Here is a 144,179-nt window from a genome sequence, read left to right on the forward strand (position 1 = left end):
CAAGATTGTGGAATCGTGGCAAAATTTGAACAGTCTAGTCGACGGCGGTCCTCTAATGTAGATCCTGTGGTGGTGGAACTCACTTACTTCGGCACGCTTCAAGAGATTTTGAGAATAGATTATAGAGGATTTTTTGTCAACTTGTTCGATGTGCAATGGTTCCAGATAAACATGGAGGTCGCAACGTTACTGTGCGCAGAGGAGAGTCTGGTTTCCTTGAGGTGGATTCAACTAAAAAATGGACCGACCTAAGAGACACTTTCGTACTACCCGAGCATTGTGAACAAGTAAGTCTGTAAATATTTAACATCAAGCTGCTTAAGTAGTTATGTGCTTGGAAGCGCTCATGTAAGTTATGTGGCTCTGGCATGTGATATTTCATCCTACAAAGTCTGCATCAAACTGGTGGTACGTCATAGAGGTAGCCCCTCGTAGTGCATGGACATATGAGGGCTACCTTGTGCCAATCACAACGCCATCAATGGAGGAGATCGGAGAAGATGCTTAGTCAGAAGCCACTGAGGTGGTGCCAGATGAGCATCAAGCTGCTACTTCCTATGGGGTGCATGCAAAGGATCTACAAAATGAAACGGAGGACATCTGCATAAACAGAGAGCTCTATATATACATAGGGAGTTATGCTGAGTTGTGCGAGGATGAGAGAAAGACCTCTTAAAGCCATAAACATTGTATTTGAACAATTTTGCTCCGTTTTATAATATATATTGTATTCACGTGGCTTTTTGTCCATTTTTGTCTATATGCTACACTTGAGAAATTTAAATTGTGTTTAATCGTCATTGCTTCCACTCCAGGTATGCTCCTTCCCTCTCCTCCCCCTCATGTTCCCTTCCCCTCTTTCTCTCTCTCTCTCTCTCTCTCTCTCTCTCTCTCTCTCTCTCTCTCTCTCTCTCTCTCTCTCTCTCTCTCTCTCTCTCTCTCTCTCTCTCTCTCTCTCTCTCTCAATTTCGGCTAGCTCCTACGGTTTCAACGGTTGCGTGTAAGGGTCCTGCAACAAACACAACACTCCATTAAGAACTTACAGATGTACAATCATATACAAATACTTCAATGCGAGAGTATTCTACAGAGAGGGAGCTGGAAACTCCCGATGCAGCGTAGCAATAGCATAATCCTTGGAGGCTTTATCCTGAGCCCTCCAAGAGATCATGACAGTGTGTAGGAAAACCTGTCTACACAAGTGTCGCATGTGGCCCATCACCTGCTTCCCCTCAGGGGTCATAATCCTTCGGCGTAGTCTGAGCAGTCTCACAAGCAGGTGATCTGTCTCTGCTCATAGATGCTGCAATAGAAAATAAGTTTATTTTATGACCAGAATGTCTTGTCACAGCTACATATAAAAGGCATGTTGTTCAAGACATAGCTTTTACAAGATACGTAGAATGCACACGGGAGACAAATTCACAAGAACTTCACAGGAATCTCTCTACACAGAAATCCCTCCCCCTTTATGTGTCCTCTCTCTCTCTCTCTCTCTCTCTCTCTCTCTCCAGGAATCCCTCTCCCTATCATCTATAGTATAGATTATAACTTGTCCATGTTTTCTTCTCCATTCAATATTAAGATTAAATGTTTGTGTGTTTAATGCAGGTATGGATGATGATGAGTTTCTTTCTTCTTTGTCACCCTAGTAGAGAAGGTGGTATGAGGAGCGTCATCGCTATGGAGCACCATCACATCGTTCTACTCCTTCAGCGTCTCTCTCTCTGTTTTGGAGCATTCAGCGCACTCCGAAACTTCGGTGTTGACAAGACGATCTTCACACTCGTGTAGGCACTGACGCTCTAGTGGTGGCGACGGTGGTTGATGTGGGGATGCCATTGCTAATGCCTTGACACCGCCTCGTGTTCAACGAGGCTCCTTACCTTTCCCTTCTCTGCCCGCTCCCACACCAGTCAAGGCATCGTCATCTACGTCAGGTTTTGCGCGGCTATCAACCGTTCTTGGCTACACACCACTAGCTACTCCTCCGGGAGTCACCCCAGTAGACACTCCTCGCTTCGGGGCCCAGAATCCAATGGAGATATCTGACATCCGTACCCCCATCGAGACGCTACTAGAGACACCACTCGAGACACCTAGGTTCACGCATCACAGGCGAGAGGGCTTGCCGTTCTCGGTCGACGTCAGCAACGGCATCATCTTGGATGTCGAAGGCAATAGGTGATCCCGTGCATGCGTGGTCTTTGCTCTCAGGTGTTTCGACACTACATACTAAACACCTGGAGTGAAGTGTCAAGTGAATTAAAAGACAGAGTCATCAACATGTTGCATGACGAGTTTCTCGTATCAAATCGGGATGAGCACTTCAATGAAGACCCGATGAAGGTTCGAATGCGCGAATACTGCAAGCACAAGCGTTCTGAAGTACAAAAAGCAGTAAAGCATGGGTGGAACATACCAGATTGGCTGGTCAAAGAAGATTGGAAGAATGCGAAGCGAGCATCATGCAAAAATTCTCACAAGTGGAAGCAACAAAAAGAGGCAGCCAAAGCGCGAGTAGAGGCAGGGAGCTCGCACCACTTGGGGAGCGGTGGTTGGGCATCATTTGAGGCCAATTTTGTAAGTGTTTTTGCATTGCTATTTAAGTTTGGTAGTTATGTCTATTTGTACTTTTAAATTTTAACATAATGGATTCTTTGTATGTTTTGAACAGTGGTCGATGATAGGACGTGACCCCACACCGTACGAGCGCGAGTACGCAGGCAGAAAGGGCTTAAACGCCCTAATGGACATTCGTAGTTCTTGCGGCGGTATGGTTAGTATTTCACTTTACTCTTTTACATTTGTTGTATTTTAATGATAAGCTAAGAAAATAGATTGTTTTGTAATTATATGTTAATACTTACAGAAAGTCTTATTGTTTTTTTCTGCATAATCCGACAGATACGCCGCTTGGATGCGATGAGACGTTTAATTAGACGACGTCAGTCTAGCCGTAGCTAGATAGCATTAGTTTTCTTTTGTCATAGCATGTATAATGAGATGACGTGTATACATCTTTTTGTAACTATTAAAAAACCATGTATTTTCTCAATAATAACAATTGTGTTGCAACTATTTCATTTGCAAAGCTTAACAATCAAGTGATTTGCCTATGATGTGCATAATTGTCATTGATTTACTTTCGTCAATTTACTTTTGTCCAATTACTTTTGTCAGTTTTGTATCTTTGTTTTGCAAACAATACTATGCATGATGGAGTTAATGGTTATATTGTCTTGTAGGTGACTACTTTCGGTCTATACCTTGCACTTTCTTTCAAAGGTGAATATATGCTTATCTTGGATTCATTTAGGTATACTTTATTCTGGAAACATTCAATATGGTTGATAGGTGTTGCCTTGCCACCCAATTTTTTTCTCTCTCGGGTGTCACTATAAGAGTCTCTATATAAGGTTCTGCAACATCGCTATAAGCGTCTCTACAGAAGGATTGCAGTCGTTGCAATAAACGTCGCTATATGCGTCGGTTATTGCGATGACTATAGCAATGTTTTCGTACAGATGGTCTTAGCGACGCCGGGAGTATAAAAACCCAATGTATTTTCGTCGCTAAAAGCGTTAGAAGTACACATAACTGTTGGGGTATAAAGCCCAATGTGGTCGCCCAGGTAAGTGGGCGGGCCGCCAGGTATGTACACATATTCTTTTGTAAAAACCTAATAAGAACTCACTATGCTCTACACATTACAGTAGAGCGAGTTCACCGTATCGTCGTGCTCTTCTTCTCACACTCTCTCTCGCGTCGCACTTCCGCTCGTACTCCTTCAACTGGTATCAGAGCTCAGATCGAGGCTCGGGGCAGCACTGCAGGAGGCTAGAGTCACCAGCTCAGATTGGAGTGAAATTCGATAGGCGAAGACACGGCCCCAAACCTCGTGGGGCAGTTCGAAGGGCTAGGTGTGCTCAGATTTTCATTCTGAGGTCATCTCGGTCACCGTTCGGCTTTGACAAAGGTCTGCGCAGGCCATTTTCGACTACGTGGTCTCGGCGGGTGCAGATCCGACTCTGCAAATTTGGGGTTTTCGGCCTACGACTGCAGGTGCGGAGGATATCGACACTCCCAGAGTGTTGATTTGTGGCTGTCTACACATCGAAGGACGGCTCACAGTTCTTGGAGGCGTGTCACATACGACACGGGCGCATCTACACACAGACCGTAGGCGACATCCACTAGTTCATCAGGTAGCTTGTGTTTGCTGCTTGATATTCCAGATTTCATCCTGACATTGCAGGTACTTCCACATGGGATGTATTGTCAGAGATGATGTATGTCTGTTGAGGGTTTGCTGGCTGTGAGTCACACAGCAAACAAGCGCCGCAGCGGTTACATCATACAGTGGGAAATTTGTGGATGTATGACTTTGTGGGAAGTCTATGTACTGTCAGATTTACTGCAGCCTTTGTTGAGGGTCGAGTGAGGTTTTATTGAGCTGGGGGATTCTCGAATGTTGAGATCCTTTCGGTGATACAGGTCTTGGAGCGATCCCTCAAGCACCCCTAGATAGGCAGCTAGGATGTAATGACTGTGAGTTAGACAGTTGGGATTGCATCTTTGCTTTACTGCCGTTGAGGCATTGTCGCAGTCTATGCTTACAGGATAGTGACAGGACAGTCAGAGACAGTACAGGTGCAAGACAGGTTTACCCGCAGCTTACAGTGTCAGAGAGACAGTGTTTTTTGAGCTATTTTTTGGTCTGTTTTTGAGTACACCAAAGCCATTTTACAAAGGAGACTCTGCCGAAATTTATGCAGAATCTGAAGCTTTCTTGGTTCATTTGACAGGTTGATATTGGTTCAGAGGTCAGTTTACAGGGGAAACTCTGCGGAATTTTTCCCAGGAAAGTAAACCACTGTGAAGCGTAGCTATGGCTGGATCACAGGACACTGCTCTTTACAATATCAAGAAGCTGGATGGAACCAATTTCCCATTGTGGAAGAAGCAGATTTGGCACGTGTTGGTACAAAAGAAGCAGATAAAACCTATAAAGCTCAAAGGGATAAAACCAGAAGATATGGACGAAGATGAATGGAGCGAAATGGATGAATTGGCACTTTCTACCATTATGCTGACTTTGGCAGAAAACGTTTACTTCAATGTAGCAGACGAGATGTCGGCTTATCAAGCATGGTTAAAGCTGAGTGATCTTTATGAGAAGCAGAGTGCAGCTTCACAGGTATACTGGCTTAAGAAGCTTGTTAACTTGAAGATGAAAGAAGGGACACCTATGTCCAATCATCTGAATGAATTCGACACAATCTATAGTCAGTTGTCAGCTCAAGGTGTCAAGTTTGATGAACCTGTTAGAGCTATGTTCCTGTTGATCACATTGCCGAAAAGTTGGGACACTTTTCGCACAGCTTTGAGTAATTCTACACCTCCAGATGGTTTGAACATAGCAGGTGTAGAAGGAAGTCTGCTTACTGAAGAAACCAATAGAAAGACAGTGGACAAAGGCAAAGGAACAGCCTTAGTTGTCAGGGGAAGGACCAAAGAAAAGTACAAAGGTGGAAAGAGGAATCAGTCTCCTAGCAAGTCCCGCAGTGCTAAAGGCAAGAGTGACATAGAATGCTACCATTGTGGCAAGAAGGGTCACATGAAAAGAGACTGCAGAGAATGGAAAGCAGAAAAAGGCAAAGAGAAAGCTGAAGACCATGGTGAGAAGAACAAGTCCTCAGTGAAGATTCAAGAAATAAATGTGACAAACACTGTTGCAGAGGATGACAGTCTAGTGTCAGGAGACATCTACTTCTTGAAGAATACAATGGACTCAGCTCTTCTTACAGCATCTGATGGAAATGCACTGAGTGACTGGATTATAGACTCAGGGGCATCACTTCATGTGTCTCCAAACAAGGAGTGGTTTACCTCTTATGTGACCACTAAAGATCATGTTCGGCTAGGCAATGGGCAGACATGTGAGATCTTAGGTGTTGGAGATGTTCAATTGAAGTTTCAGAATGGCTCTTCTTTCACGCTGAAGAATGTGAGACATGTTCCCGCAATTACAAAGAGCTTGATCAGCACAGGTTTACTTGATGATGCTGGCTACGTCACCACTTTTGGACAGAACATGTGGAAGATATCCAAGGGTTCTATGACGGTAGCACATGGAGTAAAGTCTGGAGGACTTTACATGATTTATGTATCAAATGTCTCTAAAAATGTAATCAATGTAACCGAGCAGCCGAATGTTTCTTTGTGGCATAGCCGGTTAGGACATATGTCCAAGAAGGGAATGGAAATCTTGTCTCGTTCTGGTTATTTGCCTGGCTTTTCATTTAATGATTTTGAATTATGTGAACATTGTTTGTATGGTAAGCAAACACAGCAGCCACATAAGCATAGAAGCAGTAGAAGAGATACACAGTTGGCACTTGTTCATAGTGATTTGTGTGGACCTATGCCTAACCTATCTCTAGGGGGAGCTTCTTACTTTATGACATTTATAGATGATTACTCGAGGAAAGTATGGGTTTACTTTCTCAAGCATAAGGATGAAGCGTTTAGTGTTTTCAAAACGTTTGTGACACTTGTGGAGAATCAGAGTGGCAAGAAGCTTAAATGCTTACGCACTGACAATGGTGGAGAGTATGTTTCAAAGGCCTTTCAGGACTTTTGTGAGTCAAAAGGTATAAAACGTGAACTTACTGCTCCTTACAATCCTCCTCAAAATGGTGTTGCTGAGAGGATGAATAGGACCATACAAGAGAAGGTCAGAAGTATGTTGTCTAATGCACAGCTGCCAAATGGTTTTTGGGCTGAAGCTGTATCAACAACTGTTCATCTTGTAAATAGATCTCCTAGCAAGGTTTTGCAGAAGGATTCAGTGCCAGAGATGGTATGGTCAGGCAAAATGCCCTCATACAAGCATCTCAGAGTCTTTGGCTGTGAGGCATATACTCACGTTCCAAAGGAATTTAGGAACAAACTTGAGCCAAAGAGTAGAAAGTGCATCTTTCTGGATGGTAATTCTGGTGAGATGGGGTACAGACTTTGGGATCCCGAATCCAGAAAGGTTGTCCGCAGCAATGATGTTCACTTTAATGAATCCAAATATCATTCTAAACCAGAGAGGGTTGAGGAGATTAGAAGAGTTGTCTTCCAAGAAGATGGACCTGCACGTGCAAGACAAAATGTCAGGGCTCAAGAGGAGCAAGGACAGGATAGATTGGAACCACAGGTTGTGGCTGAGCCTGAGCCACCTATTGTGCGTAGATCTGGACGTGTCACGCGACCTCCTGATAGGTTTGTTCCATCTATGAACTATGTCATGTTGACTGATTGCAATGAGCCTTCATGTTACAAGGAAGCAGTGAAAATGAAGGACTCCGGGAATTGGCAATTGGCCATGCAGTCAGAGATGACAGCTCTGCATAAAAACCAGACATGGAAGCTAGTTAAATTACCACGGGGCAAAAATGCTCTACCTTGTAAATGGGTTTACAGGTATAAGATCACCGCTCATGATAGTCAGCCAAAGTACAAAGCAAGGCTTGTTGCCAAGGGCTTTAAGCAAGAACAAGGCATTGACTTTGATGAAGTCTTCTCTCCGGTGGTCAAGATGACTACATTGAGATGCTTTCTTGCATTGGTTGCCATATTAGATTTGGTGTTGCACCAAATGGATGTCAAGAAAGCGTTCTTGCATGGTGATTTAGATGTGGAAATTTACATGCAGCAGCCAAAAGGGTTTGTTGAGAAAGGCAAGGAAGATTGGGTATGCCAGTTGTTAAAGAGTCTTTATGGCTTAAAACAATCACCGAGGGCATGGTACCATAAATTCCACAAGTTTATGCTTTCTCAAGGCTACAAACGTAGTGAGTTCGATCACTGTCTATATACAAAGAAGGCTAAGGATGGCAGCTGGGTGATCCTTATTTTGTATGTGGATGACATGTTGATTGCTGGCAAGCACTTGGAAGAAATTTCAGCTTTGAAGTCAAAGATGGCAAAATCGTTTGACATGAAAGACATGGGTGAGGCAAGTCATATACTTGGTATGCGCATTGAGAGAGACAGATCAAGGAAGTTTATTTGGTTATCTCAAACAGAGTATATTGACAAGGTTTTGCAACGTTTCAATATGGAGAAGGGAAAGGCATTGAGTGTTCCATTGCCACCATATGTGAAACTTAGCAAACAAGATTGTCCTGTGTCTGAGGAAGAACAAGCTGAAATGGATAAGATTCCATATGCGTCTGCAGTGGGTAGTTTGATGTATGCAATGATTGCTACTCGCCCAGACATTGCATTTGCAGTGGGAGTAGTAAGTCGATACATGTCAAACCCAGGCAAGAAACATTGGGAGGTAGTGAAAGGAATATTGAGATACCTGAAAGCTACAAAGAGTATGCGTATATGCTATGGGAGTCAGGAGCTAAGTGTAAAGGGTTTTACAGACTCAGATTATGCAGGTGACTTAGACAACCGAAGGTCTACGTCAGGGTATGTCTTTACATTGGCTGGTGGAGCAGTATCATGGCGTTCTAGATTACAAGATTGTGTTACTCAGTCTACTACAGAGGCTGAATATGTTGCAGCATCAGAGGCATGCAAAGAATCAATTTGGCTTATTCGACTAGTAACAGATTTGGGAATCAAAGAAGAGATGCCTATGTTATATTGTGATAGTCAAAGTGCTATACAATTGGCTCGCAATCCAATTTATCACTCAAAGACAAAGCATGTGGATGTGAAGTATCATTTCATCAAGGAAATGCTCGAGGATAAGCAACTTCAGCTTGTCAAAGTTCACACCACAGAAAATCCTGCTGATCTACTTACAAAAGGACTTCCCTCAAAGAGCTTTGCGCATTTTCGCAAGTAGTTAGGTGTAGGGTAGTACATCACTTCTGTACATCTCTTGTATATTAGCTTGTATAGTAGCTTTTCTCACACTTAAAGTACCACATTGGACTTTAAGTGGGAGGTTGTTGGGGTATAAAGCCCAATGTGGTCGCCCAGGTAAGTGGGCGGGCCGCCAGGTATGTACACATATTCTTTTGTAAAAACCTAATAAGAACTCACTATGCTCTACACATTACAGTAGAGCGAGTTCACCATATCGTCGTGCTCTTCTTCTCGCACTCTCTCTCGCATCGCACTTCCGCTCGTACTCCTTCAATAACCTCTTATAGTGGTGGCCACGTGGTCTGCCACTTGGCCATTGGACGTCGCGTGGTCCAAGGGCCACACGTCGCCCAATGGCCCTTGGCGCATGGGCACGTGCTCATGCGCCAAGGGGCCACACGCCACCGCGGGGCAGCGTATGGCCCATGCATGCCACGCAGTGTGGAGTGTGTGACACACGCACGTGCACGTGCGTATGTGTGTTGTGTCACACACACGCGCACGTGTGTGTGTTTTATGTCAACGACACAACACACACACACATGCGCATCCGCATATGCGTCACACACATCACACACACACATATCCATGACACACACACACACTTGAATTATTATAATTAAAAAAAAACTTAAAAAATATATTTTTTATTTGAAACTTTATAAAGAGCTTGTCACATTTGTTTTTCAAGTTCTCCCATCTTTACTTCTCTACTTAAGCTCATTTCTCTCCATCCTTCCATCTCTACTTCTCTATCTTAAATTCATTTCTTTAATCAAGGTTTCACTTGATCTCACTTTCTTTCTCTCAAGCTCTTAACTTTTAATCTTTTTTTCTCGTTGAAGTTCTCAATTTCTCATAAGCCATAACTTTCTCTATTTCTTTAGCTACATTATGAGGACAAGAAATAAATTAAAAAACAATGGTGTCGTAGATGAAGTTTATGCTACTACGTCAAAGAAGTCCCTCCACAATGCACTCAAGAAAGCGAACAATCTCAAGCCGTAAGCTCTCTAGATCGGATTGTGTCCGTCGTAATTGGTGTGGGTGGAACAACGCAATCAAGTGGAGAATTGAGCCATCGTGTGAAAATTGCTATCACAACTCAAGACACAAGAAATGAAGTGTTTGAAAATGTGACCAACAAGCATATTTCTTTGGGTTGGGTGGATTCTCATAGAGCTCCCTATGATGGCAAACTTTCGCGCTTACCTCTATGTCGACTTCTTTCGAACCCCGCCATCCGCACGCATAATGACCATGTGGTGGATTTGCAACTCCTCATTGCAAATAAAAGCTACCAACCAACCATGGCAATATTTATTGTAAGTGAGCGGATTCCTGGGGACGATCATAAATAAATCTCTCGTTGTGGTCACACTTCAAGAGATCTTGCGATGTCATATGACTTGGACGAAGAGCTTCGTCTAATCCCCGAGCTTAGTCACATGGTCGAGAGGTACTTTGTGGTTTGGGATGGAAATCACAGATTGGAGGCATGGATGCGGTGGATAAACGAGAACGACATCCCCATTGAGGAGGCACCACGGGTAGAGTGCATGCTTGTTGAATTTCAACCCCATGAGACAACGGAGTTTCTATTGGTTTTGGAATGATAAACAAGTAAATCCAGCTGTTTCTTGCGAATGTAAATGCATCTTATTGTTTTTGACAATGTGTATTACATCTAAACAGGGCCACAAGGGTTTCAATTACTCACACCACTACGCATGATAGATTCATGATGAGAAAGCTAGGGCTAGTGGACCTAACTTCACTCTTGCAAAAATTTTCGGAAAGAGCGTGACTGGCAGCAGAGAGGGCTTTGAACTTTAGGGGTCCAAAAAAATCAAAGTGGCTAAAATTACCAATGGGTGTCCTTGCTCAACTCATTTGGAAGGTATGCTTTAAAGCAATGCTAAATGAGCATGTGATTTGATTATGATTTCTTATTATATATGTTTTGATTGTGTCCTTTGCAAATGATAGGAAGAGTTCGATGCTATGTACAACAGTAAAATTGAAGGGTTACCATCAAAAGCGAGCTTAGACTACGACTTGGAACCTAACGCATACAAGCAAAGTATCGTTTTTGTGCTATCTCAAACAAAACAGTATTTCACGCGCAAAGGACTTGAGATAACAACAATTGCAAATCCAAAAAATGGTGATGACTTTTTTAAAAAATGTATATTATTTACAGGCTAGGGTGAGAAGACCACCAAAATGACACCATCTAGAGTGGCAGAGGTTGCGCGAGCACTCATTAGCCCCCAAGAGTAAGTAAATGTTTGTAAGTCATTTGATATCTTTCTCTTTTGATTATGTCTCAATGAAAAAGAAGACTCCCTTTTTCCTATGCTAGGAAGTGCCGCTTAATCGACTTGCTCCAAGGTGGGGATGCAACCTTGAAAGAGAATGGCATAGGGTTGACAGAGAAGGCATGGATCCAATGGCTTCGCTATCACGTGTATTGGTGGCAACTGGAAAGGTGGATCAAGTGATTATGTCCTTGAATCTGTATGTTGGTGATCTAACTTGTGTCCTTTTATTTGCTGCAGTAGAGTGCTTGAGATGGCCGAGAAAATGGAGGGCGAGAATCAACATGTTGCAGACCTACACCAGAAGGCTGAAGAGAGGCATGGTTGCACACTTGCACACACATTGCAAAAATACAGACGGAACCACTTTAGCAAAGCCTTCAAGAAGTGGAGTGCACGGCTCAAGTCCACACAAGATCCCAAAGAGCAACCCCACTTCGCTTGGACGGCACGACGCATGTTCTACAGGTTGGATATCTTTGCTAAACACATTACGTATGTTTTGTAGCACACACTAATCTTGTCATGGTGGCACAAAACATTATTTATTGTCTTGTAGATGGTGGAGAGATGCTCTAATCTTCCTCATTCCCGAGCACCCCAGTGATGCATGGCGCATGTCGGAGAGAGAGGAGATAGGCTTATATCCGGCCGCATGGATAGATGAGTTGCGGCCAAAGGGAGTGTGGGGAAAGTGTCCTTGGTGGCTGGATTACCCGGATAAGGAGTACCCACCCGAAGAGGAAGCGCTTTACATATGTATCGTGCTGTGTAGATTTTGCCTTTGCCATGCAATACGACATGGGTACATTAACCTTCATTTTTAAATTAATAGCGGAGCATAATGCTTCACGGAAGAAATCCTTTGTGATAGAGGATGCACTCTCTCTGAACAAAACAAAGAAACGGCCCTCAAAGAAAGACCCAAAGATTGGCTCCACATCAGTCCTGCAAGCCTCCTTGGCTGACCGGCAACGTGGAAGAGAAGGACGAGAGATATGGCCTCCAGTGGTAGTGAGAGCGAGCATGTAGTTGAGGAGCATTCTATAGAGGTCAATGATAGTGCTCAGAGCCTTGGTGCTATGAGCCACAATGTACCAACACTTTCCTTCAATCCGAGACCAGAAGGGGGCACCTAGGAGTCACGTCCATCTTAACCATAACAAGGCAGGCCTGCAGAGGACCTATCAAACATGGCCAGAGTGGTCGGAGAAAACCCTCCAGGTATGTGAAAATGGTTAATGTTGAGTTGTTCTCTTTAGCATTGCATGCAATATAAATTTTATCTTATGTTGGACATACATATATGCTTGTAGAGCCACTCCACCTTGCAGTGCATGCTAGTGTCAAGTGTTTGGCAAAAGCTATTCCTGCGTCCCTCATAAGGGCATGCCCAAGCAGCCAAGCAAATCTAAAGGTAAAGGGTAGGCAAAGGATAGTGGATATAGATGGTTTTTTGGGCCAGTATTCCTTACCAAGGTGTCCATCAAAGGTGGCTAGTCAAAGTGTGCAAAGTGCAAAAATGGAAATGCCAAAGATGGCCCTCACTGTGATGTACGAGCCGATCTAGACGGCTTCTCAATCAGAGCTATGGAGTGCAAGTTATGGCGGTTTGAAGTTTAAGGTGGTTTGTAGATCCTAGCTGGGGATGGGTTAGTAGATGGTTGGTTGGAGTGGAAGTGAATGCAAGAGCCGGAAGTGCTTGTCTTGTGTACATGACGGCCAAGTTACGAGCAGTTGAAGTTTCACCAAGGGCCAATTATGTTCTAGTTTAACCACCTCGGTAGGCATGCCATCAAGGAGATTTTGAAACTTTTCTAGGGTTTTTATGGATACTATGCAACATGATAAGGCCAAAAAAAGTTACAGGGCATCAATCAAAGTTCGAAGTGCGGAGATACTGAAGATAGAAGTTGGCAGGCAATCGCGGCGGTGTGGGACCATATGGTTTTTTCTCTTTTGTGGTGCATCATTCGAGGAAAACGGGAGGTTGGAAAACGGCAAAGCCACAAGGATATTGAGTTTCACTATGGCCTTGCGGCTTGGGCATCAGACCAATGAGCAAAAAACTAGAGAGGGTTGAAGAGGCACTCAAAAGAAGTTTTTTATGTAAGCAAAGGGAGTTTTTTTGAGCTTTATGGAGGTGGGTGGCCACGATGATGCCATTTGGCAATGAGGATGATCCCACATGGGGAATGCACGTCCAGGAGCTCACATTAGTTATATTGGAGTGGTGACAACTTCATAAGGCACAAGAGAAGAGGGAGGGAGCTCCCATTCAGTGTGGCTATGGAGGGCGACCCTGCGCGTGCTGCTCGGCTTTCATGGGTGCCCTTTTGCATGACAGGCGATGATGTGCGGCGGCAGTAGCCGTTGGTTGGTGGTGGCCTCTTGGCGGCGGTTTGACTTGCGCCCGTTGGGATGGTTCCCACAAGGCCCAAGGGGCTCATCCTTTATAAATGAGGACAAGTGTGAACAAGAGGCTTGTGGCGCCCACGGCTTAAGTGGGGGTCCCTCCTGTGTAGAGTACCATGCAAGATGAGCCGAAAAGCGCCAGTTTACGTGCGAGAATGCTAAAAAAATGGCAAGGGTCCGATAAAAAAAGTGATTGCTAAAAGCAACTACTTGCCCCAATAAAAAGGATGTTTTTGTGCAGTTTGGAGGAGTTCTTTTTTGCGACAGCAAGGGCTTCAAGAACGGAGAAGAGAAGCTGGACGAGCGTGTGGAGGAGAACTTGGCAGTGCATGTTGTAAGTTGACTTTGGAAGAATCAAGCTAGCCCTTCCCACTTTTGACTGTCAATTCCAGATTCTGCTTGTTCTCTCTATTGTCTCTCGCTTCTTGTGGTTGGTGCGGTGTTTGTGCATTTTCCCCGTGCCTTTCTTTCGTGTGGTGGGGAGGGAGAGAGGGAGGAGATTTGCGTGGTGGTTGTGTGTGCAATTGAAGCAATGTGTGTGTTGTGTGGGTCTCAGATTCTCTAAAGTGCATGTGAGTTTGTTGGTAATCAATTTAAAGAGTGTGTGGTGAAAAATTACATGGTCTTCGAAGTGATATTGAGTGGATTGGGGTGTTGCGACCATCTTGGTCTATAGAGAGGCGTTTTGATTGTGTTCTGGGTGTGTCAACATTCCCCCTTTCCATCGTTGATAAACCAAACAAAAGAAGATTGTTTTTGTTTTTGGTAGCAATACAAGTATTCTTGCTTGTAAGATACAAAGGTATGCCTTCAGGAAAACCCATGACTTGGGTCACTAAGCTCGAATGCTCAACTGATCGGGCTAGCTCCCGTCGACAGTATGTGGGCATCATTGTGGGTTTAGGGTTCATCAAGGGGTATCTTTATATGTGGACACTATCAATTATTTTACATAGTATGTTGGCAAAATCGCGGATTTGGGGTTCAGTAAGGTGTATCTTAGAAGATACCTAGTTGGTGATCGAATTGGAAAATGTGATTAAGTGCTAGGTGGTGATACAAAGTAGGCAGGGGATGGAAGAGCCAATGTTGGTGACCGGTGATAGATAGCGACACACAAGGGGGGGAGGGGTAGCAAGGATTTGTTTCAATGCTTATGGCTTTTTGCATGGAGCATGCAGCTGCTCACAGTGCCGTGGACTACACAAACGGTCCCATATGGTGGGTGAGATCCTATGCTTGAATCGAAGGTGTTGCATGGACTTCAATTTTGAAAGGTGATATGAGAACTTGTATCAAGTGGAATCTTCACAAGTGGAATCTGTGAAGATGGAATCTGTGAAGATTCCACCTAATAAAAAGGGAAATGAGCTAGTGTATGTGTCAAAAATGTTGGGGCAAAGAGTTTATTAGAGGGAATATAGAAAGATAACGTCTTGCAAACCAAAGAAATCGTTACCTTATACGTGGTAGTGATGCGCGTGAATACACTTAGGACCGTTGTGGCATTTTTTTCCTCACTAAGAGGTTTTTCCCCCGTACATTATATATACGCCCATCACTCTAGGGTTATCTTATCTTAATATTTGCACACTAAGAAAAAGACTCTGTATTGTGTGCCTTGCACTTCTTCATCTTCTCCAAGCCATGTGTGCATCCCTACAAACCTAATTCCAACAATTTTTTATTGCATGAAAGAAGCGCACACTCCCCCCGCCCCCCCCCAAACTTCCCTTTCTTCCCCGACCCCTTATTAATGGACCTCTTCCAAGACCTTTGTCTATATTGACCCCTTATTAATGGACCTCAACTCATGGTTAGGGTATCCTACACAGCGAAGTGAAACGATAAGTTCATGGTGGGTTCAAATTGGGTACTGCTTTCTACCTGGTTGTTGACATTTGGCCGCATTCATTCCAAAATGAACTTCGCATCACAATGCCATTTACAAGGGATGTTAAGGTGGCCAAGCGGATGTTGTGCCATTCTTCCAGCCGAGTGTGAACCAGGCCGCAGACACGCAAGATTCAATTTTGGTTTAACGTCAGTGCGGGCGCGCGCCTTCGCGCTCTCTCTCTCTCTCTCTCTCTCTCTCTCTCTCACACACACACACACACACACACACACACACACACACACACACAGAAAATGGGGGAGCAGAATGCTTTGATATATAGCTTCGTAGCGAGAAGTGGCATCATTCTAGCAGAGCAGATCGCTTCTAGCAAGAAGAATGTACCTGCAGGCAACTTCAAGGCTATTTCAGAGCAGGCTCTCCGCAGTCTGCCGCCTGTAAATGGCAAGTCGACATTTTCTCACGATGGCCTTGTCTTCAATTTCCTCGTCGATGACGGTTTGAGTGAGTTCTCCTTTCTCCTGATGTCATGATATTAGGTTTTGCGCAATTCGTTCTCTGCCATTCATGGGTAGCAATCTGTCAAGGTTGAAGCGACTTTTGCAGTCTTGTTTGCTAACCGTTCATATGAAGAGACTTAATGGTGAAAATGTAGTAGCAAGCTTTTGTAGGTGTCATGTTGAAGTCTGGACATATGATTTAATGTTGAAGAAAAGGAACAAACTACAAAGCGGTGCCAGTGTCTATGTGCCCCTTTTTATAGGGGCCCCAAATATGGAAAGCACTCTCCATGTGTTGAGAACCGTCGCTTTTGTCATGCCATCTCCCTCTTCATAGAGGACAGGTCATGCGTGGTCACATTTCAACACCACCAATCCAACAGAGCTGTTGGGTGGCCTTAATGTAGAGTTTGTTTAGCCCCACCTTTTCACAAACTTGTTGTATCCAGCATGCAGTTCAATACTCATATTCATCCACAGAGTAATGCAGGTTTTGCTGCTCTTCATGTTAGAATGACCATTGTTGGGGAATGCACAAAGCATAAAGGTGTTCATAGCTTACAAGATAAAACACCCAAATCTGAAAATTTGCCCATTCCCAGCCATTCCGGGCCAACCATTTTGATATCAGATGCCTATCTGGAACGTTTGGCTGTTCCAGGTCATGATTCATGAACACCCCCCCCCCCCCCCCCCCCCCCCCCCGCCCGCCCCTCTCAACACCATTTGGGCCCTCGAAACACCGTTTGGGTGTTCTATGCCAAGGGGTGGCGTTCCCCGGTAACACTGTTGCTTCTTGAGTCCTCAAGTGCTTTGCTAGTCATGGTGAAAATTGAAAGTCTGGAAGTACATTTGGATTATTCCATTATTTAGGAAAAACTGAGTTCAGTATGGATAATCTTGTTGCAGATCTTTACTAGCATATTACAAAGTGTCCCTTTAGGTATCATCTTTGAAATTGGGCTCATAACAAGCCACTTATTTATCCTGTGTATGTGAGGAGCTTGAAGTTTGTCACATGCTAATAATTTGTCTACCTCATGAGGTATGGGTGTAAGTGTTCAAATTCCATTTCATATCATGAAAGTGAGTGAAATTTCATGCATATGCCCTATAAATGGTATTAACCGTAGTAGCCATGTGCTGTAGATAATGAATAAGATCAAGGTAACCTGTCCCATGGTCAACACTCTGTGATAGGTTTTAGAGTAAGGGTATTCGAGTCCTAGGAAATAATGGATTGCCTCTGTTTGATTGGCCATAGATAATCCTACTTCTAACAATGGACTTGTCTGCCAATCCTTAGTTTTTTCACCTTAGCTTTGTTTACCCAAAGAATCTTGAGGGTTTTTTTCACCTTTGGTGGTATCTTGCAATCTTTCTTCGGCCGTGTTTTGTAAGTGGCATATCCCGTGTAAATTGTAATACAAAAGGCTTTGTAAAAGTGCTTCTTCTTTGAATAAAACATGTGGTCATCGGAGTTCGAACTCTCAGAAGAGGATGAATCCTTGTCAAAAGTGTCAGAAAAATGTCAAGATCTGCGGTATGGTCTGCTCTAATACCACTGTAATAGACTTGGACACCCCAGCTCGAGAATCTTGCACGACACAGAGAGAGAATCACTTTAAAATACTTCACACTAAATCACAATTCAGTCAGAGGTGGTTCACATGTGGTAAAATGAAAAATGCTTATGCTGGAATAATTGTACTGTGCAAGAGAGGGTATGCAACTATGACTTGCTTGGGCATGCACGTCCTGCCAGAGGCTCACAAAGTGTAAGGTGCAGCGGAAGTGAATGTTGATAGTGCTCAGGATGAATGCTCCGAATTGTGCTCAAGGGTTCCTTTTACTTACGGAAGGGAGAGCCTTTCGTTCTTCTTAGAGAGAGAGTACAAGTGCAATGATCACAAACAAAGTGAATGCTACTGTGAATGAGTGCTGAGAAAGAGAGAGAGTGTCACGTGACACATCCAACCCTATGTGTCCGTGGACAAAGCTACAACATGATTAGGGTTCAGTCAGTCTAGATTAGAAGTGATCTGGCACTTTTTGTGAGTCTATTCGTAGACCGTGCATGCCCAGTCACTTAGTGTAGATGCATATCGTCTGGTTGCACATAGCATGATCATCAGTATTCCCATCAAAATCCATAAGATTCCATCATGGGAATTTTCCAGTGCATTTAGCCTATTTTACCTATTTTTGACATTTTTCACTTATTATTTTTAAGTGACTTTTGTTGGAAAGTAGGTAGGGCAATTTTGCTAAGTTTGTATATAAGCAAACTAGAGCTAGCACTATTTGGCAGAAGAGGCAGCAGGAGCACATGCTCAACAGGCATCTTCTCAGTAGAACCCCAGCAGAACAGACCTAGCGTTTTTGCTCCACAGCAACAGCCTAACGTTTTTGGACCAGATCAGCCAGCGATTTGCACTTGCAGATTCCGACAGCAGCAGCAGGACATCAGATCAGCCTAGCGTTTGCATTTGCAAGACAAACAGCGTCAGAATTGCAGATTTTCAGCCCTAGCGTTTTTGGTTTGCAGATCAGCCCCGGCGTTTTGCAGATTTACCGCGATGGAACATCAAGGAACATCAGCGTTTTCAGTTTTCAGCAGTTAGTACCCGCAGATAAAGTCCCGAACCTCGCAGATCTCACCTTCTTGCAGCAATTCCTTGCCGCATGGTCAGTTTCCGCAAGGTTTACAGTTTCCGCATTTGCGTTTTCAGCGCATCGTCGTCATCAACATCGTCACCGACATAGAGTCAGAATTCAACAGATAGAAGATTTGCAGATTTCAGCCCATAGCGTTTTTGGACAGCAGATAAAAGATTGCAGATTTCAGCCCTTAGGTCGTCGTCGTCATCACCGTCGTCGTCATCGACATAGCCTAGACTTGCATCAGTCTCATGCATACCATTTGTACGAGATTGTGCAATCATAAGTAGACCACTCTCGCCGACGAGAGTGGGGCCTTCGGAGGAGGGTTTTACAACGTCTCTGGTGTCGTATCTCTCTTCTCTCTCTATCTCTCAGTCTCATACACTTGCACGCACAGTGTCCATTCACTTTGTTTGTGATCATAGCATTCTCTCATTAAGAACAGAAGGCTCTCCCTTTCATAAGAACAAAAGGAACCTTGAGCACAGTTCGTAGCACTCATCTTGAGCAAAGCGCAAACATTCATTCCGCTGCACCTAACACACACACACACACACACACACACACACACACACACACACACAGAGAGAGAGAGAGAGAGAGAGAGAGAGAGAGAGAGAGAGAGAGAGAGAGAGAGAGAGAGAGAGAGAGAGAGAGAGAGAGAGAGAGAGAGATGAAATGTTATATTAACGTCTTCAAAAGGCCAGAGTGACCTATGAGACCAAACTGATACAAAAGTGGTGAGTCTGTTACAATGTCTGAAAAGTGTGAAAGTGTGAAAATAAATGCGAAAAACTAAATACAAAGTATTAGATAAACTTCTTAGGAGCATTCTGGGTGTCTGGATAGAATGCTTCTAATCCTTTGTTGTAGTCTCCTCCGGTGAAGTGTGCTTTTGCATCTCGGTCGTGGTCGTCTCGATTTCTTAAGCTCAATCGCCCTGTCGATGAGGGTGCCTTTGGTATGAATGTGGGTACTCCTTTGTGCTCGCTGCTGGCCTCTTGCTTCTCCTTCCATTCCTGCTTCTCTCGATCCGAAGAAATCTATGATCTGCCTCTGAGGCTGTAGTGCTCTTTGTCTTCTCATTAGATTATCCTTGTGCTGATGTAGTTCCAGTAGGTACAGGCCTAAGCACCTTTGATCTTGGTATTGCATGAGTCTATCTAGAGGTCCAAAGCCTTCTTTAAATAGGCAATGGAAACGCCCACGTATCTCATAGTATACGGTGCAGTGGCATATGTAGTGTAATTTTGTCTCTGGCTCCATTCCGCATAACTTGCAAATTCTGCTCTCAGGTGGGATTCCCCTAAATCTGCCAAATTCAATTTCCAGCTGGTGTGAGGATGTACGAATCTGACCAATAGCACATCTCAAACCATGAGACAGGTGGGTATCCATGTAGCTCGGGCGAATCACAAAACCACCTTCAGATAGCTGTAGGAAGTTTTCTTTGTAGTCTGCCATCTTCGTGCCCAATTCTTGTGTAGGGTTTACCCATGTCCTCTTAGTGTCCAACTGTATAAGATCGTGGCGGATGATTTTATTAATCTCCGTTCGTGTGATTGCCAGTGATGGAGCCTCAAGAGAGTATTGGAAGGGGGGTAATCTTTCCATACTGAACCCATTTCTCTGAAACCACGAGGACAGTTGCGCATACAATCATGATTTATCTCCTTTCATTGCTAATTGTTGAGAGGATTCGAGGGCCAATCTAGTATATCGGCAATTATTTGTATCCCATAAACCATGTATAAAGGACACTGATCTGGTAAGAGCTTCAATTTCTATCGGAGGGGCAGCTAGTTCCGCTCGGGTAATCGCGTGTGGTACGGAGGCCTTGGCTCTAATCATTCGGGAAATCATAGATACCAAAGGTCTCTCCATTGACTTCCAATTATCCTGATCCACAGATGGTCCCCAAATCTGGACCCCATAAAAAGCATAGTCAAAGCCACCACAGTATCAAAGAGTCAAAGTTTTGTTCGTGGTTCCTGAAACTACACTTGTGAACACATCCTCTCCAACCCTCCCAAGGCCGCAGAGGCTCTGGACAATCTAGCATCCGCTGCTTTCTTAAGAGTAAACTTCGGTCCTGTAAATACCACACCAAGGTATGTGTATGCATCTGTGTACTCTACTGTATCCTGGCCATATGCAAATGTAGGTGCCGATCTCCTAACCGACTGCGGTGTGGTGTTAAACACCATAACTTTGGTTTTACCCAAATTTACCGACAGTCTGTTGTCCTCCGCGAATTTATGTAATGCATCTAACTGCCTCTGCATTCCATCTGGTGATTCTGCTATCAATACAATATCATCTGCATACAACAACAAAGGGATCCATGACCCTGCAAGTTGAGCACCTCTGTCACCCTCTCTATCAATGTAATCTGATACCTCATCTATATACATACCAAATAAAGTAGGGGACAGTGGGCATCCCTGCTTCACTCCAACGGTGGAATGAACAGTGTCGGAATCCCCTCTGGAGTACGTACATAACCAGTTACTGACTTGTATAAGGCCATGATCCCCAGATAATCTCTTTGGGGACCCCTAACTCTTGCATTGTGAGCAGCAATCTGGCCCTTGGTACTGTATCAAAAGGTTTCCGAAAATCCACAAAGCAACAATACATCCTTCTCCCGCTTGCTCTTCCTTCCTCAATAATGGCTCTGAGCGTAAGAATGTGATCTAAAGTGGAATAACCCCTCTTGAATCCAGCTTGTCCTGTTGCCCTTATGCCTTCATTCTTTGCCCATCTACTCAATTTTTGTTCCAGAATGGATGCGTACAGTCGGGTCAATGTGTGACCCACCATAATGGTACGGTAGTTCCCGGGTATCATAGGATCCCTTGACTTGAAAATAGGTACGATAGTAGATAATTTCCAAGATTCAGGTAATCCTTCACACATGACCCGATTAAACAGACGAGCAAGGACTTCTGAAAGTAGATCCCTTGCATGGATCAGATGTTCTGCTACTAAACCCTCATGATCATATGCTCTTCTTGTCTTCATCTTATCAATGGCTTTTTCCACCATTTCCGCAGTAAAGAAAGTACTAGTAGAGCAGGGCATGGCTCTAGCGGATCTGGTAAGTCCAGATACCGTATATAATGCTGTTACATATTGACCCCAAATCTAGGAGAAGTAATTGTCGGAGGTGATGAGTGCTCGTGAAATAAACGCTAGGCCTGATGTGAGTCCTGACTCAAGAAGAGCTGATATAAATCCTTCTCCAGTTTGGCTAAAAATGCCCTTTTCTTGCGACGTACTATACGCCGAAGAGCAATCCGAGACTGCTTATATGTGATGATCCCAAGTGTAAGCTCTTTCTGGACCTGGGTTCTCGTCTCTCTGCATTCCTCGTCGTACCAATTGTTTTGAGGCATGTTCCCAGATCCTCTCTTCTGATCAGGCTGAGTATGTGGGTATGCCTCTTGTGCTGCTCCATGTAGTATCTCTGTTAGCTGAGAAGTAATCTCCTCTACAGTATATACTGGCTCGGCTGCCCATATCCTATTATAGATCTGTTCCACATAGACTGAATCAGTCTCTGGCGTGAAAGTATATCTTGTGTGTGTCTTCTTCCTTTGTACTTGAGAGGCATTGTATTGGAAGGAGATTGATAGGGTCAAGAGAGCATGATCCACTGCAATCCCAACCGGTCTGGGTCCCACCTTAAAGTCCTTGATACTAGAAATAAAGCTTGGTGAAGTCATGACATAATCCAGTGTACTGGCCCCATGCTTGTGCGGGAAGCATGTGAATCCCCCAGATAAAGGGAAATTCTCTAGACCATTAAGTATGGCCAAACCATGTGTAGTTGCCATCTCTATGAGATGTCTCCCATATTCAGTGTGTTCTTTATCCTGTGAGTTTCTAGTAAGCCCCTCCTGTGATAAATCCACTTCTCTGAGCATTTCCTCAGAAGTATCATAGAATACTGCTTGAGAGTTGGCCGTTCTGGCATTAAAGTCTCCTAAGAGAACGATGTCTCCATCTCTAGAGAACTCCCATATGTCATTATTCAATATGGAGAAAGGGGACTGTCCTTTAGGTGAGGAGTAGACTGATGTACTCGGAGGGAAGTAGCATATAGCGATATATAGAAATCTACCTGTCTCGGCTCTCATTCTCACCCACATATACCTTGCTTGTTCATCTTTCCTGATAATCTGTAGTAGTGGTCTCAGCTCGTCTTTAAATAAGACTGCTACTCCTCCTGAACCCCGGCTACCTCATAGAGATCTCTTGTCTAGTCGACCAGCTGTTTCCCATAAATACCCCTTCACATGTGGCATAAGCTGTCCCTGTATCTGGTGTGTCTCTGAGTAGAAAACTATGTCTCTGTCCCTAAAGTTGTCTTCAAAGGCACCTATATCTAGCCTATATGATCCATTACAATTCCACGCCGCTATTTGGAGCGTCGCCCCATAGGTCTCGCACCGTCATGATGAGCGCTTTTCCAGAACCACTACTTTCCCTCCTCTATAAAAGGCGATTTTCCCCTTTTCTCTTGCTGCCCTGATCTCTGGCATCAACTCTTGCATGTGTGCCACTTGTGCCAATGTAAGGTCATCTCCCAGGAAAATACCGGTTTTCTTAAGAGTTGGCCTCTTCTTTAGAAATTCTTTCCTTATTTCTATATTCGGAAAGCGGAGAATAAGTGCCCTATCCTTTACGTTTCCCTTCTCGTTGATTCCTTTCTTGCCCACTCTCCATGCACTTGTGTGAGTAGGCTCTGTGATGCCCATGCGTTGTAGCAGTTCCCTCACTTCTTCATCTACATTCTCTTTGTCTTTGACTCCTGTGACCCGCACATGCAGAGCCCGATTCTTCCTTTTCTGCTCTTCTTCAATGGTCATATTAATAATGGTGGAGGTAGGTGTGGTCTTAGGCATCTGGGCCTTCCCTTTCTTCGCATCCTCAATCCATTTCTCTGCTTCATCAACCTTTTCTTGTGTCTTAACAAGACGTTCCGCCCATGAAGATGCCGTTTTCGATTTCTGTTCCTCTCCTTCCCGTAGAGCTTTCATCTGATCCTTCATGTTCTCGAGCTCCTTCAACAGCGAAGGTTGGTCGTCTCCCTTCTCCTTAGTTGCGGATTTGCAAGCCGCAAGTTCTCTTTTTAGCTCCTCGATTATTGCATCTTTTTCCCCCATGTGCTTTTCCATATTTGTTCTCCATGCTTCAAAACTTGCTACTGCCTCATCGAGTTTCTTTTGCATAATGCATTCTGTTACATTTACTTCGGCCTTGATTAGGTTTCGTAATTCCGTTTTCACGATCTGAATTTCCTCATTCTGTATCCCCCGGATCTCTCTCCTTAGTTCTCTCATCATGTCTCCATACATGGAGTTTCTGTAGATCTCAGCGTTCGCGTGCATTTCCTTCCTGATGTCATCTCTCATATAGTTTAGTTTTGATTTGAGCATCACCTGGACCTTCTCCATCAGTAGCTCATCATGTATCCTAGAGGTTTTCCCGACTCGTAAGGATCCTGGTGATAGTACAGTATCTCTGTTTCTCTGTTTGAAAGTAGTCGTCGTTTTTTTGGGGGTGGTGTAGCTATCTACACCCGGGCCTTCTCCTTCGGTAGGCGGATCCATCGAACCCGAGCCACAAATGTGGGGTAGGGTACTAGGGTACTAGGGTGAGGGACTGAGAGTAAGGCATTTTAAAAGCTTAAAAACCTTTAAACTTTAAAAGTTTATTTCAAAGCTTAAAGGCCTTTAAACTTTAAGGCTTAAAATCTCTTTTAACTTAAAATTTCCTTAAGGCTTAAAATGAAATAGCGTAGGAGATATTGACTTCCTATGTGTAGAACAACTGGGGCGTGCGTAGGTCTGCCGGACGTGCTACGCGTAGAACAGCGCGGGACTCTCTGCACACACACACACACACACACACACACACACACACACACACACAGAGAGAGAGAGAGAGAGAGAGAGAGAGAGAGAGAGAGAGAGAGAGAGAGAGAGAGAGAGAGAGAGAGAGAGAGAGAGAGATATTTTATTATCGTCCTCGGAGGTCAAATATGACCTATGGGACCAAAGTTACATGTGATGTAGTATGTGTATGCTGATGAGTGACTCTCGATGCTCCAAAATTGTAGTGATGAGAGTCGCAATGGAGAGCCCACACTTTGGCTGGGAGAGGAAAGTGTGTAGGTCTAAGTTATGGCTGAAAATGTGAGAGAAGCAAGTTCGGATGTGATCAAAAGCTGAGCACTCTAGTAGTGTGTGGTACTCAGACTCTCAAACTTACAGTGAGCATAATGTGCACAATCGATTTGACTCTTCTCCATTGTCCCAACGCCCTATCTCGCATCGAAGGAAATGGGAGCTAAGCCGAATTGCTGCGATAGTGCGTATCGCGGACAAGGGAATAGGCTCAAGCATGTAAGTGTGAGTACGGTTTCCTCTCTCAGCGAAGAACATGGTTTTGTAGTTGGGGGCAATATAGGTGGTGTAATGTATGAAGCGTGACCCACCGGATTTCTCCCAAGCTGTAATACATTGGCATTGTAGAAAAGCTTCATTCACTTGAGAGTCAATTGAAGCATCATGTAGCAAGTGTAATGCATCCCATCTCCCAAACTACTTCTTTATGTCTTGCATCCATCCCGTGCTCAAGATCTTGCTTTTATGCGTCTTTTGGACTTTTTTGCTTGCTTCCCATGCAATTGTAGGAAGTCGATGTGAGGGGTTTTGATGCATCTTTATCATGTACTCCACAACCCTTTCCATGCCCATAACCTCAATTGGAAGAGATCCCGACTCAAGAAGTAGGAGCATATATGGTGTTTGTGTCTTAACTTGGAGAAAGTTTGTAAGAAAACGCTTTTGGACATTCTCAAATTCTTTCCAAGTAGACTTTGAGATGGTCCCGCCCCACACTTCAACTCCATAAAGAAGAACCGGTGTCACCAATGCATCAAAAAGATACTTCTTGAGAACCCAACACTTGATGTTTCCCGCATTACACATGTTCTCAAATGCATAATATGCTCTCTTTCCCGCTTCCAAACGACGCATAGCACATTCATGCCACTTGTGATTGGATGGAACCTCAAGGCCAAGGTACTTAAAGCTCTCAACAACTTCAAGTGTCTCGTTGTTGTACACAATGCATGGCTTCTCCTTATGGTTGGTTTTCACAAGCATAACCTTTGTTTTGGATTCATTTACAATTAGCCCACTATGCAAGCAAAAGTTCTCAAGGACAACCATAAGCTTTTGTGCATCTTCTAAAGTGTGTGCTAGAAGCACTACATCATCCGCATACAACAAAAGCATGATTACCGCATTGCAAATAGTGACCTCTTCAATGCCTTCTTCTTGCATAAAGTCAAGTACCATTTGTTCCAATTGATCGATGCATAGACCAAAGAGAGTTGGTGACAATGGACATCCTTGTTTAACCCCAATAGTGCTTACAAAAATTTCTCTTCCCATGCGCAATTGACAAATCACCTTCTCATAGATTCGAGAAACCGCAAGCATAAACTCACTTGGCACTTGGAGTTCTTCCATCCTTCTCCACAAATTGTTACGTGGAATCATATCAAAGGCTTTCTTAAAGTCCACAAAACAACAATACAATCGCTTGCCTTTCAACCGACTTTCCTCCATGAGAACACGAAGAGTGACAAGATGATCAATGGTGCTATGGCATTGACGAAAACCCGCTTGTCCCTTTGCACGCTTGTCATTCTCTTCAGCCCAATCACTCAATTTCATCTCCATTATGCACCCAAACAACTTTGCCATAAGAGACCCAATCATTATAGTCCGGTAGTTGCTTACATTCTTTACATCCCCTCCTTTATGCAAAGGCTTAACCCAATTAGTACTCCAATCAAAAGGCATACCATGTTGAAGTGCAAGGTTGAACATATCACACATTCACTCATGGGTAAAATCTCCCGTCCATTTGATCATCTCCGGCTTGATACCTTGAAGATCTCCCGCTTTGCGAGTGGCCAACTTTTCAAGCCCACCGCAGACATCCTCAATAGTAAAAAAAGACGGCATACATGGGAGTGAACCATAAAATGGCATTTTTTCAGTATTTGCTTGCTCATATAATTGCCTACAATGTGTGTACATATCCACTATTCTCAAGTTACCAAAATTCTCAATCCGCTTGCCTCTCAAGTTTCTCCAAAATCTTCCACATGCATGTGCCTTTTCTTGGACTTGAAATTCTTGTTGCTTTACTTCCCATCTTCTTCTCTTCTTTTGAATCAATGCCTTGTATGTATGCAAATGACTTTGATAGTTGTCTTTGTCCATAGTTGCATCAAGCTTTATCAAGGACTTTCGAGCATCTTGACATTCTTTATCAAACCACCTTTTGCGTGATCTATCTTTGTTGATACCATGGAGATGCTTTATGGCAAAGCATTCTTCCGCACAAAAACAAATAGCTTTCATGAAAGCTTCCCATTTAGTTTTCAATGGTGCATCACATTGAAGCTTTGTCATCCATAATTTTTGCTCAACCATTTCAATGTACATTGGTGCCCGTTTGAAATCCATACATAGTGATAACTTCTCTTTCCTTTGGCTGAGATTATCATGTTTAGTTGCTTCTCCACATGAAAGGTCAATACATAAGGTGCGATGGTCGGATTCCGGGGTCCATTGACCAAACATAAAACTCTTTATGCGATACATGATGGCTTCAGAGAGTAGCATATAGTCAATCACACTATCCCCATTATGTCTCCTACATGTAAATCCATTGGTTCCACTCCACAAAGATACACCATTGGCAATGAGCATACCCGTGCTATTACACATGTGTAAAAGTAACTTTCCATAGTGATCCGGCTCTTTCTTATCCATTGAAGTACGATCATACAAGTGAACTTCCTCCAACTCCCTTGAAATGTATGGCATATCAAATTGTTGAGTATCATGTTGCAATGTTTTTGTGCGAGCATTCATATCCCCAAATACAATAACATCACCTTCACCTTTGAAATAAGCAATGTCCTCTTCCAAATCAGAAAATGGTTGATCTCTATCCATGCAAGCATAAAAGGGAGAATCATGATGAGGAATGTAGCAACCGGCTACAAAAATGGGTGCTCTTTTTGGTGTCATAATTTTCAGCTATACATAACGTTTGTACTTGTCATCTTTCACAATTGATACAAAATCTTCCAATCCTTTCTTAACCATACATGCTAACCCTCCTTGTCCTCTTCGTTGCTTGAGATTCTTTGACCACATCAATGAATGTACATTGTAATCCTCCAAGCCGTTAATCCTTTGTGTATCATGCTCCCAAGTTTCAACAAGAAGTACAACATCGGCTTTGCTTGTTAGTTCATCAATGCCAACCCCCGCATTCCATGGGTATCCATTACAATTCCAAAAGCATATTTTCAATTGTAACTCGGTCTCATAGGTCACGCATCCCTATGTGCTTGAGAGACTTGCCTCCTTCTTGGACACATTTTCTTCATGAAAGATCCCCTTGTTTTTATTATTCTTTTCCTCATATGCCTTGCGACGCATATTTTGTTGCTTAATAGTGCGATCTTCACATACAAAACATTTTGTATCGCTCAAATAGATCCAACTATTATCAAGGATAATCTTTCGCTTGGTCTCATCCGGTATGGTGCATACAATTGGCCGTTCTCCCGAGCGAGGAGCTCCTTGCTTCCCCACTCTATGTGCTCCATAGACCATAACTCCGGACATGACAAAGTGGGTTTTGAAGAAATCTTCAATAACAATGGCAAGAGAAGAAGGTGTCTCTAACTTCTCTTCGGGAATTCCACGAATAACAATGTTCTTGGAACGTCGCTTCCGTTCCTTCAACTCCTCCACATCCACATTCTCAACATTCTTTGTTTGAACCATAGCTTGCATGAGTGAGGAATTAGAAACCACATTGACTTCCTACGTGTAGAACAACTGGGGCGTGCGTAGGTCTGCCGGACGTGCTACGCGTAGAACAGCGCGGGACTCTGTGCACAGAGAGAGAGAGAGAGAGAGAGAGAGAGAGAGAGAGAGAGAGAGAGAGAGAGAGAGAGAGAGAGAGAGAGAGAGAGAGAGAGAGAGAGAGAGAGAGTCGCCTACAGGTCCTCGAAACCCTAATCAGTCGAACCTCACCTTGTGTATGTGCACGTGTGCGACCTGCTAAGCAAACCCGTCCACCTTCGAACCCTAAGCATCTGCCTCTGCCTGCTAACGAAGTCGTGTTGCCTTGCAGCTGCTGTGCGTGCGCTTCAGGAGATTGTCGCCTTGCTCAGTGCAGCCCACGCTGCTGCGTGCCCACCTTGTGAAGCTTCAAGGCCACCCCAAGACCTGCTCGCGACAGCCCACAGCAGCCACGAATTGAAACCGGCCCGTAGGGCGGTAGGCGTTGGCTTTCACCCGAAATTCTTTATTTTATACACACACACAGAGCACTTTGCAAAGAGAACCTGCGACGGGAGTTAACACTTCAACTCACACACGGCTCGGAAGCTAGAATGCTCCGAGCAGACGCCGACAACCTGTAGGCCCCAAAATTGGCGCCCCTTTCGGTATTTCTTTATTCTTTAGGAGGGTAAATTACAAGGTAAGGTCCTGGGAATCCTTCACGTGTATCCACCTAGATACCATTTGATTTGGCCAAATTTCGGCAGCATAACAGCCCCAAAACTTGCGCGAAACCAATTCCCCTGCTGGAACTCGCTTGCACTGTCATATACCCTCTGATTCCTGTCCAAAAACAGTAAATTCAGCACGCTGTATTTATTGGTTTTTGCCCTGTTTTCAGCCCCAAACAGTCCCCTAACTGTTCTTTGCCAGTGGGGCACGATTCCCAATGATCCTGGCGTCCGTATGGCTGAAAAACAGTGAATTTACAACGCATACACAGCGCTGATTTTGCACCTGTACGGTGAGGTTATGACCCTCACCAGTGCCTGCTTTGGAGCAGCAGTTAGCTACCCCTGTTCCTGCTCAAGGAGGCTCTTGCCTCAGCACAAAAGCATGAACCCACACAACTGTACATCAGTCAAATGAGTAGCCCTCTTGTGGGGCATCACATAACTGCACGTAGGGGAGAGAGAGAGCAGTGTGTAGTGTGCAGGGCATCACTCCTAGCACCACACTGTACATGAGAGGGAAAGAAAGCACTCCATAGCTCTTAACCTGTGACAGGTTGCAAATGAGGCCTCTCCCAGCATAAAAATCAGCGCCCATTTTTCTGCAAGAGGAAAGTTCACCAAAATGTGACACTTGGCGCATTTTCAAGCATTTTCCCGTTTCGGGTTCGCCGCTTAAAAATATCCCAACCGACGCGTCAGTTGACTTCGCGGCAGAGTTATAAAGTGTTCCCCTAGTCATACCGGAGGTAATGACGCGAACACATTTCGTGGCCCAAAATAGCAGTTCCCTAAATTTTAGGAGATGCTTCCGTTGGGCTCCCACTGGTCTTCTGACCATCTATCCTCATTGGGACCGCATCCAAAAATGCAATGTGGCCCAACTGTCGGATACTTTTTGTTGGAAGTCCCACCTTGACTTTACGCCTTAATTGAGTTCACTTCCTAGTATCCACCAACTTGCTAAGTGCGACGGGGGGACCTATATGATCTTGCTCTGAGCCTAGACATCTTCTTACCATACGAATTCCAGTGCCGACCACTTCCCGTCTGCGGGTGAATCTACCGTTCACATTGGCCATACAATGTCCGACCGTTTGCTACTTCAAGAAGAGGGTCTTAAACAAATAAAATAAACCCCATTGAAAAGAAACCAACAACCAAGGTTAGCAGTTGCCACATCTCTGTGACATGGTTAATAACTGCCACGTCCTCGTGACATACCCCCCTCTTGAAATCGCAAACGTCCTCGATTGCATACCATAAATACACGCCACTGATGATCTTGTGCTATTAACACTCTTTTATCATCGCATGTATCCGCAAGAAAGGTCGTAACATACATAGATACAAATGACTTAATGAGGCCTTCATACTTTTGCCATTTCCATCTATGGCACTGAATTCATATGTACATTTGATGTACTAGCTCTATCATTACCCCTCCTTTGCACACGTTGGGTTGGGGCATAAGTAGGCTGTAACCCAAAGGCTTCAAGGTAGAGCTGCAATACATTTGGTGACTCTGACAGTTCATGCTCTTCCATCCACTTTGCATCCATAGGCGGATAGTTCTTGAACTTCACCAAATAACGTCTTGCAACTTGTCCTTTAACTTTTCTGTCCTTATGTGCCAAAACTTGCTCAGGTACCAGGATCTCATCAAGTTCCTCAACTTCTGGCTGATCCTCAACTGGCATATCTTCTGGCACATCACCCACGAAGGGTCTTAGAAGACTCACGTGAAACGCATTATGAATCTTCCACGCATCAGGCAATTTCAGCCTGTAAGCCACATCGCTGATCTTGTCAAGCACTTGAAAAGGCCCATAGTAACGCATGCTGAGCTTAGGAAACAGCCGTTCCTTACCCTTCATCTTCTTTAACCTTGCCTTTTCGAACCTTAAAAGAACCCAATCACCAGGTGATAGTAGCAATTCACGACGGTGACGATCAGCAGCCTTTTTCTGTTTTGCCTGAGTCTTCTCCAAGGCAACTTTAATCTTCTCATACATCTCATCCAAGTTCTCAACATATCGATCTGCCTCAAAGATCTTGTCCTTTGTATGCAAAATGGGAGGAACCTTTTTGCCGCCTTCAACAATTTCAAAAGGTGCTTTGTCAGTAGACGAATGCACCGTATTATTGTACGCATACTCAAGCATAGGCAAATACTGTTCCCACTTGCCCTTATTATCTGACACATAGCATTTCAGCAGATCTAAGACAGTAGAATTGGCCTCTTCTGACTGTCCATCAGTTTGTGGATGAAACGAAGACGAGAACTTGAGCGTAGTACCCATGTTCTCAAACAATCCTCTCCAGAACAAACTGGTCATGCGAGGATCACGATCACTGATAATCGATTGTGGCATACCATGGTACTTAAACACATTGTACACGAACAAGCGTGCCATCTGATCAGATTTTATCTTCTTCCTGACAGGGATAAAATGGGCCTGCTTGCTGAACCTGCAGATAATGGTCCATATACCATCATTCCCTGTTGGTGTCCTTGGAAGATCAAAGATAAAGTCCATAGCAATGCTTTCCCATGGCTTATCCGGAATCGGCAGTGGTTGTAACAACCCTGGTGCCTTTTGCCTGTCAAACTTGACCTTTTGGCAAACTATGCATGCTCGCACAAAGGCATCCACATCTCTCCTCAAGGTAGGCCAATAGAAGAACGTCTCTACCGCTTTAACTGTTGCATCAATGCCACGATGCCCTGCATACGGTGGGACATGACTCTCTTCCATGACCTTATGTCGCAGTGGCCTAGTGACACAAAGTCTGCCATGCATCATCATAAAACCATCTCTGAGGAGGTAGTGCTCGTGATGTTGCCCCTCTTGTAACTGTTCAAAGATCCTTGCAAAATCTTCATCAGCAATATACTGTTCCTTCATGTCATCTAACTCATGATGATAAGGAATTGACACAGCTGAAATTTGTGGCTTTCTTGATAACGCATCAGCCACAACATTCTTCTTGCCTTCCACATGCATAATCTGGAAGTGGAACATGGAAAGAATGTTTGCCCATCGCATATGCTTTTCGGATAACTTTGACTGTGTCAAGAAGTATCGCAAGGTCTGATGATCTGTTTGGACAACAAAATCAGCACCTAAGAGGTAGTGCTTCCAGCTAGAAAGCGCATGAATCACGGCCAAGAGCTCTTTCTCATAGACTTGCATAGTCCTCTCTGGCCCTTGCAAAATTCGGCTTTCATAGGCTACTACCCGTCCATCTTGCATTAGCACTGCTCCGATGCTACTGCCACACGCGTCACACTGGACCACAAATGACTTCCTGAGATCTGGCAAAACAATAACTGGATCTGAAGTCAACTTTTCCTTTAAGAGACTAAAAGCTGAAATCTCTTTTTGGGTCCATCTGAAAGTGACCTCTTTCTTTTGCAATGCGTGAAGAGGCAATGCTATCTCTGCAAAATTTCTGATAAACCTTCTATAGTAGGAACACAATCCCAAGAAGCTTCTGACATCGTGCACAGTCTTCAAGTCTGGCCATGTCTTGATAGCTTCGACCTTTGCGGGATCCATTCTTACACCATCCTTTGAGACTATGTGGCCCAGAAAGTGGATCTCTTCAAGGAAGAATTCACTTTTCTTAGGATTGACAAGCAACCTGTGACTACGCAGCTCTTCAAACACAATGGTCAAGTGACGCCTATGCTCCTCTTCATTCTTCGAATACACAATCATGTCATCGAAGAATGTTCCAACAAACTGTTGATGCGAGCGGAAAATCCGGTCCATCATTCTGTTGAACGTGGCAGGAGCATTTGTTAGCCCAAACGGCATCACTAGAAACTCATAAAGACCAAATGTCGTTCTAAACGCAGTCTTGTGCACATCCTCTGGGCTTATACGAATCTGATGGTACCCACTCTTCAGGTCTATCCTGCTGAAAATTGTAGCACCCTCTAAACGATCGAGAATATCATCAATGCGAGGAATAGGAAACCTATTCTTGATGGTATTCTTATTCAACGCACGGTAATCAATACACATGCGCCATGAGCCGTCCTTCTTCTGCACTAGGAGCACTGGGGAGCAAAAGGGTGAAGAACTAGGCTGAATCAGCCCCTTCTCTAATAACTCCTCAACCTGGCCCATAATCTCTTTCTGCTGCGCCGCACTAACCCTATAGGGAGGTCTATTTGGTGGGCTACACCCTGGCACCAAATCTATCCGATGGTCCTCAGGTCTCTCTGGCGGTAATTGCGACGGTAATGAATCAGAAAAACAGTCACTAAACTTTTGCAAAAATGCTGACCTTTCTTTATCTAACACAGATAAATTTGACTGATCCCTATCTGAGACATCACGTGCAAAAATCAAGTACACAGAAAGATGATTCTTTATTACAGAAGTGATAGCAGAAGCAGATACAATAGGGATTGACTCTCCTTTAAGCTTTACATCCAAGATGTGAGTTTTGCCCCTATGCTGTACAGTGATCTTTTTGTTGTAGGCATCCAAGACTCCATGCACTCGGAACATCCACGGGATCCCCAACAAGGCGTCACAACCTTCCAGCGGCATGATGTAAAACTCTTCAGTGTCCACATACGACTGAATATGCAGACGCAGTTTTCCAATGATGGGAGTAGCACACTCTGAGTGGCCAGGACATGCCAACCCTGCCTCTGCTGTGTATCCCATCTCTTCAGCTTTGATGCCGAGCTTCATAGCTAACTCTGGTGAGATAAAGTTGGCTTTGGCACCTGGATCAAAGAAGATGAGTGCCGTCTGATCCCTAACTTTACCCCATGCCCTGCATAACTCACTGGCATCTGTGCTGGGCCTGTCACCCACCATGTCTGGCACTAAACCTGCCGTGGGTTTAGGCTTCTTGCCTTTCTGGTCTTCTTTATCCTCTGAGTCAGCTGGCCTTTTCCTTTGTGGACAATGGATAGAAATATGACCAGGCTGCTCGCATATAAAGCATTTGTTTTCAGCCATTAGGACCTTCTTTTCCTCGAGCGACTTGCGCACAAAAGGCTTCCTTTTTTGTTTCTTTGCCTGCGCTCCAGAAGTCCCAGCTGAATCCTTATCTTTGGTGGCCTGTTCTGACCCCTGTGACGCATCAGGAGCCGTCTTCACAAAGGGCTTCTTCGCTGAATTTTTCTTTTGCTGCCCTCCTTTATCACTGCTCGGAAATCCACTGTCCTCTCCTTTCAACAGGGCAAGACCAGTGTTCGCAACTTCCATAAGCTGAGTAAGGGTAGCCACTCTATTCTTTGTACAGTAATCGCGAAGCCCTTTAGGCAACCCACAACAATACTTCTCTATCTGCTCTGTCAGTGGCACAAATCTGTAGGAGGTCACTGAGAGTAATGCTTTACAAAACCTCCTATTGTACTCCAGCAAGCTCTTGCACGAAGCTGCCGTAAGCTGGTGCCAATCTGTCAAGACATCGGCTTCAAATTCATTTGATAGCCAAGCAGATGCAAACATTTGCTTGAAGTAAACCCAAGTGGCGGGTGCCTGTCCTTGCATTAACAATGTCGTCCACCAGGTAAGCGCATTGTCCTTTAAGAAAGTGGCAGCTTTCCTGACCTTCGAGGCCTCTGTAAAATTCCCTCCCGCATAAGTTGTATCAAACTGCTGGAGGAAAGTGAGTGCCTTTGTCTTGTCCTCGAAACCACTGAAGGTACTGAACTTTACTGCTGCACCACCCTCTTTGTAAGCCTTCGGCTTCTCTAGTGCCCCCAAGTTGTCATACGGGATGGTCTGCAACATGGGCACTGTAGTAGGCATGATCGGCACGTGTTGGCCATTCACATTTTGCGTCAGAGGTGCGATATCTGGCTGCTGTCCAGAAAAACCAGCCATGCCAAAATGACCCTGTGGCACCTCAAACTGGCCCTGGTTGCCGTGGAAACCTTGCTGCATGCCGATAATACCATACATGGGGTTTGGTATGATGCCTTGCATACCCCCGAACACTGTTCCTGGCATGTACGGCTGACTTCCAGACGCATAACCAGCCATACTTTGGAACACTGATCCACCCCCGAAATACCCAGGATGTACCGTGGGTGGTGGAAAAACTGAGTGCATAGCCTGGTATCTAGCTCCCTGTCCATTCAAGACAGCATGCTGGCTCTGAAAGGTGGCGGGCTGAACTGGCATAACCTGTGGAATAGGCGTTCTAGCCACCTGTTCAAGCACGGGAGGAACCTGCTTTGGAGCCCCTGACTCCGCAACATGCGAGTGTTCCCTTTCCTCTTGCGCCTCATGAAGTACCTGGGCTTGAGCTTCAACAAGCTCCGTACGCGGCGTAGGTTGCCTATTTTGATGTTGCACTGGTGGCGCTTGCAAGAATTCCATAAACCTCGGATTCTGCACCAGCTGCGAAAAGACATTCACCGCGGCAACTAACTGAGTCTTAAACGCATCATCCTCGAGTTGCCCTGTCATAAAGCCCTGTACTACTGGAGGGACATTCACGTTGACAGGAGGTACAGACTGACGTGGCCGTGAGCTCTCGCCAATCTCAAAAACCATAGGAATCTCCTGCCTGTCCTATGGAGAGGAACCCTCTTCCATAATTCCCTTCCCCTTGTCGGCCATAGTGTAATCCCCGCGTTCTTGCACTGTGTGTCTTTACCCTGAACAATCCAGGCTCACTCTTTGAGGAAAAAGTGATTGATGTCCCGGCAATGGAACCATGAAACCGGCCCGTAGGGCGGTAGGCGTTGGCTTTCACCCGAAATTCTTTATTTTATACACACACACAGAGCACTTTGCAAAGAGAACCTGCGACGGGAGTTAACACTTCAACTCACACACGGCTCGGAAGCTAGAATGCTCCGAGCAGACGCCGACAACCTGTAGGCCCCAAAATTGGCGCCCCTTTCGGTATTTCTTTATTCTTTAGGAGGGTAAATTACAAGGTAAGGTCCTGGGAATCCTTCACGTGTATCCACCTAGATACCATTTGATTTGGCCAAATTTCGGCAGCATAACAGCCCCAAAACTTGCGCGAAACCAATTCCCCTGCTGGAACTCGCTTGCACTGTCATATACCCTCTGATTCCTGTCCAAAAACAGTAAATTCAGCACGCTGTATTTATTGGTTTTTGCCCTGTTTTCAGCCCCAAACAGTCCCCTAACTGTCCTTTGCCAGTGGGGCACGATTCCCAATGATCCTGGCGTCCGTATGGCTGAAAAACAGTGAATTTACAGCGCATACACAGCGCTGATTTTGCACCTGTACGGTGAGGTTATGACCCTCACCAGTGCCTGCTTTGGAGCAGCAGTTAGCTACCCCTGTTCCTGCTCAAGGAGGCTCTTGCCTCAGCACAAAAGCATGAACCCACACAACTGTACATCAGTCAAATGAGTAGCCCTCTTGTGGGGCATCACATAACTGCACGTAGGGGAGAGAGAGAGCAGTGTGTAGTGTGCAGGGCATCACTCCTAGCACCACACTGTACATGAGAGGGAAAAAAAGCACTCCATAGCTCTTAACCTGTGACAGGTTGCAAATGAGGCCTCTCCCAGCATAAAAATCAGCGCCCATTTTTCTGCAAGAGGAAAGTTCACCAAAATGTGACACTTGGCGCATTTTCAAGCATTTTCCCGTTTCGGGTTCGCCGCTTAAAAATATCCCAACCGACGCGTCAGTTGACTTCGCGGCAGAGTTATAAAGTGTTCCCCTAGTCATACCGGAGGTAATGACGCGAACACATTTCGTGGCCCAAAATAGCAGTTCCCTAAATTTTAGGAGATGCTTCCGTTGGGCTCCCACTGGTCTTCTGACCATCTATCCTCATTGGGACCGCATCCAAAAATGCAATGTGGCCCAACTGTCGGACACTTTTTGTTGGAAGTCCCACCTTGACTTTACGCCTTAATTGAGTTCACTTCCTAGTATCCACCAACTTGCTAAGTGCGACGGGGGGACCTATATGATCTTGCTCTGAGCCTAGACATCTTCTTACCATACGAATTCCAGTGCCGACCACTTCCCGTCTGCGGGTGAATCTACCGTTCACATTGGCCATACAATGTCCGACCGTTTGCTACTTCAAGAAGAGGGTCTTAAACAAATAAAATAAACCCCATTGGAAAGAAACCAACAACCAAGGTTAGCAGTTGCCACATCTCTGTGACATGGTTAATAACTGCCACGTCCTCGTGACACGAACCCTGCTCTTGCTCTTTTGAGAGAGAGAGAGAGAGAGAGAGAGAGAGAGAGAGAGAGAGAGAGAGAGAGAGAGAGAGAGAGAGAGAGAGAGAGAGAGAGAGAGAGAGAGAGAGAAAGTAAATGAAATGTAATATTAACGTCTTCAACATGCCAAAATGACCTATGAGACCAAAAGGTTACATGTGGTGAATCTAATACCAGGTCTGGGTACAAAAAGTACAAAGAACTGATCTTCAAGTCGGGAGATCCTATGCTTCTCGAGAATTACCGAACCATCATGGTTGGTCACACACTGGCTAGGCTATATGCATCAATTCTTGAGCATGAGCTGAGTGGATGGGCAGAGAGAGAGGGCATACGGGTAGCAGGACAAGCAGGGTTCAAGAGAGGTTTCTCCACTCTTGACCAGATTTTGACACTCAGAGCCATTATTGAGGAGGGTAGACACCATGGCAGGAGGATATATTATAGCTTTGTGGATTTTCGCAAGGCCTTTGATATAGTGACACAAGCCAGACTCATACGCAGATTGCAAGACATGAGGGTGCCCACAAAGTTGATATGGGGAATCTTAGCTTTATACAGGACAGTGGTAGGACAGGTACGCACTACTGAGGGCATGTCCGACATGGTTCACTCTACCATTGGGGTGAAGCAGGGTTGTCCCCTATCTCTGACTCTCTTTGGGATAAATGTAGATGAGTTTTTAGATTATGTACATACAGAGGGTGATAGAGGTGCCCAGCTAGCAGGGACATGGATTCCGTTGCTATTATATGCTGATGATATTGTGCTGATCTCCAATTCTCCAGAGGGGATGCAACATCATTTGGATGCATTGCATGGATTTGCACGGGACAGTGAATTGTCAGTGAACCTTGGTAAGACCAAGGTAATGGTGTTTAATACCACGACGCAGTGGGTAAGGAGGTCCGCTCCCACTTTTACATATGGTCGAGACTGTGGAGTATGCAGATACATACACTTATCTTGGGGTGGTTTTCAGTGGTCTAGTATTTTCCTGAGGCGTGCAACAGATACGCGATTGACCAAAGCCTATGCAGCATTGGGGAGACTCGAGAGGATATGTTCGCAGGTTCAGTTCCAAGAACCTCAGATAAAGCTTTGGCTCTTTGACACTTTGGTCACTTTGGCCATGCTGTACGGAGTGGAGATATGGGGCCCCTCAATTGATCATCATAGCAGAGCTGGCAGTACCGATGGATGGAGATGTATGGAGAAGCCCTTGGTGTCTATGATTTCTCGGATGATTAGGGCCAAGGCCTCAATACCACATGACATTGGTAGGGCGGAGCTCGCTGCTCCTCCATTGGTAGTGAGCACTCACTCGATCAGTTTCATTTATGCATAGCACTTGGGCTCTCCCTAGGTTGAATGGTGATGCCGAAGCTATGTACAATATATATATGATGTATTGATTGACTTATTTGCATTGATTCTTAATGAATCCAGATGTCGGGAGGCTCTATGTGTCAAGTTGTTTGGTTTTGTCTTATGTAGATTATGAGATCTAGTTTTTGCTCCACTTGTGTGTTATTTATGCAAATCTTGTTAAAATGTTTGCTTTTAATGGAGTTGTCGATATATCTTTGAATTTTTCTGTGGTTGGCTACTCTCAATTGGGTGTGCCCCCGCCGTTTCCTGGTCCTGTAGGTTGCCGTTTCATGTTTTGATATGCAGGTTGACGTTTCCAGTTTGGAAATGTTTCGTGTAATACAGCTATAACGGGTCACCACTCGAGCAAGTCAGTTCAATCTCCCCATGGGCAATAAAACGCCCCAAGTACCCCAGCAAGCCTATCAATACACTCAGTCCTGTAGTGTTTTTGCTAGCAGAACCTCATCATATCCCTAGCATTTTCAGCCATGTTACTAGATTAGCCCTAGTGACATTAGAATTCAGCGCAAGCATCTGTTAAGCCAGCGTTTTCAGATTCGAGCCCTTCATCTTCATTGTCATTAGCATTTTCGACATTAGCCATAGTAGATCAGCCCATAGCCTCATCAGTCTGCAGATCCAGATCAAGATTTTGCATTTTTAGCCCTTAGCCTCGCAAATCCAGCAACATCTCATCAATATCTCAGCATCTAGGACATTGTATTAGCATTTGTGCAATCTAAAGCAAATACCTCTCTAGCGATAGGGAGGAGGGGGGTTTGGGACCCCATTTGATGTTAGTCTTCTTCTCTCTCTATCACTCACAGAACCTTCACTCACAGTATCATTCTCTCTTGACTCTCTAGTCTATTGCACATCTTTCTCATGAAGTAAAAGGAAGTCTCTCATGAAGGAAAGGAACCTTGAGTACGCAATGAGCACTCATCTTGAATTATCACCATAAATCACTTCTGTTGCACATAACAAGAATAAGAAGAAAATAGTGGAGAAGGATACTAGAGGCCCATAAGGCTCTGGGGAGAAGTGGAAGGTGCAATAGAAAAGGTGAATCGGATGATGATCAAGTTTGCAACCGCAAACAAACCTCCTCTCGAGTATGGGCAGCCACCAGATCTTAGATCTACTACGACATATCTTCTCTGTTTAGCCTCGGAACAATGGCATCTCACCACAAAGGCCTTGTACAACACAACTTGCGAACACGCGATCAATAGGGGAGGGGAGAGAGTGGAAGAGGTAGCACTATTGGTAGAGAGAGAGAGAGCTTGCAGATGAAAAACGAGAGAGAGAGAGAGAGAGAGAGAGAGAGAGAGAGAGAGAGAGAGAGAGAGAGAGAGAGAGAGAGAGAGAGAGAAGGCTAGAGAGGAAAGAAAACGCTAGAGAGAGAGAGAGTACTCTCCAATGCCGACAATCTGTTATAACAACACATCAAAAAATACAAGGGGGTTGGTAGCTCCTTTATAGGGACCACCCATTGTTGACCTACATACTTCCAGATATCCCATGACCCAATTATAAGTGGGTACCTTTTAAAAATGCCTCATCATGTGTGAAATTGATAATAAATTGGCCAAGGGACTAGATTTGGTCTCCGGTTGGGCATGAAAGGAAAAAACACAGATAACTAGAGATTCCGACGCTTGGAAACCCTAGATATAGAGGTCGTGCCTCATGCCATCCTATTGGATTGAACCATTGAGAAGGTGCGTCTACCTCAAATACGGTCAGAGGCAACCACAAAACAATCCTCACTCCCTCAACTACTCTTGGAAGATACTAGAGCCACCATCGGACATATGTAACTCTAACACTCCCTCTCAGATGGGGAACCAATCCAATGGAGCTGGCATGAAGGGATTATGTTGCCTTTGGTAGAGGTTTGGTGAAGATACTAACAGGGTTATTTGAGGTAGGATAGTACTCAAGTCGAATGGTACTATTTAGGGTCTTCTCATGAATAAAATGAAATTGTATCTCTATATGCTTGGTTCGGGCATGAAAAACCGGGCTCCTCGTAGTGGCTATAGAACTTTGGCTGGTAGAGTAAATCATGGTTGTCTGTTGTGGCAGGCCGATCGCCAAAAGCAACCTCCATAACCACACGGACTCACATGTAGCATTGTAAACAATCTGATACTTGGCGCCTCGGTGATCGCCACAAGCGATAGCAGGTCAGCCCATAGCCTTGTCGTCGCAGTTGCAGATCCCAGCGAGAATTCCTAGCGTTTTACATTTTCAGCCTTCAACCTTGCAAATCCAAGCATCTACCACAAGATCCCAACAACATCTCAACATCTAGGACTATTGTATCAGCATTTGTGCAATCTAAAGCAAATACCTCTCTAGCGATAGAGAGAGGGGCCCTTGGAGGGGGTTTGGGACCCCATCTGATGTTAGTCTCTTCTCTTTGTCTCTGTTTCTTCTCTCTGTCTCTCTCTATCACTCACAGAACCTTCATTCACAGCATCATTCTCTCTTTTCTTTCTAGTCTTTGCACATCTCTCATGAAGTAAAAGGAACTCTCCCATTCAGTAAAAGGAACCTTGAGTAGACACTGAGCACTCATCCTGAGCATTCAACATCAATCACTTTCGTTGCACATCACAATGCTATTAAAAATGCTAGGTGCGTTGAGGGTTGGAAATGCTACTGTGGTGCTAAGGCCCATGGGTAGTGAGTGTACTGATGCAAAAGGGTGACCCTCAGGATCATTTATATTGTCTATCAGGCTAGGTCGAGCAGTAGCCCGAGATATCCCACGACTTTTTATTATGCTAGGCACTTATTAATAAGGTAAACTTATTGATAAGAGGTGCTTCACATGCTAATAACCCACCTAGGCTAGATACTAATGACTAAATGCGACTACTTTTCAATGCCTAGACCTAGCAGACACGAGCGGTGATTGTGTGCAATCAAAAGGTATGCAACTAACTAAAGTGCCTGGACATGCACGCCCTATGTACTTTATTTAGCTGCATACCCTTTGATTTTTTCGTCACCGTCTTTATGTGTTTCCCTTTCCCTTTCCCACAGGCATGCCGGATTGTACGATGTACATGATTCACTCACGGATGAGCATGGATATATGCAGATCACTCTCGAAAAGTAAAAAAGTATGCTTTCAAGGAATTCACGTTGTTTCCCGACTGCCCGTTTTGTCAATCGCTTTTACACATTTCTTCCTTGGCATGACAGTCTCAGAAAGAGCACGAGCAAGATTATCCATCAAGCATCGGCATTTCGGTTTGATTTGCCACAGTTGATAGGTTTAGGTTGAAAAGTCTAGTTTCGATCCCACTTTTTGCGTGTGCTTGGTGAACTGTTTGGCACTCCGTCACTTTGTTCAGCTGCATTGCATGCACAGTCATTTAGGAAGAATAGTATTTTTCCAGTTACTCTACATGGAATGGGTATGTTTATGGTTTTGTGTTAGAAATGGTTTCAGGAATTTTCCTCCTCGGAGATTCTTGAAGAAGCTGGACCCACGACCATAGACGAAGTTGGAGCATTGAAGCCACAACAAATCATTTTGTGTCGCTTCGCCACAACACCAAAGAAGAAAGCATTGCAGACCTTCATGAAGTTCAAGTATCGCACGACCCACGCATTAAAGTGAGCCGGCGAAGAGTTCTTCGCAAGATTCTAGGAGTTGTTGGCGCACTCCCTCGACGCCATACAACTTGGTACCAATACCTCACTTTAAAAAGGAGGGGATGTCACGTGCACATTTAACCTTATGTGCATGTGGACAAGCTATCCCAGTTCTAGGATTCAAGTTAGCCTAGGAAGTGTTCTGGCACCTTTGTGAGCCTGTGCTCAGGCCGTGCATGTCCAGGCACTTAAGAGTAGTTGCATATCCTCTCATTGCACAACCCAGTACCACCCAATTTCATTGTCCAAGGCAGTACACCCAAATTTCCATGGCATTTTGGGACAGTTCAGTTGCAGGCAATTTATTATTTATTTATTATGTATGCCATTTTTCCAAGGTCGTGGGCTGTTGGGGAGCATGCTCGACTCAGCCTGTAGCAAGTATATAAGCAGAGGAGAGGGCCCTTATTCCCAAGAGAAGAGACAGGAGCATCAAGCTTGCAATGTTCTCTCCTCAGCAAGACGGCACAAGACCTTGCGTTTTCAGCCAACAAGGACAGCTAGTGTTTTGGATCATCTAGCGTTAGTAGTTGTAGGTCAGCCGAACGCTTTCTCCAACAGATCCACCTAGTGTTTGTAGTTTCCCATCTCCAGATTCAGCGTTTTCAGTTTTCAACCCTTAGCCATTGCAGACTAACCCCTTAGCTTCGCAGATCTCACCTACCCATAGCAGATCCTCGTCGCACTGTCGGATTAGCCAGCGTTTCCAGATTCAGCCCGCTTTCCGCAGATTTCAGCATCTGCGTTTTCAGCATATCGTCATCGCGTTGTCGCTATCGCCGTCCTTGCCGACACAGTGTTAGTATTTAGCAAAGAGTTAGCGTTTTCAGAAACTCAGCAGATCAGCCCTAGCGTTTTCAATTTTCAGCCCGCGTCCTTGTCGTCGTCATCATTGTTGTCAACACAAGTCCATTGCATCTAGACCGTTGTACCAGATTTGTGCAATTTATAGCATAGACCTCTCTCGCCATAGAGAGAAGGGCCCTTGGAAGAGGGTTTGAGAACCATCTGGTGTCGTATTTCTCTCTCTCTCTCTCTCTCTCTCTCATAGGTCACTTTGGCCTTTTGAAGACGTTAATATAACATTTCATTTCATTTCTCATTCTGAACACTTCCGTTCACAGTAACATTCACTTTGTTTGTGATCATTGCACTCTCTCTCTAAGAACGGGAGGCTCTGCCTTCCGTAAGTAAAAGGAACCCTTGAGCACAGCTCATAGCACTCATCTTGAGCAATATCAACATACACTTCCGCTGCACCTTACATGTATCATCATCCGACTTTAGAGGATGAGGCCTAGCAGTGGAGAATGTGGTGCCAGATGCTTACCCAACAATGACAACAGTTCGAGGTTTTGTTGGAGTGTAGACTACTCCTATCTCCATGTTCTCTCTTCACCAATGGTAATTTGACCCTACAAATTTGGTCACTTCGATATACTTTTGTAACCTTGTGAGTACCATTTGTGGGACACGTTTGAAATATCTTATGGGCCGTAGTCTTGATATTCTACAATAGATTTGTTGAGATCCTTTGGATGACAGGTTTGCACACAGTGTTGACAGTTGGTGGAAACATCTAATTCCTACTTTCGCAGTAAGCAACATTTGGAGGCTTTTCTCATCCATCCCTTTGGAGAGCTCCAACCTTGGGGCAACCCATCTCGATCTTCGTGGGCATGTTGCAGGTCCCTTTACTCTCACCTTGAGTATTGGTGTTATGTTGTGTATTGGATATTGATTGTACAATTGAGTAGTGGGTATAAGGAAGCAAGTTACATCAGTGGGAGTATATATGCTCTTTCGAGTCTGTTTGAAGTTTGGCATATTGTATTGGACCATCTCCACAAGATTTATCTTGACAAATGCCAAGGAGTGACGGACATATGGCTTGATTTTATCCTTCGAGACCTTGATGGTTTCGTTGGCAAACACGATCCTCAGGTGACGACCCTTCAGGTCTTCCCATTCTTATCAGTTTGAGTTTATAGATGGTGCGATCCTCTTTGGGTCTCTAGTTCATGAGATTCAGGTTTTTCTATTCAACTATAGAGGGAGCAACTTTACTTCAAGATGTCTTAGATTTCTTTATGGTGGTACTGATTCTCTTTTCCCAGGATTGAGCAGAAGAGGGCTTCCTATCTTTTGAGGGGGCTCTCAGCTTCACCGCTAGAGCTTTCAGTGACAATGGTTGCTCTATTCTGATGTGGGGTTGAGTCAGTTGTTACCTCATACCGTACTTTTGAGAATACTTCTCTTTAAGAGGAAGCTTCTAAATTATTATTTTGAGTTGACTACCGGTGTTCCATTCAACGGAGTACCATACACGGTGTCTTTTGGTCCTTGGTTTCTTTGCCCGTTGTTTGCAGCTTTGGATGGTGTACTTTAGCCCATAGTGCAGTTAGTATCATGGCCGATGTTTTGGTGGTTGCTTGGTCTTTCCGATTTGTGGTGTGATGGTTGCTCTTCCTAGTGCATCCGAGTTGTAGTTCTTATGTTTTTTCTTCCAAAATGATTCTCGGAGACTGTATCCTTCAATACCATCTACTTCCCTTATCCATAGATTGACATGGAGTTTTGTATAGGTGGATAGTGGTTCTTCTTGGACTAGGTGTAATCACTTCCGGCGAGGGATCGCATGGAAACACAGAGATTATTGCAATCTACATACTTCGCAACACGTCTAGTACTTTAAATCAACTTGAATAACTGAGAGAGAAGAGGACACGACCCGGCGGAGTTCCGAGCCAAGAAGCATTTGCCTCAAAGATTAGCTCCCCTTTCGATATTTCTTTATTATTGACTTGCAAAGGTACAATTCCCGTTGGGTCAAGATCTTCCAGCTTTGCCTCTAGATGCCTGAAAGAATGGCCCTATGAGCACTTATGAAGAGTACTTGGGATGCTAAAAGTAGAGCCCCAAAAGCTACTGTCCTGAAACCATCTTATCCCACAAACGTGTGCGTCTAAAAACTAGCGCAAAAAAATCAGCGCCGAAAAACGTGGAAATCCGTACGACTGCCGGGTGGCAACTGTCAGCACGAAATCCGAAAATATGCCACGTCAGCTTGTCAGTGCAAATTCCGAAATGATATGCCACGTCAATAGTCAGTGCGATATTTGGCCTGTCCGTATAGTATCTGCCATGTCATCAATTGTTTACGCAAGGTCTCCTGCTTAGTTTTATTATAGGCCCCATTGGACGGGGTCCTATAAGTTGGTAAAAACTTTTGCTTTGTCTTCTTCTTCTAGATTTTAGGCCTCTCGACCGGGATTTGCAAAACATAGTCAAGTTAGCTCGGTACCCGCAAGTCACATAGTTATCCTAGTATCATGCAGATGACTTCATATGCAATTACTACACAAAGAATTCCGGCTTTGACCAAGAGATTGACATGGACCACCTTTCTAGAAAGAGTGAATCTGGGACGGGCCAAACGAACGCATTAGACTAATGCGTCTATGACCTCGACGCAGAAACCCTACCTTAAAACGTGTCACACTAGGAGCCAGTTACTGTTAGCTTGAGCATTTTAAAGTGAGGAGATGGTCTTCATGATTTTCGTAGATGTGGTTCTAGGTTCATGTATATTTCCTTTTGGAGTCGCCTACCTTGGGTGATCTAGTTGCATAGGTAGAGATTGTTGAAGAGATCACAGTTATCCATGGTCTGATTGTTCTCCCTTCAATGTGGGATGTGGAGTCAGCTTGGATGTCAGTTTTCGCGGACTACTTCTTTTGGTTAAATGTACAACAGATAGAATTGACAGTCTATTTGGTCGCTTTCTATAGCACCTTGTTCATCTCTTGTAGAGCTCGGGTGTAGGATTGCTTGATCTTGCCGTATTAGCTACAGTCTCAGTATTGATGTGTGTGCCTTTCAGTTGAATGTATGTTACTGATTCACTATAAGAGTGGGGTGATATTCTCTCGGAAAGCATTCCAAATGAAGAAGATGAGTAGCTATTTTCACTCTCAGTTTCGATAGAGGTTCTCCAGATATTGTTTGTGGTTATTCATGTCACATGGTGGTTGCAGTTCTTTGTTTCTTTGTCATCAGATGCTTGATTTGTGAGTAGTGTCGCTTGTTCGCACTCTTGAACTTCTTGTAGCAGCTTGGGGATTGTTGCATGTGGTATGTGAGTGGAGGTACAGATTTCCGACTTTTTCTTGGGGGGTGGAGTATTTATGAGCTGGGAAATAATCCATATACTAGCAGTTTATGCAAGGCTACACTTGGCAAGGAAATTCCTGACATGAGAAAATTGTCTCACTTTGGTTGGGCACAACCACAAAACAATCCTCACTTCCTATCACCTGTCCCTAGGAGATATTAAGACCAATTCGATGAATCCAAAGAGATGCCAAAACTCTAATAAGGTTTGCACAAAGTATCGGTAGGTGGCAGAAACATCCAATTCCCAATTTTGCAATTAGGAATGTATGGAGGCTCTTGTGTATATCTTTGGAGAGCTACAACCTTGGGGTAGCCCATTCCGATCTTCATGGGCACATTGTAGTTCTCCTAGATAGGTACTTTACTCCCAGTGTGAGTAGTAATATTATGTTGTGTATTGAGTGTTGATTGCATAGTTGTATGTGTACAATTTCCGAAGCACAAGCGGAAAGGAGAAAGCTTTGACAAAGATTCTAAGGAAGCAAGGTACAACTGCGGGAGTATATGTGGTTTGAGCTTGTACAGCGTTTGGCCTACTGTGTTGGATTATTGCTGCAGATTTGATTATGATACATGCCAAGGAGTGGTGGACGTATGGTTTGATCTAAGGGAATTTGCTTGAGCAGCTAGGTCTTGGGGCACCAAGAAGGCTTCTTTGGCAAACATAATCCTTAGGTGACAACCTTCAAGGTGTTTCATTTCTTAGCACGTTGAGTTTACCTATGGTGTGATTCTTTATGAATCAAGCTCCCTGAGACTCAAGTTGTGCTGTTCAACTATGGAGAAAGCAACTCTACTCCAGGTTGTCTCAAACAACCCCTTATTTGGTACTTATTCTTTATTCTCAGGATCGAGCAAGAGGGGGTGCTTCCTATCTTGAGAGGGGGTATCTTGGCTCTAGGTTTTGAAGCTTCTAATATCAGTGGTTGTTCCATTCCAACTTTGGGATGAGGCAATGGTCACCTTTAGTGTACTTATGAAGATACACCTCTTCAAGGGGAGGCTTTCTGTGCTCCATTTAGTGGAGTATCTTGCATGGAGTTGTCTCATCCTTGGTTTCCTTGCCTGCTTCTTGCACATCTTTTGGATGGTGTGCTTTATACCATAGTGCAAGTATCATGGCGGATGTCTTCTTGAGCAATTTTGACAGATGTACTACTGAGCCACTTTGGCGGATGCTCGGTCTTTTGGATTTCTTGTGTGACAGTTGCTCTTCCCAGTGCATCTAAGTAGTCATTCGTATGCTTTTCTTCCAATTTTGGTTCCAAGATCTGCAAGTATACCTTATAAGAGTCACCTATCTTGGGTGATCCAGTTGCATAGATAGAGATTGAAGAGAGTTTTGACAGGTATCCATGGTCAGGCGTTTGGATGTTCTCTCTATTGAGGGAGACATGGATCTAGCTTGGGAGTTAGTTTCTGCGCCCTACTGCTCGATTTTGTGGTTCCATGTACTTTGGACATAATTGACACCGGACAATCTATCTATCTTATGGCTTTCCATAGCCCCTTGTTCTCCTCTTGCATGGTTTGGGTGCAAGGGTGTCTCAATCTTGTTGTATTAGATGTAGCCTTGATATTCATTTTGTGCACTTTTCTCTTTAATGCATATTCTTGATTCACTCTGAGAGAGGTGATATCTGCTGGGAAGGTATTTGAGACATAGAAAGATCATAGAAGTTTTTCACTCGCAGTTCTGATGGATGTAGTTTGCAATTCACGTCATGACTGCTAGTTTTAGCAATTCGTTATTGACCTTTTTCATCAGAAAATTGCTATCTCAATAGCCTTGGTTGTCCGCATTATTTGCACGTTTTGTAGCGGCTTGGAGATTCTGGCATGAGGTAAGTGACAAGAGGTGTAGATTTTGAACGCTTTCTTGGAGGTTGGAGTATTTGAGAGTTGGGAGATGATCTGGATACTTGTAGTTTATACCTTTATCTAACTTTTGATGCTATCTCTTGGAGAAGTTAGAGGTAGTTTTTCATCTTGGATCATGTTTAGCCATGTCAAAGGCCGGGTTTTGGCTCTTGCCATGGCCATGTAGGCTCTTGCAAATTTGGGATATGTTATCTCAGCCTCTCTTTTTTTCCCTCTGGTCCTAGTAGACTGTTGTGTCCTTTCCCAATATTTAGCCACATTTATTCCATGTCGTGGGCTGGGAGTGTGGGTCGTGTAGCATCTCTAGAGGTGTATATATATAGGACAGGGGAATCTTCACACTCTTATAATTTTCTCATACAATTCCGATTTGAGTAAACTCCAACTTTATCAAATAGGACTATGGGCTCCATGTATTTATTTAAAGAGATTCTTTTGTGATTGAAAGGTGTTTTTGTAACAATATCTCTAAGTTGACTTTTTTCATAAATTTAATTTTCTTCTCTTATATGCAAGCAATGGCAATGTAACCTCTTAGAGATCTTTTTCATCAACAAACTGTACAAATGTTATGGAAGATGATACTAAATCTCTAAAGATTGGAGATCCCATTCATTTACGAGGGATGGTATACGAGCAAAATAAAAATTTTCACAAAAGATAGTATACAAGCAAGGTGAGGATTTAAGTGCACTAGTAATACAAAATGTAAAATATGAATTTTCCGATTAGAAAAGGAGAATTTGAAGAAGAAAATTAAAATGCAAAACGCACACTTTATGCAACTTGAGAATGAAGTTAAAGAATGTAGATGCACTTTTATGGATGGATGCTCTCAAAGAACGATGAGCAAAGTTAAGTATGATTGTGGTCTATTTGATAAAAGAAGAAAGCATTGAACACAATAAAACACGATGCAGGTAAAACGGAGAATGCATGCACGTCCAAGTAATAGGCTAAACTACGTAGTGGAAATGTGATATAGAACTTGTCTATAATGTTTGAAGCAAAGGTGCAAACAATATGGATGTGGAAGAATTGAAGAAGCGTAAATGACACTTCAAAAATGTTGTGATTTGTAGGACAAGTGAAGGAAACTTTGATATATACTCTTCTTTTCAATTGCTATTGAGGACTTCTTGAAAGGACACTTATATATATAAGGGATTACTCTATATGGTGTACATAGACTGGATAAACTTGGAGTGTAATGCTCATAAGAAAAACCCATGGTATACACTATGATTGATAAAATAATACGTATGATCATTTTTGATAACATATGGAGCTATCTTAAGGACATGATATTTTGTATATGAAGAATGTACTTTTATGCAAAAAAAAAAGCTTGTCGCAAAACCCATGAGGCTTGGAAAAGAAACTTAGGGAGTTATTCAATGATGTCAAAACACCTGGCAAAGAGTATACCACAACAATCAAATATGGATATAGAAGAGGTCATGTGTCTCTAATTGTGAAATGTGGTCGGCTCTTCATGAGGTACTTTTACATCTTTCGATGACTCTCTGAGTTTCTTGTTCAGAATCGCATATTCTTTCGATTAGTATTTTGTTGCATAAGAGTGTTATCTTCATGTACAAAACATCTTGTGCTTTTAAGATAAATCCAATTGTTATCAAGAATGATCGTACATTTGATTTTGTTAGTCATAGTGCATACAATTGGTCTTTCCTTTGAGCATGGTGCTTCTGGTTTACCTAGTCTATGTGCACTATTTATAGTGATTTTAGAAATATCAAAGTGTGTTTTGAAGAAGTCTTGAATAGCAATTTCAAGAGACGGAGGTGTTTTGGACTCCCCTTTAGCTATCCCATGAATGGGAATATTCTAGGAACTTCTTTCAAGCTCTTTCAATTCTCCTACATCTACGTCGTGTGCATCCTTTTCTTGAGTCATAGCGTGTATGATAGATAAGTTTGATACGATATGTCCATTATATATTTTAATCCATGACTTGACCACACATCTATTTTTTGTTTCACTTACATCATGTTTCATTTTATCAATGTTTTTCTCTTGTACTACATGGAGCATGATCATGCTCAACTTTACTCATTCGGTCTTTGAGAACATTCATCCATAAGAGTGTGTATACATCTTTTAACTCTATTCTCAAGGTGCATCAAACGTGCATTTTATAGCTCAAGTATCTTCTTAAAATCTTTATTCTCTAGTAGAACTCGTATAGTTACATTTTTCATTGTAAGTGCACATAAATCTTCGACTTGCTTATTTATGGTCTTTGATAAAAGGACTAATCATTGCAAAATAATTGCTTTCATTGAAGATGTACATGAGTTTGAGTCTCCAATCTTTTGAGATTTAGTATCTATTTTTCACAATATATACAGACTTTGTTAATGAGAAGATTCTTTACAAGTTGTCGTTGCCATTGCTTGCATAAAGATTAGAAAACAGAAATTGTGACAAAATTGTTCATGAAAGTTTTTATAGAAACACCTTCTATCCCTCATTTAAAAACAAAAATATAAGCTTGTAGAGATCGTTGTTTTGAAGCCGAAGTTTTTTCAAATTGGTGTCCCTATGAGGAAGTTGTGTGTGTGTGTGTGTGTGAGAGAGAGAGAGAGAGAGAGAGAGAGAGAGAGAGAGAGAGAGAGAGAGAGAGAGAGAGAGAGAGAGTAGTCGACATGTATCTTGAAAAGACGGGTATTGTAGTGAAGGGTGGCTTGTATCCATTCATAGACACATGGAGAAATTTCCAGGGCATGTTTTATTATGCTTCTGTTTTGGCATGGATTTCCAAAGTAGCTAGGATGGCTAAAGGTAGCTTTTGGCATTTTAGGGAGAGATTCACTAGAACAAGTAATAAAGTTCAAACGACTCACAAAAGCAAAATATTGAGCTCGTAATGGAAGCAAAACATGAAGAAGTGAACATTGATTCACGTTGCCATGAATATCGGCCGGGTAGCAAAAGCTAGGCAATTGTTTGGTTACTTTGGCGGCAAAAGAAAAAAAGAAAAAGAGCAGGCAACATAGGCTTGGAGTTTATACATTACATCACACATTGTGCCCAATTACAAAAGAATGTTTTTCTTTGAGAGAGAAGATCTTATCACCCAAACATGCGTGAGTCTATCTTCTTATCCGTAATCCGCACCATAGCAGCGATCTAGCTTACCTCACACTCCCTATGATGTGAGACGGAGCGTTGGACAAGTACAAAGGCCAAGGTACATGAAAGTTTCTATTACTTCAAGTGGCTCTTGTTAATACAGAGTGTATGGTTTCTCCTTGTTAGGAGTTTTCACAAGCATAACCTTTGTCTTTAAGGCATTTTCCATCAGACCACTATGCAAGCAAAAGTTCTCAAGGATGGCCATGTGCTTTTGGACATCTGCTTGAGTATGAGTCAAAAAGCACTACATCATTTGCATATAGCATAAGCATAATCAGAATTGATGGATGCTATGCAATCGTGCAAGGGAAGGAATGGGGAGAAGGGGGAAGGGGATGCAGGGAGGCAAACCTTGGGTGGAGCATGAGAGAGTAATTCCTCTCTCCTCCTTATTTGCTATTATGAGCAAATAATAGGTAATGGGCGGGCGATCCTGGCCACGGGCCTGAAACCCAACAATCTCCCACTTGAAGGCCAACGTGGCCCAAGTGGCTAAAGAATGTAGGGGCTACTATGATAACCACACAGCTTCCTTACTGGAACTAGAAATTGCAACATACTCTCTGTCACAAAGTGATGATGTGGCTACCGACAACAAAAATCCTAATTTTTGCCAGAAACCCTAAAATTCTTGCAAACCCTAATTTATGCAAGAAATCCTAATTTTTGGAAACCCTAACCTTAACTGCTGGTTGAAACACTAAATGTGGTGGAAATCCTAAGTTTGGTGGCTGAAGTGCAACGTGGCCAGCAATATGGATTTCCGGGATTTGCGGTGCAATTTACGGAGATGGAAAAGCAGCCAGCCAATGACGCTACTTTTTTTGCTTTTCTCCACGCATAATATGTTGTGAGAGAGAGAGAAGGATACTTGCTTTATTTTATTAAAGCCACATAGAGAGAGTTTGTGAGAGAGAGCACTTGCTTTTGAACTGGAAGCTTTTGGGGCTTTGCTTTTGGGCATCCCTTGTAAACAAATAAATAAACGGTTTAGGGCTCACTCTGCAGAGCATCTGGACGCAAAGTCTGAGAGTGAAACCCTAACCGCTCTTTGTACTTTGACATTGATTTAATACATAAAGAAATACCGAAAGGGGAGCCAGTCTTTGGGGCCAATATCTCTAGGCATGGAACTCCGCCGGGCCAGTGCAAATCTATTGTGATCCGTGAATTGTTTTGAAGTGGTTATTTGGTGCTGTCGCGATTGATTCTTGACTTGGAGTGTCCAAGTCTGTTACAGTGGTATCAGAGCACGGCCAATTTCTCTTCTACGGGAAATCCGATCCCCAATTTTTTTTCCGCGGCACCTATGGCTTCACGCAAGGATCAGTCGACTCCTATGCATCTGGAGATGCGGGCAAGGATCACAACGAGGATTCCGGCAGAGAGTATGGCCTGCCTCCGCCTACTCAGGCGGAGCGACAAGAGATGGAGCGTCGTCAATTGACCGGCGATGCAACAAAGATGATGCTCAATTTTGCGAAGGACCCAAAATTTGCAAAGTATATGAGCGAGACTTCTTTTCAAGAAGTGCATGAGCAGTGGTAGAAAACCACTACACCACCCCCGAAACCCGCTCTCAAGAAACCTTTTGCTCACAAGAAATATCCAGAGAAGGAATTAGAAGAGGTGGTTGATGCACGGATTGCTCAGCTTTTTGACGCGCAAAGGAAAGCCCAAAAGCACGGCAAAAGGCAGAAGAAAAGCACTGACTTCCCGGGTTATTTGGGTCGTGAGTCGGCATTTGACAAAGCAAAGAAACAGAAGAAGCGTGTTCACTTTGAAGGAGTACCCAGTTCTTCTAGCTCTTTAGATTCGAGCGAAGAAGACGGAAAAGGTAAAAAGCAAAGCAAGAAACAACGCTTCGGAAAGGGCAAGAAAACGCAAAGAAGGCTAAATCTCGCCCAGAGACTGACTGTTCTACAGAGGACTCCTCTACATACGACTTAGATTCCGATGACGGAAACTTTTATGCGAACAAGAAGAATTTTTATAAAGCCAACCAGTATGACTTTCTGGAAGATAAAAGCAAGAAAGTCCGAGAGTTTAAGGAAGGTGGACACTCGATTAAATTTGATACTTTTTCAGGATACTGAGATGCTTCGAAGGCTTTGTCTTTTATACAACAGTTTGGCATCGCTTTCTCGGAAGGATGCTACTTAGAGCACTCCAAGATTTGGAGAGTTGCCTCTTACTTTAAGGGGAATGCTCGTACTTGGTGGTCCACGCTTTTTTCTAAACAAGACTGCGCCAGTTAAATGGCTGAAATTTAAGAAGCTTTTTATTTCTTCTTGGTTGACGCAAGAGTATGAACGAGATATACGAGCTGCTTGGAACCATCTTTTAATGACCAAGAAAGATACAATCAATGCTTACTGTGAAAGATTCTAGAGCTCTTTTCTACCCGCCTCTTCATTCAAGAAGATCTTGTTTAGAGAACAGATTGAGCGGTTTACCTTGGGTCTACCTACAGAGATCCGAGATTACTGCTTGGAGCAGAAGTCACAGGAGTTGATGAGTCATGCGAAGTGGGGCTTCGCCATTCACTCTGGCAGTCTGACCTACCCCACAGATGAGGCCATGACACAACGAGCTGAACAGACTTCTGGGAATGAAAGTAGAAAGAAAAAGAGCAACCCAAAGAAAAAGGATGCACGACCCAAGCTTACTCCTCAGGAGCGGGCTCGATTCATCAAGGAGGGGAAGTGCTTTGGATGCGAGGCGCTGGGGAACATGGATATATCTCCGCAAAGTGCCCTAAAAAGGCACAGAAAGAACAGAATGATAAGGACGACGACAGGCCTGAGAGTTTGAGAGCAGCAAAGGAACGTGGACGAAAAGGCAAGATGAAAACATGACTGGTTCCAGATTGTGTGGGTACCGATCCCGACACCATGGACGAGAGTATAGAACTTTGCCGAGCTTGGAGCAAACTGAAAGATCAAGAGGCCCTGATCTTCTTTGATGGAGGAGCCAAGGCCAACTTCATTTCACCGGAATTGGCGGTGCAACTCGAGATCACTCCCGATCGGATGGGACCACTTGTTGCAGAGGCAGTTCTAGCGGCACCTGGTAGGGACGTAGCCATTACACCTACATTGGCAAACTTCGGTTGCATTGTCAGGGGTATTTGGGGCATGAGGACTTCTTTATAATGCCTTTGGAGGGTTGTGATGTTCTCTTAGGGATTCCTTGGTACCAGAAGAACAACGCCGTGGTCGATTATCAGGCGAGGAAAGCGACTTTGACTACAGAGAAGGGCAGAACCATTGTACTTGACTTGATATTAATCTGAAGGGCGAATCTGTCCCTATTGTATCGGTTTCGGCCATTTCAAAATTAATGAAATCGAGTTTGTTTGTTTACTCGATCTTTGTGAAAGAATTAAGCGATAAGGATAGGACAAATACATTTAAACTTGATAAAGAACGCCAAGATTTTCTCCACTCTCACGATGATTGCTTCTCAGAAGGCCTACCAGGCGAGTTACCACTTGCTCGTCCTGAAGATCATACCATTGATCTGATACCTGGAAGCACACCACCGAACCGGCCACCTTACCGTGTGAGCCGAGCACAAAATGAAGAGATTATGAACCAAGTGAAAGACCTCTTGGAAAAGGGTCTTGTCCAGCCTAGTACTTCACCGTATTGCTCTCCAATGTTGTTGGTTTTGAAGAAAGACGGATCTTGGAGAATGTGCATCAATTATAGAGCTCTCAACAAAATCACCACCAAGAATAGATTTCCGATTCCTAGGATCGATGATATACTCGACAGATTACAGGGATCCTCGTGCTTTAGTAGGATTGACCTGAAGAGTGGATATCATCAGATCCGAATCGTGCCGGGAGACGTCTACAAGACGGCCTTTCGAACTACTTTTGGGTTATTTGAGTTTTTGGTGATGCCTTTTGGCTTAACCAATGCTCTTGCGACATTTAACCGGACGATGGACAAGATTTTTCGAGAGTACAGGCTATTTGTTGGCACTTTCTTTGACGACATCATTGTTTTCTCCAAGAATGAGGCAGAACACAGAGATCATTTGCTTCAGGTTTTTAGGTATTACGAGATCACAAGTTAGCGATTAATGCAAAGAAAAGTGAATTTTTCCTACTAGAGATACACTTTTTGGGACACATCGTCTCAGCAGTAGGAGTGCAAATGGATATGGCCAAGATAGAGACTATACGTGATTGGCCCGATTTGAAGAATGTTCATGAAGTTAGAAGCTTCTTGGGGCTGTGTTCATACTACAGGCGGTTCATACGGAAGTTTGCAGAGGTTGCTTCCCCTTTGCATATCTTGACACAGAAAGGAGTCCCTTTCTCGTGGGGATCCACAGAGGTGACTGCCTTTCAGACATTGAAAGAGAAATTGACTACGTGACCAGTTTTGACCTTGCCGGACTTGCAGAAGTCATTTGAAGTATATTGTGATGCTTGTGGTTGTAGTCTGGGTGCGGTCTTGATGCAAGAAGGCCATGTCATTGCTTACGAGAGCCGATTGTTCTCTAGGCCGGGATGACAACACAGATTTATGAGAAAGGGCTTTCGGCGGTTATCCATGCTCTTACTTAGTGGCGGCATTACCTACTCGGAGCGGATTTTACTGTCTTTACAGACCATCAGAGTTTGCGCTACTTCTTGTCACAGAAGCAGCTTTCGGTAAAGCAGATACGGTGGGCGAACATCTTGTCACAGTTTCACTTCCAGATTGTCCACGTTCAGGGACAGAAGTATGTGGTGACAGATGCTTTGTCTCAGAAGCCATTGGTTCTGGCTATTTCCGCGATACATCATAGGAGCTTAAAGGATATGGTCGATCAGTATGCCACAGATACAGATTTTGCAGATATTTTCACACGAATACGGGATGGGGAGATAGTAGAAGGATACTCCATTTGGGACCAGTATCTCACTTTGAAAAGGAGGGGATGTCACGTGAACCCTATGTGTCCGTGGACCCGTGGACAAGGGTTCAGTTCAGTCAAGTTAGTCTAGAATAGAAAGTGATCTGGCACCTTTCTGAGTTTGTTCGCAGACCGTGCATGTCCATACACTTAGATTAGATGCACATCCTCTGGTTGCACACAACATGATCATCAGATTTCCATCAAAACCCATCAGGAGAATTTTTACAGTGCATAGACCTATTTTCCCTATTTTTGACAATTTTCACTTATTATTTTTAAGTGATTTTTGTTGGAAAGTAGGTAGGGCAAATTGAGTAAGTTTGTATATAAGCAAACCTAGACTAGCACTATTTGGTAGAAGAGGCAACAGGAGTCAAGCAAGCAAGACCTTGGTGGATTTTCCTTCAAGCAAGTACCTTCTCTCCCCTAGCGTTTCCACATCCAGCATCATCGCCAGAAGCAAGCCGATCCCAGCAAGATTCAGCCCTAGGGAGTAGTAGATTCAGCCTGGAAAGACCAGCAGTTTCAACCTTTAAGAAACCTCAGTTTTCAGCCCTAAAACCTGTAGATTTCAGCGACAAAGACCTACAAAATCAGCCCCAAAACCAGCATTTTGGACTGTAGCAGATTTCAGCCCATAGCGTTTTTGGACAGCAGTAGAAGCACTCTCAGATTTCAGCCAATTAGTGTTTTTGACAGCAGATAAAAGATTGCAGATTTCAGTCCTTATGTCGGTGTCGTCATCCCCATCGTCGTCGTTGACATAGCCTAGACTTGCATCAATTTCATGCATACCGTTTGTACTAGTTTGTGCAATCATAAGTAGACCACTCTCGCCGACGAGAGTGAGGCCTTCGGAGGAGGGTTTTACAACGTCTCTGGTGTCGTATCTCTCTTCTCTCTCTATCTCTCAATCTCATACACTTGCACGCACTGTGTCCATTCACTTTGTTGTGGTCATAGCATTCTCTCATTAAGAACGGAAGGCTCTACCTTCCATAAGAACAAAAGGAACCTTGAGCATAGTTCAGAGCACTCATCTTGAGCAAAGCGCAAACATTCATTCCGCTGCACCTAGCAATGGCCTACATCAAAATGGCTATCAATGATGACATTTTGACGGACATCAAGCGTTTGGACTCTGCTTATGCAATACGGCAAAAGCTAAAGTCCAATTATGAAAACACCACGCTTGTGAACCAGGTGCATTTGATGCGAAAGTTGGTGAATATGCAGCTTGATGACTCGAAGTCAGCTTCTGAGCATTTGAGTGCTTTTACAGGTGTGTTGAGTCAGTTGCAGGACAATGGGCTTCAGCAATTCGATGATAAGCTGAAAGCTATTTTCTTGCTTATGACATTGCCAGATACTTGAGAAACCTTGGTTGTCTCTTTGAGCAACAGTCCCACCCTCACGTATGAGGGTGTGAGAGGGTCTATTCTCAATGAAGAGATTAGACGCAAGTCTAGTGAGGAAGGTTGTAGTTCTGCCTACAATGTAAGAGGTAGAAATCAAGAGCGTGATGCGGGCAACAGGACTCAAAATAGAAGTAAGAGCAAGATAAAGGATAAGGATGTCACTTGCTATCAATGTGGCAGAAAGGGTCACAAGGAACCCGATTGCAGGTATTTCAAGAAAGAGCATGAAAGGCAGAAGGAAATGCAAGATAAGAAGAAGAAAGATGAGAAGAAAGGGAAAAAATCAGCAGGTGATTCCTCCAGGGATGCTGAGAATGCAAATGTATCCTCTAGTGTGGTCATTGAGGAGTTGTCAGACGTTGAGGAAATCTTGGTTGCGGCTTCATGCCCCTCAGATTTGGTGATAGCTAATACAGAAGACATGCTTATCTTGAAGAAAGATGTCATTGATGCATTGCTTAGTGCTAATGATTGCCTATCCCAATCATGGATAGTGGATTCTGGTGCTTCATTCCATGTGACTCCATCTTTGGAGTGTTTTGCTACATATGCTGCAGGCAATTATGGCAAGGTGTACCTTGGTGATAATTTTGCTTGCAATATTGAGGGAATGGGTACTATGCGTTTGGCTCTTAACAATGGTCAAGAGCTTGTGTTGAATGATGTCAGATTTGTACCAGGCATTAAGAAAAGTTTGCTCTCTGTTGGCTAGTTAGATGCACATGGTTATACTACCATCTTTGCCGGGGGTTCATGGAAGTTGCTTAAGGGCTCTATGCTTGTTGCAAAAGGGTCTAAAAGAGGTACTTTGTACTATCTTCGATGCAAAGCTTTGCCTGACAAGTTTCTTGCTGTTGCTGAAGTTGCTTCACACACGGAATTGTGGCATAAGAGACTTGGCCATATGAACAAAAAGGGTATTGATGTGCTTTCCTCTTTGAAGAGGGTTGATGTAAAAGGCAAAAACTTGGATTTTTGTAACGATTGTCTTTATGGAAAGCAAAAGAAATCTTCTTATTACTCCGGTGTCTCTCGCAAAGCTTATCCTCTTGATCTTATTCACTCCGATGTATGCACTATGCCTGTTAAGTCTTTTGGTGGTGCATTGTATTTTGTTACTGTCACGTGACACATCCAACCCTATGTGTCCGTGGACAAGCTACAATATGACAAGGGTTCAGTCAATCCAGTCAGTCTAGATTTAGAAGTGATTTGGCACTTTTGTGAGTTTGTTCGTAGACCGTGCATGTCCAGACACTTAGTGTAGATGCATATCCTTTGGTTGCACACAGCATGATCATAAGCATTCCCATCAGAATCCTTCAGGAGAATTTTCCAGTGCATTTAGCCTATTTTACCTATTTTTGACATTTTTCACTTATTATTTTTAAGTGACTTTTATTGAAAAGTAGGTAGGGTAAATTGAGTAAGTTTGTATATAAGCAAACCTAAGTTAGCACTTTCTGGTAGAAGAGGCAGCAAGAGCATACGCTCAACAGGCAACTTCTCAGCAGAACCCCCACCAAGAGACCTAGCGTTTTTGGAGTAGAGCCAAGACTTAGCGTTTTCATCTCCAAATCAGCCAGCGATTTGTTTTTGCAGATTCCGGCGACAGTAGAATCTCAGATCAGCCTAGCGTTTTGCATATTGCAGAGCAACCGGTGATAGTAGCAGAATTTCAGCCCTAGAGTTTTTGGTTTGCAGATAAGCCCCGGCGTTTTACAGCTTTACCGTGACGGAACAGCAAGGAACATCAACGTTTTCAGTTTTCAGCAGTTAGCACCCGCAGATGAAGTCCCGAACCTCGCAGATCTCACCTTCCCGCAGTAGTTCCTCGCCACATGGTCAGTTTCCGCAAGGTTTATAGTTTCAGCCCGGAAAACGTAGATTCAGCATCTTCATTTTCAGCGCGTCGTCGTCGTACCGTCGTCATCGACATCGTCACTGACATAGAGTCAGAATTCAGCAGATAAACATTTGCAGATTTCAGCCATTAGCATTTTCAAATTTTAGCCCGTCTCATCGTCGTCGACATCATCGGCAAGTCCAAGCATTGTAGAGTTTGTGCAATCATAAGTAGACCACTCTCGCCGACGAGAGTGGGGCCTTCGGAGGAGGGTTTTACAACGTCTCTAGTGTCGTATCTCTCTTCTCTCTCTATCTCTCAGTCTCATACACTTGTACGCACAGTGTCCATTCACTTTGTTTGTGATCATAGCACTCTCTTATTAAGAACGGAAGGCTCTCCCTTCCATAAGAACAAAAGGAACCTTGAGCACAGTTCGGAGCACTCATCTTGAGCAAAGTGCAAACATTCATTCCGTTGCACCTAACATTGGTATCAGAGCTTTGGCAGTGTTCTGTATCACTCAAGGAAAGAACCACAAGAACCACATAATTTTTTTTGCTTGTTGCGGTCGCACGTAACCCAAGTCCTCTTGGGCGTGTCGATTCCTAATAGTGTTTTTGAAGAGTGACAGGAATCCTAGGAAAGAAGGGCTTGTCTAGCCTCCCATTGTGTCTCTTTTCACTAATTGAGAGCGGACCGTGCACTTAGCGGCCGACCAACCGACGTGAGGTGGGAAAAAGCAACCTTGGTGTGAGCGCAAGGCCGCCAAGGGGTGCGCCCGCAGAAAGGAGTAGAACTCGGGTGAAGAGAAGATCCTTCTCAAACTCGGTTTGCAAGCGAAAGAAAACCTCAAGACCCTCAAGAATCCAAGAACCAAGACCCCCAAGAACCCAAGTTCCTCATGAACTTAAGAACCCAAGACCATAAGAACCCACAAGAACCCACGACTTTAGAATGGTCATCACTCGAAGCGGAATGGATACTTCGCTTAGAGGTGATGAGCATGAGAGAGGCGACGAAGAATTCTCCCCACCGGGAGGTTTTTCGGACCCTCCCCCTTCCCCATCTCCGTCAAGGATTGCACGAACTCCCATGGAGGCTTTGGACCGGGGTCAAATGTCGGAAATCCGCTGCGTAATGTGCAAGAACGGTATCGTGGTCCTCGATATCAGTGTCGAAACCAATGTCAGAAATTGAGTCGATGTCGAAGAACTAACCGAGAGCCGATCCGCTCTCGCCGATGTCTGTGGCGAATCGCTGATGTCGAGGATGATACCGAGTGTGCACACACTCTGTGTGTTGTGATGTCGGAGAATAGATATCGTATCTGGAGTCGGAGAGACGAGACGTCGATGTCAAAGAAAACCGTAATGTTTCTGCTCTCTCTCTCTCTCTCTCTCTCTCTCTCTCTCTCTCTCTCTTTTAGCTCTCTCTCAAATTCTCAAGCTCGGGGTGTAGGAGAACGGGGTCGGAGAGTCGGGATTGTCGAGGCTCACTTCGTGAGAATGAGAGCTCACACACAAGGTGTGAGCTTGAGTTAAAAAAATAAATGATTCTAACGAGTTTGCAGGGCTGTCGAATTTGGAACGACTGTGTGTGTGTTTGGGCTCTGCTGCATCTCGGCTTGCTCAATTCCCTGCAGCTCTCTGACCTGCAAGCATTTGCTTATCCTTTCGACTGCAAGCTCTCTACTTGGCTCTGCTCTGCTGCCCACTACACGGTTCTGGTAAGCTAGTGCTCCTCGCTGCTCGCGACTCTGTTCAAGCCTAAGAGCTTGCACACGCCTTCAATTGCAAGCCTTTTGTACGCTTTTGATTCCACCTCTCTCACGCTGCCGAGGTGCTCCATAGTTCTAAGCTCCCCCTTGATCTCGCTCTTGCTCACCTATTGCTGAATTGAAGCAAAACTGCCTCCCTTGCTCGTCCCTGGCTGACTTGGCTTTCCTTGCCTTGGATCTCTATTGCTTCCAGAATTCCCCCAAGCTTCAGCCCGATCTCCTGCAAAAACTGTTCAATTCCAAGCTCCACCAGCCCAGGGTCGGTGCACACACAGTTAGGGAGGCGGGAGATGCCGGGGCTCGGGAACCGTGCTCCTGGGCTCTGATACCAATTGATGGATGTTGTGCGGTGAGTGCAAGGGAAGGAATAGAGAGAAGGGGGAAGGGGATGCAGGCGGCAGACCTTTGGTGGAGCATGAGAGAGTAATTCCTCTCTCCTCCTTATTTGCTATTATGAACAAATAATAGGTAATGGGCAGGCGCCAGCGGCCACGGGCCTGAAACCCAACAACAATATCACTGATAAGAACTTCTTGACTTTTTTTCTTCTTTCATATACTCAAGAACCATGTGTTCTGACTCATTAATGAGAGTTGGTATAGCGACACCCTTGCTTAAAACCAATATTGGTTAATAAAAATTTCCTCTCCCAATATTACACATCACTTTTGCATATATACGTGAAATTGCATGCATGCATTCACTTATTACTTGGAGTTTTTTCATGCACTTCTAAAGAGTCTCTCGAGGAACCATATTTGAAGTCTTTTGAAGTCTATAAAGTGACAATACAAACCTTTCCCTCCGACTCATTGATGCATAGGCCAAAGAGAGTTGATGAAGCGGGCACCCTCGCTTAACATCAATCTTGCTTGAGAAAATTTCTGGAAGTTTTTCTTCCAAGTGTATTGCACATAGCACTCTCTTGTATATATTTGAAATTATATGCATATATTTACTTGGTACTTGGAGTTCTTCCATGCGTCTCCAAAGAAACTCTAGACAAAACATCTAAAACATTGAAGCCCATAAAGAAACAACACAAACCTTTCTCTTTCAATTGACTATTCTCTATAAGAACTCTCGATTTTGTTTTTCATTTGCTGTGCATTTGTGTTTTTTGCAGCCAATCAGAGAGTAGTCGTGAACACTCTCGTCCCCTGGCTGATTCTTGACGGGCATGGTATTGCAAGCTGGGATTGCTTACTCTAGCAATTGAGTTTCGGTTGTAGCATTTTTTTATAAGCCTTGAAGGTCGTTGGACCGTAAAGGCGACCCCTTTTTGCAATACTCTCCTTTTTTTTTCTCAGCCTATCCTAGCGTTTTTGCAGATCAGCCTGGAATGAAGAAGAGTTGATGTGGCTTCTGCTAGACATCAAGGGCTATTGTCTCACTTTTTGAGTACACTGCATATTGGTTGGACCATTTTACTTTGGCATGACCATGTTTCCTACCGTTGTATGCACCATTGACTTGAGCTGAAGATTTCCTATGCTTTCCTCACATTTTTTGTATTTGGGGACTTCGGATTAGTAGACCTATCTTGTATTTCCACATTGGCTCGTGCTTAATCATAGACGCATAAAGCTTGGCCAATTTGAAGCCTATTATGATGGCACTGATGGCCAGAAACGACATACCATATGGGGTGGCCTCTACACCACACATAGCCTGAACATCCCCGAGCATCATCTCAAGGTGGGAGTGATCCTATGGATAGGAAGGGGCACCACCTAGCATAAATGCGGCTAGGATGCAAACATACATGACCTAGGGTAGCAAACGTGAAATGCTCTCTAGGTAGTCGACATGAAATGGTGGTGTAATAACTGTTTACATGTAGAAAAATGCCTAATCATTAATCATTAATGTGTGCACAAGATAGGTATGTGAAAAGCTCGGAAACAGGGCACACTGATTGGCGGTAGAGATTGTACATGATGGAGCATGATTAGGGTGATATACAAGAGACGAAACATCCCGTCACCATGGGAAATCATAATAGAGAATGGACTCAAAAGATCAAGACAACATTACACTCTTTATTGGTGATGGGGATACTTACAAGTGATGGTCTTGACGACTACAAACCTGGCTCTTGGCATTAGGTATGTAACGTGGAATACGAGCGCCATATGGTGCATGGGGAGGTTTGGAGTTAGCGGGAGGGTTAGTTGAGGGGAAATAGCAAGACGATGCATCCACCGACGACATCAATCACCAACATTGAGAGCGGGCCATGGTGGCATGGCATTGATGCCTTCAATCCAAGCGTGCTCATGTTGCTTGGTGGGAGAGCAACGACTACTTCATGTGCATAGAGTGTTCGTGATTAGTAACTCAAACGTCGTGTGGTGAATCACAGGGAGAACGGTGATGTTGCCAATGCTAAAGTGCCCAAAACTTGCGACCAAACATGATGCCATTACCTCTCAAGCATGGGTGCACTACGTGCTTAGTGGTGCTTATCATGTAGAGTGCATGGAGCTAGTATGCTCCTCCTTCACTTGAGTGTTCTCTCTTGTGTGTCTCTCTTCTTCTGTCTCGGTCCTTTTGTGCTAAGCAGAGGCCTCTTTATATAGGCTTAAGAGGTGGTTCTTAACTATGGTCATTGCAAGTATCCCTTGGTCGTTGTAGAAGATCTAGATGCCTCTCTAGAGAGAGAGAAGGTAGAGATAGAGAGAGAGAGAGAGGAAAGAGTGGGATGGGGAGATTTTTTTACAATCCACTAGCCATGGCTAGGTTATTAGGGAAGAGTGGGGTTTTAGGGTATTTACACGGGTTTTGTCGATGGTTCGGGCGATCGGTGTGAGGTTTCTGTGATGTGGTAGTTGGTTTTTTGTGGTGAGAAGCCGAGATGTTATGTGTTACCTCCTTTCGGTGCTGGCCGGGGCGTGCCTTCGGCGCCACTTCTTGTTTTGGTGTTGGCGACGCGCAAGTTGGCCCCCTTCTTTCCTTTGATGTTGGTGTCGATAGTTTCCTTTCCTTCTTTTTTTTTTGTTGTGAGTGCGTATATGCGTGTGTGCATGCGAGTGAGTGTGTGTGTGTGTGTGTGTGTGTGTGAATATAGTGTGTTTGTATGAGTGTGTGGAAACGGGAGTAGGAGGGGAGGGGGGGGGGGGGGCTTTTTTAAAAATTAAGTGCATAATATATATATACGCAGGGAGATTGGAGCGACGAGCGGCGACAGCACTGAGGAGGGTGTGAGGGGAGAGTGCGTGCGTGTGTGCGTGCGTGTGTATGTGTTGAGTGTGTGTTTTCAGCTCCCTATGGGCTGCGCCTGCGGGCCTATCTGTGCCAACACCGAGAGCGAGAGAGAGAGTGTGAGAGAGTGAGCGATGGCGGGACTGAGAAGGTGAGGGAGAGGGTGAGGGAGAGAGAGATCTTTTCATGCGCCCTATGGGCTGGTCCGAGAGGACGCGCAAAGGAGCTTTCGGCCGTTTGAGCGAGGAAGGGGGGGAGTTTAATGAAGTCAAAGGCGGAATATAAAAGAAAAGGGAGGATGCATTATTAAGCTCCCCTTATGGGTTGTTCACACACCGTAAGAGACAACGAGGGAGAGGAAGGGAAGAGAGAAAGAAGGGGCGGGAAAATGGAAGTAGTGAGAGAGAGGAAAGATGGGGAAATGGGGGGGGGGGGGGGGGGGGGGGGGGGGTCGGGCTCGGCCCGTCGGTGGAAGAAAACAAGGGGAAGGAGAGAGAGGGGTGTGTGGGGCAAAGAAAAGTACGGATCATGATGAAAGAGAGGGAGATTTTGAAAAACAGTGTCCGCCATTCGTTTCCTAGAACCTTAGCTCTCCGGCCGGGCTAGAGAGCGGTGCGGACAACCCGGCGTCATTAGCGCTCCCCCTTAGGTTAGGGCATTCATGCCTCTAACTCATCTGTTTGTTTATTGTCGTCGGAGGTGGCGGTTGATGGTGTATCCTCATCTGGGATGTCGATAGGTGGAGCTTGGTCAAATCGAAGAAAATAAGGTTTGAGCCGCCAACCATTTACCCTGGTTTTATGAAGTTTTCCATCAGCTTCCATAAGCTGGTAGCTTCCATTGGCATACTTTTTCCTGATGATGAAAGGGCCTTCCCATCGGAGTAGGAGTTTCTTATCTTTGTGTGTGTTGAAGCGATTGTCGTAGCGGAGCACCAACAGTCCTTTCTTTAATTCTTTTTGCCGAAGATGCTGGTTGAAGCTAAGCCGTCTATGCTCTGCTTGTGCCGCATAATAATTTATTGCTTCTTCTTTGTCCAGCTGTAGTCTTTCCGAGTCGATGATGTGATCTCTCAAATGCATGTTAGGTTGTAAAAGTTGGCTTGCCATTACTGTGAGACTTTGTAGTTGCACTTCAATGGGCAAGATTGCTTCCTTACCAAATACCAGATGATACGGTGTGAATCCCAAGGATGTACGGAATGAGGTTCTGTAGGTCCACAAAGCTGGTAGTAGGTCCCAGTCTCTGGGATGATTGCTTACCTGCTTGGTAATAATTTTAGAAACCATTCCATTCACCTTTTCAACTAGGGCATTACATTGAGGGTAATATGGTGAAGAGTGCCTCCTTGTAATGCCGAGTTTCTACATTAATTCTCCTACCAAGTCTGCTCTGAAACTTGGCCCTCTATCAGAGATGATCTCTAAAGGTGTGCCAAACCTACAGCATACGTGCTCGTAGATAAACTTAGCTACCTCTACAGCTGTGATTCTAGTAGTGGCTTTAGCTTCCGCCCATCTAGTCATGTAGTCGACCCTCATGATGATGTAAAATTTTCTTGAGTTGGCTCTAGGCAATGGTCCTATGGCATCGATACCCCACTTTTCAAACGGTCCATATGAAAGAATAGGTGTCTGTGGTTCAGGCATAAGTGACCTAGTGCCGGCCTTTTGACACAGCTTACACGTCTTGCACCAATCGTGTATATCTCGATTGAGGCTAGGCCATATAAAGCCAGCCTACAAGATTTTCCTACTTGTTATGTCTAGGGCAAAGTGACCACCACAGACCCCGTCATGACAGCTAGCAATTACTCTCGTGATTTCATGAGAGAGAGGGACCTTCCTGAGTATTTGGTCCTTACCCTTACAATACAAACCGTCATTGATGAGTCGATACCTTGTGGCTTTCCGCGTCAGCCATTGCTTCCGTCCCTTTGTTAAATCCGATGGACTTTCGCCTGTTTCCAAAAAATGCATGATGTCAGGTAAGGCGTCACTACCTTGAAATAGAGGGAGCTTTAGGTTAATGGCTCCAACTAACACTTCCTGCAGTCTTTCACTTGCTAGAGCATCTGCTTCATGGTTTTGAGCCCTTGGGATATGGTGTATTTGAACTTCTTCAAACTTACCCAACAAGGTTTTTACACCACTTAAGTGAGTCCTCAAGCTAGGATTCTTGCATGTCCATACTCCATTTAGTTGGCTTACCAGAAGTAGAGCATCTCCAAATACATTAAGGCGTTATACCCCTTGCGAGACGCACCATTGTAAACCCTTGGTTAGTGCTGCATACTCAGCTTCGTTGTTAGAATGTGAATCTAACAAATGGCCAAGAGAAAATACCTTTACCCCTTTGTCATCAAAGACCACTATGCCCGCAATTGCTTTGTCAGATGCTCGTTTGTAGGCTCCATCAAAGTAGAGAGAGTGTGCTCCTTCTACCATCGGTGGTACTGGAGGTGATCGAACTTCTTCCCCTTTAAATTGCTTCTCCTTCCTCTCAAAGCCTTGGTAGGTCATGAGTCCTCCCAAGCTTGCCCTTGTCGTGCTTTCCACTTGTACTGTATAGTCAAATTCTTGCAGACGAACTAGCCATTTAGTAATCTTAGCAGACACATCCATGTGTTGTAGAACATAGGGAAACATCTCATCCGTGGTTAGAATCACAAATTGCTTAGGCAGCAAATATGACCTAAACTTTGTAGTTGCAAATCTAAGAGCTAGGAATAAGTGTTCCACATGGGTGAAACCTTTCTCTGCTGCTGTCATCATTCGACTAGAGAAGTAGATTGGCCTCATGAAAGATGTCGTTGTATCCTTTTGGAGTAGCACAGACCCCAATGAGTCATCACCCACACTTGAGGTGACAGAATTTTTCATCCCACTAAGTGGTGAGATAGTTGGCAGGGTGGCTAAGACCTCCTTTACCTTGTTGTAGTGATGTTCTCTTTCCTGGTCTCAAGTGAAAGTTGATTTTTGAGTGAGCTGTTGTAGCGGTAGAACAAGTTGTGATAGTAGATGTATGAATCTACTCAAGTACCTCACTTCTTGTAGAAAAGAGACCAGTTGTTTTGCGGTTGTTGGTGAAGGTAGGGCTATGAATGCAGATACCTTACTTGGGTCGGCGTTGATACCTTTTGCTGAAATTTCATGGCCTAGTAAAATAACTTTACTCTCCCCAATGTGGCATTTATCCACATTTAATTGCCCGCCTAGGCTTTGCAACCTGGCCAAACCTTCAGTTACCTTTTCTAAATGTGAAATGCAAGAGCTATATATACAAAAATCATCAATGGACACTCTTATGGATGTTCCAAAGAACGGTTGAAAAATATATGTGACATATCTTTGGAATGTGGCAGGTGCATTTGTGAGACCAAATGGCATAACTCTATATGCAAAACAACCCCATGGCGTGATAAAAGTGGTTCTTAGCTGGTCTTCCAAGGCTATGCGTATTTGAAAATATCCAGAATAACCATCACACATGGTGTAGCATTCAAAACCCGCTACTTCATTCAAAATTTCATCCGAGAAAAGGGAGAGGAAAGTGGTCTCTTTTTGTAGCTGTATTTAGTGCTTTGTAGTCAACGCAAACCCTCCACTTACCATTCTTTTTAGGCATCACTACTACGGGTGACACCCACTCTGAGTTTTCTACAGGATAGATGAATCCTGCTTCCAGCAGCTTCCTTACCTCGGCCAAGAGTGCCTTTTCTTGTATGACCCCCAGTCGTTGTAGCTTCTGCACAACTAGTTTTACCCCTTCCTTCAGCTTAATATGATGTTCCACCACTGTAATGCCTGTGATTCTTTCATAGTTGTCAATGAACAGGTCAGAAAAACCCATCAACATTTGCAAAAAACTATCTTTCTCCTCAAGTGTTAATTCCGTGGACAACATACCCTTCAACCTACCTTCTCCTAGGCCAGGTGATTTGCTTTCCTTTTCATTGCGTTGCCCTTCTGGTGACGGATTACCAGTTGTGCTTACCCTTTGTGGATCCTTTATGATGATGCCCATCACATCGATGGAACTGTCACTTTCGTCGGTGGATGTGGTCTCCTCCTCAGAAGTGGAAGACTTGCTAGTGGTTTTATCTGCTGATGTTTCCAGATTCATTTGCTTCTGCTTGCCAATCTTCATGTCGTAGTAGATTGTCTCCCCTTTCTTACCGATCATGTGTAGAAGGCCAGTGCCCCAGTCCTGTTTTGCCTTCATGGCCATCAACCATGGCCTTCCCAAGATTAGTGGATAACCCTCCCCCTTAGTAGGCATTACAAAAACATCTACCTCTACCTCAGTGTTAAAAGCTTTTATCTTCACAGCACTTACCACACCTACACACTTTACCTTTGCGTTGTTTGCCATCTTTGCCTTGCATGGAGAAGGCCTGTCAACCTCAAGCCCTAACTGAAGCATCATAGCTTCGCTCATCACGCAGATTTGTGCACCTCTATCAATGTAGGTATTCCCAATTCTCTTCCCTTTTATGTTGACGTCGATAGTTTGAAGGATGTCGTCCATGTTGCAACCCGAAATTGCTCCGGCTACCTTTGCTTTGGAGCGTCTTGTACTCACCATTTTGGACCATTGCCGCCTTACCTTTGGTGCGAGATGTAGCAGCTGTGGCCATGTAATCTTTGGTCCTTGCTCTGCCACATCCAATGTTAGATCATAGGGTTTAGAACTTTCCCCTAACTGGAAGTCGGTGATGCCCAATTTCCGTCGTGGCCTGGATGGCCTCTTGCTAGTCTCTCCTCTCATGCTTCTCTCATCATCTGATTGTGTGGCTTTCTTCCTCCTAGCTCTTTTCACAGTCATGGCTTCAAATGGTTCTAAAAAGGTTACCTTCTCTTTACCCTTGTCCCTCTTCTTTGCTCTGGGTGGATCCACTACTACGGCTTTTCCTTTCTCTTCTAGCCTTATGATGTTTACAGGGCGATCAGGTGGTGGTATTGGTGGAATGGATGCTTGTGATGGTGCCTGGGTGGACGTAGAATTTGTGTTGGTGGGACGGGTGCTCGGGGTGGGGGTGTTCTTTCTCTAGGGGGTGACAATTGGTTCCTCCTACCTCCTCTATTATAGTTTTGTCGTGGTTTGGGACAGTAGTACATACCGTGACCATCTTCTCCTCATTTGTAGCAGTGATACTCCGTGTTTTGTCGCCGTGCTCTTCTTGGGTCTTGATCTCTTTCTTGATTCCTTCCTTGCTGTATCAAGTGGGCAGACAAATTCTGTAGTTGGTCAGTAATATGGACCAACATATCCTGTTGGGCATCTCTTATCCCAAGAGTCGGTGGTGGTGGTGGAATGGTGGTTGTCGTGGTTGTTGGTCTGCGCGATGTTCCTGCTTCTGTTAACTCGGTTTCTTTGGCTTTCATTCGTAGCTTCTTGTCCTTAAGGCGAGCAATTTCAACGGCTAACTCGTACGTAGCCGGGAATCTACCCTTCACCTTCTCCTTGAGAAGCGGCCATAAGCCATGCGTGAACCGGTCTTTCTTTAGGAAATCGAACGCAGCTTCCCCCCTTGCCAGTGACTCAACCCACCGTTCCCACAAATCCACAAATTTGGACTCATAGGTGGCATATTTTAAAAGACCCTCCTGCTTCAAGTCTCTCAACTTGTCCCACAACTTCTATGAAGTGGTACCTCCTCCAAAGCGCCTCTTAAAAGCGGTTTTTAAGGGCTCCCAGTCATCCTTGGTTGCTTGTGGAAGTGCATTGTACCATGATCTAGCTACTAGCTTCATGAGATGCTTAAAGATTCTAACCCGGGATTCATCCGTATCTTTGTTGCTCACTACACATGCTACTTCAAAGTCATCTAGGAAGTCTGTTACCAAATCCTCCCCTTTCTTTCCTTTAAATGTTGGAAATGCTACACTTGCCATGATTACTGAGAGAGAGCTAGAAAGACACACTACTTAGCTTGCAAGTTTTTTTTTTCTCTTTTTTCTTTATAAGGAGGTGTGTATACTCTCTTATACTAGGACATAGATTAAAACTTCAAACGGTACATTGCCTTGTACCAAAGGTAAGACAAATGGCTGATCTGATGCGAGAACCTCAAAAAAACCGCTCCCCACCCAGCATGGTGTTGATGACGTGCTGGTAGTGAGCCTTCAAGTTCAGTATTACTTTGATTGAGCGTACTCGTGTTGGTATGTGTGATCTGTCTTGAGGTAGGTTGTACTGATTCATGTGAAGCTTAGAGGTGCTTAGTCATTGTCCAAGCTTGTGAGTGAGGGTGGTGTTCTTTCTGAAACAAATTCAGTAGATCCCTAGTCTCTCTAGTGAGAGCATGAGTAAATGCTTCCATTATCTGTGCTGCAGCATCAGGTGCGACTTGGAAACTGGCTGTGATAATTACCTCGTTGACTTGAGTTACCCGATTCTCGAAGTAGAATAGTGTTGATTCTCTATTGTGCAGAGCTCCCTCCATCTTGTTGTTGCGGGTTGGTTGTAGGTTGCGGACATGGTTTCGACCTTCTCCTTCTTCTTCTTGGCACTTGGCCTATGTATATCCACTGAGTTTGGCGTGTTGGTTGACTCTCCCACTGCAGATCGATTACCGTTACGCCTGGCACTCGAGCTTCGATGGAGATGCGAAGTTCGTCTACTTGTGCTTGGAGCTCTTCTTCTTCTGTCCTCCAGTTAGCGAACCCTGCTAGCCATTCATCCATCCACAAAAGTTTAGGGGTTTCAGTCTTGTAAACTGGAGGGTTTCATGAAAGGATCCTTGGTGGGGGCGCCAAGAAAATGATGGCCGGAAACGACATACCATATGGGGTAAGCCTCTGCACCACACATAGCCTGAACATTCCCAAGCATCATCTCAAGGTGGGAGTGATCCTATGGATATGAAGAGGCACCACCTAGCATAAATGCGGCTAGGACGCAAACATACATGACCTAGGGTAGCAAACGTGAAATGCTCTCTAGGTAGTCGACATGAAATGGTGGTGTAATAACCGTTCACATATAGAAAAATGCCTAATCATTAATCATTAGTGTGTGCACAAGATAGGTATGTGAAAAGCTCGAAAACAGGGCACACTGACTGGCGGGAGAGATTGCACATGATGGAGCACGATTAAGGTGATATACAAGAGACGAAACATCCCGTAACCATGGAAAATCATAGTAGAGAATGGACTCAAAAGATCAAGACAACATTACACCCTTTACTGGTGATGGAGATACTTACAAGTGATGGTCTTTACGACTACAAACCTGGCTCTTAGCATTAGGGATGTAACGTGGAATATGAGCGCCATATGGTGCATGGCGAGGTTTGGAGTTAGTATGCTCCTCCTTCACTTGAGTGTTCTCTCTTGTGTGTCTCTCTTCTTCTGTCTTGGTCCTTTTGTGCTAAGCAGAGGCCTCTTTATATAGGCTTAAGAGGTGGTCCTTAACTACTAGTCATTGCAAGTATCCCTTGGTCGCTGTAGAAGATCTAGATGCCTCTCTAGACAGAGAAGGTAGAGAGAGAGAGAGAGAGAGAGAGAGAGAGAGAGAGAGAGAGAGAGAGAGAGAGAGGAAAGAGTGGGATGGGGAGATTTTTTTACAATCCACTAGCCATGGCTAGGTTATTAGGGAAGAGTGGGGTTTTAGGGTATTTACACGGGCTTTGTCGATGGTTCGGGCGGTCGGTGTGAGGTTTCTGTGCTGTGGTAGTTGGTTTTTTGTGGTGAGAAGTCGAGATGTTATGTGTTACCTCCTTTCAGTACTGGCCGGGGCGTGCCTTCGGTGCCACTTCTTGTTTTGGTGTTGGCGATGCACGAGTTGGCCTCCTTCTTTCCTTTGATGTTGGTGTCGATAGTTTCTTTCCTTCTTTTTTTTTTTTTTTGTGAGTGTGTATATGCGTGTTTGCATGTATGTGTGTATGTATGGTTTTGTGTGTGTGTATGCGAGTGAGTGTGTGTGTGAATATAATATGTTTGTATGAGTGTGTGGGAACGGGAGTAGGAGGGGGGGCTTTTTAAAAAATTAAGTGCATAACATATATATATATATATATATATATATATATATATATATATATATATATATATATGGTTTACTGCGCAGGGAGATTGGAGCGACGAGCGGCGACAACGTTGAGGAGGGTGTGAGGGGAGAGAGTCCGCGCGCGCGCGCGTGTGTTGAGTGTGTTTTTTCAACGTCCTATGGGCTGTGCCTGCGGGCCTATCTGCGCCGACGCAGAGAGAGAGAGAGAGAGAGAGAGAGAGAGAGAGAGAGAGAGAGAGAGAGAGAGAGAGAGAGAGAGAGAGTAAGCATGGCGGGAGTGAGAAGGTGAGGGAGAGGGTGAGGGAGTCGAGGGAGAGAGAGAACTTTTCATGCGTCCTATGGGTTGGTCCAAGAGGACGTGCAAGGGGGGTGGGGTGAGATGGTGAGGTGGTAGGCTAGCTTTCGGCCGTTTGAGCGAGGAAGGGGGAGAGTGGGGGAGAGTTTAATGAAGTCAAAGGTGGAATATAAAAGAAAAGGGAGGATGCATTATTAAGCTTCCCTTATGGGTTGTTCACACACCGTAAGAGACAACGAGGGAGAGGAAGGGAAGAGAGAAAGAAGGGGCGGGAAAATGGAGGTAGTGAGAGAGATGAAAGATGGGGAAATGGGGGGGGGGGGGGGTGGGTCGGGCTCGGCCCGTCGGTGGAAGAAAACAAGGGGAAGGAGAGAGAGAGGGGTGTGTGGGGCAAAGAAAAGTACAGATCATGATGAAAGAGAGGGAGATTTTGAAAAACGGTGTCCGCCATTCGTTTCCTAGAACCTTAGCTCTCCGGCCGGAGAGCGGTGCGGACAACCCGGCGTTAGCACTATAGTCGCCAGGAGCATGGCATCCCTAGCCTTCAATATTTACACAGTAGTGTTAGTGATCGAGCTCTCAAAAAAGCCTTCGCATATGGCTTTGTTAAATGGGTGTCAACAAAGGTGCCAATGTATCTTGATCGGTCTCCCCAGAAAAGTGGTATCTAGAATAAGGACGTCTTCGTCTGCTATCCATGGGCTGTGTAGTATAGTGGGAATCTTGTAGAAAAAATATGTATGACCCGTAGCACAGAAGAAAAGAAAAGCCCGTACAGAATTCTCAAAAATCGTGCCGCAATCTACGATGGAATTCACACGAGATTATGACGTAAAATATGGGTTGATGATGTGGCACAAGACATGGGAGCTTTGTTTGGCTGAGTTTATGAAAGCAATTGACTTTTTGAGCTACAACTTTTGAGAGCAGAATTTTTTGATGTCTTGCCTTTAGCAGAGTCGACCAAGTGCCTTTGTAAGGATACTTTGAGGGTCAGTTTGGTAGATCAGTGCATGGGTGCACGATTGTAGAGAGAGGCCAATGCCTTTGGGAGTGGAATTCCGCCACTTCGTGTCTCTTGTCTACAGTGTGATGTTCTCTCTCTCTCAAGCAAGAGTTTGCTGTTTTGGTTCAGTAACTCAGTGTAACAAGAAATGTTTTGTGTGTTTCTTCGTTTTGTCGTTTCAAGGCATTTTGTTTCGTTTCGAAAATGCCAAGACAAAACGTAATACGAAGCACATATATTTCTAGAGGATATAAGAAACCAAATATATAGGAGTCTAATAGGTGGATACATCCTATAGCATGGTCACTCAAGTGGTAAAATGTGTTGCCCATTATACATTACTAGAACGGCCGGCTGCCTTCGACGGCCTCTCTCCCTCTTTATCGTGTGCAAAGGGGCTTGTTTTTGTTTTGGACTTTAGCCTTTAGGTCGCAGATTGCGACACGTGTAAAGGACTCCCCCTCCCGCCGTATTATGCTAGTAGGCTGATTTCAATTTTAGACCCTTTTTTAAAAAACCTAAGAAACACGTTTCGTCCCCCGTGTTTCAAGTTTGTTTTGCAACGTTTCGTGTTTCGTTTCATTTCAAAGGGACAAAACACGTTTTCATGTGACATTGGTTCAGTTCCGTGATTGTTGCAATGATTTTACTGCCTCGTGAGTGGCTTGCCGGTTATTGTGTTATCAGAGCTCACACGATTGTTCTTCTCAAAGCAATCTAGTTGAAAACTGTGGCAATCGATTATGGAAGTACGGTTTTTTCATCTTTTGGATGGAGAAGAAGATGCAAAGAAGCAGTACGACTCTATGAGGACAGAGAGATTGTGGCAATACAAGTTTCTTTTTGAGCACATGCTTTTTTAGGTCGCCTAGGGCTAAGAAGAGGGCACTGAGGAGAGGACGTGCAAAAACGCCAAAGAATAGAGAAAGGGAGGGTGATCCGGTAAAAACGCTAGAGAGAGGAAAAAAAGCTATTAGAGAGAAACTCAAATAGAGTGACCCAAAATGTTGGCTCTAGACTATAGATGAACACTGGATGATACAAAAGGTGGGTACCTGCCCTCCCTATATAAGGACTCAGATAGGTTGCTTGACCTCAAAAAAAACTAATGACCCAAAAATTGGGAACAAAACTTGAGAAAGAAAACAAAATGGGCCATAGGAGGGAAACTACTGAGAAAGGGCTATGGTAAAAATGCCCTACATCTGGGACCACCAAGAGGCACATTATACATACCGCTTGTAGAAGGTGTGCAATACATTGGTGGAAACAGGTTGAAAATGAGATAACTATCTCAAATAGGCCGGGCATAGCCACAAAACTGGCTTCACTCCCCATGAGCAGCCGTTGGGAGATACTAGGGCACTAGCAGCTCGGCTAGGACTGCTGGCCAGAGAGGTGGCAAACTCTTAACAGAACCAACTCCAACTCTATTGCTGTCTGAGTCATGTTCTCGAAGGACATTAAAAGAGAAGCAATCCAGTTGATCTCTATAGGCCATAAGTGCAAGTAATACCACCTAGTGTGTGAACTTGTGAAGACTCCCGGCTAAGAGGCTGTCAACTCAAAGGGAATGCACTACTCCAAAATTGCTACAGCTATATTGTGACCAATATGCTCCCTTCCCCCTTAGTACATAAGTCTACCAGAAATGAATTATGATCAAAACCTCATTGATGTATCCCCTTGTAGCAAATTCAAATACCTTTTGCTCAAAGCTAGCCTTCTTATCGACATTGCAATGCACATCCAGCAAACTACAGTTACGACTTTCTCTTTCAGCATTCATTTCATAAGGAATTGGACATGGCATTGCTGATTGAGATGTGGGAATTTTTGTTTGAAAATGGCATTGGCCTTATTGTTTTGTATCAGAGAACTTTTGACATATGACGGCAGTCTTTGGACTCGTGTTGAAAAGAATGAAAAGAAGAAAACCTCATATTCTAAACAAGGTTATCAGAATTTTAAGTTGATTGTGCAGCTTACTCAGTCGTTTCGGAAGAGTTGCTTGGACGACAAGTTCCGCTTGCGTTTTTGGAGCGGGTAAAGGAAGACTTTAAGAGACGGTATGGAAAGGGTGATTCTGTTGGTGGACATGGTCTAGATAGAGATTATGGGTAAGTGATGTGTTAAAATTTGAAAAAATGATGGTTCATTTCCTTCACGTATATTTTGTAAACCATCTCATGGCTTCTTAGACCAAAGATGAAAGATCATATGCAATATTGTGTCGACCACCCTGATGAGATGAGTAAACTTTCCAAAGTGAAGGCTCAAGTCACAGAAGTGAAGGGCATCATGATGGAAAACATCGAGAAAGTAAGGAAGAAAAGCCTTGTTTAGAATGATGCCATCAAACACATCACCCATTGATTCTTTTCAAGAAAATGAATCTTCTCATGTGCCATGGTTAACCATTTTGTTCAGTCTTGCTATCAGTGGAAAACTTCTCATCAGTAACGATGTAAGCATCATCTTGCAGGTACTTGATAGGGGTGAGAAAATTGAGTTGCTAGTAGACAAGTCGGAAAACCTTCGTTATCAAGTACACATGCTCTTTCCTTTGCAAGTGTCCTATTCTTTGATACTTCACAGGTCCATTGTCTGAGTATTAATAAGGATCTCTTTCATGCTTCAGGCTGATGACTTCCAAAGACAGGGCCGACAGTTGCGGCGTAAAATGTGGCTTGAAAACATGAAAATTAAGCTGGTGATCTTGGGAATATTGATCCTTGTCATCCTGATTGTATGGCTTGCTGTATGCCATGGCTTTAACTGCAAGAGGCCTACCTCCAGCTCATAAACTTTCAAGGCAAACATCAAGGTCATGAAGGAACTGCCTTCTGACTTAATGTGGGGCATTGATGACAAAATCCCTAAGCATTGGAGCAGTGACGTAAAAAATAAACGTAACACATTACGTAGTGCATCAATTTCGCCATACAAAAAGTTGGTGATGCCAGTGACAAAAGTTTCTTTTACTTGAGGATGGGAGTCCTCTGCAAAGATAAAACCCTAATTGAGAGTGGTGACTCCCAAAGATAGAAGACATAGAAAATTGTATGTTCCAATATTTCAGTTGCTGACAAAAGCCTCTTTGGCCCAAGCTGGTCTCTTACTCTTGTGAGGAGAAGGTTCTGAAACCCCCTCTTTGTAGCCCTCGCTCTTGTCTCCTTTTTATTATGTCGATAGAGGCTAGCATTTTGCATCAGATAAGCCAGCTTTTGTAGTTCTTTGAGTAAAGATAAAGCCAAGTTTGCAGGGTTGTCCCACAATTATCAACACAATGAAGAAAGAAAGTACACAATGACCAACATCAGAAAGAGTCAGATTATTGCATATTTGGTTTCCATAATTCCATTCATTATATATAGTGGATGCCACATTGTCTTGTTTTTTTATAAAATCTATAGCATTGTCTCTAAACATTGCAAATAAAGGTCTTGAGGTGCATGATTATCCTTGATAACTACGACAACGTGGCACATGGAATTGGCCGATTTAAAATTGATGCATAATGGATTAACTTCTACAGTGTGACCATCATGACTTTGAGACCTATGCTTATCATGGACTACCATGACAACATGATACAATGAATCAACTGATCCAAATCGTTTGCGCTTTGTGGAGAAAGCGACTATGTGTATTCTCCTAGAGGCACAAACATCTGGCAATTGGTATTTCTATGAAGTATTGCGAATAGAGGATCGTGAGTGTGTGATGAGTACTTTTTTGAAGGCATCACTCAAGCTCATCTCTGTTGTGATTGCCTTTCGAGAGGGGGAGTGTCGATGAGGGGTCTTTTTTTTGAGCCGTTGTAAACAAGACATGCCTTTCTCAAACCTTGGCAGGTGGGTGGAAAAATATAGGAAGTGGCCTCTCTGCCCCCCCATCGAAAGGCAGAGCCATAGTTTGCAGAGGCTTTTTCAATTTCATCCTCAATAGCATGAATATAGCGACCATACTCGTAAGAATGTTACTTGTGTATGTGGTTAATGTATTTCAGATTATCATTGGCCTATGCTATGCGTCTCAAAGGCAGTTCTCTCTCTCTCTCTCTCTCTCTCTCTCTCACACACACACACACACACACACACACACCTTTTTTTTTGGAAATCGGATTTGATTAATTTACAAGTGGGAAACTTCAAACAGAGGAAAACCCATGGAAAAGAAGAGATACAAAAAGCGGAGTTGTATGATGCTCCGAGGGCCCCAAGTAGATCTTGTATGCATCAAGAGTACTATCCCAGCCTCATAGGCGAAATGCAACGCTTCGCCAAGCGACAATTTAATGTAGAAAAACAGGGCAACGTCAATGCCTTGAAACAGCAAGAAGTTGCGATGGTTCAAGATGGCTCATAGAACCCAAAATCTAACCCAAGCAAAGAAGAGTCCAAACTGAGACTACAGAGATTGAAGCATCCCAAAAAACCAAAACTGTATGTGAAAAGCGGCAAAAGGGAAACGGAGCCGAAGAGCAGTTGACACGTGTCGAATGAAGGATTTGGAGTAACGACAATCCCACAATAAGTGTGGCACAATCTCCTCCGATGCACGACATCTGAAACAACAAGGCGCAACATGTCGTGTATGCAATGTGCTACCCACAAGTAAAGCTCCCACCAAACAGCACCACAAGAAAATATGTTCGTTCAAAGATAGATGATTGCCAAATGGAGACAATGTGCGCCTCTATCATAGGGATGCCTTGTAGAGTGACTACAACTTATTACCATGACACACAATCCACGCATCAGATTGCAGGAGAGCGTAGATACTACCGATTGAAATGCATTTCAAGCTGACATTGGCAAGATTCCAATCCAAACAATGTGAGTCTTCATTTAAAGGAGTAATATGTTAGATCAACAAACATGCCACGAATTTCTCGTCAAAGAGGAGAATAATGAGGTCCCAATCCAAAAAGAGACTTTGCAAGAGAAAATGAAAGAGCATGTACCACCTAATGCACCTGGAATATCCCTTTTTGAGAAAGAAAATATGCTTAACGAGGAGAGCGTTGTACCAAAGCATAAGAGAAAGCCTTGCTCCAATGCAGGCTCTCCAATCGAAGGGAATTGCCAAGAGAGGATTGTTGGCCATTTTATTCCAAATGCAACGTGACAACCTTCAAATCAACTATGAGAGTAGTAAAGGGACATCCAGGAATGCCCTTCAAGCTTTCCAAAAATGAAATGTGAGCTTGAGCAAGCCTTGTCCTAGGTTGTATTCATCATGAACAACAAGGGCACCTTTAGGTCACCCCAAAACGACAAGAAAAATTCCACAGTAAGACCATCCCAACCCCTCTCTCTCTCTCTCTCTCTCTCTCTCTCTCTCTCTCTCTCTACGGGGTAGCCAGGGTTCAGGAGGAGTAGCAATCTTATTTAAAGAGGAGCTGAAACCACTACTACAGATTATAAGGAAAGATGAGCAAGCAAGGTATATGTGGGTGAGAATGAGAGCCGAGACAAGTAGATTTCTATATATCGCTATATGCTACTTCCCTCCAAGTACATCAGTCTACTCCTCACCTAAAGGACAATCCCCCTTCTCCATATTGAATAATGACATATGGGAGTTCTCTAGAGATGGAGACTTCGTTTTCTTAGGAGACTTTAATGCCAGAGCGGCCAACTCTCAAGCAGTATTCTATGATACTTCTGAGGAAATGCTCAGAGAAGTGGATTTATCACAGAGGGGGCTTACTAAAAACTCACAGGATAAAGAACACACAGGATATGGGAGACATCTCATGGAGATGGCAACTATACATGGTTTGGCCATACTTAATGGTCTAGAGAATTTCCCTTTATTGATATGCTTCCCGCACAGGCATGGGGCCGGTACAGTGGATTATGTCATGACTTCACCAAGCTTTATTTCTAGTATTGAGGACTTTAAGGTGGGACCCAGACCCGTTGGGATTGCAGTGGACCATGCTCTCCTGACCTTATCAATCTCCTTCCAATACAATGCCTCTCAAGTACAAAGGAAGAAGACACACACAAGATATACTTTCACGCCAGAGACTGATTCAATCTATGTGGAAAAGATCTATAATAGGATGTGGGCAACCGAGCCAGTATATACTGTAGAAGAGATTACTTCTCAGTTAACAGAGACACTACATGGAGCAGCACAAGAGGCATACCCACATACTCAACCTGATCAGAAGAGAGGATCTGGGAACATGACTCAAAACAGTTGGTATGACGAGGAATGCAGAGAGACGAGAACCCAGGTCCAGAAAGAGCTTACACTTGGGATCCTCACATATAAGTAGTCTCGGATTGCTCTTCGGCGTTTAGTATGTCGCAAGAAAAGGGCATTTTTAGCCAAACTGGAGAAGGATTTATATCAGCTCTTCTTGAGTCAGGACTTACATGAGGCCTGACGTTAATTTCACGAGCACTCACCGCCTCCGACAATTACTTCTCCTGAGATTTGGGGTCAATATGTAACATCATTATATATAGTATTTGGACGGCCTCAATTACCAGATCCGCTAGAGCCATGCCCTGCTACTAGTACTTTCTTTACTACGGAAATGGTGAAAAAAGCCATTGATAAGATGAAGACAAGAAGAGCATATGATCATGAGGGTTTAGTAGTAGAACATCTGATCCGTGCCAGGGATCTACTTTCAGAAGTCCTTGCTCGTCTGTTTAATCGGGTCATGTGTGAAGGATTACCTGAATCTTGGAAATTATCTACTATCGTACCTATTTTTAAGTCAGGGGATCCTATGATACCCGGGAACTACCGTACCATTATGGTAGGTCACACATTGACCCGACTGTACGCATCCATTCTTGAACAAAAATTGAGTAGATGGGCAGAGAATGAGGGCACAAGGGCAATAGGACAAGCTGGATTTAGGAGGGGTTATTCCACTTTAGATCATATTCTTACGCTCAGAGCCATTATTGAGGAAGGAAGAGCAAGCGGGAGAAGGATGTATTGTTGCTTTGTGGATTTTCGGAAAGCTTTTGGAACAGTACCAAGGGCCAGATTGATGCTTAGGATGCAAGAGTTAGGGGTCCCCAAAGAGATGATTTGGGGGATCATGGCCTTATACGGGTCAGTAAATGGTTATGTACGTATTCTAGAAGGGGATTCCGACATTGTTCATTCCACCGCTGGAGTAAAGCAAGGATGCCCACTGTCCCGTACTTTATTTGGTATGTACATAGATGAGGTATTAGATTACATTGATAGAGAGGGTGACAGAGGTGCTCAACTTGCAGGGTCATGGATCCCTTTGTTATTGTATGCAGACGATATTGTATTGATAGCAGAATCACCAGATGGAATGCAAAGTTAGCTAGATGCATTACATAAATTCGCGGAGGATAGTGGATTGTCGGTAAACTTGGGTAAAACCAAAGTTATGGTGTTTAACACCACACCGTGTGGGTTAGGAGATCGGCACCTACATTTGCATATGGCCAGGATACAATAGAGTACACAGATGCATACACATACCTTGGTGTGGTATTTGCAGGACCGGAGTTTACTCTTAAGAAAGCAACGGATGCTAGAAAGTCCAGAGCCTCTGCAGCCTTGGGAGGGTTGGAGAGGATGTGTTCACAAGTGCAGTTTCAGGAACCACGAACAAAACTTTGGCTCTTTGATACTGTGGTGGCTTCAGCTTAGAAATTGAAGCTCTTACCAGATCAATGTCCTTTATATATGGTTTGTGGGATACAAATCATTGCCAATATACTAGACTGGCCCTCGAATCCTCACGACAATTAGCAAAGAAAGGGGATACATCATGCTGGTATGCGCAACTGTCCTCGTGGTTTCAGAGACACGGGTTCAGTGGAAAGATTACCCCCCTTCCAATACTCTCTTGAGGCTCTATCACTGGCAATTACACGAACGGAGATTAATAAGATCATCCGTTAGGATCTTATACAGTTGGATACTAAGAGGACATGGGTAGACCCTACACAAGAATTGGGGACGAAGATGGCCGACTACAAAGAAAACTTCCTACATCTATCTGAAGACGGATTTGTGATTCACCGGAGCTACATGGATACCCATCTGTCTCATGGTTTGAGATGTGCTATTGGTCAGATTCGTACATCCTCACACTAGCTAGAAATTGAATTTGGCAGATTTAGGGGAATCCCACCTGAGAGCAGAATTTGCAAGTTATGCGGAATGGAGCTGGAGACAGAATTACACTACATATGCCATTGCACCGTATACTATGCGATACGTGGACGTTTCCATTGCCTGTTTAAAGAAGGCTTTGGACCTCTAGATAGAGTCATGCAATACTAAGATCAAAGATGCTTAGGCTTGTACCTACTAGAATTACATCGGCACAGGGATAATCTAATGAGAAGACAAAGAGCATACAGCCTCAGAGGCAGATCACAGATTTCTTCGGATCGAGAGAAGCAGGAGTGGAAGGAGAAGCAAGAGGCCAGCAGCCAACACAAAGGAGTACCCACATTCATACCAAAGGCACCCTTATTGACAGGGCGATTGTGCTTAGGAAATCGAGACGACCACGATCGAGATGCAAAAGCACACTTCACCGGAGGAGACTACAACAAAGGATTAGAAGCATTCTAGCCCGACACCCAGAATGCTCCTAAGAAGTTTTTTAATACTTTGTATTTAGTTTTCACATTTATTTTCACACTTTCACACTTAGTACTTTAGTACTAAGGTACCAAGACATTGTAACAGATTCACCACTTTTGTATCAGTTTGGTCTCATAGGTCATTCTGGCCTTTTGAAGATGTTAATATAACATTTCATTTCATTTCATTTCTCTCTCTCTCTCTCTCTCTCTCTCTCTCTCTCTCTCTCTCTCTCTCTCTCTCTCTCTCTCTCTCTCTCTCTCTCTCTCTCTCTCTCTCTCATTGGCTAGATCTTTAAGGTCTCTTGAGATAGTTTCCTACAACGGTAAAACTCTCTTCTTCTTCTTCTTCTCCTCTCTCTCTCTCTCTCTCTCTCTCACACACACACACACACACACACACACACACACACACACACACACACACACACACACACACACACACACACACACACACACACACACACACACACACACACACACACACACACACACACACACACACACACACACACACACACACATGCATTCATATTTAACACACACCAACGCGTAGCAGGTAGTCCTTAACTTCGTGTTGAGGCTCAACTTTATTGGCACTGCTTGCTTGCAGGGAACGATATATGTGTAGTGCACATTTTTATCCTATTTTTACGCTTTTTTAACACGATGCATGGCTAAATTTATGTATGTGTGTGGTGCTTTATGGCTAAAAACAAAGGTTTTCAAGGCTCGCAAGTTGCGTTCTCTTGGGTGTATTCTCCTTCTCTATTGGGGGGGTGGTTCCAAGGTTGCCCCTCGAGGGTGTAATGTGCAGCAGTGTATAGTTGTAAATACATGATATGTGGATAGTTTCTCCCTGCTTCCTTCCCCGCGCTGATGGTTTTAAAATTAAAAAAAAACAAAGTTTGTTCATCTAATATATAACCCAAGGATACAACGCTTTCCTGCTCTCTCTCTCTCTCTCTCTCTCTCTCTCTCACACACACACACACACACACACACACACACACACACACACACACACACACACACACACACACACACACACACACACACACACACACACACTGGCACCCATAGCACTTCTAGATCCATTTTTGTATCTCCTTTTCTTTTTTGTGGTACCCAGACATGCTATCAGATTTACCGATTTGTAACAGATTGGTCTCATAGGTCAATATGGCCTTTTGAAGACAATAATATATTATTTCCATTTCATTTCATCTCTCTCTCTCTCTCTCACACACACACACACACACACACACACACACACACACACACACACACACACACACACACACACACACACACACACACACACACACACACACACACACACACACACACACACACACACACACATTGATTGAGCTTTGGACCTAGGGAGATTAAGACACCCACGATTGAGGAGGAGCTTCACAACATTGACAAAGACTAGAGGATTCGAGCCATACTATCTCGACATCTAGAGTATAGATGAGGATGGATTCATCACCCATTATATCACCCTCTTGTATTGGGAAAACATTGTATTAGTAATCATTCATATCCCGCCCAGTTCCACCTAGTAGCACTTCTAGATTCATTTTAATATCTCCTTTTTTGTACCCAGACATGGTAAAGGATTGGTCTCTCATTTTGTCCTTTTGAAGAATCATTTCATCTCTCTCTGTGCGTGCGTTCGTGTGTGTGTGTGTGTGTGTGTGTGTGTGTGTGTGTGTGTGTGTGTGTGTGTGTGAGAGAGAGAGAGAGAGAGAGGTTCGTTGCACATGTCTTGACATTGCCTGACATGAGCGAGTTTTCAAGTTCTATAAGTGGAGATGGAGGGTAAGCCACCTGAGTGTAGCAGCTTGGAGAACCCTACCTGGAAGAAGCTACCCGACAATACGGTTGACTGCGCAACCTGGGTAGTAGCTCATGTTGTCATTTGCTTGTTTGTTTTTGTTGATCAGTCTTCTCTCTCTCTCTCTCTCTCTCTCTCTCTCTCTCTCTCTCTCTCTCTCTCTCTTGCCCGTGTTGGCAGTGCCGCCCTCGACAGGAACGTGACGTGTCTTGTTTGAAGTTGTTTTATACTCTAGGTTCACCAAAAAAGTTGTTTTATACTCTAGGTTCACCAAAAAAGTTGCTTGTTTTTATTCACTTTATTGCTTTTCTTTAGATGTGGCAAGGCGTCTTTTTGGCCAAGAAGGCCATAGGAAAGTGGTAGAGAAAAACGTGCAATTCTTTCACCATCAAATGGTCACCCTCACATTAACTTTTCTAGGTGACATTTCAAGTCATTTCATGCCTTACTATATTCATTTGAATATTTTCATTATGAAAATGAGCATGTGAGTGTGTACACGTGCATCTCTCTCTCTCTCTCTCTCTCTCTCTCTAATCTCTCTAATCTCTCTCCATTAAAGTGTTCGAGAAATATCACTTTTTCAGACATATAAAACTCCTATTTACTAAGAGGAATTTTAAAAGAATGGAATTATTTTTTGAGTTTTTATATTATTTTTCTCTATTTTGGGGCAAAAATTCTCCTTTTCTCCTTACAATTCTTTCACCATCAAATGGTCACCCTCACATTAACTTTTCTAAGTGACATTTCAAGTCATTTCATGCCTTACTATATTCAATATTTTCATTATGAAAATGAGCATGTGTGTGTGTACACGTGCATATCTCTCTCTCTCTCTCTGTCTCTCTCTCTCTCTCTCTCTCTCTCTCTCTCCCCATTAAAGTGTTCGAGAAATATCATTTTTTTAGACATAAAACTCCTTTTCTTGAATTTAGGAAATTTTAAAAAATTAGATTTATTTTTTAGGTTTTTATATTATTTTTCTCTATTTTGGGGCAAAAATTCTCCTTTTCCCCTTACTCTCAATTGACATTTTTGAAATTGAAAACGACACAATATTAAGCTGAGACACATCTTTCATGAACACAAGGTCCATTAACATGTCAAATGTGTTCTAATAATCATTTATTAGAGGAAAAAATGATGCCTTCTTGAGGCCATTGTGAAGCCTTCACCTTGTTCATATTATATTTAACATTTGTCAAAAAACACTTTAGACCCATGATATATCAACAATGTCTTTTTTCACTATCTTCACCTAATCCTTTGACATCACCTTGACTACCTCGGAAGATAGATTTATTTCAGTGAAGGTATTACCCATATACTATGCACAAGTATTAGGGAAAGTTTGAGATCTCTTTTTTGCCTTGGAACACATCATGAACCTTCAAGTTTGCAGGTAACTTTAGCTTGTAGGCTTGGTCACTTACAACCTTAACGATCTCGAATGGTCCACAATACCTTGGGCTTAGCTTCTTATACCTGCCTAGTGATAAGTTGCTTTTCTTTGGTCGGACTCGCAGAAAAACCTTATCTCCTTCTTTGAAAGTTCTTTCCGAACGGTTCTTATCTGCATAGTGCTTCTGTCTATCTTGAGCGGCCTGAATGTCCTGGCGAATAGCTCTAGTCTGTGCTTCCATATCCTCTAACATCTTTCTAGAGGCTTCTACCCTGATGGTTGGATCTGAGAAGTTCAGTGGTGCTAAGCAGTCCTTTCCATAAAGAGCTTTGAAAGGTGACATTCCAATGCTTTTGTGTTCGGAAGAGTTGTAAGCATACTGCACCAAAGGTAGATATTGTAACCACTTCTTTGGCTCTTGCGAACAATAGGCTCTGAGAATGCCCTCGATGACTTGATTAACTCTCTCAGTTTGCCCATCTGTCTGTGGATGATACGCTGTACTGAAGGCTAATTGTGACCCAATAGATTGGAAAAGAGAAGTCCAAAATTTTGATGTAAACTTGGCATCTCTATCACTGACGATACACTTGGGTAGACCATGTAACCTAAAAATCTCCTTGATGAATACCCGACTAACATCTGAAGCAGTAAAGGTTGTCTTTACGGGTATTAGATGAGCCACTTTTGTGAGCATATCAACAACCACGAAAACAGAATCATAACCTCCTGTAGAAGGTAATCCTGTAACAAAATCCATATTGATTCATTCCCGTTTCATCTGGGGTATGTCAAGAGGTTGAAGTTGCCTTGGTAACTTGATTCTTTCGGCCTTTATCCGCTGACAAGAAAGACATTGCCTCACATAGCAAAGTATGTCCCCTTTCATTCCAGACCAAAAATAACTCCTCCTGACAACATGAAGAGTCTTAGCATAGCCTGGATGTCCGGATGTAGGGCTATCGTGCGCTTCATATAAAATGGCCTTCTTTAAGGCTGGATCTCTGGGTACACAGAGTCTATGTCTGTAGTAAAGACATCATCCCATAAGAGAGTAATCTTTAGCTTCAGGCATCTTATTCTGTTGGACTAGAGATACTATACGTTGGTACTCTGGATCTACCAAAGATGCTTCTTTGATTCTATCCCAGATAGGGTTATTTGGAATAGAGATAGCTCCGAGAAAGGATTTTCTGCTAAGACCATCTGCAACTGCATTTTCCTTCCCTGGTCTATACTTTATGTCAAGGTCATATTCCTGTAATAGTTCTATGCATCGTCGTTGTCGCATATTGAGAATAGGTTGAGTAAAAATCCATTTTAAGCTCTTGTGGTCTGTAACCAAATGAAACTTGTGTCCGAGAAGATAATGTCTCCATAACTTCAGCGCATGAATAACTGCTATAAGCTCCAAATCATGAGTAGGATACTTCTTCTCATGATCTCTCAGCTTTCGCGAAGTATACGCCACTGGTCTTCCTTCTTGAGTAAGAACTCCGCCTAGAGCGAATTTGCTAGCGTCGGTCGCTACTTCAAATTCCTTACTGAAATCTGGAAGCTTTAAAATAGGAGATGAGACCAAGAATTCTTTTAGCTTAGCAAAGCTAGACTCGTGCTCGGTCTTCCATTCGATCCTCATTCCTTTCTTCAGGAGTTCTGTCAAAGGTGCAGCAATACGTGCATAGTCCTTGACAAAAATCCTGTACCATCCCGTTCTCCCAAGAAATCCTCTTACTTTGCTGAGAGTGGATGGTTGAGGCCAATCAATGATATCCTTGACTTTGTCTGGGTCCACTGAAATCCCTTCAGCTGATATGACAAATCCAAGATAGTTGACCTTTGGTGAGCAAAAAGTGCACTTGCTCTCTTTAGCGTAAAGTTGGTGCTCCCGAAGAAGATCAAGTACTTTACGAACATGTCCTTCGTGATCTGCCTCGTTCTTAGAATAGATCAGAATGTCATCAAAGAAAACCAAGACAAAATCATCCAGGTAAGGTCTGAAAATATCTTGCATAAGTTGATTGAAGCTTGCAGGAGCATTTGTTAGACCAAAAGACATTACTGTGAACTCGTAGTGCCCATACCTAGTATTGAAAGCTGTCTTTGGAATATCCGATTTCTTGATCCTGATTTGGTAATATCCTGACCTTAGATCTATCTTTGTAAATATTTTGGCGCCGTGGAGTCTGTCCAAAAGTTCGTCAATCCTTGGAATTGGATACTTGTACTTGACAGTTACCTGGTTCAGTCCACGGTAGTCTATGCATAGCCTTAAGGTTCCATCCATCTTCTTCTTAAAAAGAACTGGAGCACCCCAAGGAGAAGTACTGGGTCGAATGAATCCTTGCTCAATGAGTTTCCTAAGTTGTTCCTTGAGTTCGATAGCCTTTGGAAGTGACATTTTATAAGATCTTTTTGAGATAGGTTCACATCCAGGGATAGTCTCGATCTCATGATCTACCTCCTTGTGCGGCGGAAGATTCGTAAGGTCTTCAGGGAATACATCATCATACTCTCTCAACCAGTTTGGTCGAAATGAGGTATCTGATTGGTCCACCTTGTTGAGTTTAACCGCATAAATTTGTTGACCCTTCCTTAGTCCCTTCAAAGTCTGCTGGCCTTAACTAGAGTAGCCTTAGGTCTCCCATTTTCCCCCTGGATTAAGGCTTCATTACCCAAGTTATCTGTAAAAGTAAAGTTCCCTTGTGCACAATGTATGTGGGCCCTATTTTGCTTTAGCCAGTCCATCCCTAGTATCCCATCAAAGAATCCTAAGGGTAGGGTTCGAAATTGGGCAGAAGTTGGGTGTCCCCCTAAATCAAAATCGATTTTTCCTGCAGAATGTTGAGATACTACTTCCTTGCCGTTTGCTAACTCTACAACTAGCTTGCTTGTTGGATACTTATCTAGCTTTAGCTTCCTCATGCATCTGGGTGAAAAAAATGAAAGAGTACTACCACAATCTATAAGGAAGTTAACTTGTTCACCTCTGAGAGATCCTGGCGTATGAATGACTGCGTATTGCTCGCAACCATTGGGATTGTCAATTGCAGCATGTAGGGTTGCTCTCTCCACCGCTTCATCACCCACAGTTGGTTGTACCACTGCGGCATTCACTTTGGCGGTAGCTCCACGTTCTCGCCCTCTGTTCATCCTTCCTCATCCTCCTCTTCCATTAGCTTGGCCACGCCCACGGGTATTCAAGGGTATGGCATTGGCGTTGGTTGCTTGAATGTTCCTGGGGCAATTGGATCTGTAATGTCCATGCTCGCCGCAGCCATAGCATCGGACATCAGGGAACTCCATGGTTGTGGTGGTAGCCACAATAGGGTGCTGGTTATACGCTTGGTTGGCTGGTCTATTATCCCAAGCAGTGGTCCTTCCCCTCTTTGCCCAATGATTCCTTCTGTTCTGATTAGCCTTTTGTACTTCGAGAGCTAGAGGTTTGGCCCTTAACAAGGCATCCTGTAGTGTCGTCAGCCTGAGAGCTTCCAACCGAGTATTCAGAGGATCAATTAGTCCTTGGCAGAACCTTGCCACCTGTTGTTCCAAGGTCATCTTAGGAGCATATATCCGAAGAGTGACAAAATTTGCATAGTATTATTCGACAGATGAATTCAGCTGCCGAAGTGAAAAGAATTCATTCATCCTCAAGGTTCTATAGGCAGGCGGTAAATATCGCCCCATTATTGCAGCTTTGATGTCTTCCCAGGACTGGGAAGATCCCTTAATATCCATGTCCCTGCAATGTTGCTTCCACCATATCTTGGCATTGCCAATCAGGCGGAACATCGCAAGCATGGTCTGATTTATGGGTTGGGTCCCCACAGCTTCAAAGTAATCGTCCATGGCTTCCATCCATACTTCTGCATCTCTCTCCACATTTGCTCCCTCGCCCTTAAAGATCGGAGGTTGGGCTTGCTTAAGGAGAAGCTTCTTCTCTTGCGCTGCCGAGTACAGAGCAACAGGCAGTGCCTACATGGGTTATACGAAATTTTTAATACCATTACTTGGATTTCAAAATGGACACGAGACTTTAAATAAAATTCAAGATTCTACTTTATCAAGAGACAGAGATTCAGAGACAAAAAGCACTTTATTGATGAAAATTTATTACAATTGAAACCCCTCAAGGTTTAGGATAACTGATGATCAGCTTATTACATGGCTTTATGGATTGCGTATAAAATACGCCTAGGATATGGTATTGACATGATGCACTACTTCATTTGTGTAATAGTTCCTATACTCATTCTTGAGTGGATAATAAACTAAGATATCAAGCCGGAGTTCCGCTTTCAGTAATCCAAAGGTTTTGACTCGGTTTGCTGGGATCACGTTGGTGACCTTCTCCAAGAGCCAGTCGTTGATGGTTTGATTGTTAGGAAATAAGACGTAGCTAAATAGATAATTGAGTAGATTACTTAATGGAGAGAGACAGATTTATATACATGAGATTATAGAGTAGAGAGAGAGAGAGAGAGTACACACGATATACGTGGTTCACCCAATGTGGGCTACGTCCACGGAAAAGCAGCCACTCAATGGCTTTAGTACTTCAAAACAAGAAGTAGTTTACAAAGGGATTATACCTTTAATGGAGCTCCCGCCTTGCTTCACTCTCACCACCTCACACTCACCTTGTTGCATCAACTTCACACTATGAAATGTGTGTAGAAATGGCCTCCTTTTATAGGCCAAAAGGGCTGCCCTCTCTTATGAGAGACAGCCATGTGTAGCCGCCCTTGTGCGAATAAGTCCAAATCGGACCCTCCAATCCGCCCATGTGTGTCCGCCCTTGAGAAGACAAGTCCGCTTTTGAATTCGGCCACCGGCCACCGGCCATTGACTTCCGACCGGCTGTTTTCCGACCACTTTTCGGCCGCCGTCCGGCCATAATATTTCGGCGAAAAAAAAAGTCTCGAGGGCCTCCGCCCCCGAGGCCTTTAAAGTTGCCCCTGATTCTTGTCCGTGAAAATTTTGGTTTCCGGTGAGTGATTTTCCTTCACGCACGATGGCTTCTCCTCATAATGGGGGCCTTACAAATGTGCGCTTTTACCACAGAAAATTACAAGGGTAAATCAGGCTCCATACTTAACAATCTCCCACTTGGAGACTGATCTCCAAACCAAACCTGTGACTGCTTTCCATTTTGGCTTCTTATCCTTGAATGCCGATTGAAGATGAGCAAAAGCTCAACTTCTCCTTGTTGACCACCTTTGTAAACATGTCTGCAGGATTTTCACTTGTATGCACCTTTCCTAGCTTTAGTTGTCCCTCTTCCAAAAGAGTGCGTATGAAGTGATATCTCACCTCAATGTGCTTTGTCCTTGAATGAAAGGCTGAGTTCTTCGCAAGATGGATAGCGATTTGGCTATCACTGTACAAGACACAATTGTCTTGTTTGAATCCAAGCTCTTCTAAGAATTTGTGAAGCCACAGAATTTCTTTGCTTGCCTCCGTCATTGCTACATACTCTGCTTCCGTGGTAGAAAGTGAAACCACTTTCTGCAGCTTTGAAGCCCAGCTTATTGCTGTGCCTCCAACCGTGAACACATAGCCAGTAGTGCTCCTTCGAGTATCTTTGTCACCTGCCATATCAGCATCAACATACCCTTCTAGAAAAATATCAGTTCCTCCAAAATACAAAGCATTTGTTGTTGTCCCTTTTAGATACCTAAGTATCCACTTCACAGCTTGCCAATGCTCTTTACCTGGGTTGTCCATGAACCTACTCACAACTCCCACTGCATGTGCAATGTCTAGCCTTGTCCAGACCATAGCATACATTAGAGAACCTACCGCTGCAGCATATGGAACTTTAGACATATAGGCTATCTCCTCTTGTGTCTTTGGACACATATCCTTCGTTAGTTTAAAATGACCAGCCAAAGGTGTAGAAACTGGTTTTGCATTTTGCATTGCAAACCTTTCTAGTACCTTCTTGATGTAATCTTCTTGAGATAGCTTTATTGTCTTCTTCGTCCTGTCCCTTGATATTTTCATACCAAGTATCCTCTTTGCAGCACCTAAATCTTTCATTGAAAAAGATTTGGACAGCTCCTCTTTTAGGTCTTTGATGTCCTGCATGTTAGCACTTGCAATCAACATGTCATCAACATACAACATTAGGATGATGAATTTCCCATCTCCCAAATTCTCCATGTAGACGCAGTGATCCGAGTTGCATCTTGTGAATCCATGATCCAACATCCATCGATCAAACTTCAAGTACCATTGTCTTGATGCTTGCTTTAAACCATACAAGCTCTTCTTTAATCTGCAAACCATTTTCTCCTTACCTTTTACTTCATACCCCTTTGGTTGAAGCATGTAGATTTCCTCCTCTAAGTCACCGTGAGGGAATGCCATATTTACATCCATTTGCTCGAGATTTAGATCATGAGCAGCCACAAGGCTTAAGACAAGCCTAATTGAGTTCATTTTTACAACAGGAGAAAATATTTCATTGAAGTCAATACCTTTCTTTTGAGAAAAACCTTTTACCACAAGCCTAGACTTGTACCTTTTCTTCCCACCTTCTTCTTACTTTAGCTTGTACACCCATTTGTTTTGAAGTGCCCGCTTACCTTTAGGCAACTCAACCAACTCCCATGTTTGGTTGCGATGTATGAGTCCATCTCCACTTGCATGCTCTTCGTCCATTCTTCTTTGGATTCATGTTGCATAGCTTCTTCATATGATTCCGGCTCTCCAGAATCTGAGATCAAGAGATGGTTGAAGGAAGGAACAAACCTTTCTGGAGGTCTACTTGCTCTTGTAGATCTTCCGGGAATAGGTTGAGGCTGTTAAGTATGGAGCTTGATTTACCCTTGTAATTTTCTGTGGTAAAAGCGCACATTTGTAAGTCCCCCATTATGAGGAGAAGCCATCGTGCGTGAAGGAAAATCACTCACCGGAAACCAAAATTTTCACGGACAAGAATCAGGGGCAACTTTAAAGGCCTCCGGGGCGGAGGCCCCCGAGACTTTTTTTTTCGCCGGAATATTATGGCCGGACGGCGGCCGAAAAGTGGTTGGAAAACAACCGGTCGGTTGGCCGGTGGCCGGTAGTCGATGGCCGATGGCCGGTGGTCGGAAGTCAATGGCCGGTGGCCGAATTCAAAAGCGGACTTGTCTTCTCAAGGGCGGCCACACATGGGCAGATTGGAGGGTCCGATTTGGACTTATTCGCACAAGGGCGGCTACACATGGCTGTCTCTCATAAGAGAGGGCAGCCCTTTTGGCCTATAAAAGGAGGCCATTTCTACACACATTTCATAGTGTGAAGTTGATGCAACAAGGTGAGTGTGAGGTGGTGAGAGTGAAGCAAGGCGGGAGCTCCATTAAGGGTATAATCCCTTTGTAAACTACTTCTTGTTTTGAAGTACTAAAGCCATTGAGTGGCTGCTTTTCCGTGGACGTAACCCACATTGGGTGAACCACGTATATCGTGTGTACTCTCTCTCTCTCTCTCTCTACTCTATAATCTCGTGTATATAAATCTGTCTCTCTCCATTAAGTAATCTACTCAATTATCTATTTAGCTACGTCTTATTTCCTAACAGAGGCTCCTCATTTGGTTGACGTTGTTGCACATTGTCACCATTTGCAGTCCTTGAGTCTTCACCGTCCTCAAGCTCCATGTACTCATCACCTGTTTCTTTTGTTTGTTTTCTTTCCAAGTAATCTTTTAAATGTTCAAACAATACGACTTTATTTCCCAGCCTAACCTAGGCTCTGATACCAGGTGTAAGGTCCCCACCCCGCTGTTTCCAAAGGCGGATCTGATGGTGAACCCGGTGGCCACTAGATCTATTGCTGAAGCAAACAAAATGGTTCAGGGTTCGACTAGCGGACGATCTCTCATCACAAGAGAGTCGAGTTCGAGCCTACTAGCAGGGAGATCTAGCTCCACCTCGCAGGGGAAGCGTACTTGAACTATCTAGCGATCCTAAGACCCACCTTCCAAGAGGAGAGAAACCCCGAGCGCCTTTTTTCCCATGTTTCAGAGGCACGTACACTCAAGATTTCACCGCTCTAGGGGCAATGAGCATTACTAATATCGAGTAAGCACTATGGGGACAGAGAGTTCCCGACCAATCGGGACCACCCATCTCGTAGGCATTGGCAACCTGAACCAAGCCCCCACTTTCCACCCCCACACTCACACTTCCTTGTGTGACCTAATTACTACCACAAAGGTTGTTCAACATAAACATTCCTTGTTTTAATTCCGAAGCACATTGCTCGTTAAGACAGCCCTTCAACCAGTATTGCAAACAACACCAAGACAGTATTCTAGTAAAAATTCTACTCAAACTTATTCATAAAAGTTCCAATGTTATGGAGGTACAACATCCCCCCTCCAGCTAGAGTTCGCTCCTCCCGTTTTCGCCTAGCTGCCCATACAACTAGGTATGTCCACCGCATAGAAAGCACGTAATGGACACTCCCACCGCATAGAAAGCAAGACGTGGGTTCCCACCGCATAGAAAGCAAGTCGTGGGTATCCACCGCATAGAAAGAAAGTCGTGGATTCAAGAGCCCTTAACGAGGAACTCTGCCCCCTGTGATCAGTAGGGGGGTCAGGACTGATTCAACATTGGAAATAAAATGAACATGTCGAGTTAAATTTTTCCTAGCAGACATTCTTTCCTAATTGCAACCAGCATACCCATCAATCATTTCCTTCCTACTTTAGAACTTAATGTACAATGAATTCAATGCCGAGGGTTCCGTCGGATTTCTCCAACATGTTTGGGGATATTTTCATTCCTAACTAAACGTGTGCAATGTTAAATTAAACAACTTGAATGAAATTATGATCTACCTCTTCCATATCTTCGTCGATGGCCCGTGAGATGGCCGGTATTTGTTCCTCCATGGGAGCTTTTCCCTTCCCGTTCACCTTGCTCGTTCTTGCCTCGTGGTCGTGGGCTCCACCAAAGCGAGTCCTCTTAACCGGGGCCATTTTAAACTCACTACTTTAAGTAATTAACTTGGGGAAAAGAGCTAATGTCCGTAAGCGTCATAACAAGCCAAATGATAGATTAGCAACATCAAACAATGCCTGCTACATGAGAGGTATAGATTTTTCCATCTAGCAATCATTATGGATGATGCATATTCCTGTGGGAACCTGCTCTAAAGATAATTACTCGACTTACGTGATTAAGAATAGTAGGATTTCACTGATGGAATTATCAGAGAGATGAATTAAGTATGATTAATCTCTTTCCTAGCAATTAGAGGGTGCAGAATCACCGCATGCATAGGTGTGAGAAAAACCATCTCTTAGAGACTTAATGACAGATTAATCTTACCTTAATTATATCTTAATGTATAACAGGGATGGATCTAAATCAGCTACAATATTAATGCGTGATAGAAAGAGTGATTCTCATCAATCTACACAATTACCAGCTTACCGATTAATTTCTATGCTACCTAGAGAGAGAAAATTCTAATAATCGTGCACTAATCATTAATTAAGAGTGATGAATGGCTGATAATTCAGCTATGGGATGATGATTACATAATAGAATATGGTTAAGGAGAATTTAGAGAGTAATTATAGAGAATTACGACTAGGAATAAGCATAATAGACGAGAAATTTAGATGGTAATGAAAAGGATTTGCAGAAAGCATTAATTAAACCGTGGTTACCGTGATTAAGGGCTGATAATCTTCTCGATTTTCTGATCTAATCGAGCTTCTTGAGGCGAGAATTCGATAGCACCTCCCTCCTTGCTTCTCCTTCAAAAGGTGTGTGTTCCGGCAGCACCTTCCCAGAGTGTGTGTAGGTGTGTGTGTCTGTGTGCACCGTGTGTGTGTGTGAGCATATATGTGTGTGTGTGTGTGTGTGTGTGTGTGTGTGTGTGCAGGTCTTTAAATAGGCTCCTACAAGCTGAAAATCGATTTGTGCTGCTATAAGCATCTGAGTGAGCACTCAGTCTCTGCATTGGCAAGTTCAGTTCCCCTACCCACCAAGTGTCAGGTTGGCTTGGTTAACTGACTCTGAGACTTAGTTACTGGCTTGGAAACTCTCCGAGGACTCCCACAAAGCAAGAGGGCGCCCCCTAGCTGCTAAAGCTGATTTGGAGTGGGCTGGAACCTGTTCCCACACAGCCTCGGGCCCCCGGTACCTCCCCGGACAATTTTTAGGAAATTTGGTTCTAGGCTAAAACGGGTCGTACGAGTCGGATTTTGATGCCGAAAATTGCTATACGAAGCTCTAACTAAGACGTACTCGCCTGAGTACCTGCCATATTTAGCAACCCCCGGAGTCCGAAATTGCATTTTTTCAAATTCGGGGTACGGGTGCAGTTTTTCGAAACGATCAAAACTGGACGGGTCGGGTGACCAAAAACTTACTATTTTTGGAATTTTTTTACAAAAATTATTTTAATTCACATTTCGGAGCTTTAAAACATTCTAAACATCATGGCACTGACAGAATCTGGAAAACTGCTAAAAATAGTAACTTATTCCATTATTTTCATTTCAAGGTACAATGGTGTTCTTTTTGATCGGGGTCAAAGACCTTACAGAACTATTTCTTTCTCCTATAGAATGTTTATTCTTCCTCTTCTCTACCCGCATTCCCCGCTAGCTCTCTCCACCTTTGAAGGTGTTTGAGGCCTTGGGATTGAGGCTTGGGATAGTTAATCCTTTCTACAAGTTTATGTTATGCTTGTGATGCATGAAGCTTTCCATTTTCATTGAATCACGTAGGTCACAAGGAACACAAAGATTATATTGTACCAAGTCTCTCTTGATGGGACAAACTATAATACAAATGCCTATTGGAGGGGGGCCCGGCTCCATATGAATCGGGTCCTCAACTATTGTCATGTTCTCTAAACTCTCTCTCTTGCAAAAGTATTGTTCATGCCAAGTTAACTAAGTACCATGTTTATGTTGCTACCATCAAATAAGTTCACCCGCTATGCTCACAAAGTAATGTCTCAAAAGCGCTTCACCTAATTTCCTAATTCCGCTACTCCCAAAGTTCATAGGCCATTTCCATTACATTGGTATCAAAGCATTTGGTTTCTCTTTGCTTGCTTAAGAAGAGAGGTCCTTAAGTAGCCTATTAATGGTTGTTTTTCTTAATTATATTAGGCTAAGTGGGTATGGGATATATTATTGGTTTTGTTGAGCCCACTATGTGGGATATGGTGCACACCTCGGAAGCTTTGGTCTTAATAATGGAGTCTATTTAGAATTGCTTACGGCTTTACCATTATTGAGCCATAAGAAGTCCGAAGGAGCTATCCCTCGGCAACTTCGCTATGTTAGACTCACTCCACTACTCTCTATAATTAACCAATTCGAGTCGTGGGTGTAGATACTTAAGTGCCTATTTTCAAAGGCTAAGAGGAGTAGCCACTAAGGTTTTGAATTGCCAAAGCATACACTAAGTAAACATATAAGTTTAATTAACATGGCTGACAATAACCAAGAGAGTAGAATGAACATTGATAACTTTGATTTTGCACATGAAGGTGCCAATGATGATGCCCCCATGTTTGTTAATTATCTTGTCACTAGTAGGTTGCAACAATCTATGGGCAACCCCACTTTGCAAGCTGAAGTTACTCAACAACTTCGTGCTTATGGGATTTCCTTTCTTCTCCAAGAGGAGAGAGAGCTTACGAGGCCTCTTGAAGAGACCCCCAAAAGAAGACTCTCTCCCATACGAGAGGAGGAATCCAAAGATCAAGAAAGCAATGAATTCCTAAAGTCCTCCGAAGATGTAGCTCCATGAAGAAGGTGGACTAAAAGATCGCGAACTCCTCCCAAGAGGAAACAATTAACCCATAGTCCTTCTCCTCGTCACTCCAAAAGGGAAGAGAGGAAACCAAGGAAGAAAAGGGCAAGAAAGAGGTCACCCTCTTCTCCTTCTTCTTCACCTTCCTCCTCTACCGATGAAAGCTATGGATATTCTCCTAGAGAATATAAGAGGGGAGGACATCGCAAATCTTACCCTGGATACAAAAGCTCAAGAAGTTCAAAGAGGGAGGAAAAGAGTATCTCTTTTCTCACCTATGATGGCACCTTTGGTGCTGCCGACAAAGGATTGGCCTTCATCCAACAATTTGATGCGGCCTTTGGAGACAAGGGCTTCACGGAGTCCTCCAAGCTACACCATGTAGCTATGCACTTCCAAAAATCGGCTCGTCAATGGTGGGCTAGCCTTCGTGGCAATGGCGAAGCCCCAAAGACATGGAAAACTCTACGAGTTTCCATCATGAAGCAATTCCTTGTAAGTGATGTAAAGGACAAAGTGCTCACCGAATGGTGGAGTTTAAGGCTTCTCTCTCATGGGTCTATCCAGAAATATGTGGACAAGGTTTGGGATTTATATCTCAAGGCTATTGTCTTTCAAAAGATAGACTTTGTTGAGCAAAAACAACAATTTTGTGTGGGATTACCTAAAGAGATGGACGAGTATGTCAACTCTCAACGGCCTGACTCTATCTGCGATGTAATCCACCATACCATGGTTGCTTCACGCATCAATTTCCAACAAGGGGTTAGACAGAATGTCAAACCCATGGAAAATAAAGACAAAAGTGATGTAAAGGGAAAAATGAATGCCCAAATTTTTTTCCACGGCCATTCCAACAACAACAATCGGTCCAAGGAGAGAGGAGTTTACAAAGGTAAAAAATAAACTCTCTCTTGAAGAGCTTGAAACTTTTCGCAAGGATCACAAATGTTTTAAGTGTGGGGAGCAAGGACATGGCTATCGTTCTTGCCCCAAAAGAAATGCTCGCAATGAGGCTCCTAGAGCTTCCACTATCGAAGCTCCAAAAGAGGATACTCATTGCAAAGGATCACCTCTCTCCTATGCTTGCGGAAAGGTAACGGAGCATGATGCCTTCATCTTGTTTGACCCTGGTTCTACTCTCAACTTCATATCAATGGAGTTGGCCACCAAATTGGGCATTCAAGCTTTTGAGATGGGAGATGCTGTAACTGCCGATGCCGCTTTCAAGGGATAGAAAGCCTCCGTTACTCCCTTGATTGGGAAGTTGAGGCTTCATGTCCAAAGCTATGTCAACAAAGAAGACTTCTTTATCTCTCCTCTCCAACATGAGGATGCTATCCTAGGGGTAGTATGGTTCAACCGCATGGCTGCCAGCATGAAGTTCCCTGAAAGGAGAATCTACTTCACCTACAGGGGAAAGAATATGGATATAGATGCTAATGAGTTTGGTCGTACTATACCACTTGAAAATCCTCTCGCCCTTGATAAATCAATGAAATACTCAGTTTCTACGTACATGGATTTTGTCAAAGAATCCCTAAAAGGTCCTAATGTTTCATCAAAGGTGAATGGCAGGAATCAAAAAGAGTTAGACTTGTCTAACTTTCTAAAAGGATTCCAAGATGTGTTCATCGATGATATCCCTATGGACTTACCTCCAAAACGAGGGGATGATGACCATCGAATTGAGCTCCTATTAAGAAGCTCACCGCCGAACAAACCTCCCTATCGAGTTTCACAAGCTCAACAAGAGGAGATCATGAGGCAAGTACAAGAATTGGTAGAAAAAGGAATGGTCAGTTCCTCTCCCTTTTTCTCTCCAGTCCTTTTAGTGCAAAAGAAAGATGGTACATATCGCATGTGTGTGGACTATCGCACAATAAACCATATCGCACACTAAACCATATCACTATCAAAAACAGATTTCCCGTACCTCGGGTAGAAGATCTGTTTGATAAGCTACAAGGCTCTACCTACTTCAGTAGGATTGACCTTAAAAGTGGCTACCATCAAATAAGGATAGTGAATGAAGATATCCTAAAGACCGCGTTTCGTACAACGTTTGTCCTTTATGAATATCTAGTCATGCCTTTTGGCTTGACTAATGCACCAGCTACATTCAATCAATTAATGGAGAAATGTTTTAGACCCTATCGCAAATTCATTGGAGTGTTCTTTGATGATATCATCATCTACTCCAATTCCTTGGAGGAACACGAGAAACATCTCCAAGTGATTTTTCAAGCATTAAGGGAGAATAAGCTTTTTCTCAATCAAAAGAAAAGCGAATTTTTCCTTCAGGAGATTCACTACTTAGGTCATATTATCTCTCAAGATGGTATCCGTATGGATCCATCAAAACTGGAGGTAATAAAAGGCCTAATCCAAGGAATCTTCATGAGCTCAGAAGCTTTATTAGTATGTGTGCATGCTATAGACGCTTCATAGAAAAATTCTCTCAAATAGCAGGACCATTACATGACTTAACAAAGAAAAACATTAAGTATTCATGGACTGCTAAGGAGCAAAGTGCTTTTGACAAGTTCAAAGAGAAGCTTATCTCCCAACCAGTGCTTATGCTTCCGGATCTCTCAAAGCCATTTGAGGTCCAATGTGATGCTTTTGGTGATTGCCTTGGAGCAGTCTTGCTTCAAGAAGGGCATGCCATCGCATATGAGAGCCGAAGGCTCAACACGGATGAACGGGTCTTAGGCATTTCTGAGAAACAATTGTTAGTTGTTCTACATGCCCTAGACAGATGGAAGCACTGGGGACTCCATTCATCTTACGAGCAGACCATCAAAGTCTCAAGTACTTCATGACGCAAACAAAGCTTTCCTACAAACAAATGAGGTGGGCAAATTTTCTTTCACAATTTAATTTTTACATTGCTCACATTGCTGGTAAGCACAATCAAGTGACTGATGCACTTTCACAATGACCAAAAGTTAATGCTGTGTCAATAGCAACTCACAATGATCTATCTTCTATGATAGATGAGTATGCTACTGACCCTGACTTTAAAGACATAATGTCAGCCCTTGCTTTGGGGAAGAAAGAGGAACCATTCACCTTGCAGGATGGTTGTCTTCTCCATGGCAATAGGCTATGTGTTACACACTCCCTTCGTGAGAAAGTCATGTATGAATCCCATGCTCCTCTTTATGCGGGGCATAGAGGCATTCAACCTACTCTTTGAGGAGTAGAGACTTACTTTTATTGGCCTACCATGAAAGTGGACATACAAGAGTATGTTTCAAAATGTGTGGTATGCCAAAAGTCCAAGTGTGATAGAGGGAAGCAACCTGGATTACTCCAGCCATCGCCAATTCCTAATTCACCATGGGAGAGTATATCCATGGATTTTATCTTTGGATTACCAAAATCTATCCATGGGAATATGAGAATGGACATTAGTCGACAGGTTTAGCAAGCAAGCACATTTTATCCCTGTCAAGAAGACTATTAAGACACACTAAATGGCAACTCTCTTCATATCACAGATTTTCAAACACCATGGGTTGCCAACATCCATCTTGTCAGATAGAGATTCTAGAATGACCAGTCATTTCTAGAAAGGTCTCTTCAAAAATCTAGGTACAAGATTGAATTTCTCTTTGGCCTATCACCCACAAACAGATGGCCAAAGTGAGATAGCCAATCTTACGATTCTTGATATACTAAAGACCTATGTTACAAAAGTAGATCGACACTCACAATGGGAAAAGTACTTACGTCTTGTAGAGTATGCGTATAATAATACTATCCATACTACTACGGAAAAAACACATTTTGAAATCATAGAGGGAAGACCTAAAAGTCCCTTGCTACTTAAAGTACATGGGAAGATCTTTGCTGCCGATGAGTATAGCCGTGACCTGCAGCATCTTTTCAAAAGATCAAGGAGGCTGTATCCATCTCCCAACTAAGGCAAAAAGCTGCTCTGCTGACAAGCACAGAAGGGCCTTAACGTTCAAAGAAAATGATTGGGTCTTACTTAAGTTTCCTAAGGCTCGATTGAGACAAATGACGGGCAAAAATCCTACGCGCCATCAAAAGTATTATGCTAAACTAGCAAAAAGATACTATGGTCCTTTTCAAATTTTGAAGCCAATCAATGAGGTGGCTTATCAACCCAAGTTGCCTAACCATTGGCTCATACACAATGCTTTTCATGCCTACTCAAGCCCTACAAAGGAGATCCAAATGAACCCAATTATTGAAGACTCTCCCACAATGGAAGATCAAGAAGAGGTACTACAACCCGAAGCTATCCTTCGGCATGAAGACAAGGTACTACGTCATGGTAAGATTATCCAACGGTATCTTATTAAGTTCAAAAATTATCCTTTTGAAGATGCTAGATGGATGCAAGGAATCCAGCTTAAGGATAGTATGAACCTTGTCAATGCTTACAATGCTACATTAGAGTAAGCAAATGTACATGTTTCTTTTAATGATCAATGTTTTGTCTTATAAGACTAATTTTCTCTTTATTGTGCACAAATTTAAGTAGTATGCATACTAAGAATCATGTTTGGGATGACGACGTCTCTCAAACACCATGTAGAATTTGTCACTCTACTTGGGAAGATGAAATGGCCTAAAGAGCATACATGCTTGCGGCAGCTATATCTCCCAAGCACCAAATGGATTAGTCATCCATATTGGAATGATGTCGTATGGTAAAAAGGGATCCTCTACTCGCTCAACAAATTGACCAATGACTATGACTTTATCTTTTTACCTCATAGTCAAGGACGACTATGATTTCAAGAGACAGGTAATGTCATTAAATATCTAATAGCTAACCAACCCAAACGATTCTCTCATATTAAAATGACCATTTAATGTGGGATAATAAACGGGAACAAGGGTTAGAATATAGACATGTGCTTACAGATCTATCTCAACACGGGGCCAATGGTAAAGGGGCCCAAATGAGAGATGGCCTGTCAAAGAGCAAGGTTAATTAATGGAGCTTAAAATACCTTAGGGTTAGCTTCATAAAAGACCTGCAATGGTTAGTGTTAAAAGTCCTTTGACCTTAAGCAAGCTAGGGCTGAGCTTGAGGGGGGAACCCAACCTAAACTTGTCTTTGACCTTAAGCAAGCTAGGGTTGTGCTTGAGGTGGGAACCCGACCTAAACTTGCCTTTGACCTTAGGCAAGCTAGGGCTCAGCTTGAGGTGGGAACTCCACCTAAGGTGCTTGCATGCTTGATGACTAAGGTACTTGAGGTACTTGTCACACTTAATGAGGAAGTTGCTTGAGAAGCTTCTTATGCATGGGGGGTAAGATGCTTGAGTCAAAAAGAGACCCTACACACTGAATGAGGAAGTTGCTTGAGAAGCTTCCTATGCATGGGGGGTAAGATGCTTGAGTCAAAAAGAGACCCTACACACTTAATGAGGAAGTTGCTTGAGAAGCTTCCTATGCATAAAAGTCCCAAAGTTAGGGGAATCTTTGACCTAACCTTCCACTCACCCAAGGGGCAACCCTTTTCTAAAAGGGCACATGGGACACATGTCAGACTCTCACTAAGCTTAACCACATGGTGTGCTTGAATTCTATTGGTTGGGCTAAAGAGGGGTCCAATAAGCTTCTACTTCCATCCAAAAAATATCTAGATATTTTCAAGCTCTCTCTCTCTAAGGGGTAAGGAGGACACTTATCAAAAGACTACCCATGTACTTGAATGCATGCTGCATGTGATTGGCTAGGGGGAGAGGGGTCCAATGAGCTTGGAACATGTAGAAAAGTCACCACTCGCCCAAAGCAAGGAGGGGGGGTGCTAGGGGGGATATCCTCCACACACACACACACTCATTTGCAAGGGCATTCTCACTTGGTGAAAGTTGAGGAACCACCACCTCCTTCTCCAAGCTTGTGCGAAGTGAGAGCCTACATCAACACTCTTGGCTATGGAATGCAAATCCAACCAAGAGCCATGCTTGAATGCTTAAGCTTGCCATCTTCTCCATCTCCATTGCTATGCTATTATGTATGCTAGCAAGAAGAGTAATGATAAGTGAGGAACAATTCTTTCTCCTATGGAATGTTTCTTCCTCCTCTTCCCTATCCTCATTCCCCGCTAGCTCTCTCCACCTTTGAAGGTGTTTTAGGCCTTTGCGATAGTTAATGCTTTCTACAAGTTTATGTTATGCTTGTGATGCATGAAGATTTCCATCTTCATTGCATCACGTAGGTCACAAGGAACACATAGATTGTATTGTACCAAGTCTCTCTTGATGGGAGAAACTATAATACAAATGCCTATTGGAGGGGGGACTGGCTCCATATGAATCGGGTCCTCAACTATTGTCATGTTCCCTAAACTCTCTCTCTTGCAAAAGTATTGTTCATGCCAAGTTAACTAAGTACCATGTTTATGTTGCTACCATCAATTAAGTTCACCCGCTATGCTTACAAAGTAACCTCTCAAAAGTGCTCCACCTAATTTCCTAATTCCGCTACTCTCAAAGTTCATAGGCCATTTCCATTACAAGAGAAAGCAATCACCATGCACATCAAAAGACTTAACTCTCAATGGTGTTCCATCTTTTGCATGGTCCATTCACCTCCTTGGATTGTATCTAGCCACGTGTCCTCATCTGGTTTCAATGACACTTCAACAGTTGGGGTTTGGTTTTTCTTTAACACGGTAAAAGGAAGAGACCTTATGGTCATATTAGCATCCTTGCACACTAGTGTCTTGCAACTGTCACTATAGTGTCTACTGGCTCCCAGTCTGCGGCTCTTGCAATATCATGGACCATTTGATGGTTGCTAGGTGGACAAAGAACAACAAAAATGCCATTGTCAACTATTGTCAAAAAACTCAGATGTGCAACTTTGTCAAAATGAAAAACGTCCATGTAATTCCATTCTTGTGTAGATGATGATGGGATACCGTGTACAAGGCAATTTGGAGGCAAAAATATGATTGAAGTGGACCCTTAGGTAGACACCCAAACCTTTCTCGGACATACACATGATCGTTCTTTTTTACATGCCCTTCAATACTCTTTAAGTGCCAGAAATTTGCAACTCACTTATTTTGTTTAAATTGCTTGAGGAGGGTTTTTTTCCTATGTCTTTTGGAGTCCTAGTCTGCAACAAAAAACTATTAGCAAATGATGCGTTCAACTCGTTCCAAGATAAAAACATACTCTAGAGAACGACACTTGGCAGACTTTCTCAGACTCTAGGGTTGTTCTTGTTGCAGAAGTAGGTTTTGTATGTGTTTCTAGTGTCTCTACTTGGACAACCCTTCGTGCACATTCCTCCCTCTCTTTGACAACATTGTTATGCTGTGATTCTTGTTGGCCAGGAATCTACCGTGCTTATACTCAAGAAACCATGGATAAAAAAAATAAATTGTTTTGTTGAAGTTACGTGCCAATTGTGCGGGGTTGAAAATACTTTCTTTTTTTAAGATATCCAAGAGGATATCTCAACCACACCTACATCATCAGAAGATGTCAGTCCAATTGTATGCGTTCCACATTGAGGCAACCAAATGATAGAAGTGATATTTGAAGTATTCCAACCTGCAAAGGCATCTAAGAGCGACATCGGTGAGCGCTTTCAATATTCGGGCTACCTCTTCCTAAAGATTTAGATTAATTGAGCCCATATTGGAATGCCTCATTTCTATGAGCCAACTTTTCTTCATCTAGAAAGGAATCGAACATCTCTCCTAGACCAAGCTTGGCTGTAATATCTCTCATGTTGTTGTACATAATACGTGCTTCATGCTCCGTGGTGTTCCATAGAACCTCCACATGCATCCATTCACAGAACAAGACATGGTCAGCTTGCAACACTAGAAAGAGAGAAGAACACCAATCCCTTTGAGCAAAACATTCCATTTTTTATTTTGCAAAAAATAAAACAAACGACACTACCTGTCTGTGGATTATCCAAAATCTTGACATTTACTAGATCAAAAGAGACCATTGTTGCTTGAAGAATATATGTTTTCGTTTGCAAAGGAAGATCGGAGCAGGCCAGCATGTACGATCTCTCCTTAGTATTCCACTTTGGCTGATTAGTCCATTCAATAGTCCGTAGGTTTTTGATCAAATAATCAAATTAGCACTACACATAGAGTAGTGCTTACACTTCCTTACCTCCACCGGTCATCACCCAAAGTGGGATCCACAATAGCTAGTGCCTGCTTTGTCCTCTTCCTACTCGGACCATCTACGTCAAAAAAAGCCTTCTTGTAGCGTTGTTGAACTCTGAAGATAGTACGGTGTCCTTTTCAACTTGTAGTTGTTTCAAGGCTATAGCTGTTAAGTATGGAGCCTGATTCACCCCTTGTAATTTTTAGTCTTAAAAACGCACATTTGTAAGGCCCCCATTATGAGGAGAAGCCATCACACGTAATAAAAATCACTCACCAAAAAACCAAGAATTCATGAAATATTCCTTTTTTTGCCGTAATATTATGGCCAGACGACTGCCAAAAAGTGATCGGAAAACGACCGATCGGTTGGCTGATTGGCAGTTGCTCAGAAGTCAATGGCTAATTAGTCGGAGGCCAAAAGTCTTTGGCCGGTGGCCGCTTTCTAAGCGGGACTTGTCTTCTCAAGGGCGGCCACACATGGGCACATTGGAAAGCCCAACTTGGACTTGTCTACACAAGGGCGACTATACACGGCTGCCTCTCATGAGAGAGGGTAGCCCTTTTGGCCTATAAAAGGAGGCCTCTTCTACACACAAAATGTATTGTCGTGCATTGTGAAGTTGATGAAACAAGGTGTGTGAGGTGGTGAGAGTGAAGCAAGGTGGGAGCTCCATTAAAAATATAATCCCTTTGTAACTAACTTTTAGTTTGAAGTACTAAAGCCATTGAGTAGCTGCTTTCCTGTGGACGTTGGAGAGGGGGAATGGGGAACATGCCCAACACACATAAGAATGTCCCTATATAGCTCAGGGTATTCACATCACCCCTTTCCTCTCAAAAACACATTCAGAAAAAACAATTGACACTAGCAGGGTCTCACTTGCACTTCACCTAATGCACACACGCACTACAAAATCGTCAAACAGCAGTCAACATGAATCTTGCCCGCTTCTTGCACTTCCACTACTCAACACCTCTCTCTCACGTGCATAGGGGGTCCGGGGGGCACACACGTTAACACACACTGGCACCACACACCTTGGAGATGAGCAAAGAAGAAAGGGGGCAAGAGGGGAGAGACAACCCTAAAATCGGCAATGATAGTTTCTTCTTCAATGAAAAACACCATATACAAACTCCCAACACTCGGCTCTAGGCTGCACCATGGTCATCACCAATTCGTACAGAGGACCGATCACACACCTCCCTCAAAACTCAACTTTGTCGGCACACACCTCGATGAGAAATCCACCGTTGACTTCGCTCCAATAGCGGCTCCTTCTCTTGGTTGCCCTCGCTGGCTCCCTCTTCTACAACCTCGCGCTCACCCTTTCGAGCCGCCTCACGAGGATTTGCTTTCCTACAAACAAGCCTTCAACCACCGAACGTATGAAGCTTGTCCTTCTTCTTTCTCTTCAATCCTCCTCCTCTTTAAAGAAAAAAAACCCTCCATGGAAAACGCTCCCTCTTCTCATTTCTCTCTCCCTTTGTTCTTTTTAAAAAAGGCTCTTTGAGCAATAGCACCCGGCCCTACTACCATTCTCCACTTCATCCAAGACTTTTTTTCCCCCTTCCTCACTATTGAACTTACCTTTTCCTAACCCTTCTCCATTTATAACCAAGAGGACTTAAAGCATTCCATTCCCACACCATGGGCACTTGCACATGATCGGACTTGCCAAGTATCCATTCTGTCAAGCTACATCGTTACTCTGTCTTGCCGGATACAAACCTTGAAAACTTCACCATATTTTGACCAATTCACACCTTTGAATGATTCTCCCCATTTGGCAAAAAATCACATGTTTCCTCATGTCCGGCAAGTGATCCCAACTTCAATCCCCCATACTCTCCGCCCAAGATCCCGATTGGCAAGCCATCAAATCCGGCCAACTCCACACACTGCATGAAACCTTCAAGAACCAAGTCCCTTTCGATGCACCTACCAATGCGGTTTGTTTGCCACATAACTGGCTCCCTTGAAAACTTTGTGGGCCCATAACTTGCCCATCTGAGCTCCGATTGGTGATCCGAAAAGATTGGCATGCATTACAGTTTGAACTCTTCAAGTCTATCAATCCACGTTAGCTTTGGCCACTTGTCCCCATTTGCCCCATCTGCAAGACCTTCCAACTTCAGACTGACATATCTTTCACACCGTGGCTCCATTTGATGAGCCGTCTGGACTAGCTCTTAGAGCACCTCAAGCACTACATTCGAGGGCACACTCCGCGCACTTCGAACACTTTGACCTACCATACTAGTTAGCACTTTTGGAGGCCTTCTTGGCCTAAAAAACCACTTTAGGCATACATCTTCGCTGCCACTGTCCTGCCCAGGACCCTTGTACCTGCTTTAGCCTTTTACCATGCATCTATTAGCCTGCACAACATTACATTGCACAATTCCCAACAGGAACCAACTTTAGATGCACCAACGTAGACCACATTGGGTGAACCACGTATATCGTGTGCTCTCTCTCTCTCTCTCTCTACCTTATAATCTCTCGTGTGTGAAAATTATCTCTCTCCATTAAGCAACTACTCTAATATCTACTTGGCTATGCCCTATTTCCTAACAATAGTGTACTTATCTTGTAATCCATTGCAAACTATGAGATGTGCACGTTGAGAAAATGAATATTACGTACTAAAGAACACTCACCAAATTCAGCAATTGTGATATCACTGCCATTGGGACATTGTACCACGCTTTCTTTCCAACTTTCTTTTCAATATTTGACTGCATCCATTTGTAGACTATGAAATTTATCTTCTTAACAAAGGAGTTTTTTGAAGCTAAGCCCATTGCACACACCATCCATAGTATGTCACTGTATGAAATGTGTGACATATCCAAAATTATTCAGCCTACAAAATACCTCAAAACATATATCAATTTCTTTTTGCATTTCAAGAGAAGTTTAGAATGGCCAATGGTGATTAAATTCACCCATTAATGCACATCACAATGCTCAATATATTTGCCTCATTATTATCATCCACCTTCATAAGCTCTACTCAAACTCTAGGATGCATTGAAGCATCATTTTGATAAGCGGGAGCCACACACAAGTATTTTTGAAACATTATATTGATTAATAGCTTGATGTGACAATTAAAAATCTAAGAGAAACTCACATGTTTGCAACACTCCCATCCAAGATGCGAGGCGATGAGTGCCATCCCAAGTGTAGAGCATCTTACCACTCAAATCACTTCAGCATGTATTTTGCAATTTCATGCACAAAGTCTTCATTGGCAAAGTACCACAACTCATCCATCGCTTTGTAATCTCGCTGCTCACTAGTACTATCAAATGGACAAGAGCATCAACTGAACAAATGGATGACAAAGTATCCCTTTGTCAAGAATGTTTCTGTGAGAGGTTGCAGTCTCTTAAGATTCCAACTAACTTGCCTTTCCTTCTCCAATTTCAAGCAAAAACAAAGTGGCATCCAAGGCAATTGTTATTCTTGCTCGCTTGAGGCTTGCCCTGATAAAAAACATTTCAAGATATATGTCAGAATAAATTTAAAATGGGGTTACCCAGTTGGAGTTCTGGAGGACAACTTACTTTTAATTTTGTGATGCTTCGATAGCATATCTTGATGAAGGGTAACATGTTTATTTATGGGAAAATCTCTCCATACATTAGCTCCCTCTTCAATGTATGCTTTAATCTCTTCATCATGACTCTTATTCATATTCTTCTCTATCTACTATGGATGTTATTGATTCATCTGGGATGTGTCCTTTAGCATTCTTGTCTTTTTTAGTCTTTTCCTTTCGATCATATGTATTGATAGGTCCGAGTCTAGTACCCAGCACTATTGTCTCACTCTCTCTGCCTAGATGTAATTGTGATGGCATATTCATTCGAGTCTTTGTTGATTCCAACATCCTTGAGAATTTTTTAAAATGAATGGTAAGAAAGGAACAAATCAAAATGTAAATTACAATGGAGATTCAAAACCAAGTAAGTGATCCAAAAATTAAAATCCTACCAGTTCTTCTTTGGGCCAAGCAACAACTGTATTCACAACACAGAACAAAGTTTTTGTGTCTTCATCTATTGGTGAATGCATGCAAGGCACATTAATAATGGCTGCTATATCCCATGGTTCTAGAGGAGTGGGGAATTTATGGCAATAGCTTCTCCATTGTTCAAAAGTTCCCACGGTTATTTTACCTCTCACTTGGGGAAAATCTTTCTTTGCTTTTGTGGGAGCCATGTCTTTTGGACTGCCAAAAAAAGAAAATAATATGAATATTGATTTCAACCATATATAGACAAACATGGCATATAGATAGTTTGTTACAGATAGTGATATGATTCTACTAAGGACAATATCACTACACATGTCAAACAAGAACATAGGAAAAGCCTAATGATATTCACGTGGCAAAGTACTCTTTGATCAAACCTTCTCGCCGATAATCATCCTAAATTCTAAAAAGTAAAAGATTCTTATTTGTTATAGAGGAAGAGAAAGGCATTATAATGAAGTTGAGGTCATTGATATAATGAATTTGGTATTTGGTAGTGGATTCTCTAGGTTATTATTAGACCATGGTGCTCAATCATGTTTTTGGGGTGCCTAGCATCCCAATCTGTTGAGGGGATGGTACCTCATCCACATCCTCCTCCTCGAATTCCATCCCCCACCCTATGGTCTTCCTAAACATGAACCTCACTCCCATTCCCCCTGCATGCCCTATTTCAATCAAGCATGCCAAATCAGGTCTATTGCCCATAAAAGTTTTGCTTGAAGCTAGGTGCCTAGCACCCAGGACACATGAGAGACAATGTGGTTGTAAACTCTCATGTTTCTGGTGTGCCTACTGCCCCAATATGTATCAAGGCTTTGTATTTAAATTTGTTTGGATTGTAGATTAATGAGATTTTTGACTATATTGAGACTGCACGGAATATACACCAAACCTCTACTCCTAGTGTTGATGATAGTGTGCTTAGTTTGGAGTCTATAGAGGTTTTGCAAAGACATTTGGATGCGTTAATGCTTAATGCAAAATAGTACAACTTCTGGGGTGCCTAGCACTCCAGCATATTGAGGGATTGTCAATTTAATGAGAGTAATTCGATGCTACCAAGGACTAATAAACAATAGAGAGAGTCTACCCACCGACAAACAAACTACAAGAACATAGGAAAAAACTGCTGATGTTCAAGTAGCAGACACTTTTTGGTCAATAATTTTGCTCGATGATCTTCCTCGAATCTACAACAAAAAGTCTATCTGTGGGTTCCTATTTTTATATGAAGTGAAAGGCTTTATATTTCTAAAGGTGAGCACCTTTGAGAGGGTAGAGAAGACTCTTGGGTGCTTAACATCGTGGGATTCATGTGGAAATTCTAGGATGCCAAGCAATCATGCCAACTTAGGTCTATTGACCAAGACTATTTTTGCAAGCCTCTAAGGCGCCTAACACCCCAAAATGCATGGGCAACATAATGTGCTTACTTTAGAGTCTCTAATGGGTTTGCAAAGACATCTAAGGCACCTAACACTTTGGCATGGGGCTGGAATCTTGCATGGTGCCTAGGATGCACAGGGAGTTTTTAAAGACACCCAAGAGTAGAAACATGGAGATATTATTATATAAGACATACCAAGTGATTAAGAGAGCTCGAAGCATGTCAACAGTACATAACCATGCCTGTAGAACACGGGGAGATCTTTAAGCCTTCAAGATACTGAGGGTAATGGTAAGGCATGTTCTCCATCACAACTCGGTTGCAAATTCCAATCTCCTTTCATGTCCTCTAAAAGGATGCTTGAACTATGTTTAAGATACCAACAGGAGGATACTCCAAAAGATCAATTTGTTAAGTGCGCTTAATTCATTTAATTTATGATTTGATAAAGAAAATGCCTCATTTGAGGGGAAATGCTGTTGTTGTTGTTGTAAACTTGACCACATTATGTGGCCATGCTCATTCAAACTATCATTTTTGCAAGCCTCTGGGGTGCCTAGCGCCCCAAAATGCAACGACAAGATACAGTGCTTACTTTAGGGTCTCTAGAGAAATTGCAAAGAAATATATTCTTATATTTATGGGGTTCCTAGCACCCCAATATGCTTCATGGCTCCCTCATCTAGGTGCCACCACCTTATCTCGAATCTACCACTTTCACCTACAAACTGCCTAGATCTTTGTCCTTGCTCGGCCTCGCATGACTCCAATCCTTACCTTTCATTTCATCTCTTTACTCAAGTGGAAACTAACAATGTTCTTCTTAATTAACACATCAACTAGAGAAACCTTAGGGTTTTATGCCATCCAAACTTAGGGATAAGGGAACCAAGTGTTGAGAGAGAGAGAGAGAGAAGAGGGGGCAAGATTACAAAGTTCCTTGCCACTTCTTTGGACAAGATCTCCCTCTACTTTTTAAAGACATTATTTCCCCTTCATGTTTGCATCTTCAAGCGATTGTTCAACACCACTTTAAGAACTTAAACAACACACACCCCCCCCCCCCCCCCCCCCCCCCCCCCCCCCGCGCGCCCCTTCTCTCTCTCTCTCTCGTTTCCCATGTAAATTTTGAGAAAGTTATATAGACCCTTGCTTATAATGTTGGGACCACCTTGCTCCTAGTCATAACTCACACCAAAGCTAGTTAGATTGAAATTGCAGAGCAAGATGAATCAAGGCAGCCTATTAGAGCATTACCTTGGCAACCTAGGATACTAGGCAACTTGGGCCTACATAGCAAATTAAGGCCTCTGACTTCTTTCTCTACAAAAGGAGACTCAAGTTTAATTATAATCATGTTTATTAGATACCATACCTAGACACAATTTTGTTTGGATTATATATTAATAAGATTTGAATAATTTGTCTATCTTGCAACTTGTAATGCTTATGGGGAGCCTAGCACCTCAACATGCTGAGGGGTTGCTATTGTTCAATTGCAAGAATCTAGGGTGCCTCTAGATGCAAAGGGTTTCCCCTAAATAAAACCTTTGATGCTTGGTTAAATCACCCATTCCCCACTTATCATTAGTAGTCATAGAACTTAATAACATTATTAGCAACCGACGTGATTATTGTGCCATGTCAAGAGCAGGTGATAGCAAATTATTTAAGCAGGTTGGCTACATGAGAAGCCCGTGTATTGAAGAGATATATGAGTTGCCTGATCCAAATTTATCCCCAATAAAGTTGGTTGATGATGGAGATTCTTGATATGAAGAAGTGTTGCATTTCTTGCTCCAGGGAATTCTTCCAAAAGAGATGTCAGTATAGTGAAGGGGAAAAAGTTAGCATGGAGAAGCATAACACTTATCGTTATTATGGGAGTTCTATGGGGAGCCTTGCCGACTGGTGTAAAGGTCCAAAGGTATTGGTCTAGATAGACTCTAGCAATACAAAACGGCTAGTGAGGACCTCCCTCACTAATTTAAGGAGTGCCCGATGATCTGTGGCCTGGTGGCCTGGTAGGGAAGATTTGCAACGGGTTCAAAAGACATTGAAGATAGGGTTCTTCAAGAATGATATTTTTCTAGAAGGGAAGGTGTTGAAAAACCAAGTGGTGCTTATTTGTATGAAAATTTTCAGATTTTGCTACTTTAAGCATGTGTGGAAGGCCTGGAACCATCGGCTCTTCGAGAATGTCCTTGAAATAGCCAGTTTCAAGGAGATTATTCAAGAAAACAAGGAAGTGATGGTTGCCACTAGGAAATTGAAGAACTTCGAAGAGTGGAAGAGGGTGATTGGAGCCGCTATAATGGACATACATATTTGAGTGCCTGGGTTCTTTTCTCTTGGTCATGTTAAGGGTCGCTCTCAATACAGTTAGTCTTTACTTTGATGTCCCTCTATTGTATTGGGGTGGCCCGCTGATCAACCGATGTTTTTTTGGCATCTAGAGATGCCATGGCTCGATACAAGCATGGTTTGAATTTGTAAGTTTTTTGGTTATGCTAATATAATGTACTCACCATGAGTTGTGGAAAAGAAACGAGGTGAGGAAGCAAGACGGCCTACTAAGTTAAGGGGGATGGAGTAGAGTAAATTTAAATAAGTTTCTACAATCATATAGAATTTTATTGTGTTTTAATATAAAATTGTACTATCTATTATACATACATAATCATAAATAATTTCTATATTATGAAAGGCCTCGCTTAAATGATAAGGTAAAAGGCACATCAACATTTTGAAACAAAATAAAATAGAAAAAAATTAAAATAAAAACAATAAAATAAAAAGACACATTAAAAATCAAAACAAAATAATATCTTAATGTTTTCTTATAAGGAAAAATAGATTTAATAAGCGTAGAAATTAATAAAACAAATTAATGATGAAAAATTTTAAAGTCCTTAAATGAAAGGACCCTTTATCAATATCTCTACTTTCAGAATTTGCTACTGGGCAACTAGAAAGAAATGTATATCCCTCTATGGAATATTTGCAAAAGGATTGATAATTTGGTACTTTGGATCAATAGAACTTTGCTATATTCGGTCACACTTCTTCCTACCCTTATGAACTGTTACAATATGCTGTAGTGCATCATGCTAATAAGCTATGTCATGAGATGAGAGATGCTCCCATTGATAAAGTCAATGTACTAATAACTCTCCCAAAATCTCTCAGATGGAAACAATGGAGCAGGGCCAAAAAATTATATTTTTCCTAACCAAAGAAGATAAGGGCAAGCTTGAAATTCTCCCAAATTTTAGGTCAAAATTTAAAGCTTTTTCTGGTAATTACACTAAAATTTGTGAAAACTTCCTGGTTTTCTTCAAGGCAAGCTTAAAATCTAACTGGGATTTTAGGATTCAAGCCGGTTAAAATACATTGGACTTCGGTTTTTTTTCTAACATTGCAATGGAGAACAAAAGATTCCTAAGCTCTACTCGTCTATTAGACTTAGAATGAGAGACTCGATCTTATGATGTGTTAGTTTATGCTTAGGGCTTCCCACCCCCTACTTGTGAGACTATGTACTTTCCTTTTTTTTTTTCTGAGTTTAATTTATCCTTTACTAAAGAAAACAAGTGAAAGAATCACGGTGGCTTTCTAAAACGTGATAAAATCATTAGGTTGAGTTTAAGTAGCATGAGTATTCAAGAAAGGATTGCCTCATCTTAGCCTTGAGTGGGTTGAAAATAGAGACCACCTGGTTGCAAACCATGGTAAAGGGAAGAAAAACTGATGAAATATGTGATATAATAGCTCAAAAATCTTACAAATTTTAAATTTATGCTAGTATTTCCGGTTCGCTTCTTTGTAGGGAGGAAACTCAGCCGACGATTGCTTAATAAAAGAGACTTTTCTAAATATTGATTAGAATTAAGCTATAGAATGTAACAAAAGTGAAATAAAATGTGAAATTAAAAAAACTCATTAATATGTGTGTGCGTGCGTGCGTGCGCGTGTGTGTGTGTGTGTGTGTGTCCATAGGGTTTACTAGAATTATGCAAGTGTTCACTTTAACATTCTAAGATTGCAAGAAAAGTAAAGACATGTCAAAATATGAAATGAAAAGATCAATTTACTATTTTAAAATGGAATAACATTTATTACAAGTTTCAATCATCACTGAAAACATTGAAAGTATGCCTAACTCTACTCAACCCTAAGGCTTCTTTAGAACTATTCACTATATATATATATATATATATATATATATATATATATATATATATATATATGCGTCTGTGTATATGTGTGTACATATAAATATACATAAGTAAATAAATAAATAAATAAATAAATGTGTGTGTGTAGAATTTATTAGAAGTATGCAAAGTGAAGCTTCACTTTAGCATTCTAAAAGAATAGAATGCAAAAGCAAGCCATGTGAGAATGTGAATGAAAGGATCCATTTAATATTTGAAATCCAAAATAACATTTAAGATATGTCTCAATCATCACCGAAAACAATGAAAGTATGCCTAACTCAACTCTTCTCTAAGGCTTCTTTTAGACAGCCAACAAAATCTCTTATCATAGGATCAAACTCCTATAAATATATATTTTATGCATTTATTCTCTAAAATGACAAAAAGTGAATGCACTTTGGACCTTTGGAGAATAGCATTTAGAAGATATGATTTGTTTTTATTCATTCACAAGTCTTTTTTAAAACCCACAAACTTCCCCAAAAGTAGTGCCAACCATTTGAATAAAATTAGATGGAATCTAAAGAGATCCCTTGGGCTTAGGAGAAAGAGAAAAGAAAAGGACAAAGTTTTCCTTTGTGAAAGTATCTAGAATACCCCTCAGACTACACAAATTCCCAAAATATTGTATCTATTTTGGTTGGATTGAGAGAGGAAGAGACACAGATGACTCACATGCGAAAGGAAAAAGTCAAGGAGGGAGAGAGTGCCAATTGCCGAAGGGTGAGGGGGAAGAGGAGGGTCCGTTAGCAGACACAACATCGTCTCTATCTCAGTCTCTCTCTCGTTGCTATGTCTGCATAGAGAGTCTCTCTCTTTCTCTCTCTCTCTCTCTCTCTCTAAGTGTAGCTTCACATAAGAGTAGGTGTGTGAAGTACAATGTGGTCAATGTAGAGGATACAAATGGTTTGGCATAGCGCTCTGTGGAGGCAGAGAAGAGGAAGGGGGATGGGATCGGCTAGAGTGGCTCTTCGATGTTGCTTTGCACTAGATCTGTAACAAGGACTACAAAGGGACTCATAAGGGTCTGGCCCTCTCTCTCTCTCTCTCTCTCTCTCTCTCTCTGCATCTCTCTCTGATTGGGCTTGCCATAGAGGTGCCGCTTTTGTGCTCGCTTGCATGAAGGTGTTGGTCCATGCAGGAGTGAAGTAATTAGGGTATTTTTCCAAGGCTTTACACTATATTTTTCTATTTTGGACTGGAATTTCTCCTTTGCCCCTTGCCCTTGACCAACAATTTTCAAATTGAAAGCAACAAAAAATTGAAAACAACACGCTATTAAGATGAGACACAATTTCCTCGAACACTATTTAGAATCAGACGTGTCTCTGTCTCTCTCCATTTTTGGGTGGCTACTTGCGAGATATTTCTTTCTCTCTCTCTCTCTCTCTCTCTCTCTCTCTTCGCGATCGAGGTGTCTCTGGCTTCTTTTCAGCTACGATTGTCAGTGAGCCTTTGGCATTGCACAAGGGTTCTGGGTGGGTCACCCAGGACGGACAGAGATGGCACGTTGTGCGTCGTGAGGCCTAAATATGTGTCCACGCTAAGAAGAGAGACGACGTGCGTCAAGAGCAGTAGGAGAGTACTTGCATTCTAGAAGGATTCTCTCTCTCTCTCTCTCTCTCTCTCTCTCTCCACCCACGTTGTAGGCCTGGAGACGCTTATCCCGATCGTCCCTCTGTCTCATACAATTGTGGTTGATGATGGGGGGAACGTGTGATTAATGGCGTATCCAGTGAAGAAGCTGCATGAGCAACACCTGGGAGGACTGGGGGACGCTTGTGACGGACAGTCAAACGTCTATTGGCAGGAGAAGGGCAATGGAAGGCGAGATAACGACAATGGGGGAACGGGGGAATACATGGAGCTTGGGGAAATGAGGGGATGGCCAGGAATCAATGTAGATTCCATCTAATAAAAAGGCTCCCATATCGAGTATTACCAAATAGTATTTGTCCAACAATGTAAATTGAATGACCTTCACCCTTTGTGTGCTAAAGCCTTTAGCGGGCCAAAAAAGAAGATTCGATAGACTTTTTGATGTGAGACAACATGAAGCATTGAAATTTCGGCATGCCGTCAAAAGAGAAAGTGAAATTTGTAGGTATGCCTTCTTTTTATATTGTAAATGTGTCCTTCCACTAGGGAGGCATTTAAGCCTCATTTTACTTCCTTGTCCTTCTTTTCCCCTCATTTTACTTTCTTGTCCTTTCTTTACCCTTCTGTATATGTTGGCTCTTTTTTTTATATTAGAGAGAGTAGGAACTTGAAATTACAACTCACACACCTGACTCCATGAGATGGAGCATCCCAACCGGATAAGGGTGGCCAACCCATCATATGGACCATGGGAACAGTCCCTAAGGGCTTCGTGTCACACGAGTTGTCAAGGAGGTTTGAACCCAATACCTTAGACACAAGAGGCTCTTGCTCTATCAACTAAGCTAGCACTCGTTGACATATATATATGTTGACTCTTGATGGCTCCTCAAGGCACAATGTGGCACATGCTTTGCTTAAGCTTATTCTTTTCTTTTTCTTTTTTTGCAAGAAAAGAAAACTCACCTAGACTAGTGAGTGAAGAATATATTGCAAAATATATTGCTCTAGGCTTATTGTACATTCATTTTAACTCTACCATTTACAGTTGTGAGGATGGAAAAATAAAATAAAATGCTCGAGGCTTATTGTACATTCATTTTAACTCTACCATTTACATTTACAATTGTGAGGATGGAAAAATAAAATAAAATGCTTTTTCATTGTAATCAGGTCCCTCCATATTAAAGACCTTACCTTGACTTAACTTTTAGTTTCATTCTTTTGTGCGAAGTATAAATTGTTTATTATATTTATAATTATTTTATTTTTAAAGATATGTTATTTATATTTTAAATCAATTTTTATTATTAAAATTTAATAAATTAAATAAAATTTAAAAGAGTAATTGAAAACTAGAATATAATCGTTAAAATGAAGACCCTATTGGTGGTTCGGGTCTACTTTTTGGCTGTTGTTGTGTATTGATCGATTCTCAGAGTTTTGGGATTGATGGTGCTGGGTCTTACGATGGTGGTTGGGTTTAGCGGTGTCTATGGTTTCGTTTGTGTTACCTTATGTTTCTATTTGACATTCTTTGAAGTTGCTTTTTATGCAGTGACAAAGACATGGCGGCAATCGTAAGCTGCTTTTGGTGATGTGGACTTGGGCCCCGCCCTATCGGGGATCTATGTGTGGTAGTATCGGAGTTTCTCGAAGGACATTCAGGTGGTCGATGGCAGGGGTGAATGCATGGTGGTAATCTTCATGATTCATCGGATATTATGTTGATTAGTTTTTCTGTATTTGGGGTTGGCCTCCCTTGTTTTGGCTAGCGTTGGGCTGATGGTGTGATGGTATTGTTTGGATGCCATGGCTCATGTTAGCATGGTCTGCTAGGTAATTTTTTTGTTTTTTAATACAATCTTCACTCATTGTATGTGAATTTTGTAAAAAAAAAAAAGAAGACTCCACACTTCCACAAACGAAATGATTTCTTTTACTCTTCAATTTTGTATAGCCCACTTGAGGCCTTTGCCCAAGTTGAGGGACACATACTAGCACTAGGAGTTAACTACCTTTCACTCTTCTTTACCAAGGTTTCTTTTGGCAAGCCAAAAAACTAAAAATTATCCATCCAATCATCTCTCTCTCTCTCTCTCTCTCTCACTCACACACACACACACACACACACACACACACACACACACACACACACACACACGTGCGCGTGCACACACAGTGAGACTATGACTGCGAAGGGCATTTTCTTATTTCACCTTGTTTCTTGTTCTTCTCTCTCTCTCTCTCTCACACACACACACACACACACACACACACACACACACATGTCACTTTCATGTGTGGCTTATTGTAATGGAAATGGCCTATGAACTTTGAGAGTAGCGGAATTAGGAAAGTATGTGAAGCACTTTTAAGAGATTACTTTGCGAGCATAGCGGGTGAACTTAATTGATGGTAGCAACATAAACATGGTACTTAGTTAACTTGGCATGAACAATACTTTTGCAAGAGAGAGAGAGAGTTTAGAGAACATGACAATTGTTGAGGACCGGATTCATATGGAGCCGGTCCCCCCTCCAATAGGCATTTGTATTATAGTTTCTCCCATCAAGAGAGACTTGGTACAATACAATCTTTGTGTTCCTTGTGACCTTGGTGATGCAATGAAGATGGAAAGCTTCATGCATCACTAACATAACATAACATAAACTTGAAGAAAGCATTAACTATCCCAAGCCTCAGTCCCAAGGCCTCAAACACCTTCGAAGGTGGAGAGAGCTAGCGGGGAATGAGGATAGGGAAGAGGAAGAAGAAACACTCCATAGAAGAAAGAAGTAGTTCCTCACATATCATTACTCTTCTTGCTAGCATACATAATAGCATAGTAATGGAGATGGAGAAGATGGCAAGCTTAAGCATTGAAGCATGACTCTTGGTTGGATTTGCATTCCATAGCCAAGAGTGTTGGTGTAGGCTTTCTCTCTCACAAGCTTGGAGAAGGAGGTGGTGTTCCTCAACTTTCACCAAGTGAGAATAGTCTTGCCAATGAGTGTTTGTGATGGTGTATACCCCCCTAGCACCCCCCTAGCTTGCTTTGGGCGAAATTTGTTCATATTGCAAGCTCATTGGACCCCTCTCCCCTTAGCCAATCACATGCCACATGCAGTCAAGCATATGGGTATTCTTTTGACAAGTGTCCTCCTTACCCCTTAGAGAGAGAGAGCTTGAAAATATCTAGATATTTGTTAGGTGGAAGTGAAAGTTCATTGGACCCCTCTTTAGCCCAACCAATAGCATTCAAGCTCCCATGTGGTTAAGCTTAGTGAGAGTCTGACATGTGTCCCATGTGCTCTTTTAGAATTTCCTTAACTTTGAGATTTTTATGCATAGGAAGTTTCTCAAGCAACTTCCTAATTAAGTGAGTAGGTTCTCTTTTTGACTCAAGCATCTTACCCCCCATGCATAGGAAGCTTCTCAAGCAACTTCCTCATTAAATGTGACAAGTACCTCAAGTACCTTAGTCATCAAGCATGACAAGCACCTTAGGTGGGGTTCCCACCTCAAGCACAACCTTAGCTTTCTTAAGATTAGGTCGGGTTCCCACATCAAGCATAGCCCTAGCTTGCTTAAGTTTAGGTCGAGTTCCCACCTCAAGCACAACCCTAGCTTGCTTAAGGTTCCCACCTCAAGCACAACCCTAGCTTGCTTAAGGTTCCCACCTCAAGCACAGCCCTAGCTTGCTTAAGTTTAGGTCGAGTTCCCACCTCAAGCTCAGCCCTAGCTTGCTTAAGGTCAAAGGAATTTTAACACTAACCATTGGAGGTCTTTAATGAAGCTAACCCTAAGGTCTTTTAGTTAACCTTGCTCTTTGACAGACCATCTCTCATTTGGGCCCCTTTACCATTGGCCCCGTGTTGAGATAGATCCGTAAGCACATGTCTATATTCTAACCCTTGTTCCCGTTTATTATCCCATATTAAGTGATCAATTTAATATGAGAAAATCATTTGTGTTGGTTAGATATTAGATATTTGATGACATTACCTCTCTCTTGAAATCATAGTCGTCCTCGACTATGAGATAAAAGAGATAAAGTCATAATCATTAGTCAATTTGTCTTAGCGGGTAGAGGATCCCTTTTTACCCTACGACATCATTCCAAGATGGATGGCTAATCCATTTGGTGCTTGGGAGACATAGCTGCCGCAAGCATGTCTGCTCTTTAGTCCATTTCCTCCTCCCAAGTAGAGTGACAAATTCTACATGGTGTTTGAGAGACGTCGTCATCCCAAACATGATTCTTAGTATGCATACTACTTAAATTTATGCACAATAAAGAGAGAACTAGTTTTATAAGACAAAAACATTAATCATTTCAAAGAAACATGTACATTTGGTTACTCTAAGGTAGCATTGTAAGCATTGACAAGGTTCATACTATCCTTAAGCTGGATTCCTTGCATCCATCTAGCATCTTCAAAAGGATAATTTTTGAACTTAATAAGATACCGTCGGATAATCTTACCATGTCGTAGTACCTTGTCTTCATGTCGAAGGATAGCTTCGGGTTGTAGTACCTCTTCTTGATCTTCGATTTCGGGAGGGTCTTCAATAATTGGTTCATTTGGAGGCTCTCCTTTGTAGGGCTTGAGTAGGCTCACATGAAAAGCATTGTGTATGAGCCAATGGCTAGGTAACTTGAGTTGATAAGTTACCTCATTGATTGGCTTAAAAATTTGAAAAGGACCATAGTATCTTTTTGCTAGTTTAGCATAATACTTTTGATGGCCCGTAGGGTTTTTTCCCGTCGTTTGTCTCAATCGAGCCTTAGGAAACTTAAGTAAGACCCAATCATTTTCTTCGAACGTTAAGGCCCTTCTGTGCTTGTCAGCAACAACTTTTTGCCTTAGTTGGGAGATGGATATAGCCTCCTTAATCTTTTGAAAAGATGTTTGGAGGTCACGGCTATACTCATCGGCAGCGAAGATCTTCCCATGTACTTTAAGTAGCAAGGGACTTTTAGGTCTTCCTTCTATGATTTCAAAAGGTGCTTTTCCCGTAGAAGTATGGATAGTATTATTATACGCATACTCTACAAGAGGTAAGTACTTTTCCCATTGTGAGCGTTGATCTACTTTTGTAACATAGGTCTTTAGTAGATCAAGAATTGTAAGATTGGCTATCTCACTTTGGCCATCCGTTTGTGGGTGATAGGCCGAAGAGAAATTCAATCTTGTAACTAGATTTTCGAAGAGACCTTTTCAAAAATTACTTGTCATTCTAGGATCTCTATCTGACACGATGGAAGTTGGCAATCCATGGTGTTTGAAAATCTGTGATATAAAGAGAGTTGCCATTTGGTGTGCCTTAATAGTCTTCTTGACAGGGATAAAGTGTGCTTGCTTGCTAAACCTGTCGACTATTGTCCATATTCCCGTATTCCCATGGATAGATTTTGATAATCCAAAGATAAAATCCATGGATATACTCTCCCATGGTGAATTAGGAATTGGCAATGGCTGGAGTAATCCAGGTTGCTTCCCTCTATCATACTTGGCCTTTTGGCATACTACACATTTTGAAACATACTCTTGTATGTCCACTTTCATGGTAGGCTAATAAAAGTACGTATCTACTCCTCGAAGAGTAGGTTGAATGCCTCTATGGCCCGCATAGGGAGGGGCATGGGATTCATACATGACTTTCTCACGAAGGGAGTGGGTAACACATATCCTATTTCCATGGAGAAGATAACCATCCTGCAAGGTGAATGGTTCCTCTTTCTTCCCCAAAGCAAGGGCTGACATTATATCTTTAAAGTCAGGGTCAGTAGCATACTCATCTATCATAGAAGATAGATCATTGTGAGTTGCTATTGACGCAACATTAACTTTTGGTCGTCGCGAAAGTGCATCAGCCACTTGATTGTGCTTACCAGCAATGTGAGCAATGTGGAAATTAAATTGTGAAAGAAAATTTGCCCACCTCATTTGTTTGTCGGAAAGCTTTGTTTGCGTCATGAAGTACTTGAGACTTTGATGGTCTGTTCGTAAGATGAATGGAGTTCCCAATAGATAGTGCTTCCATGTGTCTAGGGCATGTAGAACAGCTAACAGCTCTTTCTCATAAATGCCTAAGACCCGTTCATCCGTGTTGAGCCTTCGGCTCTCATATGCTATGGCATGCCCTTCTTGAAGCAAGACTGCTCCAAGGCAATCACCACAAGCATCACATTGGATCTCAAATGGCTTTGAGAGATCTGGAAGCATGAGGACTGGTTGGGAGATAAGCTTCTCTTTGAGCTTGTCAAAAGCACTTTGCTCCTTAGTAGTCCATGAATACTTAACGTTTTTCTTTGTTAAGTCATGTAATGGTCCTGCTATTTGAGAGAATTTTGCTATGAAGCGTCTATAGTATGCACACATACCAATAAAGCTTCTTAGCTCATGTAGATTCCTTGGATTAGGCCATGCTTTTATTACCTCCAACTTTGATGGATCCATACGGATACCATCTCGAGAGATAATGTGACCTAAGTATTGAATCTCTTGAAGGAAAAATTCGCTTTTCTTTTGATTGAGAAAAAGCTTATTCTCCCTTAATGCTTGAAAAATCACTTGGAGATGTTGCTTGTGTTCCTCCAAGGAATTGGAGTAGATGATGATATCATCAAAGAACACTCCAGTGAATTTGCGGTGGGGTCTAAAAATTTTCTCCATTAAACGATTGAATGTAGCTGGTGCATTAGTCAAGCCAAAAGGCATGACTAGATATTCATAAAGGCCAAACGTTGTTTGAAACGCAGTCTTTAGGATATCTTCATTCACTATCCTTATTTGATGGTAGCCACTTTTAAGGTCACTCCTACTAAAGTAGGTAGAGCCTTGTAGCTTATCAAACAGATCTTCTACCCGGGGTACGGGAAATCTGTTTTTGATAGTGATATGGTTTAGTGCACGATAGTCCACACACATGCGGTATGTACCATCTTTCTTTTGCACTAAGAGGACTGGAGAGCAAAAGGGAGAGGAGCTAGGCCTCACCAATCCTTTGTATACCAATTCTTGTACTTGCCTCATGATCTCCTCCTGTTGAGCTTGTGAAACTCGATAGGGAGGTTTGTTAGGCGGTGAGCTTCCTGATAGGAGCTCAATTCGATGGTCATCATCCCCTCGTTTTGGAGGTAAGTCCATAGGGATATCATCAATGAACACATCTTGGAATCCTTGTAGAAAGTTAGACAAGTCTAACTCTTCTTGATTCCTACCATTCACCTTTGATGAAACATTAGGACCTTTTTGGGATTCTTTGACAAAAATCATGTACACAGAAACTGAGCTTTTCATTGATTTATCAAGGGCGAGAGGATTTACAAGTGGTATAGTACGACCAGACTCATTAGCATCTATATACATATTCTTTCCCCTGTAGGTGAAGTAGATTCTCCTTTCAGGGAACTTCATGTTGGCAGCCATGCGGTTGAACCATGGTATCCCTAGGATAACATCCTCATGTTGGAGAGGAGAGATGAAGAAGTCTTCTTTGTCGACATACCTTTGGACATGAAGCCTCAACTTCCCAATCAAGGGAGTAACGGAGGCTTGTTGTCCCTTGAAAGCGGCATCGGCCGTTACATCATCTCCCATCTCAAAAGCTTGAATGCCCAACTTGGTGGCCAACTCCATTGATATGAAGTTGAGACCAGAACCAGGGTCAAACAGGATGAAAGCATCATGCTCCCTTACCTTTCCCCAAGCATAGGAGAGAGGTGATCCTTTGCAATGAGTATCCTCTTTTGAAGCTTCGATAGTGGAAGCTCTAGGAGTCTCATTGCGAGCATTTCTTTTGGGGCAAGAACGATAGCCCATGTCCTTGCTCCCCACACTTAAAACATTTGTGATCCTTGCGAAAAGTTTCAAGATCTTCAGGAGAGAGTTTATTTTTACCTTTGTAAACTCCTTTCTCCTTGGACCGATTGTTGTTGTTGTTGTTGGAATGGCCGTGGGAAAAATTTTGGGCATTAACTTTTCCCTTTGCATCACTTTTGTCTTTATTTTCCATGGGTTTGACATTCCGTCTAACCCCTTGTTGGAAATTGATGCGTGAAGCAACCATGGTATGGTGGATTACTTCACTTATAGAGTCAGGCCGTTGAGAGTTGACATACTCGGCCATCTCCTCAGGTAATCCTGCACAGAATTGTTGTTTTTGCTCAGCAAAGTCTATCTTTTGAAAGACAGTAGCCTTGAGATGTAAATCCCAAAACTTGTCCACATATTTGTGGATAGACTCATGAGAGAGAAGCCTTAAACTCCGCCATTCGGTGAGCACTTTGTCCTTTGCATCACTTGCAAGGAATTGCTTCATGATGGAAACTTGTAGAGTTTTCCATGTCTTTGGTGCTTCGCCATTGCCTCGAAGACTAGCCCACCATTGACGAGCCGATTTTTGGAAGTGCATAGCTACATGGCGTAGCTTGGAGGACTCCGTGAAGCCCTCGTCTCCAAAGGCCGTATCAAATTGTTGGATGAAGGCTAATACTTTGTCGGTAGCACCAAAGGTTCCATCATAGGTGAGAAAAGAGATACTCTTTCCTCCCTCTTTGAACTTCATGAGCTTTTGTGACCTTCGCCATGCAGGGTAAGATTTGCGATGTCCTCCCCTTTTATATTCTCTAGGAGAATAGCCATAGCTTTCATCGGTATAGGAGGAAGGTGAAGAAGAAGGAGAAGAGGGTGACCTCTTTCTTGCCCTTTTCTTCCTTGGTTTCCTCTCTTCCCTTTTGGAGTGACGAGGAGAAGGACTATGGGTTAACCGTTTCCTCTTAGGAGGAGTTGGCGATCGTTTAGTCCTCCTTCTTCGTGGAGCCACATCTTCGGAGGAATTTAGGGATTCATTGCTTTCTTGATCTTTGGATTCCTCCTCTCGTATGGGAGAGAGTCTTCTTTTGGGGGTCTCTTCAAGAGGCCTTGTAAGCTCTCTCTCCTCTTGGAGAGGAAAGGAAATCCCACAAGCACGAAGTTGTTGAGTAACTTCGGCTTGCAAAGTGGGGTTGCCCATAGCTTGTTGCAACCTAGTGACAAGATAATTAACAAACATGGGAGCATCATCATTGGCACCTTCATGTGCAAAATCAAAGTTATCAATGTTCATTCTCCTCTCTTGATTATTGTCAGCCATGCTAGTTATACTTACGTGTTTACTTAGTGTATGCTTTGGCAATTCAAAACCTTAGTTGCTACTCCTCTTACCCTTTGAAAATAGGCACTTAAGTATCTACACCCACGGCTCGAATTGGTTAATTATAGAGAGTAGTGGAGTGAGTCTAACATAGCAAAGTTGTCGAGGGATAGCTCCTTTCGGACTTCTTATAGCTCAATAATGGTAAAGCCATAGGCAAGTCTAAATAGACTCCATTATTAAGTCCAAAGCTCTCGAGGTGTGCACCATATCCCACATAGTGGGCTCAACAAAACCAATAATAGATCCCAGTCCCACTTACCCTAATATAATTAACAAAATCAACCATTAATAGGCTACTTAAGGACCTCTCTTCTTAAGCAAGAAAAGAGAAACCAAATGCTCTGACACCAATGTAATGGAAATGGCCTATGAACTTTGAGAGTAGCGGAATTAGGAAAGTAGGTGAAGCACTTTTAAGAGATTACTTTGTGAGCATAGAGGGTGAACTTAATTGATGGTAGCAACATAAACATGGTACTTAGTTAACTTGGCATGAACAATACTTTTGCAAGAGAGAGAGAGAGTTTAGAGAACATGACAATTGTTGAGGACCGGATTCATATGGAGCCGGTCCCCCCTCCAATAGGCATTTGTATTATAGTTTCTCCCATCAAGAGAGACTTGGTACAATACAATCTTTGTGTTCCTTGTGACCTTGGTGATGCAATGAAGATGGAAAGCTTCATGCATCACTAACATAACATAACATAAACTTGAAGAAAGCATTAACTATCCCAAGCCTCAGTCCCAAGGCCTCAAACACCTTCGAAGGTGGAGAGAGCTAGCGGGGAATGAGGATAGGGAAGAGGAAGAAGAAACATTCCATAGAAGAAAGAAGTAGTTCCTCACATATCATTACTCTTCTTGCTAGCATACATAATAGCATAGTAATGGAGATGGAGAAGATGGCAAGCTTAAGCATTGAAGCATGACTCTTGGTTGGATTTGCATTCCATAGCCAAGAGTGTTGGTGTAGGCTTTCTCTCTCACAAGCTTGGAGAAGGAGGTGGTGTTCCTCAACTTTCACCAAGTGAGAATAGTCTTGCCAATGAGTGTTTGTGATGGTGTATACCCCCCTAGCACCCCCCTAGCTTGCTTTGGGCGAAATTTGTTCATATTGCAAGCTCATTGGACCCCTCTCCCCTTAGCCAATCACATGCCACATGCAGTCAAGCATATGGGTATTCTTTTGACAAGTGTCCTCCTTACCCCTTAGAGAGAGAGAGCTTGAAAATATCTAGAAATTTGTTAGGTGGAAGTGAAAGCTCATTGGACCCCTCTTTAGCCCAACCAATAGCATTCAAGCTCCCATGTGGTTAAGCTTAGTGAGAGTCTGACATGTGTCCCATGTGCTCTTTTAGAATTTCCCTAACTTTGAGATTTTTATGCATAGGAAGTTTCTCAAGCAACTTCCTAATTAAGTGAGTAGGTTCTCTTTTTGACTCAAGCATCTTACCCCCCATGCATAGGAAGCTTCTCAAGCAACTTCCTCATTAAATGTGACAAGTACCTCAAGTACCTTAGTCATCAAGCATGACAAGCACCTTAGGTGGGGTTCCCACCTCAAGCACAGCCTTAGCTTTCTTAAGATTAGGTCGGGTTCCCACATTAAGCATAGCCCTAGCTTGCTTAAGTTTAGGTCGAGTTCCCACCTCAAGCACAACCCTAGCTTGCTTAAGGTTCCCACCTCAAGCACAGCCCTAACTTGCTTAAGTTTAGGTCGAGTTCCCACCTCAAGCTCAGCCCTAGCTTGCTTAAGATCAAAGGACTTTTAACACTAACCATTGGAGGTCTTTAATGAAGCTAACCCTAAGGTCTTTTAAGCTTCATTAGTTAACCTTGCTCTTTGACAGACCATCTCTCATTTGGGCCCCTTTACCATTGGCCCCGTGTTGAGATAGATCCGTAAGCACATGTCTATATTCTAACCCTTGTTCCCGTTTATTATCCCATATTAAGTGATCAATTTAATATGAAAAAATCATTTGGGTTGGTTAGATATTAGATATTTGATGACACTTATTGTTCTGATAAGGGATACGTATTGATATTTAACACTACATGGAAGATATGTATAAGTTAAAAAGGTTTTAAGTAGGATAATTTTTTCTTGACTATCTTATATACAAAACACTAGAATGATACCTCATTGTCACTATGATATACAAAAATGAATCGAAGATTGAGTTGTTTTTGTGTTAATCATGGTTCTTTGTTTAAATCCAGTTGTCTTTTTGAAATGTTATGTTCTCTTATGTATGAATATAAGTTTAAAAACAACAACACACACACATGAAATGAAAGGCAATGCATCCCTATGAAAACAAATGCTTTCTTTTCAAGGATGTGGAGGTTGATGCATTGGCTAATGTTCTCATGACTCCCTCTACTCCCATCTTTGTCTTTGAGATTGTCTGCATTAGAATGATTATCTTGGCAAGAAAGATCACCGGCCATGATAAATTCAAAGCTTTCTTGATTTCTCGAGATTTGGAGCATCTTGATCGGGACACAAAATATACACAACACTTTTGAATTCCTACCTAATCTCTTCACTTGTCCTTTAAGTGTCACCCTTGTTGAGTTGACAACTCTCGTGTCTCAGGTAGTGGTCCCACAATGCATAGTTATCAAATACTTTTGAAATAAATATGCCTCATGCAAGGTCACATGTGCACCGATTATTTATTTTATATGCAACTATGATGATTCTAGCTTAATTGTATTATTAAGGTGTTACTGATAACTATGCCTCGTGTGACCACATCCGTAGTGCCGCTCCTAGTGAGGCTGCACCATCAGAGTGATTATCATTTACACTAATGTTTGGAGCCCTTTAAAGTTTGTTTGGATGTAATTGGAGGAGCACTGTTAGGTGGGGAGCTTGTAATGGTTTCGTTACTTTTTTGATTTTGCAACTCACAATTGAGAGTATAAGACCAAAAAAAATGGATAAGAGGAGAATCGTGAGGACCCAAAGGAGCCTTCTAATTTGTGATATTCCAAGATATATCAAAAGTGGAACTTGCAGAATCCGCATTGATCTAAAGAATTTTTGCATAATCCAGTACATAATTAGCATTTTTGCATAGAAGCATCTCATTCATTCAAGTAGACTAACTACCATTTTAAGTATAGTTAAGTCCACCAAGGGGTGGGCGGTGATGACAAAGTTGGTGTTAACCCCCAAGCCGGGTATGATTGTGTCTCTTTGGGGTGGCACCCTATATTATCAGCCAATGTGTCTTTTGATCTCATTTTGGTGTATGGTGGAAGGTCTTTGTTTTGGCACCATGGCTCGGTGGAGCATGGTTATGTTTGTATTTTCTGTTATTAATACAAAAAAAATCACTCACATCTGTGAGTTTGGCAAAAAAAAAAAGTATAGTTAAGTCTCGAGAAGCAAATATAGCTGCATTTACGGAGGCGGATTGGCTACCCCTCTTAAATATATTTTCACTAAAGATATGAACATTATGGTGAAAACCATTTTTCATCAACACTAGAGACTTGAAGGATTTTCTACAATCCTTCAATTCAGCTCGAGACATTCACTCTATGTACAACTTTTATATCATGTGTGTTCAAGGGGTATTATAAAAATCTCTTATCTGTGAATTTTTAATGGTTATTAATACACCTTTTTTTAATTCAATCTGAAAATTTCCTTTCAAAGTTCCCTAGATGGTACCCTATGTAATTAAGAATGTGATGGCGTTTAAGATAAAAAAAATCCCCCCCCCCCCCCCCCCCCCCCCCCCCCCCCCAAAAAAAAAAATAAAATTTATGAATTATAATGAGGGGTAGGTTTTTAATTTATCTCTTGAACGCACCTGATGCAAGTAATTTCGGAATAGAGGACCCCTCGGTCAAAGATCGGACTCGTAGCCTTCTTCCAATGGAGGCATCTCATTCAAGAGGGCCTACCATGAAGTCTAACATTATACAGTCTATTTCAATGTTATGCTATATTTATCTATGAAGAAAAATCTTATCCAAACAACAAAACTTCTTTAAGAGGGAAATAAAAATATGAGAGAGAGAGAGAGAGAGAGAGAGAGAGAGAGACACCAGGATAAAAATCTCTACAACCTTTGTTTTTTGCAAAGCTCACAATAGTGAGTGATTGTATTAGAATGCCACCAAGATTTCTAATACAATCACTCATAATTGTGAGTTTTGCAAAAAAGAAAAAAAAAAAGCCACCTACAAATATACAGATCGACCTCAAGCTCATGCAGTGCCTCTCAAGGGCACATGTTTACATGAGAGCTTACTTAGAAGTACCTAGTAATGTACTATTACCTAAAGCCCAATCCTTTACACAGCAATGGCTCGACCTCATGGCGAGGTCGCCCTAAGCCAATCATCTGGAAGGCCATGCAAATCTCTACAACCTTAAAATACCACTTGCAATTGATCCCCAATTGATAGACCGGCTTATGTGAGGCAATTAGAGAGGATCCAAGCTTCTCAATTTTGAACTCAAGAATCAATAGTGTAAGCTAATACAACTGTACAAGAAAATAAGCAGAGGACAAAGAGCAGTACTCTATAGTGTACACACTACTCTCATCCATCCTTCATCAACACAGAGACCTGTCCGTCTATTCAACAATGGCCAATTAGCCCGTTCGCTGCGTGCACGCTGTCACCGCTTTCGGGGCGATGACTGCGGAGACTTGAGGGCCTTGTCTACGGGCATCATATACACAAATTGGATGAAGCAAGACTTGAAGAAGCGGAGGAAGGGCGTATTGAAAGCGCCACTGAGGTCCTCATCATCATCATCATCAGAGTCTTTGCCTTCTTCATCTGCTTCAAAGATGGGGTAGAGGGTGCGCTCCATAGTCCGCGGTGAGGGCGAGGAGGCGAGCGGCATGTTGGCATCGGTGTAGTAGAAGGGGAGAGAGTCACAGAACATAGTGAAGGGGTTGAGGAGAGAAGAGGTTGGGTAAAAGGAGGTGGAATTGTGGTGTTTTGGGGAGGTGCTCTTATGAGAGGGCAGTGAGCGGAAGCCGGGGCTGCAGCTATAGGCAGCTTCATCAAGCAGGACTTGGCCCACCAGCATGTATTCATCAAAGTTCAAGCAAGACATTGTGTGTGTGAGAGAGAGAGAGAGAGAGAGAGAGAGAGAGAGAGAGAGAGTCTGTGACTGCGTGTATAAGGAGAGAGAAAGGAGGGGGACTATCTGTGGGTGTGGGAGAGAGAGCTATGGAGATGCCTCACTCATCGCCGCGGGGGAGGGGGCCGGGGGGACGAGAGATCAGATGTAGAGAGGGGATGAGGAGAGAATGACTTTTTGCATTTTTCAAAACATTGAAAGCTTTCGCACATGTATTGCTGCTAGGCTACGTCAAGAAAAGCTGATGTGGCGGAAGATTCCTCGCGCTGCAGCAAAGGCGTAAAAGTAGGGTTAGGGACACACTTATTAGAGCCCATATCTATACAATTATAACAGGCCCCCACCGTGACGGAAGCAGCTTTGAGCCGGCAGTGTTCCCTGCACTTCCGGGCACACAACGAAGAGAGAGGGAGATAGAGAGAGAGAGAGAGGCGGGCGAAGCCCGTCGGCCATACTAGTGTTCTTAAGATTTTAGTGAAACTTTGTTGCAAGGCTCCCCCATAGGCCCTCTAATGGCGTTTCTTGAGGGCCCTCAAGATCCTATTGCGCTGCACCATACCCCCATGATGGAAGAAATTAGGTGACTTGCCGAGACTGCTAACATTTCGTTGGGGGGTGCTTGAACCACCCCCCACATTAATAAATTCCTTTTATCACCTGCTGCAACTGGTTTCCAACGCTCAAGAGCTGATAACGGTGGATTTGTGACCTGTTGGCTGCAACATGTAGTACAACAAGAAACACATGAATGTAGAGAGTGCCCTTCTTCTCCTTCGCCTTTTAACGGGTGTATGGGGGAGGGGTCTTAGAGCGCCTTCTCATAGGCCTGCTAATAGGATTTTTAAAGGGCCCTCCTTCTCTCGCACACACCTGCTTCTCTCCTTAATGTGATTTTGGAAAGGGCCCTCCTTCTCTCACACCCCGTCCCATACACCTGCTCAACACATTGGTGAGTAAAATTTAGAGCAAGTTTCGCCCCCAATGTGGAAGGTGGTTGGACCACCCTCTAAAACAATGAGTCGCATCCGAAACCGGGTGCAGGCAGTCAATGTGATTTTTGTAGCAGATAATGATCGAACAGTGTACACAGTCAACAACCAGCAAGACCTTCAACCGGTTGTAGGCTTCGTGTATGGGAGTGCATAACTAGAGGAAAGTGGGCCACCTACTTTAGACGACTCTTTTGCTCATAGGAAATTGTAAGGCTTCTAAGGGTGGGCGCTCTTAGAAGCCTTTTGCACAAGCTGGGGTTAACCGCAACTAAGCAGACATTATAGCTTTTGCATGGACTAATAACGTAAACCGTGCTTTCACCAACTAAACTCCGCCAAAATTGAACAGAGTTATGATCTTGTGTGCAAGGTTAAGCCATTGTCGGAATAGTTCACTGTGTACGAACGCTTAGCTAGCTTTTGGAGCGGTCAACCGTGCCTTGGGTGCTGGGGGTTTGAGCATACTATAAACCCATGCTTGTGCGAAACACCTAATTAGTCCCGCGACACTTTTTGTGAGAACAAACTCTTTATCTAAATGCCACTACTATTTTCTAGGGACTTGTCCCTTACATATTATGAATACTGGTGCGATCGGCGGGCTTCGCTTGCCTCTCTCGGATTTCACGCAGGTTGCCTCTCTCTCTCTCTCTCTCTCTCTCTCTCTCTCTCTGATCACTGTCTTGCTCTGAGCTACAGGGAACACGCGCCCCATGAAGGATGTGTTGATGCGTGGCAGAGAGGGGGCCCCAGAATCCCTTCCCCCATTATAAGTAGACCAATTCCCCGAATGTATAGTAAGATTAAGCTTTTAAACGCAATGATGAGAGTTTTTTTTGGCCAAGAAGGCCATTAGGGAGTCGTAGAGAAAAAGTCCAATTCCTCTTTCACCTCTCACCATCCAATGGTCACCATCACATTAATTTTAATTGTTAACATTTCAAAACATTTAAAAAAACATTCACACCATATAATTTTGAAAGTTCATTGATTGTTGACATTTCAAGTCATTTAAAAAAAATTCACACCGTATAATTTTTAAAGTCCATTGTTCACGTCACGACTTGCTTAATAAATTAATAAAAAAATACTTATTTGGATTGTTGGTATGCAATGTTAAATGATATTTCTCTCTCTCTCTCTCACACACACACACACACATATATGAAAAAGAACCTTACAAATGTGTTGGCAATCATGTGCATCTCTCTCTCTCTCTCTCTCTCTCTCTCTCTCTCTCTCTCTCTCTCTCTCTCTCTCTCTATATATATATATATATATATATATATATATATATATATATACATATACACACACACACACACACACACTAGTATTACTGCGGCCTTCGGTTGCCGCTCTCTCTCTCTCTCTCTCTCTCTCTCTCTCTCTCTCTCTCTCTCTCTCTCTCTTTGTCTGTGAGCACGCTGGTTTCATAGCACACTGCCGAACTGAGGAGGGACCGACATATGTTCGAGAGAGGGAGCCGGAATCTCTCCCCCTTTTATAATAGTGTGTGTGTGTTTGTATATATTAATATGCCAAATGAGTTCTAATAATTGCTCAATTTATTGTAGCAAAAATTGTGGCCTTCTTGAGGCCATCGTGAAGTCTTCACCTTGTCTTCTTTTAGCGAAGGCTCAATTCAAGACCAATGCATGACATATGCACAGAATGGGGAGGGCGTATACTGTTGGATTCTTGCGTGTGAAAGCGTGAATGACTTTTTTCCCCTCATGTGCGTAGCCTTTAAGCATTATCCTCCTCACTATCTTACACGGACATGGACGAGAGGGGATCAATGGCCCACGTCTATTTTGGGGATCATGTGCGATCTCCACGGTTCGATCCGCTTTTTGTAAATCCAAGAAACCAGGTTTGGGCACCCTGCTCTCCTCCCCCTGATTCGAACTCGAGATGTCACTTTGAAGCCTATCATCTTTTTTTTAATAGCCGTTCGAAGCTTCGCTTTGACTAGTTTTACAGGATTGCACCCACTCACCCACACCCACATGTCTCAAGGGTCGAGCCATAGTGGGTGCGCTTAGAGCCCCTCACCTTTACCACGTCACCTATTCGTGCTTGTTGAAAGCATTGGGAGACATGGTTTTTCTATGATGAAGGCGCCATATTGTAAATTTGGGATACTTTAGTAAATTCAGGCGGCATCGCAAGATCAACGGCCCATGGTGCTTCTGCTCCCCAAAATAAAAATGCGCCATTGAGCCCCTCTTGTGAATGGTGTGAGATAGTGTTGAGGGAGCACTATGAGAGAAAACTTCATTTATGATTCAAAATACATATATAGGCTCTTGTCATACACGTTCGCTCGGATGTGGGTTCCATTGATTTGGCAAATTTTTATTGAATGCGTCAATAGACATGGGCGGAGCAGACCGAGGGTTACCTCCTTCCCATCTCAAGCAGGCAATGGTCGTGTAAAAGTCATAGGGCGCGAGTGAATTCTAATGGAATCGAGACCTAGTTCTTCATAACAAAGCCAACACTCTTACCTGGTTCTTCATGGCAGAACCGCCTTCTTACTAGATGGGCATACTCCCTTTCACTGATAGGCACTACTCGATTAATAAGGCTGATTGTTAACTACCCACGTGTGATAGCAAGAGTACCCAAGCAAAGCTTTTTAGGCCTATTCAATTGTCAGTGTGTGACTAGGACCTTAGCAAGAGAATGAAACACAACAAAGTTTGTGACAATGTGAAATCTTAGTATCTTGCTGCATACCAACTACATGATTATTATTGTCACTGTAGTTGGTGTTGTGGTCCTATTGCTTGTGATCCCTTGTGGAGTTCCTCAATATTGAGTCTCTTTTTCTTGTAGCTGCAGCAAGATCACACTGATCACACTGATGGAGATGTTAACCACTCTATCCAAGTTAAAGCAATCAATGGCCCTCCAAGTGAAAGCAAAACCTAAATGACCCTCCAAATTCACAGGCCTAGGTCTATGGGAGAGGCCTCTTACCCTAGCATACCCTCGTTTGAGATAAGAGTTTGTCTGCAACCTTGGCAAAAAAAACATGTTCTTTTCATACTACACTTTTCATAATTGGAGTCACATATATCATGAAAGATGGAGAGAGTACACGAGAATACATTCTTGATAAAGATATGTGGGCTAAAGATGCGAAGAGAACTAAGGAAGGCTTCACATTGGCCCTATATGGGCGCTCACAAAGTGAGCACCTTTTGCAGCTAGGCACTTATGGACATAAATTGTATTTCTCATTTGAAGGACAGTGAAGGTGATTGGCCAGCTTGCTAAATTCATCCAGACAGGGTGAGAGTTCAAATCTATGATTCCGCCCATTCACTGCCTTTATATAGACACCCCCAAGCTGTTCACACTTGCTCTCCTGGCCTCTAGCCCTTTGTCCTCATCGTTGCCCTGCTTGGGCATAACAAAATTTGTTGGTCCACTTCACTTTCAGAATAGAGATGGGCGCTTTGCTTTATGGGGGGTGTCCATTCCTTGAACAAGGGGGGAAGGGGGGGGGGAGTCACCCATCTAAAAGATGTCGACGTGACTAGACTACCACATCCACACCAACATGTGCCGTTGAGCTTTATGTGTGAAATAGCTCCGGACCTCCATTCGAGTGTGGGAAACTCCTATTGGTTGCTTTTATTGTCATTGAAGGACGTTTGGATTTTTGTGAACTCGGATTTTGATGACTAAAATGGGGGCCTTTTAGTTAGGTTTTGCACGAAGCAACGATAGAATTTTTGCTATCGCAAACAAACTAGTCAATTTGTACTTGGAGGTGAGAGAGTGCATTGGAAAGCAAAGAGAGTTTGTGGATAGAGTTGAGCCAGCTCGACCAAAATTGGCAGAGATTTTTGCCGACTTGGCTATTTGGGGTAGCGTTTGGAACACTAGACAACTTCCTTATATGCCAGCATAACTCTCTCCAACCTTGCATGTGAAAACACTCTTAAGTTGCGAAGCTCCAAGCTGTTTCAAGTGTGGAAGTTTGCATATTCCACACAATTGTGAGTGGTAGAGTTAGCATGTCGGTCAAACGTTTTTTCCATTTCTTTTTAAAGGAATCAAGAAAGATCCTTTCTTGAATGGGGGGAAAAAGGAAGGAGGGGGGCACACGGCGGGCCAGCATGACCAGAAGATTTTTTCTCTTGGTCTCTCTCTCTCTCTCTCTCTCTCTCTCTCTCTCTCTTCCATTTTTCAGGCGTCTCATCTCTTTCTCTCACTCGCTCTCCATGCTACAGCTGCGCACACAATAGAGGGAACGTGGGTATAGCAAGGTGCAACCAGAGAAGCTCTAGATGAAGGGGGAGCGAAGGGGGAGCTAGTGACGAACACAGAGAAAGAGATGGCGATGGGTGTGTGTGTGTGTGTGTGTGTGTGTGTCTCAACTGAGCATATACGGGGAGCCTGGACGCATGGATGAGTATTGTTTGTATAGGATGTCGACCAGAAGTACTTCTAAGCATCGAGGATGAGAAGACACTTCACGCTAGGGAGCGCAGGGGGGAGATCTTCTTGCAGACTGCTTGCGGATTCTCTCTCTTTATCTCTGCCCCTCTATGAGCTGAACGTATACAAGACCGGGGAGGCAACATGGGGGGGAGATGGTGCACGGAGCCCTTGTTGACTGTGTTGCACTCACACAAAGCAGCAGCTCAGAGCTACAAGCTTCATGTTGCAAATCCATCCAGGGCTTGTGCATGCGTGTAATGGGGCAGTTCTCAGTATGTCTTGCTGCTTCGTGTGTGCATGCGATGAGGGAGGCATCGCCTTGGGGCGTGCGTGCGGCGGCGGGGGGGGGGGCATCATGTAGAGACAAAGGCAACGGGTGAAGGTGAGGGCCAAGTGTTGCGCAAGTGCGATGATGGTGACAACTCCGCTTCGTTTTGTTTAAACTTAGAAAGGTTCTCGAGAATCTCATGGACAAACTAATTCATCTTGAGTGCTTGAGTGGTGTAGACCCAATAAATTCAATTCTGGATTTACAATATGGCTCAAGCATTGTCATTGACTTGCTTAGGAGCCAAAAGATAGATACAAAATAGAACTTTATCTTTTCATATCCACTTACACAATTTCAATTCAAGATGTATTTTTAGTGGAAGTTGGTAGACCACAATTACAATTTTCAAGTATTAAACAAGGTGCCGCGACACGAAGGCCTCCTAAGTTAAGGGAGGGATGAGATCTATGGAGAATATGCTTGATTGAATGAGTGTCTATAATTACATGGAATTTTTGTTTTGTTTTGATACAAAATTATATTATCCATTATATATAATCACAAATGGTTATATGTAAGAAAATGTGTAACGTAAATTATACTACTATCTGACCCACGCGTTGGTGCGGCCAAGAAGAGTATCATTCAGATTTGTGTTGTAATGGAAATGGCCTATGAACTTAGAGAATAGCGGAATTAAGAGAATTAAAGTGAGCAACTTTGAGAGCATAGATCGTGGACTTCATTGGTAGTAGCAACTTAATCATAACACTTAATTAACTAGGCATGAGCAATATCTTTGCGCGAGAGAGAGAGAGAGAGAGAGAGAGAGAGAGAGAGAGAGAGAGAGATTTTAGAGAATATGACAACAGTTGAGGACCGGATTTATGTGGAGCCGGTCCCCCCTCCAAAAGGCATTTGTATTATAGATTCTCTCATTAAGAGAGACTTGATACAATACAATCTTTGTGTTCCTTGAGACCTCTTTGGCAGTATGGAGATAGAAGCTTCATACACCAAGCTTTTTCATAATATCAACAATCAATCTTAGCTTGAAAACAATCAAGAACTTGTGAACATCATTAGTCTTTGTGTTCCCTAAATCATTTGAGTGCATGAGGATGTATACTTTTATGCATCAACTTGTGCCTAAAGCAACAATTAAAATACCTTGCAATACAATTAATCTACTTGCATTAAATAACTAATCTACTTACAATAAACCATTAGCCTTCTTGCAATAAGCATAACATGCACTTTGTGGAAAGCATTAACTATCCCAAGCCTCAGTCCCAAGACCTCAAACACCTTCGAAGGTGGAGAGAGCTAGCAGGGAATGAGGGTAGGGAAGAGGAAGAAGAAGTATTCCATAGGAGAAAGAAATAATTCCTCACTTATCATCACTCTTCTTGCTTAGCATACATAATAGCATAGTAATGAATATGGAGAAGATGGAAAGCTTAAGCATTGAAGCATAGCTCTTGGTTGGATTTGCATTCCATAGCCAAGAGTGTTGGTGTAGGCTCTCAACTTCTCAAGGAGCTTGGAGAAGGAGATGGAGCTCTTGCACCTTGCCTAGCACACAATGAGAGTGTTTGTGAGTGTGTGTGGGTGAATATACCCCCTAAACAACCCCCTAGCTTTCTTGGGTCGACCCCCCCTTGTAGCTCATGCTTGAAGCTCATTGGACCCCTCCAGGCCTAGCCAATCATAAGCAGGAGGCATTACAAGCAGCAAGGGTAGCCTTGAGACAAGTGTCCCTCTTTCCCCTTTGAGAGAGAGAGAGGACTTGATAAATGCAAAATCAATTAATTAAATCCCCTAAATTATCATTGGACCCCTTGGGTGGCCAACCAATAGGCTTCAGACAGACAATGAGGGCAACATGAGGAGGAACTTGACAAGTGTCCCTTTTGCTTTCTTTGTACCATGCATGCCTTGTGTGAGTGTGTGGGTGTTCTCTCTCATCCCCCCTCATGTAGGGCTCGCCCCCTCCTTGTAGGGTTTGAATCTTTGACACCTCAACCCCTCATGCATAGGCCCAATTCCCACCTCAACCCCTCATGCATAGGCCTAGTTCCCACCACAAGCTTGGCCCTTAAGCACTTTAAGCTTGGGCTGGGTTCTCACCTCAAGTGCAACCCTAACATCTCAAGCATGTCAAGCACCTTAGTCATCAAGCATGACAAGCACCTCGAGCTGGGTCGGGTTTCCGAGCCTCAAGCTCAACCCTAGCTTACCTAAGGTCAAAGGACTTTTACACATATTATTGGACGTCTTCAATGAAGCTAACCCTAAGGTCTTATGCTCCATTGGTTAGCCTTGCTCTTTGATAGACCATATCTCGTTTGGGCTCCTTTACCATTGGCCCCGTGTTGAGATAGATCTATAAGCAAATGTCTATATCTAAACCCTTGTTCCCGTTTATTCTCCCACATTAAGTGATCAGTTTAATATGAGAAAATAATTTGGGTTGGTTAGATATTAGTTTTTATGACATTACCTCTCTCTTGAAATCATAGTCGTGCTCGACTATGAGGTAGCGATGGTAAAGTCTCACCCGTCAGTCCATTGGTCTTAGCGGGTAGAGGATCCATTTTTACCCTACGACATCATTCCAAAGTGGATGACTAATCCACTTGGTGCTTGAAAGACATTGTCTGCCGCAAGCATGTCTGCTCTTTTTAGTCCATATCATACTTCCAAAGTAGAGTGACAAGTTCTACTTGGTGTTTGGGAGACGTAGTCACCACAAACATGATCCTAAGTATGCATACTTCTTAAAATTTGTGCACGAAACATAAAAAGAGAGTCTTATAAGACAAAAACATAGATCATTTAAAATGCATTTCTTTTACATTTGCTTACTCTGTTGTGTCATTGTAAGCATCATTAACAAGGTTCATATTATCCTTAAGCTATGTTCTTTGCATGCATTTAGCATCTTTGAAAGGATAATTCTTAACTTAAATAAGATACTGTCAGTAATCTTACCATTTCTTAATACCTTGTGTTCCTGTCGAAGGATGAACTTGGGTTGGAGCTCGTTTGCTTCATCCTCGATCTCTAATGGGTCTACATTTATAGCCTCTATTGGTGGCTCTCCTTAATAAGGCTCGAATAGGCTCTCATAAAAAATGATATATATGTGCCAATAGTTGGGCAACTTTAATTGTTTAGTAAGACCCAAAGAAAGATATCTTTTTCTTTAAAGGATAAGGCTCTTTTATGCGTAATGGCAGAAGCCTCTTTTGCCTAGCTAATAGATGGATATAGCCTGTTTAATCTTCTAAAAAGATTCATTTTGATCTTGGCTATACTCCTTTTCAATGAAGATCTTCCCAGGTACCTTAAGCTACAAGGGACGTTTGGATCTTCCGTCTTTAGCCTTGAAAGGTTCTTTCCCCTTAGAAGTATGTTCATGTTATTAGAGACATACTGTTGTTAGGGTAAGTACTTCTCCCATTTTGAGCATTGATCTACCTCGAATCACAAGCTTTTAGTAGATCAAGGATCATTAGTTTTGTGATTTTCCTTTTGGCCATCCGTTGGAATAGTAGGCCAACATAAGAGGGTTACTCTAGTTCTGATAGAGACTCTACCAGAAATTAGTGGTCATGGTAGGATTTCTATCCGACACAATTAGATGTTGGCAAGCCATGGTCCTTATATCATACTTCATCTTTTGGTATACCATACATTTTGAAACATACTCTTGTATGTTCTTGTTTCTTGGTAAGCCAATACAAGTATGCTTTTATTCCTAAAAGAATAAATTCGAATTCCTCTTTGCCCCGCATATAGGAGGAGCATGGGAAGTGAGGAAGATATCTCCTATTGAGGTATGGAAGATAACCATCCTCTAACGTGAGTGGTTCTTTTTCTTCCATTTGTAAAGGCTATTATTATATCCCAAAAGCCTGGGTTATAAGCATATTTAACTATCATAAAACATAGTTCATTGTAAGTTGCTATTGATACCCTATCTACCCTTGGCCATCGGGAAAGTGCATCGTCTACATGTTTGTGCTTGCCAGCAATGTAAAATTTAAATTGCAAAAAGAAATTTTCCCACCTCATTTGATTGTCGAAGAGCTTGGTTTGTATCATGGATGGAGTCCGCAAGAAGTACTTCCATGTGTCAACGGCATGTAAAACAGCTCGTAGTTCCTTTTGTATATGTCCAGCATTCACTGATTGGATTTGAGTCTTTGAATCTTGTATTCTATGGTATTCCCTTCTTGAAGCAAATTTTTGCTTGAAGGCATGCATCCAGGCATTACATTGGACCTCAAATAGCTTTGAGAGATCCCGTAGTGTAAGCATAAGTTGAGAGATAAGTTTCTCTTTGAACTTTTCAAAAGTATTTTTCTCTCTTTGTAGTCCATGTACACTTAACGTTCTTTTTTGTTAAGTCATGTATTGGACTTGCTATAAGCATGAATTTTTCCTATGAAGAATCTCTAGTATGAAGCGCTTAAACGATTACTAGCGGGCTTACCTCCATCCAAGAAGAAAGGTGAAGTCTCTACTATAGAGCCTTTCCCAAGAGAAGGAGAAAGAAGTGAGTCTCCCAATACTTCTGAAGATGTGGCTCCAAGAAGACGGCAGCCTCAACGATCTCCAACTCCCCCCATGAGAGAAAGTTTGCCGGAAAGTCCTCCTCCTAGTTATCACAAAAAGGAAGAGAGGTACCAAAAGAAGGAAAAGGAGAGACAGAGGTCACCCTCTTCTCCATCTTCATCACCTTCCTCATATTCCAATGAAGGTAGTGGCTATTCTCTCAAAGAGCCCAAAAGGAAAGGCCATCGCAAGTCCTATTCGGTATGAAGAAAGTCCAAGAAGCTGAAGAAGTTCAAGGAGGGAGGAAAGGACACCACTTTTCTTACCTATGATGGCACCTTTGGTGCTATGGACAAGATCTTGGCCTTCATCCAACAGTTTGATGTGGCCTTTGGTGATGAGGACTTCATGGAGTCCTCTAAACTGCGTCAGGTATCTATGCAATTTCAGAGCTCCGCTCGTCAATGGTGGGCTAGCCTACAAACCCAAAGGAAAGATCCAAGGACATGGAAGGCTTTAAGAGCCTCTATCATGAAATAATTTCTGGCAAGCAACACTAAAGACGATGTCCTCATAGCATGGCAAAGCTTGAAACTCTCTACCTATGAGTCTATCCAGAGGTATGTAGATAAGTTTTGGGATTTACTTCTCAAAGCCAGTTTTCAAAAAGATAGGATTTGAGGAGCAAAAGCAACAATTTTGTGCGGGTCTTTTTGACGAGATGGCCAAGTATATTAACTTACAAAGTCCTAATGCCATATCGGCGGTCATACACCATACTATGGTCTCCTCTCAAATCAATTTCCAACAAGGGGTTAAGAGAAACTCTAAGCCCATGGAAGTGAAGGATCAAAATGAGCCTAGAGGAAGGAATAATGCTCAAACTTCCTCCAAAGGCAACTCTAGCAACACCGATAACAAAGCTAAGTAGAAAGGAGTCTATAAAGGAAAGAATAAACTCTCTCCAACAGAGCTAGAGTGTTATCGTAAGGATAACAAATGCTACAAGTGTGGACATCAAGGGCATGTCTATCGTGCTTGTCCCCAAAGAAATGCACGCAACAAGCTGCCTTGAGTTTCTATGCTGGAAACTCCAAAAGAGGATGCTCATAGCAAAAGGCTTTTGTTTTTCCTAAGCTAGGAGATATGTACATACATGTTTATGAGTCGGGTGGCATCCTATCCCATGTAAATGTGCATGATTTTCGCAAGTTAATGAAAAGCTATATATTCATATACATGATTTTTGTTAGAAAGTCTGTAAATGAATTCAATGTTTCAACCAGTAACAATAAAAAAAAAGACGGAAATCAAGAGGAATTAGAATTGTCTACATTCCTAAATGGATTCCAAAATATTTTTATTGATGATACCCCCGTGAGCTATCTCCACAATGAGGGGACAATGACCATGCAATGGAGCTTTTACCATGAAGCTCACTGCCTAATAAGCCTCCTTATTGAGCTTTATAAGCTCCACAAGAGGAGTTCAAAAGGCAATAGCATGAACTGGTAAGTTTTGAGAGAGATTAGGCTTTTCTCTAACCAAAAGAAAAGTGGATTTTTTTAATTTAAAGAGAGTCAATAATTAGGTCACAATATCTCTAAAGGTGGTATTTGTATGGATCCACAAAAGGTAGAGGTAATAAAAAGATGGCCTAATCCAAGGAGTCTACATGAGTTGCGAAGCTCTAAAGGTATGAGTACATACTAGAGATGCTTCATATGAAAAATTCATGCTTATAGCAGGTCCAATACATGACTTAACAAAAAAGAACGTTAAGTGTACATGGACTACAAAGAGAGAAAAATACTTTTGAAAAGTTCAAAGAGAAACTTATCTCTCAACTTATGCTTACACTACGGGATCTCTCAAAGGTATTTGAGGTCCAATGTAATGCCTGGATGCATGCCTTCAAGCAAAAATTTGCTTCAAGAAGGGAATACCATAGAATACAAGATTCAAAGATTCAAATCCAATGAGCGTATGCTGGACATATACAAAAGGAACTACGAGCTTTTTTACATGCCGTTGACACATGGAAGTACTTCTTGCGGACTCCATCCATGATACAAACCAAGCTCTTCGACAATCAAATGAGGTGGGAAAATTTCTTTTTGCAATTTATTTTTACATTGCTCACATTGCTGGCAAGCACAAACATGTAGCCGATGCACTTTCCCGATGGCCAAGGGTAGATAGGATATCAATAGCAATTTACAATGAACTATGTTTTATGATAGTTAAATATGCTTCTAACCCAGGATTTAGGGATATAATAATAGCCTTTACAAATGGAAGAAAAAGAACCACT

The 144,179-nt window shown here is 42.9% G+C and overlaps 1 protein-coding gene across 1 annotated transcript; it reads left to right on the forward strand.

Moving 5' to 3' along the window:
• The first annotated feature begins 15,595 nt into the window (after positions 1-15,595).
• On the forward strand, positions 15,596-77,573 carry LOC147433016 (vesicle-associated membrane protein 721-like). Its single transcript, XM_086492770.1, has 5 exons — positions 15,596-15,972; positions 76,196-76,331; positions 76,413-76,533; positions 76,697-76,759; positions 76,853-77,573. Exons 1-5 carry the CDS (start codon positions 15,762-15,764, stop codon positions 77,015-77,017), a joined length of 696 nt encoding a protein of 231 aa, XP_086348896.1. The 5' UTR covers positions 15,596-15,761; the 3' UTR covers positions 77,018-77,573.
• The last annotated feature ends 66,606 nt before the right edge of the window (positions 77,574-144,179 follow it).

Source organism: Adiantum capillus-veneris, chromosome 20, assembly GCF_014529385.1.
Source record: "Adiantum capillus-veneris isolate H3 chromosome 20, ASM1452938v2, whole genome shotgun sequence".
NCBI classification, from domain to species: domain Eukaryota; kingdom Viridiplantae; phylum Streptophyta; class Polypodiopsida; order Polypodiales; family Pteridaceae; genus Adiantum; species Adiantum capillus-veneris.

What these genes read in the sequence shown, in the direction of transcription:
- LOC147433016 (XM_086492770.1), top strand. Translation starts at nt 15,762, where the DNA reads ATGGGGGAGCAGAATGCTTTGATATATAGCTTCGTAGCGAGAAGTGGC. An exon ending in CCTCGTCGATGACGGTTTGA is followed by an intron (nt 15,973 to 76,195) that starts GTGAGTTCTCCT and finishes TTGATTGTGCAG; the next exon opens with CTTACTCAGTCGTTTCGGAA. An exon ending in GGTCTAGATAGAGATTATGG is followed by an intron (nt 76,332 to 76,412) that starts GTAAGTGATGTG and finishes ATGGCTTCTTAG; the next exon opens with ACCAAAGATGAAAGATCATA.